The 134,150-nt window shown below is 33.4% G+C and overlaps 8 protein-coding genes across 15 annotated transcripts; 4 read left to right on the forward strand and 4 right to left on the reverse strand.

Annotated features, from left to right (window-relative positions):
• Nucleotides 1-1,507: 1,507 nt before the first annotated feature.
• On the reverse strand, nucleotides 1,508-6,204 carry LOC110639082 (protein WHI4). Its single transcript, XM_021789888.2, has 10 exons — nucleotides 5,832-6,204; nucleotides 5,590-5,652; nucleotides 4,657-4,738; nucleotides 4,498-4,572; nucleotides 4,150-4,228; nucleotides 3,912-3,954; nucleotides 2,778-2,887; nucleotides 2,573-2,642; nucleotides 1,928-2,010; nucleotides 1,508-1,838 (listed from the first exon to the last, which is right to left on the reverse strand). The coding sequence occupies exons 1-10, from the start codon at nucleotides 6,030-6,032 to the stop codon at nucleotides 1,808-1,810; spliced, it is 837 nt and encodes a 278-aa protein (XP_021645580.2). The 5' UTR covers nucleotides 6,033-6,204; the 3' UTR covers nucleotides 1,508-1,807.
• Nucleotides 6,205-8,728: 2,524 nt separating this feature from the next.
• LOC131181826 (PRA1 family protein F3-like) lies at nucleotides 8,729-9,763 on the reverse strand. Its single transcript, XM_058150574.1, has one exon. The coding sequence runs from the start codon at nucleotides 9,628-9,630 to the stop codon at nucleotides 9,055-9,057; it is 576 nt and encodes a 191-aa protein (XP_058006557.1). The 5' UTR covers nucleotides 9,631-9,763; the 3' UTR covers nucleotides 8,729-9,054.
• A 53,708-nt stretch (nucleotides 9,764-63,471) lies between these two features.
• LOC110642325 (uncharacterized) lies at nucleotides 63,472-66,219 on the forward strand. 2 transcript variants are annotated; one of them, XM_021794321.2, is made up of 2 exons: nucleotides 63,472-63,829; nucleotides 64,674-66,219. In XM_021794321.2, the coding sequence occupies exon 2, from the start codon at nucleotides 64,679-64,681 to the stop codon at nucleotides 65,966-65,968; it is 1,290 nt and encodes a 429-aa protein (XP_021650013.2). In that variant the 5' UTR covers nucleotides 63,472-63,829; nucleotides 64,674-64,678; the 3' UTR covers nucleotides 65,969-66,219. The 2 variants fall into 2 exon arrangements, with proteins under 2 accessions (XP_021650013.2, XP_021650014.2); XM_021794322.2 differs by having other exon boundaries at nucleotides 63,478-63,829; nucleotides 65,051-66,219.
• A 2,147-nt stretch (nucleotides 66,220-68,366) lies between these two features.
• On the forward strand, nucleotides 68,367-71,774 carry LOC110642309 (phospholipase D alpha 4). Its single transcript, XM_058150575.1, has 4 exons — nucleotides 68,367-68,510; nucleotides 69,112-69,672; nucleotides 69,779-70,985; nucleotides 71,102-71,774. The coding sequence occupies exons 1-4, from the start codon at nucleotides 68,424-68,426 to the stop codon at nucleotides 71,533-71,535; spliced, it is 2,289 nt and encodes a 762-aa protein (XP_058006558.1). The 5' UTR covers nucleotides 68,367-68,423; the 3' UTR covers nucleotides 71,536-71,774.
• Nucleotides 71,775-72,909: 1,135 nt separating this feature from the next.
• Nucleotides 72,910-75,617, forward strand: LOC110642307 (calcineurin B-like protein 10). 5 transcript variants are annotated; one of them, XM_058150576.1, is made up of 9 exons: nucleotides 72,932-73,115; nucleotides 73,308-73,476; nucleotides 73,587-73,669; nucleotides 74,216-74,275; nucleotides 74,364-74,472; nucleotides 74,578-74,665; nucleotides 74,790-74,877; nucleotides 75,019-75,131; nucleotides 75,230-75,617. In XM_058150576.1, the coding sequence occupies exons 1-9, from the start codon at nucleotides 73,092-73,094 to the stop codon at nucleotides 75,282-75,284; spliced, it is 789 nt and encodes a 262-aa protein (XP_058006559.1). In that variant the 5' UTR covers nucleotides 72,932-73,091; the 3' UTR covers nucleotides 75,285-75,617. The 5 variants fall into 5 exon arrangements, with proteins under 5 accessions (XP_058006560.1, XP_058006561.1, XP_058006559.1 ...); XM_021794298.2 differs by having other exon boundaries at nucleotides 72,933-73,115; nucleotides 74,578-74,671; XM_021794300.2 differs by having other exon boundaries at nucleotides 72,941-73,115; nucleotides 74,578-74,630; nucleotides 74,797-74,877.
• Nucleotides 75,618-76,624: 1,007 nt separating this feature from the next.
• LOC110642306 (protein FLX-like 3) lies at nucleotides 76,625-94,226 on the reverse strand. 3 transcript variants are annotated; one of them, XR_002492415.2, is made up of 6 exons: nucleotides 94,055-94,195; nucleotides 91,907-92,453; nucleotides 91,618-91,763; nucleotides 90,999-91,078; nucleotides 90,737-90,884; nucleotides 76,625-76,986 (listed from the first exon to the last, which is right to left on the reverse strand). XR_002492415.2 is itself a non-coding variant. In XM_021794296.2 (5 exons), the coding sequence occupies exons 2-5, from the start codon at nucleotides 92,440-92,442 to the stop codon at nucleotides 90,810-90,812; spliced, it is 837 nt and encodes a 278-aa protein (XP_021649988.2). In that variant the 5' UTR covers nucleotides 92,443-92,453; nucleotides 94,055-94,226; the 3' UTR covers nucleotides 90,558-90,809. The 3 variants fall into 3 exon arrangements, 1 of the variants encoding a protein (XP_021649988.2); XR_009150370.1 differs by having other exon boundaries at nucleotides 90,676-90,884; XM_021794296.2 differs by lacking the exon at nucleotides 76,625-76,986 and having other exon boundaries at nucleotides 90,558-90,884; nucleotides 94,055-94,226.
• A 6,011-nt stretch (nucleotides 94,227-100,237) lies between these two features.
• On the reverse strand, nucleotides 100,238-104,547 carry LOC110642303 (uncharacterized). Its single transcript, XM_021794293.2, has 2 exons — nucleotides 104,139-104,547; nucleotides 100,238-100,695 (listed from the first exon to the last, which is right to left on the reverse strand). Exons 1-2 carry the CDS (start codon nucleotides 104,254-104,256, stop codon nucleotides 100,394-100,396), a joined length of 420 nt encoding a protein of 139 aa, XP_021649985.2. The 5' UTR covers nucleotides 104,257-104,547; the 3' UTR covers nucleotides 100,238-100,393.
• A 1,923-nt stretch (nucleotides 104,548-106,470) lies between these two features.
• Nucleotides 106,471-110,466, forward strand: LOC110642329 (uncharacterized). Its single transcript, XM_058150579.1, has 6 exons — nucleotides 106,471-106,813; nucleotides 107,010-107,140; nucleotides 107,689-107,778; nucleotides 108,953-109,005; nucleotides 109,243-109,345; nucleotides 110,060-110,466. Exons 1-6 carry the CDS (start codon nucleotides 106,591-106,593, stop codon nucleotides 110,183-110,185), a joined length of 726 nt encoding a protein of 241 aa, XP_058006562.1. The 5' UTR covers nucleotides 106,471-106,590; the 3' UTR covers nucleotides 110,186-110,466.
• The last annotated feature ends 23,684 nt before the right edge of the window (nucleotides 110,467-134,150 follow it).

The raw sequence follows: 134,150 nt of genomic DNA on the forward strand, positions 1-134,150 counted from the left end.
TTAAAGATTCGTCTGTACTTGAAGAAGCATATTTAAAAATAAATAAATAAATAAAACATTAATGAGGAGTTTGCAGATCTTGGCTGTAATATTTCGAATTTTAAATTTCCAAATCATATTACAACAATGCCAAGTAATTAAAATCTGATAATGACAATGCCTGAGAAATTTCAGACCACAGTTGTTAGCTGTTGCTTTGGTGTTTGGCCCTTGCTGCCTTGGCTTTCTGATCTTTTTGTCATCCACGAAACCAAGTTGGTTATGATTTTCCGGGAAGCTATCCTGGCATTGAATTGAATTGTCATCACTTGACTTTGACCTCTGATCAGTCATGGGCATCAATAGTTTACAATCAGAAAAGGGTAAATTTATTTTGTTTTATAGTTTGCTCATCCTGTGACCTGCATTCTAATGGGGTCCATTTGGCTGCGTCTCACAATGTAGATATTAATTTTGACGATCAGATTAAATTTGCATCTATTGGCCAATGATCTTGGGTAGACCTTACAATGTGGATAAAGGTGAAACACAGCAGAGAAGCTTAAACAATGAGTGCTGACTGAATGAGGGAATTGATGAAGGATTGACAGTCGCAACTCATAACTGATCAACTAGAATTGAGAGACTGAGGTGAGGAGAATTGGGAGGAGAGGACTATGATTGACGGAGGAGGATAGATTAACTTAGACTTCAGTGGAGCAAAGAAGAGAGAGAATGTAAGTGAGATTGGAGACTGGACAAGGGAGAGGAGGTGGTTGTTTTTGCAGTTGTTTGTAGAGGAAGAGCAGCAATTTTGAAGATGAAGTGAAGCGAACACCATCGTTTTGGGCATTATGAATACAGATTGGAGTGAGATATACAGATTGATCGTTTCGAAGGAGATAAATCCAAAACACACTATTTTACAGTTCAGCTCAATTCTAATAATTTTTTATTATGAAAATCAAATTAAATTATAAAAAAAAATTATTAATCGATTAGAATCATTTAAATCAAAATAAAATTGAATCGGAAAATTAAAATAGGATAATTTTTCAACCCTCCTTGTAAATTAGCCATGAAACACACTTCTTTTGATGCCTATAACACCCTCTAGAACGAAAAATTCGACCATGGCCGCAATGAGAAATTACAAGTAACAACGCTTTATATATATATATATAACACATATTTTCTTTACAATTGGTTTATCTACATAAAATGAAATAAATTTTAAATTAAAATAAAAACATAGTGCACAAAATATAAGTTGTTACTATAATTTTAATTTGATCAACCACCGACTAAATAATAATTTATTATTATAATTTCTAAACAAATGGTTGTACCTATGAAAAAATATCATTGTTTGAAGCTCTTGCTAGCCTGACTTAAGTTAGTGACTAAAGACATAATTCTCCAAACATATCTAGATTCGAGTTCGCACTCCTCCAATCTTTTTGCTAAGGAAAAAATCATTGTTTTAAAGCTCCTATTTACTAGTATGGAATGGAGTCATTCTTTCAAGTTGATTTTGAAGGATCAAGCTCTACCATTTATGATGATATTCTTGCCAAAAATACACATCCACAAAATGTAGAGGCCAAAGCTCTCTCAGGCATTGATGTATACAGGCCCTCTGAAAAATCAAGGAGGATTACGACAGCAAGAAAGCAGTATCAGTTTTACAGTGGCTCGAAAATACTGGGTATTTTGGTTCATCCTTTAAAGAAAACTGAAGCAATACCACTAAACATTGTTGCGCCAAGTATAAGAAAGAACCAAAGCCTGCAGGCAGGACAGAAAATCGTTGTCACATTCCCCTCTGCTAGGACTTCCTCATTTTGGACCTCGCATATCTGTGGAGCACCAATGAGATAATGCCACTTACTGTCGTGATGATATATAACCATGTTGAAAGAGAATAAAGAGAGTTGAGAATAATTACTCTATGTGCATGCCACCTCGGTCCGATGATGGTAACAAGGTTCCTTGAAGGTCCTCCATGACTTTATTTGCTTGTTCAACTTCCTGTCAGAAAGGGATGCGACACAAAGATCACTCATGCAACAATCAATTGGATTTCACACGGAATGAATTTTAAGTTAGTATTCCAGATGTAGTAATAATATTCTTTGGACATGTCTCCAGTACAAATAAGATTCTTTTTTATATTAAATAAGGACACCAGCAACAGTGCAACAACCCAGACTGCACTTCTGCTAATGAAATTAAGGGGCTCATCAGCATGCTTTTGCAGTCATAGTATTTCATGTCAGAGATTCAGCAAACCTCTAATCACATTACACTAAGAGGTTGCTCAATCGATGGGGCATTCACTTCAGCTCCTATGTTTAAATACAAGCCAAAAACAAGGCATGCAACCTGAAGATTAGAGTCTAAGGAATTCAAGTGAATGCAATGGCACTAATTGGCAATGGAAGCATTTACATATTTAACCAACGTAAAGCAGCTGAAAAGAAAGATTTGCCTGTTTTCTTTCATTTGGTGCACATCTGAAATATGTTTTCATGACTCTGGACGGCCTATGATAGTAATAAAATGAATTTTCTGTAACTGCCAAAATTAATACCTCAAAATCAGCAAATGCAACTGGCATTCCACCTTTAGCACGCATTTTGAGCACATTGAATCCTGGATATCTGGACACAAGAATTTACACGATCAAATTCTTACTGATGTACTAGATGATCAAATCAATAGGAATAACAGAAATTAAATATTCCATTTTAATATGGAAATAATATCAAAAATGGAAATTAGGATGTGGAACTTACTGTGAAAGACTTTGCTTCAGTTCATCTTCAGTGCAATTTGGCCCTAGATTTGCAATAAACAATGTGGAACAAGGATTGACACCTCCTTCTACAGTCTTTTCTGACTGCTCCTGCAGAAACCAATTAATACAAATGCATAGTCATAATATGCTCTCATGGAACCATATGGTAAGCACCAATGAAAAAAGTTTATGTAAATGCCTAAATGGGCAGTTGGGAATAATGAAAAGTTTCAACCTCCAATTATGCAAACTGAAGGCACAGTATAAGCAATTTCATGCCTACAGCTTTCTTCCCATTCCGAGTCTCACCAATAAGTTTGACACTAAAACTTCAGAAAAGAACTGTGACAATATTAAGAATGAAGTAGGGAGATGCAAATAGTAACTAGGAATGGCAACATGTAAGATACCTGTGAAAAGCATCATAACCGAATCTGAACCCAATTAATAATTTCAATACTCGAATCAGTTTTGAACCCGATTAAAATTCATTCTGAACTACTGATATCCATTCCAAACAAAATTATAATTATCGGAATACTATCCAAACTCATTTAGTTTTATATATTTTAATTAATAATTATAAAAAAAATATTTTTATTATTAAAATTATTTTAAAATTTAATAGTCCTATAAAATATTTAAATTTTAGTTATTTAAAATGTAATATTCAAAAATTTTAGAAACATTATTATGAAAAATTTTTTATATTTAATTAATTGTTTATATAAATGGGTTTCCAACATATGGAACCTGAACCCAACAAAGTACTCCATAAACCTGAGCTTGTCCCAACAGAGTTCAATCAGATTGAGTGTCCGAAAATACCAGACCCATTGCCATCCTTAATAATAACAAATGGACTCTGACAAACATGCAAACACATAGAGCAGACTACTATTCAAGAATTCTTTTCCCAAATGCATCAAGGGTTGTTTAATTTCTTATGCATGCCTATTTACCAATCTCATATTTTCAGGCAATAGAACTTAGATGTCTCTTCCCCATAAGGAACAAGTAGAGAAGCAGAGAAAAGGAATGGTTGCCATTCTGCCATTGACGCCATAAACAGAACATCTTCACATGCAACAAGCACCTCATAAAGAGACTAATTTAAGTGTCATTCACTTACATTTGCAGCTACCACAACATTTTCAGGCTCACCAGCTGCCTCACTACAAGTTAGCAAATAGAAGAAAAGCTCAGATGAACTGAATCAATCGCAGTAACTTGAATATTATGCATATGAATGCAAGAATGCTAGACAAGTTACATATATATATATATATATATATATATATATATATATAGAAGCATAAGAAGAAGTTTTTAACAGAACTAAAAAATTCATATTTTATAGTGCCTTCAACCTCTTTACACTCCCTAAATCACCGTGGTTGGCAGAAGCAGCATTGTCAGTTGCATGTGCTTCATTAGAGTCACTGCCTCCTGCATGTAGAAAGGCAGTCCAAAATGACATGTAAGCCCAAATGAGAATATCCAGGGAACCCATGTAAAATCCCATGTTATATAACTGTAACAAAAATGAAAATTAAGGAAAGTAGGTAAAATAAAAGCTAAGAATATAATGCATCCAAATTGGCAGGCTAATAACTTGAAAGTCAAATTAAACCAGGAGTGGAAGAGAAAGGAAGAAACAGATTCAAACTTAGATCATACTCATTTAAACATCAATTTATGCAAAAATCAGAAAATACCATCATCACTTGATGTTTCTTGGGCATTAGACGCCATTTTGGTTCGTTTATCAATAACCACATAGGCTCCACTCCCTGCAGAAGAAGAAATATGAGTTAACCATCTGACACCTTTATGGAAACAATCATCCCAAATTGGTGAAACATGAGACTATGTACCTGGTTTATGTTTCCTCCTTGAATTTGTTCTAGCAAGCTCTATATGCAAAGTGGATCCAGTTTGAGGATCAAATTTTACTCCCTAAATGTAAACAAAAAAGAAAAATCCTTTCAGCAAGGTACATTTTACTAGCATTTCCACAAGGTATAAATCTTTTCAGTTCAAACTTTTACAGGATTATCCTCTAAGAAGAATGACTAGCAACACAATCAGAACTGAAGAAACCTGGTTTGCTTACCAGACAACAACAACAACTAAACCTTAATACCAAACTAGTTGGGGTCAGCTATATGGACCATTTTTCGCCATTCAATTCTGTTAGTTTACCAAAACTCAATAAATTAGTTCTCATACCCTCTCATTTGCTAACATTTTTAGTCTAATGTTGTGCTAAAACTATTTAATAGTGAAGGGAAAAAGAAGATGAGCCATTTGGGTTCTCATTTTGATGCAGTTAATATTGAGATAATGAGGCATGTTTAGATTTCCAAAAAAGGTTGTGTTTAACACACTTTTATTTACGTGGAACTGAACTCCAGTTTTGACATTGAGTATAATTTTCAGAATTGCTGTTAATCTATGTTCAACTCTGAAGATGAATTTGACTGGAATGTCATAGTGAAATCCATTTTCATTCCCATTCTATTTTCAAGACAAACTAAATGGATCTTAAGATGCGAAATCAGCTGTGAGGTCATCTGATTTTCTTCAAAGCCTAAGTTCCTAAGAGCAAAAGAAAGGAAAACTTCTCACATCAAAATTTTGAACTTGAGAACTGAGTAGCCAAAGACTGAAGTTGCTAGAAACCAAAATCTATGATGACATTAGAAGGCTGTAAACCTCTATTTACAAGAAAACAAAACCCTAATTACTTCAGGACAAAAGTAAGTAGGACAAGTACTATAAGAAAGAACAAAAAGCTCAATTCTCACATTTAAAGAGTGCAAAGCTGCAATTGCCGATTGATGATTAAAGAAGGTAGCAAATGCAACAACCTGAAATCAAAGAATCAATAAACTTTTCAAACTATTAGTGTCCCAGATAACTGACCTTACAGAAGCAAAGAAAAAAAGTCCACAAATTTGATAATTCTTGAGATGAATTTTCGCAGGAAACAAACAGAAACTGAATTTTCTTGCTAATCGGGGAAATAAAAAATTGATAAAAAGGAAACCTGGTTGCCGCGGCCGGTATACTTGAGCTGGCAAGAATCGAAGCCAGGGCGTCGGCGAAAGAGATTATGAATCTCACGAGGCTTGACATCGTCGGGAAGTCCGGAGACGAACAGCGTGTTAATTCCGTTCCGGTCAGCTGCTGCTGCTGCTGGTGGCTGTAGCTGGTAATAAGGATCGTAAGGTTGATGAAGATGTGCCATTAATTCTTATCTAATTTGGTTAGTAATAAGCTCATGAACTGATTGGGTAGAAAACCGGTCTGCGGGCAGCACCGGTCGTGGCGTCGGCGGAGGCGTAGAACAGGACGAGGGAGCGGAGAAAGAATAGGGAGACACCGGAAAGTGGAGTGGGATTAGCAAAAATACCTCAAACCGTATGGAAATGAACTTAATAATTTTTAATATTAAATATTTTATATTAATTTTTATATTATTATTTAATTAATTTTTTGAAGGAATTTAATTTATTTATTTTTTAGGAAATTAATTTATATTAATTTTAACATAAATATTTTATTTTTATATAAAGATAAGAAAAAAATTAAATTATAATTTGGTGTGACATTGTATTCTTTTATTTATAAAAAAGAGAAACTTTTTTCAATAAAATTCACATCACAAATCATGTCGTCATATGATTGGATGTAATAATTATTAAAAAATATTAAAGAGTGATTAAACAGTAAGCTTTTCTTGTACGTTGTGTTGTGTGTGTGCATATTTTCTTAAAATTAATTTCAGAAAAAAAGAAATATAATTGTGACGTGGATAGATGGATGATTTTTTAGTGTCGCTGCTTTTGATATTGAATCTCATATATGTGTGGTATATAAATATATGTATAATTATTTTTTAATTAATAATTATTTAGAGATGTAAATATACACAATAAATTTTTCAGGTATTGTATGTGTGTATTTTTTTGAAATTAATTTAAAAAAATATATATATTGTATAGTAAGCATCATAATATAAATTACATAATTGATCTAATTATGAAAATTGTAATTATTATATAAATTTATTATATTAATTACAATTGCATAATCCTAAGAATTAATTTAATCATTGCACAAATTTATTATATTTTTCATTTATTAATATAGGCTCTCATGCATGAATAGATGTTTTTCCTTTGTACTCAATGAACACTTAAATAATACAATTTCTCAATTCATAATAATAAGATTAATTTGAGGTCCTTATGATATGATGTTTTCAAAAGAATTTACTAATGTTTGCTACTATATCACATTAGTTTGGATTAAGAGTAATGTGATTTTTATAATGTCTTAATTATTTTTTTTAAATTAATTCTTAAAAATGATTAGGTCTGATTGATTTTTTTAATATGATATCAAAGTCTCATCAACTAATATTTGGATCTCCTATGTATTTCACAAACTAAATATTTGATTTTGAATGTAAAAGAATATATTAATATTTAACATTAATTCGCAATATAGATAATGTATTCTTTATAAGGTCTTTAGTACTCATTCCCTTTTAAATTAACTTTTGAAAATAAGTTAAATGATTATTTTTTTAATAATATTGAAAATCATAAAAGATGTTATATAATTTCAAGTGAAATATATATATATATATATTATCAACATACTTAATTGATGGTATTTTATATGTGCAAGTATATATATCCAAATTATAATTTTTGGGAAAAAAATTTTTTTATTAGGGAAAGATAAATCAAACTTTAAAACCAATTTAGGTTGATAATTTATTTATTTATTTATTTATATGTCATTATTTATTCCACATTCAAAACAATAAAATATTAAACATATAATAATATTGATGATCGTCCATATAAAGATTCAAAACCATTATTACTATTAATTAAGGCCATGCAATTCTTGCCAAAAATCTTTTAATAACCATTTATTTGTTATTTTATAATAAAAGGAAAAAAAATGAGGAATAAAAAATTTTTATATTATGAAACATGTATTTAATAATTTAATTATTGATTCAGTTTTCCGACATTTCTTTTTTATCATCTCCTTGTTTTTAACTTTCCACATCAAATTTTGAGTGCTGAGTTCGCAGAATATTAAGAACAAAAATTTCATTAAAATTGTTTTAACGGTTGTTTTTCTTTTTACTTTTATAAAATAATTCTTTATTAATTTATTATTTTAATTTTAAGGTTCTAATTGTTTATGAAAAATAATTTATATATAAAAATATTTTCCATTTTTAAATTTTTGTTATAAAAATATTTTTTATTATTTAATTATAATATTACATTAATAATATATATTTATTTCATATATATATATATATAAATATATTCTCATCATTAAAGTTTTAATTTTAAAAGTATAAAATAATTTCATTTTTTAAAAAATAAAAATTATTTTTTTAAAAAGTAATTTAATATTTTCTATAAAAAAAAAATATTGTTCATCACCTAATTTTTTTAAGTATCTAAAATATAAAAAAAATTACGATAAATATCTTTTAAAAAGATATTTTTCCTGAAATAAATATGGTCTAAACATTTAAATATTTTAATTATTGGAGTTTAATTTTGATAGAAACTTAACAAAAAAAATTAAAAAAATTATTTTCGTAAAATATATATATATATATATATATATATATATATATATATATATATATATATATATATATGTGGTGTAATTGAGTTTAAAAAAATTTAAATAATTAAATTTAATAAAACATAAAAATTTAATAATAATAAATTAATTTTTATTTACGTTTGGATAATATATATATATATAATTAATTAATAATTATTATTTTAATTAAAATTATAATAGTTGCCCTCGATAAAAAAAAAAAAAAAAAGCTCAAACGAGAAGAGGGAAAGAAAAGAAAAGAAAAGAAAAGAGAAGGGAAGGGAAGGAAAAATGGGAGCCACAACACAAAAACTATCAATTACATGAGCTAGAAAAAGCAATCATGTCGAGGATTAGTTAGCTAATAATAGTTTTTCTTGCTGTTCCTTCACCCACCCCCCAAAAAAAAAAAAAAATGAAAAAGGAACCAGAGCAAAATCAAAACTGAAATCCTATCAATTCCAGCAACTTCAAAATCCAAACCACGATTAGAAATGAGAAAACCAGAATTAGTGAACACCAAATAACCAAAAAAAAAAAGCCAAATAGCAGCAAATTGGAATTAATTAATCTCAGTAGTAGTACCCATTAACCTCAACTAAACACAAAGAACCTCACAATCAAGAAGAAGAGGAAGCAGCACCACCGCCACTTGCAGTACTCATCAACCCAGTAGCCTCCTCATCCAAGAACAAATCATCAATCTTTCTTATAACTCCATGCACCACCACAGCCACCACTCCGATCACCAGCGACACTATAACATTCAAAGTCACATGGGTCAGCAACAAGAACACTATCGTCAGCACTCCAAGTAAGATCAAAACCACTAGATCGTCGATCGTCCGGCCAAAAACCTCCAATGGCTCATCCCTCAAGAAGTACAAGAACAACCACGCAGCCATCATCACTATAAACACTATAAGCGAGATTGGGTGCCACAGAAGGCTCAAGAACAAGATTATCAGTATTATTATGGCGTAGTTCATGCCAAAGTAAGCGGCGTTAGTCTTCAGTCGGACCAGAGCTTCTGCTAGATTGGTAGGGAGCTTAAAAGAATGGAAATTGAACATTATTTTCCATGGTCTGCGAGTGCCTAACCCTTCTTTGATCCTTTCTTTAGCTCGAGATATGTACTCGATGTTGGTGGTGGCTCCCGGCGACGATGCGGTTGGGATCGTGCCATATGTGGTCATTTTCCGGTTAGGTTCCGGAGGAGTTTTTGGCCGGGTAGAGAAGTTTGACCTTTTGGTGATTGTGTCAAAGAGGGAACGTGGGAAGGTGTGACAGAAAGGGCGGGGCAAATTATGGGCGATTAGATTTTTTTATACAACACCAAAGCGATTGTGAAAGGTCCGTTTGAATTGGGTTAATTATTTCTTTTAACATTTTCTTTATAAACGTATGTCATTTCAAATAATTTTCATTTGATGGAATTATATATATACATATATATATATATATATATATATATATATAGCAGAAGATTTTATTTGTTTTTTATATTTTTTAATATTTAACGTATTAAAAAAAATAAATTAACAGCTAAAGAAATTAAAGACATTATTTTCTATTTTCTTAATTTTATAATTTTATTTTAATTAATTTAATATTATAATCAATTAGTGAAAAAATTTTCATAAAAATATTTTTAAAATATACACTCTCGTGACAGCACCTTATTTCAAAAAAATTATCTATTTTATTATTTTATTAAGTCTATATTTTTAAGAAACTTTGAATGAATAATTTCTAAAAAAATTTAAGTGTCATTTGATAAAATTGAAATTATTTGTATTATCTCATAAGAGAGAACTAATCTTAAAGTGATTCAGTCGTTCGAGCAATAATTGATTTTCTTTGAATAATAAATAATTGATATCTTATATATAAAAGTATATTATTATTTAAAAAATAATAATTCTTGATAATATGCTCCTTATATGAGATTTATTTTTTCACATTTTAATAAATAATTATAATTATAGATATAAAGTGTATTTTTTTTCAAACTAATTAAATTATTATATATTTTCAATTTTAAGAATATTTTTGTCCTTCTGAAAAAAAGATTATTTTTATGTCAATTTGTACTACTAGATTTGAAAAGAAAATCTAAAAGATTTATTTCTCATATTAAGACAGTAGAAATACATTTTTTTAAATTATTCTAAATATTTTTAATGAAATAAAATTTTAATTAATAAAAAAGAAGGATTTTTATTCTTATTAATTAAATTACTCATATTAAATTATAAGGTTAGGTTTAGCTTTACGGTTAATTATAGTCGGCCCATTTGTTTTGTGGGGTAATGTTTATAATATATTTTTTTTTTAAATAAAACGATATTATAATTTAATTTTCACATTGTTTGATTGAGTAATTGAGAATTATTTTTTATACTTATAATTATTTAATAATATTATATTTAGAAAAAACTTTTTGAAAAATAAATAGTTATTAATTTAAAATCATAACATTACAAACTTTTGACTCTCTAATCAATAATTGTCATCGATAATTAATTACATTAATTAAATTAAACATATTTTAAATTTTTTCTCTAATTTAGGTAAATATAGATTATTTATATAACAAAACAAAAAAAATATGATGAATTTGATTTAATATATTTTATCAATTATATAAAGATAAAATTATTTTTAAAACAAAATAAAAAATTTTATGAAAAGACTCGTTGATAAGATATTTTTAAATTTAATGAAAAATTAATAAATTGAGATAACAATTATGGTTACATAATAAAATTATTTTTTTCTTTTATTTTATAAATATGAAGAAATTTAAAATAAATAATTAAAGATGTTTAAATCAGATAAAAAAAATCACTCAAATAAAATTTATAAAAAAATTTAAATGAATTAGCAAGAAGGATATAGTTATAGAGCGAGATTAAATATTTATATATAAATTTATATTATATATATATAATTAATTTTATATATATCTTAATATAAATATTTATATAATATGAAATTTATATTAAATATTTTTTTAAATTAATTGTAAAAAAATATTTATGGGATGTAACATAAGTGAGTAGAAATCTTAACATTTTGCCATTTGAATTTTACGTCTTTAAATTAAATTAGGACAACCCTATAATTTTGATCACGATGTTGCATGCGCCTTTCAATTTCGGCTTTTAAACTTATTATTATTATTATTATTATTATTATTATTATTATTATTATTATTTAATCAAAGCCTCATTTAATTAGTTATTCTTAGTGTTTTAAGCATCTGTTGTTGAATTTTAAAGATGATTAAAGAAAATTTATTATCTGACCTATGAATTGGATTTGGTCTTAAATAATTTTTAATTTAAAGCTAACTCTTATCTTAATTTGTTAATTAAAAGCGTTAATAAACGCAATTTATAAATTATTATTATAATAATATGGTTGAAAATTAAAATTTTCAACTATGGACTATTACTATTTCGAACCAGCGTAAATTGGACTCTCATGTAGACAAGACCACACTAACCATGGTAGGGACGCCATTGATAAAAAGACAGAGAGGTACCACCGAAGCCGGACAGGTTGGCCACGTGGCATGCTGAAAGTACTAGAAAGTTGTGCACAACTTTTTGCTCGCGTTATAAAAGTCATGGCTGTTTATTCTAAATCCAAACGCACAGTCACGGTTCCACGTGGCATAACGACATTGCAGGGAATGAAAAGAGCCAATGACGTGTTGCCACGTAAAGAGTTAAACATAAGGGTGCATGCAGGTTATGGATGGGGAAGAGGGAGAGGTCAAGTGGAAAGTGCCACATGAAGAAAAGTAAGTGTGACTTATAGTGGGTTGTGTGGTAGCAAATGCAGTGATGCAAAGTAAAATTTTTGTGTTATGATGTTTGTGTTTGCCCTTTTTATTTGGTGGCACCCAAGAAAAAGAATTTGCCCATCACATTATGAGGACTTTTTTCTTTGGCCTTTGATGATATGATTGAAGCAATAATTTACTACATACCAAAAATTTAAAAAAAAAAAAAAATTCTTGAAGTCCTAATGTGATGGGCAAATTAAATTGTGTTTTAAAATTGAAAGGTTTATTTGATATTATTGTTTTTTTTTTTGAAAAAAATATTTTATTAATTAAAATAAAATATAAATTTAAAGTGTAAATTATGGTATTATTATATTTTTAGATAAGTGAAATCAATATAACTCATTTTTAATAATAATAATAATAATAATAATAATAATAATAATAATAATAATAATAATTCAAATACTTAGAATCCATTTCAAAATGATACAAAGTTTGAGAATTGTTGAAAAAACACATTAAAAAATAATTAAAAAAAAACACAAAAAAAGGGTGGAGGAAGTAACCATTGGTCAGAACATTTGTTGGTGGCTACTCAAACAAAATTGAAAGGGAGAAGGAGATCAAGAGTGGGGAAAAAAGATAAGAAAAGTGGAAAAAGGGAGGGGGTTTTTTAGAGAGAAGGAGAAGCATTTTCTCTGTAATATTGTTAAAATTGTTATTCAGAAAAAATATATTTTTAAATATATTAATTACATGATATTAAAAATATAAATAAAATTAAATTTAATATATTTTAATTATATTAATTTTAAGATAATTTAATAACTTTTAGCAATATTTAAAATAAAATTTTTAAAAACAAGCTTTTAAAATCATTGTTTCCTTTATTTTTCTTATTGCTAATTCTATTTTGCAATGAAATTCTCAGATTTCTTCACAAAAATATTAATTGATTGATTTATTAATCCCATAGATTTAGTGAAAAGCAAATTAAGAAAAAGTACATTAAAACATTTGATAAATCAAATTTTAATATAATTACACATAAATCAAATGTTATAAGTTATAAATTTTTATTGATAAAAAGTTAATTTTTGATATGATTTCTCCAATGATGATATGACAGTTAATGTGAAATTCTTATTAAGCGATTTATTAAGGGTTGGATCAATTTTAAAAATAAATCAAACATGAAAATTTAATTGATAATTATGTAAATATCATAATCCAATTGCAAAAATTAGTAAATTTTAAATTTTTTTTACAATTAAATCTTTAATTTATAATTGAAAACTTGGACAAGAATAAAACTTTTTATAATTAAATTATCATTGAGAGTAAACTTTAGTTTTGATATCAAAAAATAAAATTTCTCAAAAATAATTTCACACTAAACTTTCAAGTGATCTTCAAATAATTTATTTAAAAAATGTATAATTAATCAAAATTAAAGAAATAAAATATTATCAATTATATTAATCTTAAAGCTAATGATATATTAGATATAAAGTGTAACATCCTGAGCGGAAAGGGGAAGGACCTCGGCTTGAGCAAGGGGCTCGTTAGTTACCTTGTCCAAATGGGGGGCAGGAATAAACTGAGTCCCACATCAGAAAGAGAGAAAAAAGTGATGGGCTATATAAGTGGCAAGCCTTCTAACTTGGATAACGCACTTTTGGACCTCAAAGAATGGGTCTAAGGGACAAAGCCATGAGATCCAGTGGGTCAAAGTGGACAATGCTATCCAGTGGGCCAAGAAGGGGCGTTATATATGGTATCAGAGCCGACTGTTACATATGGTATTAGAGCCCCCATGAAAAGGTGAAGGACCTCAACTTGATCAAGGGACTCCCTAGTGACCTTATCCAAATGGGGTTCAGGAATGAATAGAGTCCCACATCCGTGAAGTCTTGTAGGTCAAAATAGACAATACTATCCAGTGGGTCAGAAAGAACCTCAAAGAATAGTCTTGTAGGTCAAAATAGACAATACTATCCAGTGGGTCAGAAAGAACCTCAAAAAATGGGTCCAAGGGACAAAGCCATGAGATCTTGTGGGTCAGAAAGGAGCATTACATAAAGATGAAAATAATTGCAAATAATTGAATATTTCAAATAAAAATTTAATATATCCATAAATTAAAAATTCGATTCATTGTATTAATTACATTTATATTATATTTCATAATTTTTTATAAAATAGGTTTTTTTTTTTTTTTTTTTTTTTTTTTTTTTTTTATATCTAACAAATTTGAGAATTGAAAGAAAAAAGATAATTATATGTATTAAATTCCTATTAATTGACATAAACAACGATTATAATTCAACAAGTCAAAATTCTAAAAAGCTCCCTTACATATATTTGCATAAACATAAAAAAAAAAATTCTTATTTAAAATTTAGATTATGGATACTTGAAATTGGATCACATGTCCTAAGGAGTGAGCTTGTTTATGGTTGGGTTTCATCAACTCTAGTGGACCTTGTAGCAAGGCCACGACCGATAATGTTAGGAAAACTTATAATTTATTTTTTAATAAATAAATTTAAGTGTTATAATGATAAATTAAAATAAAAATTAAAAAAAAAAACTCTATAAAGAAACTCTTCCACACAGAAATTCCTATCCCAATCATAATCCTCTATTAAGTAAGGACGAGGGAGCGATCCCTGCCTCGATGCATCCCGCCTACTTGGGAACTAGAGGAGGCCATGTCACTCACAGCCCTAAAAGCTCACTGAAAAAAAGTTATGATAATGGGATAAATTTTAACAACTGTCCCTGATCTTATATGGTTATAACACTAAAGTCTTTCAACTTTAAAATGTAACATAAAACCCCATAAACTTTTAAATTTTGCATAATAAAATCTCTTTGACTTTTAATGATTGATTTTTTAGTTAGAAACTGATGTGAACAGCTCCCACATGATGTTTTATCAATATTTCTTTCTCCTCTCTTATGTAAAGTATAAAATTATTCTTTCTATACGTGAAAAATTATTCAATCTATAGAGAGAATAATGATTCAGTTTACACATGACTTGAGAGAGAAAAGAGAAATACTGATTAAGCTCCATGCTGGAACTATCTAGGTCAGCGTCTAACTGAAAAACTGGTAATTAGAGGTTAGAGAGATTTTATTGTGCAAAATATAAAAGTTGATGGGGTTTTATGTTACATTTTGAAGTTGAGGAACTGTAATGTTACAACCAGTGTTATCAAAGGCGCGAGAGGTGCCCAGGCAAGGCGCCAAGCGAGGTGAGGAGCCCCTCTGCCACCTCGACTGGAACGCCTGGCTGAGCTTTGGGGAGGCGACGCCTCAAGCCAGTGAGGCTAGAGGAGATGCCTCATCAAAGCAATGGTAAGTATTTTTTTTTTTAAATGAAAAAACTAATAAACCTACCACTTACCTAATGCGAACAAAAGTGTCACGACCCAACCTATGGGCCGGACCGGCACTAGGACCTGGGCCAGCCTAAAGCCCCCGAGGCCCGTAGTAAGCCTAACTGTTCATTTACCCAATGCTGAGGCCCATTTGGGCCCAATTTCAAGAAAACAAACGGACAGAGTCCGGCCATAAAATGGACTTACCAACGGGGAGTTTTTGACTCACCCGACCTGTAAACACAATAAACAATCCATTGGGGAGCTCAGCTCACCCTCCACATACTCATCAACATAATAATAAATGGGAGCTCAGCTCCCTCATTCAATCCATCAAAACATACTTAAAATATTAAGTTTATAGGTCCAATATGATAATAATATTACAGACCAAATTCAAATAATTACTGCTAACACATGCGGAAATTCTAGGAGTAAATAAAATTACACAAATATCGATAAACAACCTGCGAAGTATAAAAGCAGGTTAACCCAGAATAAAATATCCTCCTGAGGCCTGTAAAAATTTTTGAACAGGAGTAAGCGTTCGACTCAGAGAGTAAAATATCAATTTTAACCATAATCTCTATAACTATCTGTAACTAATGCACCTGAGAGTGAAATGCAACATCAACATCATATTCACATCATAGCATCAAAAGGTAATTTGGAGCACTCACACACCTGTAGCATCAATCATAATATATTGGGAGCCGATCCCTATACACTCTCTTAAATCCAACTTTGGTGCCGTGAAGAACTCAAGCGGACTTTCGCTTAATAAACCAAATCGAGGGTCCCAAATGAAGAACTCAAGCCGTGACTACCCTCAAGGAACGGGTCCAATGAAGAACTCAAGACGTGACTACCCCGTCCTATCCATAGTCCACACCACATCACACGCACGCCAACGCACGCACACTGCTCCAAATTACCACAACAACACTCATGGCACATTAACAGTTATGAATGCAACATAATTCGTGCCTAGAGTTTAACTACATAAATATATGCATATAAGTGGTGCATGGGCATGCTGAACATATAATAATATCGAAATTACAATTAAAATTAATATTTTACTCACAAACTTGACGACAAATTACTGTGGCGGCTGGGCGGAGGAAGAAGGTTGTCCCGGCTCACCTGACAATTACATTACATCTATTTAATAAATTTGACTCAATACAAACAAAGAAAAAGATCAAGTACGTCCTAAGTCGTGCCGAAAATCCGGCAGAGTCTCCCCTATACCTAGGACCTACCCAACCTGCAAAAGGGTTCAAAACACACTTCTATATTCACAATCCATATGTCAACAACTCAATCACATCACACAGCCCCTCCTGGGCCCACCAAATCAATCATCTATCACAATATGTAAAATTTCAATTTAGTCCTTATAATTGATCATTTTTGCAAAAACTGCTTAAATAAGCTCTAAAAATTATAAAACTCTGCCCCGCGGTCCTTAGAAATATTACTAAGCTGTTGCAAAAAGAATCGTAATTTTCTAAGCTACCACGAATATTTTATAGATTTAAGCACTAGAAAATTACGAAAAAGCAAAGTTCGGGTTTACCTTTGCCAATTCCGACTTCAGGAACGCGCTCGGGATGCATGACAATGGTGGGGTAGCCAAAACCTCGATCCAATTCGGAGACTTTTCCGGTAGCTGGTCTGTCTGGCCGGAAATTCACAGATCCGGACAACTGTCGAATTTCCGCGAATTGAGAATACCTACACGAAGCCCAATAATAATATATAAAAAAATCAGGGGTGTTACATTCTTCCCCCCTTACAGAAAATTCGTCCTCGAATTTTACACAAGGCAGAATAAAGTACATGATTACACATTGAACAGATAAGGGTACTTGCTACGCATGTCCCGTTCTGACTCCCAGGTGCACTCTTCCACTGACTGGCTCCTCCACAAAACCTTAACTATAGGGATCTGTTTTGATCTTAGCTGTCTCACTTGGTAGTCCACTATGGCTACAGGTTGCTCCTCAAATGTCAAGTTCTCCTTTAGTTCTATTACATCCGACTGTAGTACATGAGAAGGATCGGGAATGTATTTCCTGAGCATAGAGATGTGAAACACGGGATGAACGTGAGAAAGGTTGGGTGGTAGCTCCAACCGGTAGGCAACTGCTCCAACTCTATCAGTAACCTCAAAAGGTCCAATATACCGAGGTGCCAACTTGCCCTTCTTTCCAAATCTCATGACTCCCTTCATTGGAGAAACCTTCAGGAATACATAGTCGCCCACTGCAAACTCCACATCCCTCCGTTTAGGGTCTGCATAACTCTTCTGTCTGCTGAAAGCTGTCTTCAGTCGTTCCCTGATTAAAGGAACTACCTCTGAAGTGTATTGCACTAGGTCTACATCATGCACCTTCGCTTCCCCCATTTCTGTCCAACACAGAGGAGACCTACACTTTCTTCCATATAGTGCCTCATAGGGTGCCATCCCTATGCTGGAGTGATAACTGTTGTTATAGGCAAACTCCACTAAAGCTAGCTGCTCATCCCATTGACCTCCAAAATCCAAGACACTCATGCGAAGCATGTCTTCCAGTGTTTGGATTGTCCTTTCGGACTGTCCGTCTGTCTGAGGGTGGAAAGCCGCATCAAGTTCAATCTGTGTGCCAAGAGCCTCCCGCAACTTTCTCCAAAACCGAAGTGAAGGGGCCCTCTCCGAGATATTATGGAAGCGGAACTCCATGTAATCGACTATTTCTCGAATGTAGAGCCGCATACTGTGCTACGTAATATGTAGTCTTCACGGTAAGAAGTGAGTGATTTGGTCAAGCGGTCTACAATTACCCATATCGAATCATATCCTCGCGTGGTACGAGGCAACCGATCCACAAAATCCATAATGATCATGTCCCACTTCCATTCTGGGATAGGGAGCTCTTGCAGCTTCCCTGACGGTCTCTGGTGTTCAAACTTCACCTTCTGACAAGTCAAGCACTTGGACACAAAGTCTGCAATGTCTCTCTTCATGTCATTCCACCAATAGCTATCTTTCACATCATGGTACATCTTGGTGGAACACAGGTGGACATCTGCATGTTGTATAGTGTGCCTCTCGCATGATTTCATTCCTGAGGTTGTCCACATCAGGCACACATATCCTAGAACCTTGCACTAGGGCGCCATCATTGGCATACCCAAACTCACCACCTTCACCTTCTCAGTACTCTTTCTATGATCTTCATCAATTGTTGGTCTCGTGGCCGGGAAACTCTAACTCTGTCCCTCAAGTCCGGCCTCACCGAAAAGTGAGCCAACAATACCCCTCATCTGAAAAATCTAGGATTAAACCTTGATCCATCAACTCATGTACCTCTGAATCAATGGTCTCTTCTCTCACTGAAATGTGCGGACTACGTAAGATTTTCTCGCTCAAAGCATCTGCTACAACATTGGCCTTCCTGTGGTGGTACCGGATGGTGCAATCATAGTCTTTCGTAAGCTCCATCCATCTCCTCTGTCTCAAGTTTAAATCCTCTGTTGGAAGATGTACTTCAAACTCTTATGGTCGGTGTATATCTCGCACACTTCACCATACAGTAGTGTCTCCGCATTTTTAGTGCAAAGATTACAGTGCCATTTCCAAGTCATGGGTGGGGTAGTTCGCTCATGCCTCTTCACCGCCTTGAAGCATAAGCCACTACCTTTCCATTCTGCATCAAAACACACCCAAGGCCAACTATCGAGGCGTCACAATACACGGTATATCCTTCACCACTCACAGGTAGTGTCAACACAGGGGCAGTGGTTAGACACTCCTTAAGCTTCTGGAAACTCACCTCACAGTCATCTGTCCAAATGAATGGAACATTCTTCCTGGTCAACTTAGTTAAGGGAGCCGCTATCACGAGAAATCTTGTACAAAACGCCTATAGTAGCTACTAAACCCGAAAACTTCGCACCTCGGATCGTTGTAGGCCTAAGCCAATCGATTCTGACTTCAATTTTCTTGGGATCCACTTGAATACCGTCTCTAGAAACCACGTGTCCCAAGAATGAGATGCTTTCTAGCCAAAATTCACATTTGAAAATTTGGCGTATACCGTGCTCCTCAAAGTCCGCAACACCATCCTCAAGTGCCACATGTGTTCTTCCTCGGTCAGAGTAAACCATAATGTCAACTATGAATACGATGACAAAACGGTCCAAAAATGGCTTAAACACCCTGTTCATCAAGTCCATGAAGGCTGCTGGTGCATTAGTGAGTCCAAAAGACATCACCAGGAACTCATAATGACCATATCTTGTCCTGAAAGCCGTTTTGGACACGTCCTCATTCCTGATTCTCAATTGATGGTAGCCTGACCGTAGGTCTATCTTGGAAAAGAATCTAGCTCCTTGGAGCTGATCAAACAAATCATCGATCCGAGGAAGTGGATACTTGTTCTTCACAGTCACCTTGTTCAAATTGCGTAGTCGATACACAACCTCAATGACCCATCCTTCTTTCTCACAAATAGAACAGAGCACCCGGTGAAGTGCTCGGACGTATGAAACCCTTGTCCAAAAGCTCCTGTAGTTGCTCCTTCAGCTCTTTCAATTCTGCTGGTGCCATCCTGTAAGGTGGCATGGATATGGGGTTTGTACCCGGAATAACATCAATGCAGAACTCTATTCCCCTTTCTGGTGGCAACCCTGGAAGCTCTTCAAGGAAGACATCCATGAATTCTCTGACAACAGGAACATTTTCCATGCTGACATCTTCTACAGATGTATCTCTCACCAATGCCAAATACCCTTGGCATCCACGCCTCAACATTTTTCTGGCACTAATCTCTGACACCAAATTATATGGAGCCACGCTCCTGTCACCATCAAAGCTAAACTCTTCCACACCAGGTATGTGGAAATACACCTTTTTGTTCCTGCAGTCTAAGGTGGCATAATGAGTTGCCAACCAATCCATCCCCAGGATTATATCAAAATCCATTACTGGTAGAGGAACCAAGTCTGCTGGGAGGATCTTTCCATCCACTACCACTGGGCTACCAGGAAAAATCATATCTACATCTATGTTGTCACTAAGCGGGGTAGCTACTGATAAAGGGCACTCTAAAGTTGTAGGGTTTCTACCCAACCTCATGGCAAACACAGGGGAGACAAATGAGTGCGTAGCACCCGGATCTATCAAAACACGAGCCTCATAAGAACAGGACTGGAAGAATACCGCCACAACCGCATTTAAAGCTTGAGCATCCCGGTGGGTCGGGTGAAAACCCGAGCTTGACCCTACCCCGAGTGGCGTAACCACGACATCGACTTCTACCTCTGACCGCCTCCAAATCCACGTCCCCTTGTCCTCGGCCTGTTGGCCATCGAATCGATCGCCGCCATGTTGGAAGCGCCGGATACAATCGTGAGGAACATTCGCAATGAGAACCACAGAACCCCATCTGTGGCTCGCTGAACATGGGGCATTCTCTAGCAAAGTGACCCGGTTGGCCACACCTGAAGCATACTCCTGATCCCATCAAACAAGGTCCTGAATGTCCTCTTCCACACTGTGCACAAGGTGCCAAGGAGGATCCTGAGCCAGACCCAGAACTGCTGTACCCTGAACTGTGACCACTGCTGGATCCGTACCCTGGTCTGAATCCTCGAGGTTTGTGCCTAAAACCACTCTTCTTGTTCCTACTTTTTCCTCTGTAATTACTCTGGCCACCACTGTCCGGAGTACCCATGGAAGGGACACCTGAGGAACCCTCTGCTCTATTTTTCTTTGCTCTCCCGCTGTCATCCGCAGCATAGCTAATCTCAATCTGTCTGGCTCGATCAACCACCACATCAAAAGACTGGTTAGACATCATGGCCAGGTTCGCATACCTCCTGTCAAGCCCCTTTAGGAATCTCTTCACCTTCATAGTTTCTGTAGCTACTGCTGCAGGGGCATATCTGCTCAATTCCAGAAATTCTGTAGCATATTCATCTACAGACCTGCCATTCTGTCTTAAGGCCTCAAAAGCCCACTGTTTCTGATCTCTGAAACTTTCTGGCACAAACCGATTGATGAACAGTTCCACAAACTGAGCCCATGTCAAACCCTCCATCCGGGGTAACACGTAGTCATTCATCCATTGTCTAGGCATAGGCCCCATGACATGCTGCATACACTCTATCAGTCTTCCATCGATCAAGCCAATTACATTTCTGCACCTTGCGAGAATCCAAAAACCGATATGCGTCGTCTGACACATCATAAGTACCAGGCACCAACTTCTTGAAATTAATTATCTGTTTGTAAGGTTCTCCTCTTGGTGCGGTGGATCACTCGCTGTGGAGGATGGACCATATCTCGCGCCATCATGTCGATGGTTCTCTGCAGAACCGGCTAGAGTAGGCGCCATGGGGTCCATAGGACCTGTGCCATGAAAGACTGTTCTGAGCGTGGTAGTGCTCTTCTACTTGAGCAGCTCTAGGCCTCCTACCCAGCCTCCTGGCGGGCGCCTCATCTGTCTTGACACCTCGTCAGGCACATCCGGCTCGTGCGATGGCGCTCTCACCTTCTACGCATTTTCACGAAATTCAAAGACATTAGCCCACAAAATTCAAAGCGCACATTACGGCTCTATAGACTCATATTTATACATAACATATGGAGCGAGAAACTAGAAGCAAATATGACAATGCAAGGCGAATGTGGACCCTATATTTCGCATGTGACTCTAGTAGACTCTTCCCAACACTTTAGACAACATTCCCTAAGAATCTGGAGCCTAAGCTCTGATACCACATTTGTCACGACCCAACCTATGGGCCGGACCGGCACTAGGACCTGGGCCAGCCTAAAGCCCCCGAGGCCCGTAGTAAGCCTAACTGTTCATTTACCCAATGTTGAGGCCCATTTGGGCCCAATTTCAAGAAAACAAACGGACAGAGTCCGGCCATAAAATGGACTTACCAACGGGGAGTTTTTGACTCACCCGACCTGTAAACACAATAACAATCCATTGGGGAGCTCAGCTCACCCTCCACATACTCATCAACATAATAATAAATGGGAGCTCAGCTCCCTCATTCAATCCATCAAAACATACTTAAAATATTAAGTTTACAGGTCCAATATGATAATAATATTACAGACCAAATTCAAATAATTACTGCTAACACATGCGGAAATTCTAGGAGTAAATAAAATTACACAAATATCGATAAACAACCTGCGAAGTATAAAAGCAGGTTAACCCAGAATAAAATATCCTCCTGAGGCCTGTAAAAATTTTTGAACAAGAGTGAGCGTTCGACTCAGAGAGTAAAATATCAATTTTAACCATAATCTCTATAACTATCTGTAACTAATGCACCCTGTAGAGTGAAATGCAACATCAACATCATATTCACATCATAGCATCAAAAAGGTAATTTGGAGCACTCACACACCCTGTAGCATCAATCATAATATATTGGGAGCTGATCCCCTATACAGCTCTCTTAAATCCAACCTGGTGCCAGCGAAGAACTCAAGCCGGACTTTCGCTTAATAAACCAAATCGAGGGTCCCAGCGAAGAACTCAAGCCGTGACTACCCCTCGAAGGAACGGGTCCCAGCGAAGAACTCAAGCCGTGACTACCCCGTCCTATCCATAGTCCACACCACATCACACGCACGCCAACGCACGCACACTGCTTCAAATTACCACAACAACACTCATGGCACATTAGCAGTTATGAATGCAACATAATTCGTGCCTAGAGTTTAACTACATAAATATATGCATATAAGTGATGCATGGGCATGCTGAACATATAATAATATCGAAATTACAATTAAAATTAATATTTTACTCACAAACTTGACGACAAATTACTGTGGCGGCTGGGCGGAGGAAGAAGGCTGTCCCGGCTCACCTGACAATTACATTACATCTATTTAATAAATTTGACTCAATACAAACAAAGAAAAAGATCAAGTACGTCCTAAGTCGTGCCGAAAATCCGGCAGAGTCTCCCCTATACCTAGGACCTACCCAACCTGCAAAAGGGTTCAAAACACACTTCTATATTCACAATCCATATGTCAACAACTCAATCACATCACACAGCCCCTCCTGGGCCCACCAAATCAATCATCCATCACAATATGTAAAATTTCAATTTAGTCCTTATAATTGATCATTTTTGCAAAAACTGCTTAAATAAGCTCTAAAAATTATAAAACTCTGCCCCGCGGTCCTTAGAAATATTACTAAGCTGTTGCAAAAAGAATCGTAATTTTCTAAGCTACCACGAATATTTTATAGATTTAAGCACTAGAAAATTACGAAAAAGCAAGGTTCGGGTTTACCTTTGCCAATTCCGACTTCGGGAACGCGCTCGGGATGCATGACAATGGTGGGGTAGCCAAAACCTCGATCCAATTCGGAGACTTTTCCGGTAGCTGGTCTGTCTGGCCGGAAATTCACAGATCCGGACAACTGTCGAATTTCCGCGAATTGAGGATACCTACACGAAGCCCAATAATAATATATAAAAAAAATCAGGGGTGTTACAAAAAGAGTAGCACCACTTCCTTACGAAGACAACAGGAGCCACACCTCTCCTTCTCACGACGACAGGGAGCTACTCTTCCTTACAACGACAGAGACAGATCGCAGACAATGGTCCTCTTCCTCGCGACAGAGACAGAACAGGTACCTCTCTCTCTCTCTCTCTCTCTCTCTCTCTCTCTCTCTCTCTCTCTCTTTTCTTCTTCTTCTTTCCTCTCTCCGATCTCTCTCTCTCACTTCTTTTTCTTCTTTGCTTTCTCCCTCTCCACTTATTCTTCTTTCCTGCTGCGTACAACACTCTTTTTTATTTTTTATTTTTTTCCCCCCTCCTCTCCTTCTTCTTTCAGCAGTCCCTTTTTATTTTTTCTTTTTTTTTTTCCACTCTCCTTATAACACCCTAGGCAAATCCCACATCGACAAAACACGGGAGAGATGCTGGGTATATAAGTTGATGGTTTGTAACCCCTATTGACGCGTTTTAAAACCGTGAGGGCTTCAGCCCAGAGCGGACAATATCACTAGTGGGCCGAGCCATTACATTTGTGGTATCAGAGCCGCTCTGCGTGCAACCTTGAACGATGGTGGGGCAAACCTCAGCGAGGACGCTGAGTCCCATAAGGGGGGTGGATTGTAACACCCTAGGCAAATCCCACATCGACAAAACACGGGAAAGATGCTGGGTATATAAGTTGATGGTTTGTAACCCCTATTGACGTGTTTTAAAACCGTGAGGGCTTCAGCTCAGAGCGGACAATATCACTAGTGGGCCGGGCTATTACATTTGTGGTATCAGAGCATCTAGCTCAAACCACGTTTTCTCTGTCTGTTATCTGTTTCAGATCAGTAGAATTCTGCAGCTGATCAAAATATTCAGTCCATTTTCTGGAGAGGGACAACTTTGATTTGTTCTCATGGTATGCCCGAATTCATGTTTTCTCGGGCTAATAATTAGTTTAGTTTATTGAACAGTTTAAGTTTTTATTTGAAATCTGTAGAGACTCCGCAGTTTACTTATGGGATATTTATGATGCTCTGATACCACAAATGTAATGGCCCGGCCCACTAGTGATATTGTCCGCTCTGGGCTGAAGCCCTCACGGTTTTAAAACGCGTCAATAGGGGTTACAAACCATCAACTTATATACCCAGCATCTCTCCCGTGTTTTGTCGATGTGGGATTTGCCTAGGGTGTTACACTCCTCCTTATTATTATTTAGTTATTATTAATTAATTACTTATTTATTGTTAATTTAATTATTTTATTTTTTTATTCTTGTTAATTAATTATTTAAATTTTATGGGCATTGCTAAATTGATTATTTTACTTTGTATTCTTATTTAATTAGTTGATTAATTAACATGGGTATTGTTGATTTGTTGGTAATTAGTTTAATTTTTATTTGTTACTCTTATTAATTTGATTAGTTTTACTTTTTGCCTTGTTAATTAGACAATAGTTGTTAATTAATTATTTATTTTATATAGGTATTATTAATTTATTGTCAATTTGATTTTTTTACTTGTTATTGTTGTTAATTAATTGTTTAATTTATATGGATATTGTTAATTTATTATTAATTAGTTTACCTTTTACTTGCTATTCTTGTTAATTAGTTTTGGTTTGATTAATTTTGCCTTTTCTTGTTAATTAGATATTAGTTGTTTATTTTATATGGGTATTATTAATTTATTGTTAATTTGATTATTTTCTTTTTGTTCTTGGTAAGTAATTGTGTAATTTATATGGACATTATTAATTTGTTATTAATTAGTTTATTTTTTACTTGTTATTATTGTTAATTAGTTGTTAGATTAATTAGTTTTACTTTTTTCTTGTTAATTAGATATTAGTTGTTAATTAGTTGTCTATTTTATATGGTATTATTAATTTGTTATTAATTTGATGATTTTACTTTTTGTTCTTATTAATTAATTGTTTAATTTATATGGGCATTGTGAATTTGTTGTTAATTAGTTTACTGTTTTACTTTTTACTTATCATTCTTGTTAATTACTTATTTAATTTATATTGGGTGTTATTAATTTGTTGTTAATTTATTTATTTTTTATTCTTGTTAATTTTTTTGTTAGATTATAAATGGGTGATAAGAATAATAGTAGAAGAACATACCCAGGCTGGGCACATGTAATTCAAGTTAGTGAAAATAATACCAATGATCTTCAATGCATGTACTGTATGAGAGTTTATAAATGAGGAGTTAATAGAATCAAGCAACATCTTACTGGAGGTTACAAAAATATAGTTCGATGTCCAAAATGTCCAAAAGATATAAGGAATCGAATGCAGGAATTAATTGCTAAAAAAAGAAAACAAAAATCAATTATGAATATGGAAAGACTACCTGAATTTGATGATGTTGAAGTACTGGGATTAGATGAAAATGAGGAAGATGAAGAGTTGATGCAAGAAATTGGCAATGAAAGACGAAGGCAAATAATTAATGTTAGTGGCACAGGTACTAGTGCTTCAAAAAAACCAAAAGTTTTACCACCACAATGTAGTAGAAGGCCTATTAACTATTATTTTCCCCCTAGACCTGCTGTTATGGGAAAAAATATGAGGCAAACTACCATTGATAAAAATAATCTAGCTAAAAAGAAGTTAAGGGAGTGTGTTTGTGTTGCCATAACACGATGGATGTATGATGTGAGAATAGCTTTTAATGCTAGGAATTATGATAGCTTTGGGGAAATGATTCGAGCAATTGAAAATTATGGGAGAAAAATGAAACCTCCAAGTTTTCATGAAGTTAGAGCTCAGTTACTTAATAAGGAAGTGCAAATCATAAATGATCTTCTTGAGTCTCATAAAGAAGAAAGGGAAAATTATGGATATTCATTGATGTGTGATGGATGGACGGATAGAAAAGGGAGAACATTGATTAATTTCTTGGTTAATAGTCCAAAGGGAAGTGTATTTATTAAATCAGTTGATGCAAGTGATGAATCAAAGACAGCGACATTGTTGGCAAGTTTGATTGAGAAAGAATTGATGAAAATTGGTCCTGAAAAAGTGGTTCAAGTTGTTATAGATAATGCATCAAATAATGTTGCAACAGGTAAAATTTTTATTTAATTTTTTCTATTACTAAAAAATATCATTTTATTTTTATTATTAATGGAATGAATTTTTCTACTTGTTTATGACAGGGAGAATATTGGAAGCAAATTTTCCTCATCTATACTGGACTCCATGTGTAGCCCTGTCACACCTTACTCCGTAAGATCATAACATGATCCCGTAGTATACTTAATGAATCACCGAACTTCGTCTACCGATAATTCATTAAATACACTACAAGGGATTTTAAACCATTTCTATTCATTTTAATTGGTAAAATAATGTTAAAGCATCATTTAAAAACCTTTAATTGGAGTTTAAATATGAAGTAAGAAATTTGGTAAATTTTGTTTTCCTCAAATTTTATAAAAATTTCAGCAGAGTGCCGTCTATAATTGGGAAAAACTATTCTTCTAACACCTATAAAAACACTCTCAATAAATTTATTTTTCAACCTCAAACTCCAATATAGTCTCAAATCAACACAAGTCAACACAATCTCATTTCAAAATATACAACTCAACACAATTCAATAAAATTCTTCATCATTGCTTTTGATTTAATTTACATAAACAAGTCTCAATTTGCAGAAAGAAAATAAAAAATAATATTATTTTAGACTTTAATATACAACTGCTTAATTAACTACATAGATACATATGAACAAAATAATATTTACATCAACTAATTTACAAGGATATAAAGCAATACCCGTACAAAAATCCTCAAAGTAGCTCCCCTGACAACTTAGCAGCTCACTCTACTGCCTTATCTTTTCCCTTATCTGCGACAGCGTATAAAAGCTATCGTTGAGTAATGATTAGTCAGTAGTGCACAATAAAAATTTAAAGATATTAAATATCAAAACATATATCCATAAACACAAATTTAAACCATTGCACAAGATAATTCATAAGGTTCAAGTCAACTTTTGTAATACCATTTTGTCAAAATAATTTATAAATCACAGTGTTGCCAATCTATACACAACTTAGATCATGACACAAAATTTCTGATCAATGCCGTATTGTACACCATGACAAAGTAATCTCAACCCCACTAATCGAAATCAATGAGGGAGGTGGCTAGCTAGCTATATGAGTACTCATCTGATCTCAATCTCAACTGGCAAGCCAGAGAGGGACGAATATAGTCGATCTCAATCCCGTAAACGGAGGAGGAATACAGTGATACTGTCATGCTAAGTGTGAATCCAAAACCAATTTAAAATCAAGTTATTCAAACATTTCATTCAAACATTTCATTCAAACATTAAGTAAATTCCCATTTCAAATTTCAATTCACAAAGTGGGTAACACAGCATTTCTCTCAAGTCATTATTCAGCATAAATTATGTCAAAATATATTCAAATAAATTTTCTCATAGCAAATCAAAATTGAAAAGGTATTGTACACAAACCTTGTATGAGTCGCCTCTAGGCCTTGACTCACTTTTCCTTAACTTTCTTTTCTGCCTCTTTTTCAACTGAAATACACAATTTACAGTGTTTCAGTATCATATTTCATAATTATTCCAACAATTAATTTCATGCATACTTAATTGTACCCTTAAATTTGTTTAAAATGAAATTCTTTGAGTTTGGTAATTTGGGGTTACTATTCATTGCATTATTCAAGTCAAAATATTGACTTTTTCATGTTTAATAGGTATGTTAGTCCTAAATTCACTCACATATCATATTTTAAGTGTCAAATTTGTTGGCATTGATTGCCATCCTAATTTCAAAGCTTCCTAAGAAAAATTATAAATTTTTAGTTTTGGGTCACTATTTTCTACTGTTCTATTGGTCTTATTACAGTGGGAATTTGGCCAACTTTCCTTCATCAAAGTTGTTTCTTATTGTCTTAGATTTAATTCTCTTTTTGAATTACTCCATTTGGAGTTTTGTAGCTCAAGTTATGTTAATTTCAAGGTGGCTGGCCGGATTAGTTTTAACCCATAATTTTGGGTACCAATTCTGTTCTGGCAGTTTTGGTGTGCCGATTGCGGCTCACTTTTCGAATGGGTTATGGTCAGAATTTAGGTTTGTGCTCTTCATGAAAGTTGTAGTTCTATGTCTCATATTTCTATCGGTATAAAATTCAAGTTATTTGGACCTTCCTAGACCAAGTTATGACCATTTGAATAAGTACTATTCATATGGTCAGTTTTGTGCAAGGTAGTGTGCCTAAATCCGGATTTGACTTAACTTTTCACCAATTTGTGTTTAGTTTTAGTGTTGGGTTTCTGCATAAAAATTGTAGCTTTGGGTCTTAATTTTCATCTTCAATTAGCCTTACACCAATTGAAGTAACCAATTTTCAGTTATGCCTTCTTGAGTTAACCAATGTCAAACTGCCCAATTGAGGCAGCATCACCTTCACTATTTCAATCCCATTCCAACCATTCAAACACATTCCAAATGACTCTAATTAACCATTTCAAACCTCAATTAGGTCCAATTGCATCAATTCCTAAAATCCTTAATTTTTTCCCCCAATTTTCAATGGTTCAAGAATCCTAATTTTCTAAGTAACACAATTCACTAAAATTCAACTACCTAAATCATGCATATATCTCATACAATACTGAAATTCATGTTTGATTAAAACAAACCACTAAATTCATCATCCACCCAACCTAGTCGAATTCCATTCTCTTCCACTCATACAAAATTTTCTCTATTTCTCATGTAATTTCATCACAATTAAACTTAAATTCATGAATTTAATAAGAATTTAAGCTTGAAGTTGGACTTACCTCACTAGATCAATTTTCTCAACCTTCCAAACTTTAAGATTTCTTCTTTCTTTTGCTTCTATTCACTCAAACAAGACCAAATGGTAAGTTTTTATTCTAGGGACTGTGGAAAATATGGCAAATTTTAGGGTGTTTTTAAGCTCAAAATGAGCTTTCATGGAGGAAGTGGAAGAGAAAAGAGAGAGATGAGAGAGAGAACGGCTCACGGCAAGAAGAAGAAAGGAATGAAAAAAAATGTCTTTTTAATTTATTTAATTGTCTCTTTGAATGATTATCCCCTAATTTTCAAATTATAAAATTTAAAATTTATTACATCATGCTTAGGTAATGTATGATGTCATAATATGTTTTTCTTTTTGAATTTTTCATTTTCTTTTTCTTTTTTTTCCATAACTTCTTCACTTTAAATCTAATTTTCATAAATTTAATTTCCTCCATTTTAGTGGAAATTTAGGCCATGAGTCACCTCTAAGGGTGAATTGATCAATTTGCTCCTTGTCGGTCTGATCTGATTTTCCAACAACACTGTATTTCTTCCTGAATTCTGATCTAATTATTTGACCTGATTCTCAACTCTTTTCTGTAGTTTTCTCATTTCCACTAGCTTCGCAATAATTCCTGGCACTGCGGTGTCACAATGTCCCGTACAAAATTAGAGTTACAACTGACCTCGCAGTCACTTCCCGGTACGGTCACCCATCACTGTGACCCCCAGCTCATTTAACCTTTTATGCTTTGTTTTTTGAATTTTCATTTCATCATCATATAGTAGCTATTTATTTTTATTCAGGGCTTTTTTATATGACTTAAACATGGTCCTAATCCTCTTAATGGTCGGGACCGACACCAGTCACCAGAACAGTGAAATGCACAGGACTATGAATGTGGGGGGTGTTACAAGCCCATTGTATAGATTTGATGTTAGAGGATATCTTTAAGATCCATGTTTTCAAAGAAACATTCCGCAAAGCTGTTGAGCTTACTAGTTTCATATATGGCTCTTCAGGAGTTCTAAATATATTGTGAAAGTTTACTAATGGAGTAGAATTGCTAAGGTTAGGGCAAACTAGATTTACTACTACTTTTATTACACTGGGAAGGATTCATCTTCAGAAAGCCAATATAAGAAAAATGTTTACTTTGGAAAGTTGGACAACTAGTAAATGTGTTAAAGAGATGAAAGGCAAAAAGTGTGGAAGGACGGTTTTGAGTCCTGCCTTCTGGAATCATGTTGTTTATGCTCTTAAGGTTTGCGGTCCTCTTGTTCATGTGCTTTGACTTGTTGATAATGAAAAAAAACCAGCTATGGGATATATTTATGAAGCCATAGATAGGGCTAAAGAAGCCATTGCCAACTCACTCAATGGCAATGAAGAGAAATACAAGAGCATTTTTTAGATTATTGATGCGAGATGGTCACTTCAATTGCATCCTCCTTTGCATGCTGCCAGATACTTTTTGAATCTTGAATTTTTTTATCAAAATAAGATGAGAATTGAATCTGATGAAGAGGTCAATACAGGATTGCTTTCGTGCATTCATAAAATGGAAAAAAATTTAGCAAAAGTTGACATGATTCTTGATGAAATTGAGAGATACAAGACAGCTACAGGAACCTTTGGTTTTCCTTCTGCTATTAGAGGAAGAATAACCAAATCTCCAGGTTATTAATTTAAATTCTTATTAATTTTTCATTTTGCTCATTTATTAATTTATATTATGAATTTAACAATCATTAGTTCTATATTTTAATAGCTACTTGGTGGAAAATATATGGTTTTTCAACTCCAAACCTACAAAAGTTTGCTGTAAAGGTTCTAAGTCTTACATGTAGTGCAAGTGGTTGCGAAAGAAATTGGAGTGTATTTGAGCATGTAAGTAATATATATATATATATATATATATATATATATATATATATATTTTTATATATTTATATATTTATATATATTCTAAATTTGTTATTTTATCTTGAGCCTTTTGAGTTTGAAGTTTTAACTTATTTGTTACTGTAAAATAAATGACAGCTTCATAATAAGAAAAGAAATCGGCTATTTCAAGAATGCTTAGACAATTTGGTATATGTGAAGTACAATTGAGCGTTGCTACACAGATACACTTTTGGGGATATCACAACACCTGTTGATTTGACAAATATTGATTAAAGTAATGAGTGGTTGCTTGGTGAATTAGAAAAAGGCGATGGGGATGATGATGATGATGATGATGATGATGATGATGATGATTCTCTTGTTTTCATGGATGACGTATTAGTGATATTGGTAGAGCAGCTGGAGTTTTTGAATCTCGTTATGAATCGAGATCGGCTGCAAGATCAACACTAGTTGAAACTCCATCATTTCGAAGGCCTCGTTTAATAACAGGTGCATCCTTTTCACAAGTTGATGATGATGAAGAGGAGGAAGAATTTGTGATGACCGCTATTCAAAATGAAGATGATTTTGAAAATCTTGATGATGAGTAGTTTTAGTTATAAGTTTTTTTATGTACTTCTTGCATTTTCTTTATTATGACTTATAACTTATTTTTATTTATTAAAATTTGAACTTCTATAATTTACATTTTCTATTATATGACTTATTTTTTATTTATTATGTATAATTTTATAACATCACTTTTATCATATATATAAGCTGAAAATGCAAGTATGAACTATTTCTTTTTCTAACATCTCTTATTATTATTTGTGTTGTTACTTATGCAATATATTTCAATTTTACAGTCTCACACTCTCACTTATATCTTATACTTAATCTGAAAATACAGGTATGCACTATTTTTAATTTCTCTTATTTTAGATATAGACATAGTGTAAATAATGTTTTTTTTTCTTTTTAATATGCTTTTTACTTATCAACTATTTAAAAGTATGAATATATATATATATATATATATATATATATATATATATATATATATATATATATATATAATTTAAGCAATTAAGGTTATGGCGCCTTGCTTCAAAAAGGCTCTCGCCTCACCTCTCGTCTCTCGCCTAAGGCCATAGAGTACTCTATCGCCTTCGTGTCGCCTTTCACCTTTAAATAATTGATAAGTAAAAAGCATATTAAAAAGAAAAAAAAAACATTATATATATATAAAATTTAAGCAATTAAGGTTATGGCGCTTTGCTTCAAAAAGGCCCTCGCCTCACCTCTCGTCTCTCGCCTAAGGCCATAGAGTACTCTATCGTCTTAGTGTCGCCTTTCACCTTGATAACACTGGTTATAACTAGATAAGTTCAGGGAAAGTTGTTAAAATTTATCTCAATTCTCTATTTTTTTTTAATTTGTGATTATTATAAATTATATTATTTGAAAATAATAATTAAATTTTAATTTTAAACTAACAAAATAAGATAATAATAAATAAATATTACATCAAAATCTCTTCCATTATTCATCTAAAAAATTAATATTTTTCTATTATTGATTTTATGTTTTTTATTTTTTTTGTGTTTTTTATCTATATATTTACATTTTAACATAATATTTATTTAAAGAAATTTTATTATAAAATTTAAATAATATTTATTGAATACGTGATATTATAAATCAGATAATCATTTAATGAATAATATTTAAAATTATTGCTACAGTCCTCTAAATCTAGTTCTGTATAATAATACAAAAGGACAAAATTTTGAGATTTGTTTGGCCATGGTGACTTATTATATCTCAGCACCGCATGAGTATTATTATGCTTAACTCAGGTTTAGGGGCTCCCAGCCAGTGATGGTATCAGAGCCTAGATTATGTTCAAGAGGGGGATATGAATAAGGTTTAATTTGATATGAGTAAGGAGAATCAATTAACCATGAGTTTCACAACACTAATAACATCTACAAATATTATTATTGAGTCAGCTTCATCTTCTTCATCCTCTTCCTTTGATCCAGTTAACCTCCCCTCTTCCCTATCCCTATCACCTTCTTGTAGACGAACTTTAGCCTCTAAAATAGATAACCTGATTGAAATTTCACACATCCCTGATGGCGCACAGGTTGAAGAATCTCTTCTTCCTCTGATAAGTCCATATAATATTTACAGGCGCTTTGGATCTTTTACTAGAAGTATTAGAATTCTCATTTCCTGCAGAAGAACGGCTACTAAGGAGTATGTTTAGACTTCACGTTTAGATCAGTGTGCTATTAAATCCACAACTGCAGAATAGTATGTAACTCTTGAAATTCCTCCAACCCTTATCCCTTCATGCAGAAGATAGAGATATTCTCACCCTTATTATAGAGCTATTCGCCTTGTGCTCACCCTCCATGGCAGAAGAGGTCTCCCAGTGATAGCCAAATTGTCCTTATTAGTTACTAGGTTCCTCAATTATGAACGTGCTGTGATTGGTACCTGTATAATCACTCTACACGCTGGAAGTGCGGTTCTTACTTTTTTCCTCAACTATAATATGTCTCTTTAAAACCCTAATCTTTCCACGGCACTGAAAGTTCAAGTCCAACTTATTGGGGCAAAACAGATTGTCTCCTCTATGACAGCTACCTTACACCACCAGATAATCTATAGGCTTCAAGATCATGCCATAGATTTATCTTAGCCAGGAGTATCCTCTGATGCTCTATTTATCCTTGCAGACACAGAAATCATGCCCATTATTATTCAGATTCCTTAACAACTGTCTAGAGAAGATTTGGTAAAGATCATTCCACGGGAATGGTTTACCAACTATGAAAAATTGCATGATAATTCTTGACCTATTCAAGTGACAGAGCCACGTTTCACAGACAAGCAGATGGCAATGTCAAGACAGTTTTCAAGGAACCAGGAAGCACTTCACAAGCTCCTGTAATCTTCTAAACCGTGATGATCTCTCCAGTACAAGGAAAAAGAGAAAAGATTCCTGTTCACTCCTTTCAGGCAGATGGATGGCCAGTCTACACAGATAAAATCTATGGATATTTCATTTGGAATGCTCCAAGTTTAAAAATGTTTGATGAAGGATGAGACTGTCACCTAGAACACTGGGATGATGATGATGTCATTTACCACACTCGCAAGAAAGGGAAAAACAAGTAAGATTCTCCCTACAAGACCCTAAAAGCTAGAAGGGATTCCTCTCTAGATTCAGGACCCTGGATTGGTATTCATAAATATGTTCAAAGGAAAAATCCTTTACCAATCTATGAACTTGCCTTAGAAATCTTAAGAAAATAAAGGGAGAAAGAGAAAAGGGTTCTCGCTCCACCACCTCCGGTACTTCCTCTTATACAGCCCTGTATGATGTTCTCACAAGAAGACGTATATGAATCATATTTTCTATCACTCAGGCACCGGATTGATCCAGCACAATAGCTAATATCCAGGCCATTTATTCAAACATCTGCAGTCAACCCAGATGGACAACCTAAGCCATTAACTCATGCTGAAGAAGTCTTCAACTGGCAGACTTTAAATGCTAAGGCTCAAAATACTTTATTGAAAAAAATTGACCCACAAATGGACCTGATAGTCAGACAAGCCCAATTGACTGAAACAAAGATTGATAATTTATCAGCCGAAGTTAATAAACTTTATATTGATCTTCAGTCCAGGGTCAACCAATTTGATAAAGACCTCAGAGCCTTACTTCAGCAGAAAAGGTTTGGCTATGAATTTGATAAAAAAGAGTCAGAAATTAAAAAGTTAAAAACTCAAATTGCTCAGATAGAACCTGACTTAGCCAAAAGAAAACCAAAACCATTTGACCATGATCATCACAATCCGTTTCTTCCCCTTTCTAATTATAATCCTTTTTCTTCATTTTATCCACCCTCTACCTATAAGCCATTCTATCAGACAAACTCTTATCCTCAATCACCATTTCATAATCCTTTTCAAGAAAAGCCTAAACCAAAAGCTCAGCCTTCCTCATCTACTGCTCAACCCTCTAAAAGTATCTCATCTTCAGAATCCATGGAGGAAGATAAAGTCAAACCTAGAAAAGATAAACAACAAGTAGCTAGTGATCCTTCATTCCAAAAAATAGCAATTTCAGTTGGTTCCCTAACAAATGATACAGATTCCTCATCAGGAATTGATTCTGAAGAGGATTTGACAGATATCACAAACCTACTGATGGCAACTTCAACAGGCTCTAATGATGGGATCACAGAACCTTATATAGAGCAACCAACTGATATTCTTGAAGGAGAAAATCCAGATAAAGCTCTCCCCAGGCTAACTTTTGGTCCTTGGTTCACTCTTGATGATATTCCTCCAGCCAAATAGAGAGATAGAATAATAGAATTCCATGCTTAGCTTGATCTCCAAATGTCTAAATCGGATGCAGTATTATTGAGTATTTTGAAAGAATTCTCCTATAGATTCATTGGATCATTAAGAGATTGTTTCCAGAGTCTTTGAGATTATAAGCGTCTCTTATTTTACCAAGCATTAATCATAGGAGTTATGAATGCTCTCTATGAGGAATTCATTGGAGACTACACACTCTACAATAGACAAGCGCAACAAGAATATTTTGAGATAAAATACTGCTCTTTAAAAAAGAAAGATATTTAGTTTCATTATCAAAAGATGTCTCATAAATACTACCTGTTGAACGAATACAATGATGTCCACCTGAGACACACTTATATTGCTTCTTTGCCAGAACAATTACAACCTGAATTACAGCGAGCAATTTTGGCAACCCGCAAAGACATGACCTAAATAACCCTGGGAGAAATTCATCAAATTACGCTAGCCACTCTTGAAAAAAGATGTGATCAGCAGCATTTTCTGAATGACGTGCTAGACAATAACAAGTCTCTATGGAAAATGTGCAGAAAATCTTATCTCACAATCAAATATAAAGAAAAAAATTACACCTGCAAATCCAAAAAAAGAAGCATATGAAGCGTTACAGAATCAATAACACCAAGAATAGGAAGCAAGGAAGATCTATTCGATTTTTTAAGAAAAAATCAGCCACGAGAAAAAAGTTCAAAATAGACATATGCTTTATCTATGGGAAAAATGGACATTTTTCTAAAGAATACCCTCAAAAGCTCAAACAAGCAGCAAAATTAATATAACAAATTCACCAAAGTACTCAGCTTGACCTGGACAATGCTAACATTGAGTCCCTATTTTCAGAACAAGAAAATGCCGATGAAGAAACTGTCTTCGCCTTAGAAGAAATCTCTTCAAAAGAGGAAAAATCTTCATCAAAAGATGATTTTGGATACCTTAGTATCAATAGTCTTCAATCATGCCATCCAGTACAGCCCCTAATCTTAATTCCATTTGTGCATATTCATGTCCTACCTTCTAAATATGAAAAACCAATTCTTATCATTGGTTTTCTTGATACTGGTGCCCATAAAAGCATGATGAATCCTGCAGTATTGCCTGAAGAAGCCCGGATGCCTCATTCAGAATATTTTGAAGCTGCAGATGGGAAAGTATGTCACACCAATCTCATTTCTAAAAGGCCCATTGGAATACAGTTTTTTCCAGACTGTACCATATAGACAAAAGTAATTGGATCAACTTTGCCTGATAAAGATTTATTAATGTGATTTAATGTCTATCAGCAAGCTCAACATCTTCAAATCCTTCCTACCATTTTGAAACACAAAAGGTCTTTTAAAACCTTTACTACTGTTCCAAAATTGTTTCCTTATCTGAAGTTCTAAAAGAGTTTATCAAATACAAGGAGTTGCTCATGCCATCCTTTCCAGAATCCCATGCTGACTTCTCTCATCCAGCACCTCTATGGAAAAATAGAGATTTCTTTATCAAGTTCCCTTTTAAGCTTAATGAAGATGTCAACTTTACAAAGGCAACTCATCTAGGAATGACTCTAACGAACCTCTTGCTAGCTCAACAGGAACGCCAACAGCTACTTCAATAAGGTTTATTGAACCCACCAGTTCAAGATGGGCCTGTCAAGCTTTTTATATTGAAAAAAAAAAAAGGAAACAATTCAAGGGAAAAAAAGGTTGTTCATTGACTATAAGTCCTTAAATCATTTCTTAATGGATGATAAATTTCCATTCCTCAGGATTAGTTCTTTGTTCACTCATTTATAAGAAGTACATATCTTTTCAAAGTTCGAAGCAGGATTTTAGCAGCTAGGAATTGATCCAGCAGGAAGATACAAGATAGTATTCTACATTCCTAATGCTCAATATCAGTGGACTGTAATGCCTTTTGGGCTCAAAGTTGCCCTCTCATTATTTCAAAAGGCCATGGTTTGAACATTTGAGTTTATTCTTCATAGTGCCCTAATCTACATTGATGATATTCTGCTATTTTCAAAAAGATAGTTCAGCCCATAAACAACTCTTAGCCCAATTTCACTCTTTGGTCCAATAATATGGGATTATGTTATCTGAAAAAAGAGCTATCTGGCCCAATCTAATATTGAATTTCCTGGAATAAAATTTGAAAATGGGATGTACCAGCCCAGACCTCACATTGCCCAAGAATTGCTTAAATTCCTATATACAAATCTCACTGTCAAATAAATTCAGTAATTTCTTGGAATTATCAACTATCTCAGAGACTTTATCCCTCATATGTCCAAATACACAAGTTAGCTTTCCAAAATGCTAAAAAAGAAGGCCCCCACTTGGGGTAATGAACAGACTATAGCTATAAAAGTTTTGAAGAAAATAGCTCAAAATTCCCTCCTTTAAAAATTTCAAGCACAGGGAAAAGGATTCTCCAAACTGATGCCAGTGATGAATATTGGGGTGTTATTTTACTTGAAGAACTCTACGAAAAGTGATAAATTTATAGTCAGGCAAGTGGACAATTCAAAGAGTCTGAAAAACACTATCACACGATTTACAAGGAGATCTTAGCCATTAAGAATGAAATCAAGAAATTCGAGTTTTATCTTATTGGCTATCATTTTCTGATAGTGATGGACAATTCATCTTTTTCAAATGTCCTTTTCAAAAATAAGACTCTTCAAGAACTACAATTATTGAGGTTCAAAAGCTGGTTTGATAAATATGATTACACTGTTCAACATATAAAAGGGCATCTCAATCTCATCCCAGATCTCCTCACCAGAGCACCGAATGTGTCTTTACTCACTTCTATTCAAACAATTCCTCTCATCTTTATGGTAGACTCCTCTAGCTCCTCTAAAGCTCCAATACCATAGTTTCTCATTCCAGCAACAGAAACATTCTCACCCGGATGTACACCAACAATGACCATGTCTCAAATTATTGAATTTGCAAAAAACCATCTGTTCCATTTTTAAAACCTATCCAATGTCTTCAGACAACATAAAGACAGCCAAACTTAGCTCCGTCCAGATGCTCCATTCCTCATAGTTTTCTATTTTAGTCCCTCAGATGACCTGCCCCTTAAAGAAAAATGGTTCTTATGGTGCACGATCACTCTCTATGCCATTGGTTTTGAAGTTCCTACCATATCCATGTACTATTTCCTAAATGATAGGAGCAATTAGAAAAAAAAATCATATGAAACTTTCTTGAATGGTTCAAGCCAATTCCTTAGTGGTGCAATGACCCAAAAAAGATCATCAATCACTATGGTCTATGGCATAGATCATCAGACGATGGTAAGGAATTATACTCACTATTCATCATGTATCAGCTTTTCTTTAGAAATCGTGAAGGGATACTCTGGACTCAAAATTCAGTCTATAAATATCTGACTTATTTCAAGTCTTTCACCATAAGAGACACCTCTACTGTCCTCAGAAAATAAATTATAACCTATCTACATGAACTCAACCACTTCAGGCCTAAAGCTCAAATTTTAGAATCAACCTCTATAGGTCCAAAAGCAAAACCTGAAGCAGTACTAGACAACAGTTCAGAGATTTGGCAAAATTCACGGGATCCAACAAATATGGACACTAATACCAAGCTCTTTGATGAACCTAGAAGCTCATGAAAAAAAAGATTTTTATGGCAAGGACATTGATTCTGATAACTCAGACTATTACAATAATAATTTGAGTCATAGTCAGAATTCCTTCTAGATAAAAACTCTTCCAGACAAAACTAAAAGACACCCAAAAAATCCAAAATGAAGCCTATAGACTATTCTGGCACAAGTTTCACAGTATGTAACCCGTGACAGATGCTATCAGGACTCCATACGGACTGACAACAGACTGTCTCTCTGAAGCTGAAAAAATATATATCTGTATAATTAATTTTAGTCAGATAAATCATCTGTATAATTAATTTTAGTCAAATAAGTCCTTTGCCTTCATGTATGACTTAGTTAGGTATGAGTCATGTGCCTATCTAACTAGTTCTTATCTTGTTTGATGTCTTCACCTAACTATTAGGTAGACATGTGTTTGTATAAAAAGTAGTTGTAATAGTTTTAGCTCTCCTCCTATAAAAAAGGGAGTTTTGGTTTCATTTGTAGCAAGAGTGACCAAGCAATAACATTTTGTAATACCCCTAATTTTTAAATTAATTATTTTATGGGTAGATATTAATAATTTATTTTATTTAAATTTTGGAAAATTATTTGAAATTTTTCAAAATTTTGAAATCTAGTTCAATTTTTCCAAAATATAAATCTTTGATGATTTTTAAAATTTTATTTAAAGACCACGTGGTAAAACTAAAAATATATTTAGACTCTACGAATTTTTTTGAGTTTTCTGGAATTTTTTCAAAATTTTTGGGCCTCGTTTTTGATATCAGGTAGAGTAAAAATTCAATTTCGGGTATCCTGAATCAGACCGGCCGAATCGAACTGGATCGAGTCCGACGGGTTGAATCAGACCGGTCCTCTTCTTTTTCTTTTTCTTTCCCCCACGTGCCCCGACACCCTCACTTCTCTCTCCATTTTCTCTCTCCCCCCTCCTCCCCTCGATGGCTAGCCACCGTCGCAACCTTCACCGGTCGCCGGCGCACTTCCAGGACCCCTCTCCGCCGCTGGTCGACGCCCTAGGCCGCTGGGAAATGGCCCAAAAAATCCCCCTTTGCACGCACACCGTTTCGTCTTCCCGGCCAAAATTTAGCCTATCCGGCTACTAATTGGACTGGGTCTTATCCCAAAACATATCTACACGTCGAGAGCTTTTCATAGACACCAAAAACATAAAAATCCATTGAGCGGTTTGTCTAATTTTTTCTCGAAAAATTTTATTCCATTTTAATTTTTGGGCTAGATTTCTCGAAAATAGTAAACCTCACCAAAAATCCGAGAGTACCGGAGTGCTCCACTCGTCGAGAGCTTCGCGGCAACACCCATTTCAAATTTTTCTGACATCGTTTTTTGGTGGGTCTCGTGAGACTTCGCAGTGTTTTTCCAATATTAAATGAGTTTAGAAAATTCCATAAAAATTATATACTAACCCCTGTGTTATGGGCTTCGCGTAGGTACATTCAATTCGCGAAAATTCGACAGTTGCTTGGATCTGTAATTTCGGGCCCGGCAGACAGACTACTGGGAAAGCTTTAGAACGAGTTGAGAGTATAGGCTACCCCACCATTTTCAGATGTCCTGGATGCGTCTTCAGGGTCAGAATTGGTATAGGTAAACCCGAACCCTCATTTTTCTTAATTATCTAGCACCTAATTTCGATTAAAAATCTATAAAATATTCGTGGTAAGTTAGAAAAATATAATTCCTTTTGCATTAGCTTAATAATATTGTTAAGGACCTTGAGACAAAGTTTTAGAATTTTTAGAACTCAATTGGGTAGTTTTTACAAAAAGGGGTAATTATAGGGACTAAATTATAATTTTTTAAATTGTGATTGTTGACTGTTGGATGGCTCAGGAGGGGCCATGTGATGTGATTGAGTTGTGGATATGTGACTTGTAGATATAAAAGTGCATTTTGAACCCTTTTGCAAGTTGGGTAGGTCCTAGATATAGGGGAGACTCTGCCAACTTTTCAGCATGACTTAAGGTGTCTTTAGTCTTTTCCAAACTTGTATTAAGTCAAATATGTTAAAAATTATAATGAAAATTATCAGGTGAGTTGGGACAGCCTTTCTTCTCCGCTCAGCCGCCGCAGTGACCTCGATTTAAGTCTGTGATAAAATATTAATTTTAATTATAATTTAAAGATTATTATATGTTCAAGCATGTCCATACATCACTTATAAATATGTATCTATGTAGTTAAACACTAGGCACATTTTATAATGCATTCTTAATTGATAAAGTGCCATAGTTATTGTTTATGGTAATTTGGAGCAGTGTGTGTGCGTTGGTGTACGTGTGGTGTGTGGTATTGGATATGGATAGGACGGGTAGACGCGGCTTGAGAGATACTCGCTAGGACTCGGTCCTTTATGGATAAGTTGGGGTAGGCACAGCTTGAGAGACACTCGCTGGCCCTCGCATTTGATTTATTAAGCGAAAGTTCGGCTTGAGAGATACTCACTGGCAGAGGTTGGATTAAGAGAGCTGTATAGGGGATCAGCTCCCATATATTTACTGTTTGAGCATTATTGGGTGTGTGAGTGCTCCAAGTTACCTTTTCACTGTTATGATGTGATTTGTATGAAATTTATGATGATATTGCATTCCACTCCTTAGAATGCATTAGCTTTAGATAGCTATAGAAATTGTGGTTAAAATTAGTATTTTACTCTCTGAGTCGAATGCTTACTTATGTTCATCTTATTTTTCCATGCTACAGAAGGATTACTTGTTGTGACTAACCTACTATTCTTCTTCGCAGGTCAATTAGTAATATCTAATTTATTTTGTACAATTTGATCAAATTTTAGACTGCGCATGTGTTAGGAGTGTTTTAATTAGTTTGAGACTATAATATATTGTTATATTAAATCTGTAAACCTATTAAATGCATGTGTGACTGGATTGGATGAGGAAGCTGAGCTCCCATTGGATTTTATGATATTATGAGTATGTGGAGGGTGAGCTGGGCTCCCCAAATTATTATTTATTGTATTTACAGGTCGAGCGAGTCAAAAAATCCCCATTGTATGGTCCATGTTATGGCCGAACTCTGTCCGGTTGAATTCTTAAAATTAGGCCCAAATGGGCCTTAGGATTGGGTTGAGGAATATTTAGGCTGGCCCAGATCCTAGTGCCAGTCTGGCTCATAGGTTGGGTCATGACAAATGTGGTATCAGAGCTTAGGCTCCCCCAAACATAATAGTTTCATGTCAATTTATTGTGGAAAAATAGGTTCCCCCTTCATTTTCATATAACTCATACATTTATCAATTTATATAGGTAATTTACATGTCATGTGTCAAATAATATTTTGAACTTTTCTTTAGGTCCAGATTTGGTATCTTATGTTCTCCTAGCAATTTGGCCAAGATGTGGCCACTGTTTGACTGTACTTCCTTCATGGAAGTTGTCTCTCTGTCTTATCTTTGTTTTCCTTTTTAAATCATGTCATTTGGAGTTTTAGAACTCAAGTTATGGTCAAATAACCAAAATTGGCTCCTTAACTCACTTAAGTTCCAGACTAGGCAGATTCTAGAGTCAATTTTTTTCTAATTATTTGGACATATTACAATCACTTTTAGGCCTAATGTTCTTCATAGAAGTTGTTACCCTATGTCTTATGATTACTCAAAATTTTGAATTATAATTTTTCAGGTCTTGTAGAATTAATTATAACAAATTAACTGGCCAGGACTCAGGTGTCCTGTTTCTATAGGATTCTAGGTTCAAGTCTATGGGTTTGACTCTCATTTTAGGATTCTTACACTCAAATTTTGAGAAAAGTTTCTAAACCAAAGTTGAAGCCCTATCTCTTAGGTTTCCAGAACAGTTTAGCTCATCCCATTTGGGATTTTCTAGTGAAAGTTATGGTATAAATTCTATTATGGGGTCAGGTGATAATTGAGGCAAATTCCAGGATTTGGTGTACTAATTTGTTCTAAAAATTTGACTTATTTCCTTTGGGTTCTGGGTTCTGGTCAAGACATCAATATTATAGATCTATGTCTTATAAAACTTTTGGCATTGGTTTCATTGCTTTTACAATTTTGTAGACCAAGTTATGATATTTTTTCCAAAACTGGTCTGGTAGGCCTATGTCCAACAAATTCTAGGCAGATTGGTTCTAGATAGTTTGGTTGATCTAATTTATGCTAACAATTTGACTTAGTTGGAGGCAGATCTGGGTTCTATGTTCTCCATGAAAAATGTACTCCTATGTCTAACCTTTCCAATAGTTTAAAAATCATGTCATTTTGACCTTCCTAGTGTGAGTTATGGCCATTTGAATATTTACTGTTCATTTGGTCATTTTTCTAGGTCCAGATTAGGGTTACAAGTCAATTTTAGGCCAGGTTAGGGACAGTTTTTGGGCATGGTTTATTCATGAAAAATGGGACATTATGACCCTAGTTTCATCTCCAATTAGCCTCATACCAACTGGAGCAACACCACTCTATTTATAGCTCAAACACTACACTGGATTCATAGGTCCGAATTCCTGCATAAAAATTTAACGCTCCCAATTCAATTTCTTCCAACTCCCGAACTTCAATGGGCATTCATGGCACTTCTAAACAGCAACAATCAATCTCAATTTGGTCAATTTTAATCAATTTCTCAAAAGCCCTAATAGCTAGGTCAAAACTCTAACTTAAAGTTCTCAATTTATGCACACCAAATGTGAATTAACATGTTAATCATATTTACTTGTTAATCAATACTAGTAACCACAAGTATAACCTTCATTTCATCAAAATCCCATAAATTCTCATGGCTGCCAAAAATTTAATTCCTCACATACTCGTTATTTTCTTCAATTTTCATATCATATTAACTTGTTTCAACATGCTTACAACACTTAAAGAAAAGAGGTAGGGTGATTATTGCACTAACCTCTTTGGAGTTCAACTTGACCTTGCCTAAATTTAATTTTTCCTTCACTTCTTGGCTGCTACCATCTCCCTCAAGGTGTGGGATTAATTTTTTGTAAAGGAACTTAAGGTTTTGGGGTGGGAAAAAGGGAGAAAATCAAGCTATGAAAAGCAAAAATGGTGGAAGTTCCCTGTGAGTATAGTTCGGCCAAGAGAAAACCATGAGAAGAAGATGATAAGCTTTTATGTATTTAATGGAATTTGTCCCTTTTATACTTAGTTGTTTAATTGTAGTTGGTCAAAAATATTAATAAGGTTATTATGACATCATGCCTATGTCATAATTAACATTATGTTTTTATTTTCTTCTTTTCTTTCTTTCCCTTTTCTATTACACCAATTCATGATTTTAATTTATTTTACGTATTTTAATCTCTCTCATTTTAATTGACATTTAGGTCAAAATTTCACTCTGAGGGTGAAATGACCAAAATGCCCTTTATTAAGTTCATCAGGTTATTTTTATTCTGTACCGATTAACTAATTTTCTTGAATTTTCTTTGACATTTTTAACGTCATTTTATCCTTAGTAAACCTTTAATTAAGTCTCAAAAATTATTTCCTAGGGTTTCTCGCAGTTTGGGGTCGACAATTATCTTCACAGTCGCTTCCCCATACGGTCACCCATCATTGTGTCCCCGGCTCGTTTAATCGAGTTGCACTTTGCTTGTTTTATTTTTTCTTGATTTTTCTTAGTCTTTATTCAGTCAATTCATGCCTTCTCACTCTAGTTTGAGTGTAATTCCAGACATCCTAGCTGTCTGAACAGACGTTAGTCATCGGAATAGTAGAATGTACTGACTACCTAAAGTGAGGGTGCTACAAGTTATCATTCCATCATCGGGATGGCACCCTATGAGGCGCTATATGGTAGAAAGTGTAGGTCTCCACTGTGTTGGACGGAAATGGGAGAAGCAAAGGTGCATGATGTAGACCTAGTGCAGTACACTTCAAAGATGGTTCCTTTAATCAGGGAACGATTGAAAACAGCTTTCAGTAGACAGAAGAGTTATGCAAATCCCAGACAGAGGGACGTAAAGTTTGCAGTAGGCGATTATGTATTTCTAAAGGTTTCTCCAATGAAGGGAGTCATGAGATTTGGAAAGAAGGGCAAGTTGGCATCTCAGTATATTGGACCTTATGAGGTTACTGATAGAGTTGGAGCAGTTGCCTATCAGTTGGAGTTACCACCCAGCGTTTCTCATGTTCATCCTGTATTTCACATCTCCATGCTTAGGAAATACATACCAGATCCCTCTCATATGCTACAACCAGATACCGTAGAGCTAAAAGAAGACTTGACGTTTGAGGAGCAGCCAGTAGCCATAGTGAACTACCAAGTAAGGCAACTAAGGTCGAAACAGATCCCTATGGTTAAGGTGTTGTGAAGGAGGTAATCAGTAGAAGAATTGTAACATCCTCATTTTAGCTAGTCCATACAGTCTACTGTTTCAGTGACCAGTGTCGGTCCAGATAGCTAGAACGTTCGGAAAAATATTTAAACTAAAGTGAGGAACCAAAAATTAACTCAAATATTAAAAAAAAAAATTTAGAAAAAAATTATAAAATAATTCTTGGGACCCCAGAGAAGGGTCATTGAGGTTCTTATGGCATTAGAATGCCAAGAAAATACTTAGAAAATTTTTTCAATCGGTACAGACAATTTTGACTCGTTAAGCCAAACGGAGGGCATTTTGATCATTTTGTCTTCAGATATGATTTTTGGGCCAACTTGTCCAATTAAATAAATAATTTATATAACATAAAATATGATTAAATATTGTTAAAAATTTCATTGCAATTAAATAGACAAGAAATGAAGAGTAAATGAAGGAAAATGGACTTATGACATCATAATGATGTCATTAAAAATCTCCCAACCAATCTTGTCTTGACACATGGCATAACTTTTTATAAAAGAGACTAAATTAGCTGAAAATGAAAAAAAAAATCAGAACCTCTTCCTTCTTCTTCTCCTTGACGTCAACTCTCCTTCCCTAACCCTCCATGAACAAGCTTTTTCAAGCTTGCTTTTCCCTAGCTTTCTTATACCAAAAACCCTAATTGTCAATACAAAAACTTGCTCTTTCATCTTGGTGAAGCTTTGGGCAGCAAAATTTTGAAGAAAAACTGAAGTTTTGCAAGACCCGATCTTAGTTCCAAAGAGGTTAGTGACCAATCCTTGCTTTCTTTTTGAAATGCATGTTTAGGGACAAAAATTGAGCTAGAAAATGAGAGAAACTTAAATGAAATTGATAATTATGTAAACCCCCATTTTAAGTAGCTATGTGAAGGGTAGGGTTTTGATTGTTTTCCTTGAATAAATTTGGTATTGTGGCTGCCCATAACACTAACCTATTGTTTAGAATGGTGAAAGGTAAGTGAATGCATGAATTGAGATGGAATGGGTTAGGGTTTGGGTATAAAATGGAGACTTTGATCATGTAATGGTTAAAGCGAGTTTTAATGGTCAATTAGTGACCATTTGGATATGTGTAAACAAGAAATGAAGTGGTTTGTGTAGTGGGAATTGAGATTAGTGTGGCTGCCCTTGGTGACCTGCAGAATTGGACATGAGTCCAGCAAGTTTGGGCAGCCATAACTTGAATTGTAGAGGTTCAATTGGTGCAAGGCCAATTGGACATGAAACTAGACACATAATGGCACAACTTTGGTGAAGAAGCCATGCCCATAAAACCAAACCAAGTGGACCAAAAGCTTGCTTTAATCTGGGTGACCTGCAGTCTATTTCTGCAGAATGACCAAATGAATAGTGATTATTCATTTAGCCATAACTCAATGTAGAAAGGTCCAATTAACCTGAAATTTTACCAGCAACAATCTGAGATATAGACTAACAACTTTCATGAAGGAACCTAACCCAAATTATGACCAGAACCTATCCAACAAGTGAGTTATAGTCACTGTTCACTGCACTATAGATATAGTCAGTTTAGAAAAATTTCAATCCAGCCAGTTGTGATTTTTGGACTATAACTTGAGCTACAAAACTCCAAATGGAATGATTCAAAAAATAAAATTCAACTAGACAAAATAAGGAACAACTTTCATGTTGATCATTTTGCCAAATTTCCACTGCAAAAATGACAAATGGAACAGAAAAAATGAAGCATGAAAACTGAAAATTCTGCTTAATTAACATTAAGCTTAGAAATGGTATTGGCAACCAATACCAACAAATTTTAAATGCAAAATGTGGCATGTTGGGAGTATTAAAACCATACCTATTGTCTATGCAAAAGTCAACATTTTGGTTGACTAATAACGTAAATAGTAACACCAAAACTTGAAATTCAAAAATTGTAAAACTCAAAAGTGTAAAATGCCCTAGTATACCTAACAAAATTGGTTTGGATAGCTTGGCATGCCAATAGGGTTCTGTTAGCAGTACTGCATATGGCTTCATGCCATTCTGTGTTTCATGGCTTTCCCATGCCATTCTGTGAAATAATAGCCTTTGGCTATGTTATTTGAGTTGATATACTTGGGTTTTAACCCTGATAATTGTTACAGCTTATTAGCTGTTTTGTTGCACACCAGGAGACACAATGTAACACCCTCCCGGTAACTACTCCGTACATTCTACTGTTCCGGTGACCGGTGTCAGTCCGGACAGCTAGAACGTCTGAAAAAATATTTAAACTAAAGTGAGGGACCATAACTAACTCAAATATTAATAAGAAAAATTTGGTAAAAATTTTAGAAATAAAATACAACCGAGTTAAACGAGCCGGTGCCCAAGCGATGGGTAACCAGAGGGAAGTTGCGGTTCTCGCAACGAGGAGCCCTAGACCCGGGGGAAAAATTATAAAATAATTTTTGGGACTCCAGAGAAGGGTTACTGAGGTTCCCATGGCATTAGAATGCCAAGAAAATATTTAGAAAAATTTTTCAATCGGTACAGATAATTTTGACCCGTTAAGCCAAACGGAGGGCATTTTGGTCATTTCGCCTTCAGAGGTGATTTTTGGCCGACTTGTCCAGTTGAGTAAATAATTAATATGACATTAAATATGAATAAACATTACTAGAAATTAAATTGAAATTGAGTAGTGATGAAAAAAAAAGAAAAAATCAAAGAAAAGCTTATGTATGACATCATTGTGATGTCATTTAAAACTCACCAACCAATCACAAGCTAATAAACTTTCTTAAATACTTAAAAGAGACAAAATTAAGACCAAAATAATTAAATTGCAGCTGCCTTCTTCCTCTCCAATTCCAGCCAAAATCTCTCTCTCTCTCAATCTCCATTAAACCTCACTTCCCAAGCTCCCTTTCTCCTTTGTTTTCACCACTAAACCCTAAACCCCTTCATTAAAACTTAATCACACCTCTTGGGGAAGTGTTTGGCAGCCTAGAAAGTGAAGGAAAGTGAAGTTTTAAGTGGGGAAAATTCTGCCCTATTCAAGGTTAGTGCATATATATACTTAAATCTCCTTTATTCCATGTTAAAGCCTTAAAGTGAGCAAGAATTTGTAACTTAAATGAATGAAATTTATGTTTATGCATGCCTTGAATTTCGGCAGCCCTAATGAGGGAACAATAATGGAGTGTCTTGATGATTTTAATGGACTTAGAATGAATTGGAGATTATGTTTAAGCTATATATCAACATAGATAATGATTTAGTGTGCTTAACCAAGGTGCATGGGTAAATTGGAATGGAAACTAGGGTTTTGAGGGAGAAAAATTGACTTGGCTTAGGAAATTGTTAGAGCACATTTTAATGGTCAATTAGTGACCATTTTAGGTAAGTTGACCATCAAATGGACTGAAAAATAGGATTGCAAAGTGAAGTTGAAGGCTGCCCTAGGACAGCAGCAGAAGGACTGAAAATTCAGTCCACTTGCACTGTCATAACTTTGGCCGTGTTGGTCCAATTGGTGTTTGGCCAATTGAACATGAAACTAGGCTTATAATGGCACATTTTTGCTGAAGAAACCATGCCCAAAAGACCAAATCAAGAGGACCAAAACTTGACCCCAATCTGGACACTCTGCAACAGCCCCTGCAGAATTGACCAAATGAACAGTAACTGTTCATTTGGCCATAACTCACTGTAGATTTGGTCAATTGACCTGAAATTTTTACAGCAACAAGTTAAGACATATACAAATAACTTTCATGAAGGAACCTACCCCAAATTATGGCCAGAACCTAACCCAAATGGCAGTGGCAGTCACTGTTCATGTTACTGTAGATATGGTAATTTCTGCAGAATGCAAATCCGGCCAGCTGTGGTTTTTGGACCATATCTGGAGCTAAAAAACTCCAAATAGAGTGATTCAAAAAAAGAAATTCAACTAGACAAAATAAGGAACAACTTTCATGTTTACCATTTCTTCAAATTCTCACTGCAACAGTGTCCAATGGAACAGTGAAGTTGGGTCTCAAAAACTGAAATTTTCTGCCCTCTTGGTTTTAAGTTAGAAATGGTAATGGTGACCAATTCTAACAAGTTTTAAATGTAAAATGTGGTATGTTGGGAGTGCCAAAGTCAATGTACATATTTTCTATCCAAAAGTCAACATTTTTGTTGACCAAAGAGGTGAATAGTGACACCAAAACTTGAAATGCACAAATTGAAGAATTTAAAAGTTTCAAATGCCCTAGTATACCTAACATGATTGGTTTGGATAGTTTGGCATGCCAATAGGGTTTAGTTAGCAGTACTGCATATGGCAATATGCCATTCTGTGATTTCATGGCTTTTAGCCATTCTGACTTTGCATTGAGATTTGGCCTTGTGCCTGAGATTATTTACAGCTTGGTAGCTGTTCTGTTGCACACCGGGAGATGCATATGTAACCGATGGTGTGACGGCCCGAGGTACTAGATACCCAAAGGCGGTTACCCGTTATCCAGCCGATCGTCTAGTGTAGGTTACTTGGGGCAACCAAATGAATAAAAGTGGACAAAGTAAATAATATACAAATACCAAGCAAATGAAACATATACATTCACTACACATTTAATTTCTTGCTATTTTCTTTTATTATATTATTGCACCACTAAGCATTATTGCTTAGCGCGTTGCTTTTGCCACGCGTAGGTACTGGAGATACAGATCGTGAGCCCAGTAGACCACAGACTGGGTGAGTCCATCCTGCAGTTCTGCACAGTGTCCGTGTCACCTCATCACCTGCAGTGCATTGGTAGGACATTAGATGTCATTTTGTCATTTTGTAATTAAATATTTGTTTTCTCATATGTATTTGGGATTTATGTAATGTATTTTGAGGTTCATGTAAATAATAAAGATTTATGGTTATGTATGGAAATAATTTGAGTATTCAATTGTTGTTTATATATGAGAACCCTGAGAAATGGATGTTTGAGAAATGAAAAGGTTGTTGAGACCTGGAATTGAAATTTAAATGTTGAGATTTTGGATATTGGAGTTGAGATGATGGAATACAAATATTGGAAGTGTTTTTAACAGGTTCCGAAGAACTGTTTTCTCCATTTTTAGCCGGTACTCCGCCGGATTTTCTTTAAAATCTTCGGAACCTCAAATAAATAATACTTTTGATAAATGGCTAAAATAAATTATATTTCATAAAATTATATTCACAAGCATGGTATAAATTAATTAAGGTATATTAGAATGTGCCGGTACACCGTGTGGCATTACTTACTCGGGTATACTGTACACGAGTAAGGGGTGTCACACACAATGTGACCGATGGTGTAATGGTCCGAGGTACTTAGTACCCAGTGCCAGTTTACCCATTTATCCAGTCCAGTCAACTAGTATGGGTTACTCGGGCAATAATAATAAACCTTACTAAATTTTAAGTGAATAATACTGTAAATAATACCAGAAATCAAGTCTACTCAAAAATGAAATCATACATTCTACATAATTATTTTATTCTATTTTATTTTATTTTATATTGTCACCACTAAGCAGAATTGCTTAGCGCGTCGCTTTTGCCCCGCGCAGGTACAGGAGACCTAGCTGGGGAGCCCATCAGACGGGGTGAGCCTTCAAAGCTGTATCCGGGGTCCAGAGTCACCTCACATCTGCACTGCACATGGTAGGACATTAGGACTATAGGTGGCCCTTTTGTATTTTTGCATTTTGTATTAGTTTGGATTGTAACTATAAACTCCTGTACTTATGTATTAATGTAAATATATGAAATTTCATATTATTGAGATTTTCTGCATAATGTATATTGATAAATGAAATGTTGAGAATTATTTGTGAATATGCTTCAAGTGACGAAGTGAACAAAAAGGTTTTGAAAATAGTATTGTGATTTGAGATTGAGATTTTTGAGATTGACTTGAATGTGTATAATGGAGTTTGGATTTGGAAATTATTTTGGAAGTGTTTTTAAACAGGTTCAGCAGAACTGTTTTTCCAATTTACATCCGGCACTCCATCGGATTTTCTATAAAATTTGCGGATAAATTCAGATTTATCAAAATTGAAAATAAATAAATCAGAAAGGGATAAATTGTAATAGAAACATAGATTGGTGCTCCGGCACACTGAGTGGCATAACTTGCTCGGCTATACTGTAGACGGGTAAGGGGTGTCACATTTAGTGGTATCAGAGCATCAGTTTAGGCGTTTCTAGGCCTAGATAGAGTACATACCATTACATTGCATTTGTAAGTATTGAGGTGACACTGATGCAGATCTGTTTGTTTTCTTATTTTGAATAGGATATGGATCCTGCTTCGCAAAGAACAGTTGAAGAAGAGGTGGAGAGTCGTGCTCCACCCAAGGCGGAATCTGGGGGCAGGGGAGAATCTGCTCCATCAGCAGCTGAGGCACCTGCCCAACCTCAGTTTGCTCTATTTCAGCAAATGACTGAATTCTACTGGCAAATGATGGGGGCAATACCACCACCACAACCACAGCCACAACCTCCACCAGTGCCACAGAAATCTCATTTGGAGAAACTGCGTAAGCATGGGGTTGTGGACTTCTTTGGGAAGAGGAAGGATGATCCCATGGCCGCAGAAAATTAGTTGGATAGAACCATCAGAGTACTGAAATAGCTAAATTGCACCCCCGAGCAGAATCTGGTGGGTGCTGTGTCCCTACTTTAGGATGATGCATATCAGTGGTGGGACACAGTAACCAGTGAGGTGCAACCTGAACTGATCACCTGGGAATTCTTACTCACAGAGTTCAGGAAGAAATATATTAGCAAAGTGTATTTAGAAGAGCGAAGAAGGGAATTTATCAGTTTGAGATAGAGACAGTTGTCAGTGGCTGAGTATGAGCGTGAGTTTGTTAGACTGAGCATATATGGGAGGGAGATAGTCCCTACAGAAGCAGAGAGGTGCAGACGGTTCGAAGAAGGGCTCAATGACAACATCAAAGTCATGATCACAGCACTGGAGATTACTAATTTTGCTAAATTAGTTGATGCTGCATCAAAAGTGGAAAAGGTCAGAATTAATGAACAAAATATAAGGGAAAGACAGCAGAAGAGGGGTCCGGGTCAGTCCAGTACATTTTCTGCTCCCAGCAAGAAGAGTCAGGGTCCTCCTGCTCAGAGTTCAGGACCACCACAAGGTCAGGGTCAGTCTCAGGGGCCCAGACCACAGTTCATACCTAGGAGAGGCCAATCCACACCATCAATGGGCAGCTCTCCAGGGACAATGTTTAGGGGACCAGCCCCTGCATCTTCTGCTTGTCAGTACTGTCAGAAGTGGCATAAGGGGGAATGTTGGCAAGTGACCGGTGCATACTTACGATGTGGATTAACAGAACATCAGATCAAGAATTGTCTGAAGAGGACTACTACTATTGCTCCAACACAAACTGACAAACCTGCTCCTGCACCACAAAGGGGTAGGAAGCCCGGTAAACTTGAGGCAGCTGGTCCATCACTGAGACTTGCATCCGAGTCAACTGAGAGGCCAGACACTAGAATACCTGCCAGGGCCTATGCCATCAGAGTTCAGGAGGAGCAAGATGCCCCGGATGTCATCAGGGGTACATTTTCCCTCTATAACACTTCTGTGCATGCATTAGTGGATCTAGGATCCACTCATTCCTACATTTTCATCAAACTATCCATAGAGAGGGGAGTTCCAGTAGAGGAGAGTGATCAAGACATTCTGGTCACAAATCCACTGGGCCACAGTGTGATAGTGAATAAGGTGTATAAAGGTTGCCCGTTGAGGATTCAGGGGTATGAATTCTCGGCAGACCTAATTGAGTTGCCCTTCCACGAGTTTGACGTGATTTTGGGAATGGATTGGTTATCACGTCATCAGGTAATAGTTGATTGCAAATTGAAGAGGATTTCTTTGAAAACTTCTGAGGATAATGAGATCACTGTTGTGGGTAAAAGGACAGATTTCCTGTCCAATGTTATCTCAGCCACAGTTGCAAGAAGATTGGTGAGAAAAGGTTGTGAAGCTTACCTAGCACACGTGGTTGATACTAGGCAGGCTAAGCTGAACCTGTGTGATATACTCACAATAAGAGACTTCTCAGATGTATTTCCTGGAGAGTTGCCTGGTTTACCACCAGAAAGGGAAGTCGAGTTTGCTATTAAGGTAATGCCGGGTACAGCACCCATTTGTATTGCTCCTTATAGGATGGCACCCATTGAATTGAGAGAGTTGAAAACTCAGTTGCAAGAGTTGCTTGATAAAGAGTTCATGCGGCCCAGTGTGTTACCATGGGGAGCTCCTGTGCTATTTGTGAAGAAAAAGGATGGTACCTTGAGATTGTGTATTGATTACCGACAATTGAACAAAGTAACTGTGAAGAACAAATATCCATTGCCCAAAATCGACGATCTGTTTGATCAATTGAAAGGAGCCGGTCTATTTTCAAAAATTGATCTCAGATCAGGGTATCATCAGTTAAGGGTAAAGGATGCAGATGTGTCAAAAACTGCATTCAGAACCCGGTATGGACACTATGAATTTTTAGTGATGCCGTTTGGTTTGACAAATGCACCAGTAGCATTTATGGACCTTATGAATCGTATCTTCCATCCATACTTAGATCGGTTTGTAGTGGTCTTCATTGATGATATTCTGGTGTATCCCAAGACCAGGGAAGAACATGATGAACATTTGAGGATTATTCTGCAAACCCTGTGAGAAAATAAGCTGTATGCTAAGTTGTCCAAATGTGACTTCTGGATGAGTGAAATCTCCTTCCTTGGACACATAGTATTAGCATAAGGGATTAGAGTGGATCCCAAAAAGATAGAAGTAGTGATGGAGTGAAAGCCTCCTAGAAATACAACTGAGGTCAGAAGTTTCTTGGGGTTAGCTGGGTATTACAGAAGATTTGTGAAGGGGTTCTCTCTTATAGCTGCTCCAATGACCAAGTTGTTGCACAAGAATGTGAAATTTGGCTGGAACGACAAGTGCCAAGCCAGTTTTGAGAGGCTGAAGGCTATGTTGACAGAAGCACCAGTGTTAACACAGCCAGTGTCGGGAAAAGACTTTGCGGTCTATAGTGATGCCTCACATAATGGGCTAGGGTGTGTATTATTGCAAGAGGGGAAAGTGGTCGCCTATGCTTTCAGGCAGTTAAGGCCACATGAACAGCACTACCCTACTCATGACCTGGAGTTAACAGCAATTATCTTTGCACTGAAGATATGGAGGCATTATTTATATAGTGAAAAATGCTACATCTATACAGACCACAAGAGTCTAAAATATTTGCCAACTCAGAAGGAGCTCAATCTTAGACAGAGGCGATGGATTGAGTTCCTAAAGGACTATGATTGTGTGATAGATTATCATCCTGGGAAGGCAAACGTAGTTGCTGATGCTTTGAGCAGGAAGTCCATCACAACTTTAAGATCACTAAATGCCTGTCTGTCCTTAGCTCAAGATGGAGCTATTTTGGTTGAGTTGCAAGTGAGGCCAACCCTGCTACAGCAGATACAAGATGGGCAGAGGGCAGATGAAAAATTAATGGCCATTGTGGGTAAAATTCCAGAGGGAAAGGAAACTGAATATGAGGTGAAAGCAGATGGGTGTCTGTATTACAGAGGAAGAGTGTGTGTACCTGATGATGGGGAACTGAAGACTAGTATTTTGAAAGAAGCACACACTAGTGTTTATGCTATGTACCCAGGAAGCACAAAAATGTATAATGATTTGAAGCCTCATTATTGGTGGCCTGGTATGAAGAGGGATATAGCTGACTATGTGACTAAATATTTGACATGTCAGCAAGCTAAAGCAGAACATCAAGTTCCATCAGGATTGCTACAGCCTATAAGCATACCTGAATGGAAATGAGACCGAGTCACTATGGATTTTGTTAGTGGTCTACCTCTCATCCAAGGAAAGCATGATGCAGTGTGGGTGATAGTGGATAGATTGACGAAGTCAACACATTTTCTGCCAGTTAGGACTGACTACTCACTGGAGAAGCTAGTAGAATTGTATATCAGTGAGATAGTTAGACTGCATGGAATCCAACTTTCTATCATATCTGACCGAGACCCAAGGTTTACATCAAGATTCTGGAAAAAGTTGCAAGAAGCCTTGGGCACATAACTTCGTTTTAGTACGACTTTTCATCCCTAGACGGATGGACAGTCAGAACAAGTAATCCAGGTAAACCCAAGAACTAATTGAATTTTCGCAATTAATAAATTGAAATGATAGTAACAATATGAATTATGTGATAGATCCTGGAGGATATGCTAAGGAGTTGTGTCATTGAGTTTGAGGGGAGCTGGGATAGATACCTCCCACTGGCAGAATTTGCATACAACAATAGCTATCAAGCTAGCATTCAAATAGCTCCGTATGAAGCACTGTATGGGAGGAAATGTAGAACTCTAGTGTGTTGGACTGAATTGGGCGAAGATAAACTGGTAGGACCAGACCTGGTGAAACAGACTGAGGAGAAAGTGAAGATAATCAATGCTAACCTGAAGATTGCCTCAGATAGACAGAAATCATATGCTGACTTGAAGAGAAAAGAGATAGAGTATGCAGTTGGCGATAAAGTGTTTCTCAAAGTCTCACCGTGGAAGAAAGTACTGAGGTTTGGAAGGAAGGGTAAGTTAAGCCCTAGGTTCATTGGCCCATATGAAGTCATTGAACGTGTGGGACTAGTGGCCTATCGGCTAGCTTTACCATCAGAACTGGATAAAATTCATAATGTATTCCATGTTTCCATACTGAGAATGTATCGCTCAGACCCTTCACATGTCATTTCCATGGAAGAGATTGAAATCCAACCGGACTTGACATATACAGAAGAACCTATACAAATCCTAGCTCGGGAAGTGAAGGAACTGAGAAATAAACAAATTTTACTGGTGAAAGTACTTTGGAGGCACCACAACACTGAAGAGGCAACTTGGGAAAGTGAAGAGATAATGAGGCAATAGTTCCCTCAACTGTTTGCATCAGGTAAATTTCGAGGACGAAATTTTTATTAGAGGGGAAGAGTTGTAACATCCTCATTTTAGCTAGTCCATACAGTCTACTGTTCCGGTGACCAGTGTCAGTCCGGACAGCTAGAACGTTCGGAAAAATATTTAAACTAAAATTAGGAACCAAAAATTAACTCAAATATTAATAAGAAAAAAATTTAGGAAAAAATTATAAAATAATTCTTGGGACTCCAGAGAAGGGTCATTGAGGTTCTTATGGCATTAGAATGCCAAGAAAATACTTAGAAAAATTTTTCAATTGGTACAGACAATTTTGACCCGTTAAGCCAAACGGAGAGCATTTTGATCATTTCGTCTTCAGAGATGATTTTTGGGTCAACTTGTTCAATTAAATAAATAATTTATATAACATAAAATATGATTAAATATTGTTAAAAATTTAATTGTAATTAAATAGACAAGAAATGAAGAGTAAATGAAGGAAAATGGACTTATGACATCATAATGATGTCATTAAAAATCTCCCAACCAATCTTATCTTGACACATGGCATAACTTTCTATAAAAGAGACTAAATGAGCTGAAAATGAAAAAAAAAAAAATCAGAACCTCTTCCTTCTTCTTCTCCTTGACGTAAACTCTCCTTCCCTAACCCTCCATGAACAAGCTTTTTCAAGCTTGCTTTTTCCTAGCTTTCTTTCACCAAAAACCCTAATTGTCAATACAAAAACTTGCTCTTTCATCTTGGTGAAGCTTTGGGCAACAAAATTTTGAAGAAAAAATGAAGTTTTGCAAGACCCAATCTTAGTTCCAAAGAGGTTAGTGACCAATCCTTGCTTTCTTTTTGAAATGCATGTTTAGGGACAAAAATTGAGCTAGAAAATGAGAGAAACTTAAATGAAATTGATAATTATGTAAACCTCCATTTTAAGTAGCTATGTGAAGGGTAGGGTTTTGATTGTTTTCTTTGAATAAATTTGGTATTGTGGCTGCCCATAACACTAACCTATTATTTAGAATGGTGAAAGGTAAGTGAATGCATGAATTGAGATGGAATGGGTTAGGGTTTGGGTATAAAATGGAGAATTTGATCATGTAATGGTTAAAGTGAGTTTTAATGGTCAATTAGTGATCATTTGGATATGTGTAAACAAGAAATGAAGTGGTTTGTGTAGTGGGAATTGAGATTAGTGTGGCTGCCCTTGGTGACCTGCAGAATTAGACATGAGTCCAGCAAGTTTGGGTAGCCATAACTTGAATTGTAGAGGTTCAATTGGTGCAAGGCCAATTGTACATTAAACTAGATACATAATGGCACAACTTTGGTGAAGAAACCATGTCCATAAAACCAAACAAGTGGACCAAAAACTTGCCTTAATCTGGGTGACCTGCAGTCTATTTCTGCAGAATGACCAAATAAACAGTGATTGTTCATTTGGCCATAACTCAATGTACAAAGGTCCAATTAACTTGAAATTTTACCAGAAATAAGATGAGATATAGACAAATAACTTTCATGAAAGAACCTAACCCAAATTATGACCAGAACCTATCCAACAAGTGAGTTGCAGTCACTGTTCACTGCACTGTAGATATGGTCAGTTCAGAAAAATTTCAATCCAGCCAGTTGTGGTTTTTGGACCATAACTTGAGCTACAAAACTCCAAATGGAGTGATTCAAAAAATGAAATTCAACTAGACAAAATAAGGAACAACTTTCATATTGATCATTTTGCCAAATTCCCACTGCAAAAATGACAAATGGAATAGTAAAGATGAAGCATGAAAACTGAAAATTTTGCTTAATTAACATTTAGCTTAGAAATGGTATTGGCAACCAATACCAACAAATTTTAAATGCAAAATGTGGTATATTGGGAGTGTTAAAACCAATGTACCAATTGTCTATGCAAAAGTCAACATTTTGATTGACTAATGAAGTGAATAGTAACACCAAAGCTTGAAATTCAAAAATTGTAAAACTCAAAAGTGTAAAATGCCCTAGTATACCTAACAAGATTGGTTTGGATAGCTTGGCATGCCAATAGGGTTCTGTTAGTAGTACTGCATATGGCTTCATGCCATTCTGTGTTTCATGGCTTTCCCATGCCATTCTATGAAATAATATCCTTTGACTATGTTATTTGAGTTGATATACTTGGGTTTTAACCCTGATAATTGTTACAGCTTATTAGCTATTCTGTTGCACACCGAGAGACACAATGTGACCGATGGTGTGATGGTCCGAGGTACTTAGTACCCAGTGCTAGTTTACCCGTTTATCCAGTCCAGTCAACTAGTATGGGTTACTCGGGCAATAATAATAAACCTTGCCAAATTTTAGGTGAATAATACTGCAAATAATACCAGAAATCAAGTCTACCCAAAAATAAAATCATACATTCTGCATAATTATTTTATTTTATTTTATTTTATATTATCATCACTAAGCAGAATTGCTTAGCGCGTCGCTTTTGCCACGCGCAGGTACTGGAGACCTAGCTGGGGAGCCCAGCAGATATCAGACGGGGTGAGCCTTTAGAGCTGCATCCGTGGTCTAGAGTCACTTCACATCTGCACTGCATATGGTAGGACATTAGGACTATAGGTAGCCCTTTTGTATTTTTGCATTTTGTATTAGTTTGTATTGTAACTATAAACTCCTGTAATTATGTATTAATGTAAATATATGAAATTTCATATTATTGAGATTTTCTACATAATGTATGTTGATAAATGAAATGTTGAGAATTATTTGTGAATATGCTTCAAGTGACGAAGTGAACAGAAAGGTTTTGAAAATAGTATTGTGATTTGAGATTGAGATTTTTGAGATTGACTTGAATGTGTATAATGGAGTTTGGATTTGAAAATTATTTTGGAAGTGTTTTTAAACAGGTTCAGCAGAACTATTTTTTCAATTTACAGCCGGCACTCTGCCAGATTTTCTATAAAATTTACGGATAAATTCAGATTTATCAAAATTGAAAATAAATAAATCAGAAAGGGATAAATTGTAATATAAATATAGATTGGTGTTTCGGCACACTGAGTGGCATAACTTGCTCGGCTACATTGTAGACGGGTAAGGGGTGTCACAAGAATGCACCTAGGAGTCAGAGCGGGAAATGCGTAGCAAGTATCCTTATTTGTTCAATGTGTAATTCTGTTCTTTTATTCTGCCTTGTGTAAAAAATTCGAGGACGAATTTTCTGTAAGGGGGAAAAAATGTAACACTCCTAATTTTTAAATTAATTATTTTATGGGTCGATATTAATATTTTATTTTATTTAAATTTTGGAGAATTATTTGAAATTTTTCGAATTTTGAAATCGAGTTCAATTTTCCGAAAATATAAAACTTAGATGATTTTTAAAAATTTATTTAAAGACCACGTGGCAAAACTAAAAAAATATTTAGACTTTATGAATTTTTTTGAGTTTTTTGAAATTTTTTTCAAAATTTTTGGGCCTCATTTTTTGTCCCAGGGCAGAGTAAAAATTCTATTTCAAGTATCCTGAATCAGACCGACTGAATCGAACCGAATCGAATCGGGTCAGACCGATCGAATCAGACCAGTCCTCTTCTTTTTCTTTTCCCTTCCCCCATTCGCCCCAACACCCTCACTTCTCTCTCCGTTTTCTCTCTCCTCCCTCCTCCCCTCGCCTGTCAGCCATCGCCCCAGCCTTCTCCTGTCGCTAGTGCACCTCCAGGACCCCTCCTCGCCGCTGGCTGACACTCTAGGCCATCGGAAAATGGCCCAAAAACTCCCCCTTCGCGCGAGCACTGTTTTCGTCTTCCAAAAAATCAGGCCGATCCGGCCACCAATCGGACCGGGACTTATCCTAAAACACATCTATACCTCGCGAGCTTTCCATAGACACCAATAACACAAAAATTCATTGAGCAGTTTGTCTAATTTTTGCTTGGAAAGTTTTAGCCCATTTTAATTTTCGGGCTAGATTTCTCGAAAATCGTAAACCACACAAAAAATTCGAGAGTACCAGAGTGCTCCACTCGTCGAGAGCTTCGTAGCAATACACATTTCAAATTTTTTCAACACCGTTTTTCGGTGGGTCTCATGAGACTTTGAAGTATTTTTTCGAGCATTAAATGAGTTTAGAAAATTCAGTAAAAATTATATACTAACCCCCGTATTATGGGCTTCGCGTAGGTATATTCAATTCGCAGAAATTCGATGGTTGCTCGGGTCTGCAATTTCGGGTCAGGCAGATAGACTACCAGAAAAGCTTCAGAACCGAATTGAGAGTATAAGCTACCCCACCGTTTTCAAATATCCTGGACATGGCTCCAGGGTCGGAATTGGCATAAGTAAAACCGAACCCTCATTTTTCTTAATTTTCTAGTGCCTGATTTCGATTAAAAATATATAAAATATTCGTGGTAAGTTAGAAAAATATAATTCCTTTTCCATTAGCTTAATAATATTGCTAAGGACTCGAGGCAAAGTTTTAGAATTTTTAGAGCTCAATTGGGTAATTTTTGCAAAAAGAGGTATGGATGGGCCTAGGAGGGGCCATGTGATGTGATTGAGTTGTGGATGTGTGACTTGTGGATATAGAAGTGCATTTTAAACCCTTTTGCAGGTTGGGTAGGTCCTAGGTATAAGAGAGACTCCGCCAGATTTTCAGCACGACTTAGGGTGTCTTTAGTCTTTTCCAAACTTGTATTAAGTCAAATATATTAAAAATTACAATGAAATTTGTCAAATGAGTCGGGATAACCTTCCTCCTCCGCCCAGCCACCGCAGTGACCTCGGTTTAAGTCTGTGAGTAAAATATTAATTTTAATTATAATTTCAATATTATTATATATTCAAGCATGCCCACGCATCACTTATAAATATGTACCTATGTAGTTAAACACTAGCCACATTTTATAATGCATTCTTAATTGATGAAGTGCCATAGTTGTTGTTTATGGTAATTTGGAGCAGTGTGCATGCGTTGGTGTGCATGTGGTATGTGGTATTGGATATGGATAGGATGGGTAGACGCGGCTTGAGAGACACTCGCTGGGACCCGGTCCTTTATGAATAAGTCAGGGTAGGCACGGCTTGAGAGACACTCGCTGGCCCCTGCATTTGGTTTATTAAGCGAAAGTCCAGCTTGAGAGACACTTGCTAGCAAAGGTTGGATTAAGAGCGTTGTATAGGGGATCAACTCCCATATATGTACTGTTTGAGCATTATTGGGTGTGTGAGTGCTCCAAATTACCTTTTTAATGTTATGATGTGATTTGTATGAAATTTATGATGATGTTGCATTCCACTCCTCAGGATGTATTAGCTTTAGATAGCTATAGAAATTTGGTTCAAATTTGTATTTTACTCTTTGAGTCGAATATTCACTCTTGTTCATCTTATTGTTCTAGGTTATAAGAGGATTACTTGTTGTGACTAACCTACTATTCTTCTTCGCAAGTCAATTAGTAATATCTAATTTATTTTGTACAATTTGGTCAAATTTTAGACTCTGCACGTGTTAGGAGTGTTTTAATTAGTTTGGGGCTGTAATATATTGTTATATTAAATATGTAAACTCATTAAATGCATGCATGACCGGATTGGATGAGGGAGCTGAGCTCCCATTGGATTTTATGATATTATGAGTATGTGGAGGGTGAGTTGAGCTCCCTAAATTATTATATATTATCTTTACAGGTCGGACGAGTCAAAAACTCCCCTTTGTATGGTCCATTTTATGGTCAGACTCTGTCCTATTGAATTCTTGAAATTGGGCCCAAATGGGTCTTAGGATTGGATTGAGGAATAGTTAGGTTTACTACGGGCCTCGGGGACTTTAGGCTGGCCTAGTCCTAGCATCGGTCTGGCCCATAGGTTGGGTTGTGACACATTCTAACTTCCTTATCTTATCTTATGACTTTCTAAATTTTTCTCTCTCTCCTAAAAGTCAAGAATTTTATCTTATTCACATCATTCTCTACTAATGCATGAGCATGCTCTTACTTGTCACTTTTAGTGGATCATGTATATCAGAAAGTGCTAGTTCATTGATCTTTTGCTACGGTCCTCTAAATTTAGTTCTGTATAATAATATAAAAGGGTAAAATTTTAAAATTTATTTGGTCATAATGACTTATTATATATCGGTACCGCATGAATTTTATTATGCTAACTTTGGCTTAGGGGCTCTAAGATATTATTTTTATATATATTAATTTTATGTTTGGCCGCTCAAAATTGTGTCTAGCTCCGTAACTGCCCGCTGTCGTCTCCAACTTCAATCCCGTGTGAAACACGTAAGGCCCATGTTGAGCTGAGCCAAAACACGTGCTCACCGTGTTTCGTGTAGAAGACTGGCCCGTGTTTAAATCCGAAAAGGTTTTCCAGTTCTTCGGTTCCCCACTGAGCCTCCAAATGCCAAATAGAAAAATGGTACACTTCCCCACACGTTTGAATTCATACAAAATTCCTTCAATTTCTTTCCATAGAAACACTAACAGCGACATCCTTCGTCGGAGTGACTTCTATCATCACTCCTCTCGCCAGCCATTCGCAGAGTTAAAATCCTTTCTAGGTGCTTTTAGCAATCTAAGAGATTTGTCAAAATTTCACTCCACAAGGTAAATTTCAACCACTTCAATAGGTTTGCTTACAGATTAGTTATTGGTTTTTGCATGCTGTGAAGAATATTGCTTTTGCTTGTGCATAAAATCCTTGGGTTTGTTGACTCTAATTCCATATTCCATCGATTAATGCTTAGTGTATTGTCAATTTTTCCAAACCTTTCCGAAAACTCAAAGACCCAGGGTGAAATTCTTTGGTTTTGGTTTTATTCTTAACTTGTTTTGATTGTGAACTGGTAGGCATTAACTCCATTGCGTATTAATTCAACTGGGCATCATAAATTTAGCTAAAATTTCGTACTTTGTCTTTTTAGTTGGGCATGAAATTGTGTGAAAGAAAAATTTTGATGGAGAAATAGTTGAAATTTTGATATGCATTTGTTTTTCACTTTCCACTAGATATCGAGTTGGGTATCAAATGGCTGGAATTTTGCATCTGGTGTAGTTGTAGAAATACCTATGAAAGTTTGAATTTCCTTTTGGGTCATGATGCCTTTCCAAAGTAATTGCTTATGATACACCAAGTAAAGTGCCTTCCTTGATTAACTCTCACCCATAGAATTTGACTGGAAAATAATTGGGATTTGTTTTTGAAATTTACTTTGTTATGAGTTGTAATTTTGAAATGTCACCCAAGGATATTTGCACTCACTAATAATATTGTAGTTGTGTAAATTGTAATCTTATGCATTATTTGTGGCAAGGAAAAATTCATCAGCACAAATTGAGCTTTTGATTTTCAAATTTACTTGTCATAACCTTTTTCTATTCCTCATCCACCTAGATTGCTGCATTAACAATATGTGTTGATTGTGAATTATGCTAACTTGGCTTGTTATAGTCACCATGCCGCCTAAACGTCGTGCGCATGATCATGAGGCATCATCATCTTGCTCATCTCAAGCACGACCACATCCAACACAGCGTCCTCGATGTGCAGCACCTCCATCTGCGCCTGAAAACCCACCCCAACCACAACCTACACTCCCTTGGGGATTCCAAAGCCTAGAACATAAAGAAAAATATATTTCATTAGCTCGTAGGCCAGTAGTGTGCACCAAATATATAGACACATACACACTAGAACAACTTGGGTTGAGTGAGGAAGTCGGGAGATTTGTGGAGCGCATAGGTTGGACACAATTTGTTTCCCTTAAACACCACACATATCCTGAGCTTACACTAGAATTTTTGAGCAGTTTTTCTTGTGTTTTGCAGCCAAATAATGTCCAGGATGTAGGGATTATTAAATTCAGACTCGTGGGTGTGGACTACCAATTAAATATGAGTGAATTTAATGGTATTTTTGGATTTGCTAACGATGGAGTTAGACATATTCCAAAGGATTTTGATATGGAATTTGCTTGGAGCATGCTGACCAACACTGCTAACTATAACGCTAGTGCTTCCAAATCCACTAAACTGACTAACCCAGCATTTAGATACCTGCACCGTTTTATGTCCCATTCTATTTTTGGTAGAGGGGAGAGCACGGGAGTAGTCTCTAGAAATGAGTTATTTTTTTTATGGGCTATGGAGACTGGGCAACGAGTGAACACAGGGTACTGGCTTAGCAACCAGTTTAGTCATGTAGCCAGAGGGAATGGGAAAATAGTAGTTGGGGGACTCATTACAGCTATTTCTGTGCATTTTGGATTTGTTGGTAAGGCACATAGGTTAATGCATTTAATTGGGGACGACAGAATAGATTTAGAACTACTACATATGATGAAAATGTGCGTGAGGGAAGGAGGTGTGTATTGTCTAGTAGATGAGAATGGGATTAAAATTCCCATGAGAGGGGTTGACAGATCAGATGGTGGGGCTGATAAGGCACGTGTAGAGGACCGGACTCAAGATGCAGAGCAGGAGGTCAGACTTGAGGCATCTCCAGCACCAACAGCCGTCGATCATCCAGTTGCATCTGCCCAACAGGGAGCAATCACACTAGAGATGCTGATGGCTAGGATAGATGATAGATTTGATCAGATAGAGGAGCGTCTCCACTTCAGTTTTCGCCTGCTGCGAACTACTATTGAGCAAATGGATTCCAGACTGGGCCGGCTGGAGGATGATGTCGATGAGAGACTCGCATCAATTGAGGGCACACTGGAGGACCTTCGCCTGAACAGATGATTTTATAGTTTCTCATTTATTGTGCTTTAGTACTGACTTCAGTTACTATGGATGTTATGACTTCCATTTGCATTGTTTTTATTTTTTATTTTTTTTATAACTTTAGGGGTGAGTTTTTTTGTACTTTATGACTTAATTATAATTTTCCATGTAAATATATATGGTATAACTCAACTCAACTAAATCTTTATCCAAAAAATTTGGGGTCGGCTTTGGGGTCGGCTATATGGATTCGCTTTCTTTACTCTGAACGATTTTGGGTTAAATCTTCAGAAATGTGTAATGCTTCTAAATTATGTTGTACATGTAAATATATATGGTAAATTAGGATAAATTATAATTAAGTTCTTAAAATTTAATAAAATTTACAAATTAGTCCCTAGTATAAATTTGGTATCGATTTGGTCCTTAAATTTTATTTTCTTTAATAATTTAGTGCTCACATTTTACTTCTATTAACAAATTAATCTTAAAATTCACTTAATAAAAGTAAAATATAAGAATCAAATTGTTAATAATAAAATTTAAAAACTAAATTATTTATTGTGCTTTAGTACTGACTTCAGTTATTATGGATATCATGACTTTTATTTGCATTGTTTTTATATTTTATTTTTTTTATAACTTTAGGGGTGAGTTTTGTTGTACTTTATGATTTAATTATAATTTTCCATATATATATATATATATAGTAAACTAGGGTAAATTATAATTAAATTTCTGAAATTTAATAAAACTCATAAATTAGTCCCTAGTATAATTTTAGTATCGATTTGGTCCTTAAATTTTATTTTCTTTAATAATTTAGTATTCATATTTTACTCTAAAATTCACTCATTATAGAAATTGGTTTGTTAATAAAAGTAAAATGTAAGTATCAAATTGTTAATAAAAATAAAATTTAAAAATAAAATTATTTATTGTGCTTTAGTACTGACTTCAGTTATTATGGATATTATGACTTCTATTTGCATTGTTTTTATTTTTTATTTTTTTTATAACTTTAGGGGTGAGTTTTGTTGTACTTTATGATTTAATTATAATTTTCCATATATATATATATATATATATGGTAAATTAGGGTAAATTATAATTAAATTTCTAAAATTTAATAAAACTCACAAATTAGTTCTTAGTATAAGTTTGGTATCGATTTGGTTCTTCAATTTTATTTTCTTTAATAATTTAGTGTTCACATTTGACTTCTATTAACAAATTAATTCTAAAATTTACTTATTTTAAAAATTAGTTTGTTAATAAAAGTAAAATGTAAGAATCAATTTGTTAGTAAAAATAAAATTTAAAAACTAAATTATTTATTGTACTTTAGTACTGACATCAGTTATTATGGATATTATTACTTCTATTTGCATTTTTTTTTTTAACTTTAGGGATGAGTTTTGTTCAACTTCATGACTTAATTTTATATATATATATATATATATATATATATATATATATATATATGGTAAATTAATTTCCGGTATAAATCTAATAACAATTTGATCCTTAAATTTTATTTTTTTTAATAATTTGGTGCTCACATTTAACTTTTATTAATAAATTAATCCTTAAAATTCAGTCATTATGAAAACTAATTTGTTAATAAAAATAAAATATAAGAATCAAATTATTAATAAAAATAAAATTTAAGAATTAAATTATAGCCAAACGGGATTTAAATCTGTAAATTTTGTTAAACATTAGGATTTCATTATAATATATATATATATATATATATATATATATATATATATATATATATATATATACACACTAAAAAAAAGAAAAGAGTATTTAAATTATTTTTATTTTGCCTTAAAAAGTGATGTTTAGTTGATTAATCTGTAAAACTAAATCAAATATAAATGTTTAATTGTTCAATAAACATATGGTCAAATTGATAATATTTATTTGTATAACAATTTCAAAAATAGGTTTTATTTTTTCCAATAGAATTTACATAGAAATGTTCACATATAATTAAATAATATAAAATTTGATAAATTTTTAAAAAAAAAAGAACTAGAAGCTTCTTTTGCCATTTATAGAATGCCTTCTGTAAATTGTAATTGACCTTAAAAAAGCATGATTTAAAGAAACTCAATTAATCATATAAAATATATAAATTGATAGTAAATTATATATTTTAATAAATTTCTTCTTAAGAGAAAAAGTGTGATTTGAGAATAAAAACTTAAGCTTGAAGCAAAAATGTTGTTGATGGAGTTGAAGGTTGCCTCCAAGACTAGCAAATGAAGAAGTTTATCCAAAGCTGCCAACACATTCAATTGCATTCTAAGTTTTCATTTGCTTGTTATTTTGTAACAAAACACACTTGCCTGCCTATATATACAATTACATGAGATGACATATAACCATTCTTTCAAGTCAGAAATTCATCTTACTATTTCTTTCTCCACAAAGGATTAATTGCTTATTAAGGCCTAGAGCAATGGAGGTAAATCAAAAGTTTCTCCATGGAACACTTGAAGCTACAATCTTTGATGCAACACCTTATACACCCCCATTTCCCTTCAATGTAAGTATATATTCATTTTTTTTTTAAGTAGAAATACATATTTGACGGTTTGTGGTTAAAATTATTTTTTTTAAATCATTTTAGACGTTGAAAAAAATAATTTATAAAAAATTATTTTATTATTTTAGCTTTTTAATAATTAAAATTTATTAAATTTAATTTTAAATTATTTTTAATATTATCAAATTAATATATTTTAAAAAGTATTTCTTTAACAATAGTCTTAATAGAAATATTAAATAAACCCTAATTAAAATTCATTTAGTGTAGAACTGAATAGATAAAATATTAAAAAGATCAAGAAATACTTGAATTAATATTATTTTAAAAGTATTATGATTTTTTACTTGAAAATATAAATATAAATTTACATTTATTTTAATGTGTACTTATTTAAATGGACATTTAATTTATATAAGTTTCACTTATATATTTTAAAAATGAAAACAAATGTATAAATTAAAAAATTAATGATAAACATAGGCGAAGATAGATATTTAACTATTAAATTGTTGACTCATTATTTTCAATTATAAAAACGACTCTAATTTTATTTAGCTAAAAGTCATTAACAAATCTTCCAATTTTCTGTTTTTCAAAGTGTCTATTTGTAAATGGAAAGCCCACATATGTGACCATCAAGATAGACAAGAGGAAGGTAGCAAAGACAAGTCATGAACGAGATCGAGTTTGGAATCAAACCTTTCAAATTCTTTGTGCCCATCCTCTTGATTCAACCATCACCATTACTTTGAAAACAAAGTGCTCCATCTTGGGAAAATTCCATATTCAAGCTCACAAGATTGTCACCCAAGCAACCTTGATTAATGGTTTCTTCCCACTCATAATGGAAAATGGGAAGCCAAATCCTGAACTCAAGCTCAGGTTCATGTTATGGTTTAAACCAGCAGAACTTGGACCAACTTGGTCAAGAATACTCAGGAACAGTCAATTCCAGGGACTAAGAAATGCTTCATTTCCTCAAAGATCCAACTGCCTTGTCACACTTTATCAAGATGCTCACCATTGCACTACCTTTCAGCCTCCTCTTTCTCTTTGTGGGCCTCCAAGAAAGTTATGGGAGGATGTCTACAAAGCTATTGAGGGTGCAAAGCATTTAATTTACATAGCAGGTTGGTCTTTCAATCCCAGAATGGTGTTGGTAAGTGAAGCCCTACAACAACTACTTCATTTTCCTTCTGCTTGCATTGTCCCAATTGATTGAATCTTATATTTAACAATTTATGATAAACTAAACGTATGTGCAGGTTAGGGATCCTGAAACAGAAATACCACATGCAAGAGGAGTAAAGCTTGGAGAATTGCTGAAGCTGAAAGCGGAGGAAGGTGTAGCAGTGAGAATAATGGTTTGGGATGATGAAACATCCTTGCCAATCATCAAGAACAAAGGAGTGATGGGAACTCATGATGAGGATGCTTTTGCTTATTTCAAACACACTAAAGTAATATGCAGATTATGTCTAAGATTGCACCACAAGTTCCCTACTTTGTTTGCCCACCATCAAAAGACTATAACGATAGATGTTCGAACAAATAATGATTCCATAAATGATAGAGAAATCATGAGCTTTGTTGGAGGATTAGATCTTTGTGATGGCCGGTTCGACACAGAAGAACATTCTTTGTTTCAAACACTCAATACAGAATCGCATTGCTGTGATTTCTATCAGACAAATATTGCTGGAGCTAGCTTGCAAAAGGGAGGGCCAAGAGTGCCCTGGCACGATACTCATGCTTGTATTCTTGGTGAGGCTGCTTGGGATGTACTTACCAATTTTGAGCAAAGGTGGAGTAAACAATGTGACCCTTCTTTGTTACTCCCTACTATCTCCACACCAAATCTTGCACACCAAATATTACCCGTTTCTTCAAGCATTTCCAATGACAGAAATTGGGAAGTTCAAGTCTTTCGATCGATAGACCATGTTTCAGCAACCCAAACAGCGGGAAACTTAACCGTGGAGAGAAGTATCCATGAAGCTTATGTAGAAGCAATCAGACGTGCAGAGAGGTTTATATACGTTGAGAACCAATACTTCATTGGAGGGTGTCACTTGTGGGATAAAGATAGACACTGTGGATGCAGAAATTTGATCCCGATTGAGATAGCACTTAAGATAGTTAGCAAGATGAAAGCAAAAGAAAGATTTGCAGTGTATATATTGATTCCAATGTGGCCTGAAGGGGTTCCAGGGAGTGAGCCTGTGCAGGATATATTGCATTGGACTAGAGAGACAATGGCAATGATGTACAGGTTAATAGGGGAAGCATTACAAGAAAGCGGTGAGCTTGGCCACCCAAGAGATTACTTGAACTTCTTCTGCCTTGCTAATAGGGAAGAGGAGAGGAAGGAGGAATTTATGCCTCCATACTCACCCCATCCCTCGACACAATACTGGAATGCACAAAAGCATAGGAGGTTCATGGTTTATGTCCACTCCAAGCTCATGATAGGTTTCATATCAATATTATTGCCTCTCTCTTTCTTTACTATCTTCTTCTTTTCTTTTATAGAATTGACTCATATGAAAATTGGTGATCATTCGTTAAACATGTTATTGTTTTTGCAGTGGACGATGCATACATATTAATAGGATCTGCAAATGTGAATCAAAGATCAATGGATGGGCAACGTGACACTGAGATAGCAATAGGATGTTACCAACCAGAAAATGGTGGAAACAAGACTAGCCCTAGTGATATCCAAGCATACCGTATGTCATTGTGGTATGAGCATACAGGCCTAGCTGAAGAAATATTCCTAGAGCCCCAAAGCTTGGAATGTGTACAAAAAATTTATTCATTAGGGGATGCAATGTGGAAAATTTACAGCAGTGAACAAGTTGTAGACATGGAAGGTGTGCACCTAATGAATTATCCTGTGCATGTGACAATGGAAGGTCTTGTTGAGGATCTTGTTGATGGCAGTGGTAACTTTCCTGATACAAAAACTCCAGTGAAAGGCAGGAGGTCCAAGGTGCTTCCTCCTATTTTCACTACATAGGCCTGAATAGATAGCTAATTGTTTGATTAATCAATTACTAGGTCAATTCTATTTTATTTAATTTGGTAAAATTTGATTAGCTTGTACGTACATATCAATAATTGAAAGAAAATTATGAATGTAAAGCCTAAATGTCCCACCAACTTTATTATGATTTATGAAGAGTTTATATCCCATATTTGTTGGAAAACTACCAAATTGATTGATGCTGATTTTACCTATAAGATAAAAGAGAACACTAGGCGGACTGCTGGGACAATCTCTCCTGTAGCTAAGTTAGTATGAGTACTGTATAGAAAATAAAATTGACTAAAGAGAACAGTATCAAAGAGATTATTTAAATCAACCCACCTAATATTCTCTTGTATCTCATAGGTCCACACCTGCAAAAAATTCACCCATCAATTATTAATAGCAAGAGTACAATGATTACACTAATTAAAAAAAAATTGACATTTTATTGTATATTGAATATTATATAGAAAACAAGAAAAAAAAAAAAGATCTGATGCTTATCTTATGAAAAGCTTTTGAAGATTGTATGCAACAATTTTGATTTGCTTATAGCCACTGAAATGAAGATTCTGTGTAGTGTATTAAAACAAGACGATGTATAGAACATTATAAACAGATGATTTGATCAAAAGATGTGCATAGGAAATTAAAAATCTTATTATATTTAATGAGGTTGTAATTTAAAATTTAATTTTGAGATAATAAGTCATTATCATTATATTTTTCTTGAAATATAAGAAAATAATGTAATTCATAATTATGCATAAATTTTATTGGGGAATAACTGAGAATTATATATATCAGGTAGATAGAGCAATAGGCTGCCAACTTTTCAATAATTATCTTCAACAAACAGCTATAGATTTTGATAAAGAGGGGCCACCAATTGGCATATGCTTGCTTTATTCTATTGGCCAATGATAAATGCTTCCATTACTTATTCAATTATGCTACCTTATCTTCACCCATCTTTTTCTCAAAAAAATTTGGAGAGCACATTTGGATCTAACATTATTTTTCTTTCAATACAAAAATGGACTTAACTTGTAATAAATTTTAGAAAAAAAAAAGGATATCTTTATTCTCTTAAATCTTATTGCTCAATGCTCATATTTTTTTTATGAAGGGAATAAAATATTTATCAGATTTCATTTGTTTTATTAAAAATAATTTATATGTGAGAAAATATTTTTATAAAATAATATTATTTTATGTTGTTTGATACGATATTAAAAATTAATTAAATTAATTATAAAAATTAAATAAAAAATTATTAATTGGTCACTATTTTCGATGATCCAAAAGATTAAATGGCGCACAACAAAAACATTAGTGATAATTAAGTCAATATTGTGGAAAATGACTTTACGTCATTCTCCTAAAGAGTATTTTCCTTCTTAGTTAAAAATATGGCTGCTACTAGTAGTTACGGAATTGGCAAGTAACCTTGATTTCTGTCCTTTAAGATGGTAGTTGCAATTTGACAAAAATGACAAATTTCCTCTCCTCTTCTACCTATTGTTAATTTGTTATTTACAGATATGGAGTCAAGGAGGAGCGCCTTGGTATTCTCTTTCTTTCTTTTTCTCTCTTAGAAACCAAGGAAAAGAAAATAAAAATCTATCTTTTTCCCTTGAACATGTGGAAATGACGCAGAAGCAAGAAACCCATCAAGAGTTTTGTTGTTTCTTTGTTTTTCTAATCATTCACTCATAGATTAGCTAATCTTCGTTTTATCTTGGTTTTTGGTGTGAAAGGATGAGAGATCAAGCTACTTCACCCCAAGTGAAAGACTTTGTGCAGTGTTTAAAGGAATAGTAGAAACTGTGATCTTTAGTTTTCTTGGTTGTTTTAGTTTCCAGCATCTGCCTCCTAAGCACCATTACACCATCAATGACCTCAATCGCATTTCTAGCACAACTTTATGTTTGTATCTTTCCCTCAGTTAATATTTATGCGTTATTTTTGTGAGTGTTTGTTATGGTTTTCGATTCTGAGTTTTTATTTTTTTCAATTTTTTGGGGCTGATTTTGCAGTTACAGTGAATGAGGTGGAGGCGTTGCTTGATTTATTCAAGAAGTTGAGTAGATCAATTATTGATGATGGCCTTCTACACAAGGTCTCTCTCTCTCTCTCTCTCTCTCTCTCTCTCTCTCTCTCTCTCTCTCCCTCAATTCATAGGCCACCTCTTACCTGAATAAAGAACAAATTCTGTGATCCTGTGATAGAAGATACCCATATGTGCACTAAGAGTTGATGTGTTTGTTAAATTTAAATTCTCATCGTCTTATTTGTTTGGCCACGAGAAATGTGAATTTAATAAGTGACCACTTACCCATTCTCCGGTATAAGAAGGCTAGAAAGAAACATTTTTGGGTCTAGTGTTTCTTGGAGTTATAAGTATGGCCCTTCACATGGGTCTGCTAGAGTTTAGTGATCATAGCAATGTCATATTCTGTAAGCAGATTTTAATCCAGACAGATCATACTTGGCATCTTGGATATACTGGTTTGCTGTTTGTAACAGTACATGGTCGTAAATGGAAAACTCTAGGCAGCTGGCTATATATGCCAATGTGATCAAGAACTGATTTATGCTGGATTCCTTATATATCATTCTTGCCCTAACACTATTTTTTTTCTTTTCGTTCCTTTCTGAATTGAAGGAAGAGCTCCAGTTGGCCTTGTTAAGAACTCCTGCAGGCAAAAACCTTTTTCTGGACAGGGTAAATTCACCAATCTTTTCCATAGTCTTTTACCTTTTGATTACAATAAGCTGGTTCAGAGGCCAACCCTTTTTCACTTTTCTTCTAGATATTTGATCTTTTTGACGAGAAGAAAAATGGTGTAATCGAATTCGAGGAATTTGCTCATGCACTCAATGTTTTTCATCCTCGTGCCTCCCTGGAGGATAAAATTGACTGTAAGTTTTCAGGTGGAGGAACTATTCAGTTCATTTTCTGTGACCAAATCAAAGAAAACTAATGTTAAAATACATTGGTTTGTCTGTCCCTTGGGTTTTATGCAGTTGCATTTAGGTTGTATGATTTGAAAGACACTGGATATATCGAACGGGAAGAAGTGAGTATCTCTGTGTTGAGACATGTCCAGAACATGTATGGGTTAGTTTCAGAAATCAAATAATAATCTGGTTATACACAAGCAAAATCATACATTCTCCAGTAGCAGTTGCTGTGCAATTGTACCATTCTTGTAAGTTTAGCCATTAACTTCCAGTAGTTTTCAGGTCCGGCTAATGTTAAATGCCATTTTGCAAGAATCTGACTTGCAGCTTTCGGAGGAATATCTTGAAGCAATCATTGATAAGGTGAAGAAAGTTTTCGCTCGTTAAAACCAAGTAGTCTTTTTTCTTCCTTTTAATATCATCATCTTTTATTAAACGAAAGCTTCCACTTCTGGCTTTTCCCTGAAGTAGTGTACATTAACGGTGACTACTTTCTTTGCTCAGACATTTGCCGATGCCGACGCCAACAAGGATGGTAAAATTAACAAAGAAGAATGGAAGGAGTTCGTTATTCAAAACCCAACCCTTTTGAAGAACATGACTCTTCCTTATTTAATGTAACTTGTTTCCTTCCATGAATCCTCATTTCATTTTCTTTATGATCATGAGTTTGTTTTATTATTATTATTATTTTATACTCCTGATTATTTTGCAGGGACATCACCACAGTGTTTCCAAGTTTTATTTTCAACACTGAAGTTGATGACTGAAACCTTTAGTTACAATTTTCTTTCATGCTAAGCCAAAATATTGACGGCAAAATGTCAACAGAAAAGCCATTCTAATTCATCAGAAATGCTTTTCAGTAGGCAACAGCAGCTGGTCACTTCTTCAAATTTTAACACTGGTCATGCAGCCTTTCTTTTCCCTCATTATTTTGGTGGGGATAATATTTCATTAATTGAGGGTGGGTCTAATCAAAACACCCCATCTCTCCCTTGTATTCTTTCCACATTGGCAAATTTTATATTATTCTTCCATTACATTATATTCCATACGAAATTGTAAACATAAAAATACATATCAGCTATAGAATTTGAAGATATACACGTGTATGTGCAGGAAGTTACCATCAAGAAATATATACATCAGTTTAAAAAACTTCAAAATTGACATTGAAAAAGAATGTTACCATCAGAAACTACCAATCAAGTTACAGGAGAATCACAACAAATTAAAAATATACAAAGCCTAATCATTTGTTCTTGGTAAATTACTTTTTGTAGTTTTTTAAAACTAATTGTTTATGAAACAATAACACTTTTTCAATATCAAAAAGTAATGAAAATAATTCCCACAGAGGAAATTAACTTTCCATTTGTTGAAATGAGGATGTTGCTCCTATTATTCTCAGGGGTGAGCATTAATTGGTTAATTGGGTTCAAATTTTAGCAAAACTAAAATAACTGAAGTTTAATAGCATTAAAACTGAGGGTCTCTAAGAATGAGCTTTAGCTTGATGGTACTAGATTCATCTTTCTAGAGCTATAAATTAAAAACAAAATTGAAGAACAAATATGAGTAGTAAACTCTATTTCTCCTCAATTGCTATGTAAATGCAAATGGCATAAAAATTAAAATGTACTTAAAATAGACAAAAATAAAAAAAAGAAACATCAACCATACAAGAGAGCAGAACATAAAGTACTGACAGAACCCAAAAAGCAAAATAATCTGACAAGCCACAAATTCAAGGTTTATATATACACAATGCAATTCTCAGAGAATGACTTGGATGAAACAAAAAAACTTGGGAAACTTGAGCTTGATTATGATGTAAAATATAAGCTTGCCTAAGACTAAGAATGAGAATGGCAGTGGAAAAAGAGAGACAGCACTCCAAGATCGGTTGGTGGGCTAGTAGAGGGCACATGCAGATCAAGTGAGAGCGGTGGCAGAAGAGAGGGCAGCACCATCTCACAGACAGGAGTGAGAGGGTAGCACCATTTTAGAGAGGGTTGGATAGTGAAACAAGAGAAATGACAATAAAAGGAAATTGTGGAAGTAGGGTTCTTTGCCTTCCCTCAAATTAATCTACCACTTGCTCAAATAAATCAACAAAGAATAATCATTTTATTCTGTTCTGAGAAACTCACAACCAAACTGAACTCCAAAAGGCAAGATTGATTAAACTTTCAAACCAAAATTGAACAAATCAAACCAAATTAACTGGTTTCTCAGCAGTCCTTTTTCCCTTTTAAATCATTTGAAAAGCAGAAAACTTTTTTTTTTAAATATTAATAACAGAAGACTAGAACCTCCTCTTCTGTAGTACTTGGTTTTGATGGTACCTACCTCAGTGATCGAAGTGGGATAATGCAGTTTCAAGCTGTTGTGAGGTGGAGAGCCAGTATAAAAAAGCAATAGTAATAAAAAAATACCTGACCTCTGCCTTCACGCCCAGTTTTCCATCTGCAGAACATTAAAGAAAACAAAGTTAGAAGAAATCCAGAAATTGCAAGTTCAATTTACAAGATGACAAGCTAGAAACAAGCATATTGCAGAACATATTTTCCATAAGCTATCTTATGAAAGTTCCAACAAATTATAAATAAAATACACTGTGCCTCAAGAATCATGAGCTTTGCTTCTGCTTGTATAATCATATACAGGCTTCATTTATGTACAAGGTAACATATTCATAACTGAACCTACATGATGTCCCCTCCAAGTTTACACTGCATCAACACAAACATTAGAAACTGAATCACAGCTGTGTCTTAATTCATCCTCATATTGTTCAACAAACATATATTTCCTTGCCCAAAATCTACTAGCTCAGTTGGTGAACCAAAGAATTTGAAATTTTGCAGCTGAGAATCTGACTTTTATTTGGATTTGATGTAACAAAGCATCTCCATATCCAATTTTCAGCAGGAATGACTACCCTGAAAGTAATGGAGCCATTTTTTCACTGGACAAAAACCATGCTGACCTTCACATTAAGCTGAGACACTAGTTCACACTTCAGAAGAATTTCTTTCATAGTCTGTTATACGAAAAATTTATAGATAAGCTGGCCATTAACTCCCAAAGACGGTTAATCAGATATTATGCAGCCTTCCTTTCACAAAACCAAAAGCATGCTGACCTTCACAATAAGACTGGACCATAAATTCACACCTCATAGGTATTTTATTTCTATTGATTTGTAGCCACTCTACACAGGTATCCACAGATTGTAAGTCATCAAGATAGTCTACCTCTTTTCAAGAAAACTATAACTCCCAAAGTTTATCTTCGATTAAAAAATGTCTAAAGAACAGATGACAGAAGGATAATCAGACATCAACTTGTAAAATACTAGGCATCTTTCTCAAACCAAAACTCAAATGGCAAAAACCTAATAAGTTACTAAGTTCGGCACCAACCACCCAATCCACCAATGTGATTGGACTGTGCATCCTGATAAAGAAAAAAAAAATCTCCAGTCCAAATTAATCATGTCCATTGCAACACGTTATGCCATACAACTAGCAGAATCAACATTCCCTTATCCCCCATTTCATTCATACAGAACCTCAAACAACATTCAAACAGAAGCTTTTCCACTTTTTAGTAACTTCCTCATGGTTCTATAGAGGAAATGATTTACTTTAGAACACATCAAATCAACCAGTTAGATAACTTAAGACCCTTTCAAGTCTGCCTCATGGACCATTCCATTTGCACATTCTTTAAAGAAAAAGCCGAAAATGTTGTCTAGTATATCATAAATTCTTCCTAGTCCTTGTAGATGTCCCAATAAGCATCAAAGATAATCATCATAACCTCCTATTATCCAACTACACAATAACAGAGCCTGCCAAAGTGATGTTGAGAAATTGCAGAAAATGGTGTGTCCAGCAGAGTGTCACAGAACAGTACACGCCCTGTGCGTGTGGTCCTCTGTCCCATGATGGCAGCTGCGTTTTTTTTTTTTTTTTAATTGATTCCATCTCCCAGCAGTCCTAGAAACAGCTGCATGAATTGTTTTAGAATTAATTAAGAGGATTTACTATCGCAGCTAGGACTCTATAAATACCCCAGGTTTTATGCATTTCATATCAGATTTTCAGCAATAAAAAATCCAGCAGAGGTTTATCTCTAATTTTCTCTCTCTCACAAGTGAGTGTGTGATTTCTTTAAGCGTCACGCTGTGTCAGATAGTATCAGAGCGGAAAAAATAACCCCAATCAAGATGGCAAACCTTGGTAGAGGTGGTGATGACAATAGTTCTCGCAACGGTGATCGGAAAGCTAGAGCCCATGAACAAAGGGACGACATGTTGCAATATTTGGAACAACATCTAGTGCAAAGGGTGGACCACAGATTCAAATGTATAGAAAGACGCCTTGAAGAAATTGCTGGCCATCTTGGTGCTTTAGAAACCAATGCAAATAGGGATCGAATGGTAAATAGAAGGCCAAGTGATGGTGCAGCTCGTGGTGACCTTATTTACCAACCAATTTCTGCTCGTAGATAATATGTTTATGATGAAGACACGGAAGAGGAGGACGTCTATGACCCATGATCATCCTAGAAATTGGCAACAAGGTAATTATAGAAGGGGTGTTTGTGTATAGGATGAGAGAGGTAGCACAAAATTCAAATTAGAGGTCGATATTTCCAACTTCAGTGGGATTTAAATATTGAGATATTCTTGGATTGGATGGTGGATGTAAAGAGATTCATTGACTACATGGAGACAGCACCGGAAAGACGAGTCAAAGTAGTCACATGTTGGCTCAAAGATGGTGCTTCCACTTGGCGGGAAAGTTTGCAAGCTAAAAGAGAGAGAGAAGGAAAGGGTTTGGTTCATATGTGGTATAGGATGAAGTACCTATTGCAACAAGAATTCTTACCACTGGATTATGAACAGATTCTCTTCCAAAAGTACTAACGGTGTCAAAAACGAAACTGACCAGTCCTTGAGTAAACAGCTAAATTCATGAGATAAGTCGAGAAATAATCTTCATGAATCCTAGGGGCAACAAGTTGCAAAGTATTTGGAAGGATTGAGGCTTGCAATCAAGGATCGAATTGGTGTCCAAGTGCTAAGAGCTTTGTTCGAGGCATAGAATATGGCGTTAAAGGTAGATGATGAAGTATGAAAGGGTGCGCCACGATTCTTATCCAAGGTATGGTGAGGACAACGAATGGGCTATAGTTGGGAAAGAAGAAGAGGAAGGTTCCTGTGGTGCTTCTAATGTTGCCAAGAGGGAGAACGTAAGCAACAAGAATCCAATAGGTGGACTTGATAAGGCGACAAGTTCCAATCCTCCAAAGGTAATAATCCCTACGCCAGACCAGTTCCTATTAAATGTTATAAATGCAATAAGGAGGGGCATAGGTCACACAAATGTCCAAGGAAACTGTGAACTCTATCGGAAAACAAAGGGAAATTTGTTGCAAACCCGAATGAGGCAAGGATGAGGATGATGATTTTGAATATAAAGAGTCTATGGGGAGGAAATTGATGTTCTTGAAAAAGGTGGAAGAAAAGGCATCAAACATGCATGAAAACTTGGGAAAAGAGCAACTTGAGGTTACAGTTGGAGCCTTGGTTGTGTTGCCTTCAACCATGGTGGTTCCAAAGGAAAGATAAATAACTCTTTATGTCCTATTGTTTCCATTGATTTTATTTGTCTAGGTGTTTTTGGAAAGGCGAAGGCGAACGCAAAGTTAATTAATTCAATCTTGTTCAATTCTCCATTGACTTCCTCAACAAAAAAAGTTATATGGTGCACATCTCCAATGAAAATTTTCATTTTCTTCCACTTCAAAATTCGAAGGACGATTTATTCCAAGTGGGGGAGTTGTTATGGCGATGTTTTGGATCATTGCAAGCTGTTTTAACTCAAGGTTGAGTTTTTTCTAGTGCTCTTCTTGCCACACGCCCAGAGCAGGTAGTCCTCCTTCCAGGATGACAGCTACGTTTTTTTTTTATTATTAATTCCGTCTCCCAGCATCCTAGTTCAACCTGGACTTCTTGTACAACAAGAAACAGCTGCAGGAATTGTTTTAGAATGAATTAAGAGGCGTTCCTATCCCATCTAGGACTTATTAATGTTTTCCAACTCTAGCTAGGATTGGTTTAATTTCCTGTTTTATCTATATTTTCCTAATGTATTTAGGTTTAGTTTAACTTCCTATTTAGTAGAGTTTCCAATTAGGTTTGGGGGGGTCTAAAAACTCTATAAATACCCCAAGTTTTATGTATTTCAGATCAGATTTTCAGCAATAAAAAATCCAGCAGAGGTTTCTCTCTAATTTTCTCTCTCACACACGAGTGTGGTGTTTCTTTAAGCTTCATACTGCGTCACAATGCCAACTCATGTCGTGATTGAGAAGTACATTGAGGGATATTTGTATAGAGAAAGAAATGGGATGGTTTATAACTCGGGAATGATATGAGTACAATTTAGACTGGTATAGGATTCTTCCATAATGACGCACATCATCCAGTTTCATGTGAAAAGAAGGTAGTTATCTGTAAATATGCTGTACTTGCTTAGCTGCAAAACTAATGACCTATAACTAGTGAATGACTAGGGAAGGAAGAAAACAAGGGAATATTTGGTACCAGATTTGAAAACTTATGCACCTATAGCGCACTACCTATTATATAAATGGACCTAGCAGTCATTAATCATCAATATGAGAACAGGAAATAAATATGATAGAATGTTCATCAAAATTAGCTTAAAGGAAAATACGTTTTAGATCCATGAAACCCATATAACAGAGACAGAGTACTTGCCTAAGAAATATTAGCAGTCAGCCTCTTGTCACATAGCATGCCCATCATCCTTCAGAATCCCAGGGTCATTTTGATGCATGAAGAAGCAGCTTGGATACATGTAGGTGGTCATTGTTTATATCTTGACTACTGCATGATGTTGCAGAACAAATCAAGTGAAAAATTAGAAGCGTCGCTGGAGTTAGGGTTGTGGCACTATCGCATCACCATGCATAGATGGGCTGGAGAATTAAGTGAATTTTGGTAGAAAAGGAAATGCCTATTGTTTTATTATGAACGCAAGTGTTAAGTAGCTACTAGCTGATCTCCAGAGACATCTTGAAGTGTTGAAACAACGTGATGGGGATCCACAATGAGTCCATCCAAGAACTCAGATATATCTTTACACCATTTCCACAAACAACACTTATATTTTCAACTGCCCACCCAGTCACCCACCCATTACCTGTCCATCAGATCCAACCAAACACTCAACTGGAGGTAACAACCAAATCTTTAATGAATGTATCCTCAAAAACTAAGGGATGATGCAGCCTTCTAGTTCTACCACTTAACAATAAGCTAAAATCTCCTACAGTCCAAATATGCTTTAATCAGGTGTAGGCAGTTGTCAAATCATCTAATCTAACAGTTTATACACAGAATCGACATGTCCTCCTGAACATGTAAAAAACTTTAGAAACCCTGAAGGCAATGGCAGGAGCTACAAATAGATTAGTTTTTTTTTTTTTTTTTCCTCTTCCCCCTTCATCCAGAATAGCGCTAATTACAAGCCATAGAAGTAAAAAAACAATTCTCTTCAGTAAATTCTCAATATTCAAGAATTGAACATTGCACTGCAAACAGAATATATGAATAGGAGTATCCGAAATCATTCCAGTGTCCCTACAACACACCCTAATGCAGATTATATTCCTAAAGATTTTAGGAGTACCTACCTTAGGCAAAAATATAGAAAATAAGAATTTTAGAGATTTTTGTGTATCCCTAATTGGATTAGGGTTCCTAATTAAATTGGAATTCTCAATTCCTAATTAGGGTTATTCGAACACTATATATAGACATAGTTGCTCTCATCATTTTTCAAGTTTTGTTATGACAATTTTTATAAGATCAATAATATCTTAAGAATTAGTTCTCTCTTTCAAGGATTGGTCCTTAATTTTTCCTAGTTCTTGGTTCTTTCTCCTTGTTCTACATCAATTTTGATATCATAGCCTAAATTCAATCCAAATTCCATAGCTTCTGCAAAATCCCCTAACATCTCACCTGTGTTCTAGCTTTTCCTTCAAAATTCCCCTTTAGCTTCCATCAAATTTGTCTACCTTTCACTGTTTAAAAAATAAATAAATAAATTGAAAACACAAAACAAAAAAGCCAAACCATTACCGTCGTACCCCTTTCACATACCCACCACCGTCTGGCTACCAGGCAGCCCCGCCATTAGCGACGACCCTCATGCGACCTCATAGCAACTATTCCAATAGCCAAACGTTGCCCGGAACGCACTCCGCGAGTTTTCCGGTATCTGCACCCTCCCGGACACTCGTCAGCAATCGATTTACTGATCCCTGCTAGTGGAAATGCCATCCAACTCTCTGATTGCAATATCCGATTGGGTCGAGTCACAACCCATTGGATGAAAGAGGTGAGCTCACCAACAGCTTCTGTGAGCTTCACTTCATCTGATCTATCTTTGACTCTGCCACGTCATCCTACCATCTCATCGGCATTTCATTGCCACTCACTGCCACATCATCAAAGGTGCCACATCATCCTGCCACTTCATTGACACGTCATCATCACATCAGCGGTTAGTGCCACATCAGCAAACTAATTTTGACATTCTGAGTCTGATTTTGGAATCTTTTTTTTTTTGGTAGAAAACTATAAGGGGCTAAATTGTGTTATTGGTGAGGTACGCTTCTCTACTTGAAACTTAATTATTATTCATAAATTGAGTAGTTTTGTAAGGTGCTTTAGATCCAAGAAATTGCTTCATAATTCACCTTACCCATTCAACATTAGCCTTGCTCAGCTTCATTCCTTTAATTTTATCTCTACTTATATGCCAAGCATATATCCAATCCAACCAACCATAACTTTGACATAAACATTAAAATTGGATTTAATATTCTTATTGATGTGTGTTTGCATTAAGTTTGTTATTTGCATTAACTTTAGTAACTTTAGTTTGCTTAGCATCCACCATTCATCATGACTAAAGATAAGCACCATGCCATCCACCCCATAATTTCACATTACATGATCAACCTGAATTTGTTGAATTAAAAAGACAAGTGGAACAACTTATTGTACATCTGAAACCTATAGGCAAATCAATTGTAACAGAAGAGGAGTCTGTTAAGCAACACCTAGGGTCACCTGATTTTGTTGAGTCTGCACCTATTGCAATTTATACATCAGGCACACAAAATGCATCTCATAGGGGTAGTAATGAAGCAACAAAACAAGTGACATTTAACCCCGTAGGTAATATGCCTTTGCACTCATATTGTTTATGATGAGCATGTTCTTGATGCACCACCAAACACTTATTTTAGACAAAATTATCATTTTGAGCATTATGATCCTCATGATAGGGCCTTTGATAGGAACTATAGGCAACTTAATCCTCATGGTAGACTCTTTAATAGAGACCATAGGCAACCTCCTAGATAGGCTAATAATGAACATGTTGATATCACTAGGAAGGTCAAATTAAATGCTCCCAAATATGATGAAAAGTTGAACCCTAATGCTTTCATTGATTGATTAGATGGGATAAAGGAGTATTGTGATTTTCATCACATGTCTGATTTAGAACATGTTCTTTTTGCCAAAATAAAATTGACTAGAGCTACTAGAAATATTGGCAAAGTGTTCAACTCAATATGGAGAGCTTGAATGAGCCTCTTATTACTCAATGGGCTATCATGAAAAGTAAGTTGAAGGATAAGTACGTGCCTAGTTATTATAAGGACGATATAGTACATGAGATGATGAATCTTAAGCAATCAACTTCTAATGTAACTAAATACATGAAAAATTTTGAGAAAACTTTGCTTAGATGTGATTTATTTTGTGATTCAGTTGAAAACCCTTTCCTTGTATTTCATCAGTTTATTAATGGATTGACACTTGACATTCAAAAGGAACTCAAATTGCATTATCCTGAAACAATAGAGGAAGCCTATCATAAGGCTTTAGAGATTAACAGTTACAACCAATTCCCCACCTCCGGTAGGTTTGCTTCACAGTTAGTTAGATCACATCAATCTAAATCTTCTCTACAATCTGTAGGTCCAAGTCAGTTTAAAACTGTGTCAAAATCATCTTTCAATTCTAAAGATAGCACGGGAAAAAGCATAGGGAAAATAAATGTCTCTGTTAATTCTCATTTTGTTGTTGCATCTAGTGGGTCTCAAGCTAATAGCTCTTCCATAAAATGTTTTCATTGTCATGATAAAGGTCATATTGCATCTCGGTGTCTACACCGTGCACTAGCATTAGAACAAGCATGTGATGATGAACATGAAAGTGAGCATAACTCATCTGATTATGAGGAAGAAGTTGTAGGACCTATCGATTATTCTGGTGAAGAAGATGAACTAGATATAGATGATGAGCTAGATATAGATGATGAGCATGTTAATGTTGTTCATTGTGTTTTGTCAACTGTTGTTGATGATGATTGGAAACGCACTAAGATCTTTCATACTTTTGTTAAAAGTGGGGATAGGTCATTAAGTTGGTAATTGATGGGGAAAGCACCATGAATATTGTAGCTAAGAAAGCCATTGATAGACTTAACCTTAAGGTAGAGCCACATCCTAAACCTTTTAGGGTTGCTTGGGTGAACAGCACAACTTCGCCTGTCACTGAAAAATGTCTTGTTCCCAACCAAATGGGTCATTATAAAGATGAAATTTATTGTGATATTTTACCTATGGATGTTGCACATATTCTTTTAGGTCGCCCTTGGCTTTATGATCATGATATGCTTAACCATAGTAAGGACAACACCTATGTGTTCAAGGGGAAGAAAATCATTTTGCACCTGCCAAACCTTCCCAAAAGAACTCCTCATCTTCAAAGCCAAAGCCTAAGTGTTCACTTAAAGCTCAAAAGAAAATTACTATTTGAATCATATAGCTTTTGAAAAAGTAAGAAGGGAAAGTAATTATTGCTTAGTTGTCATAGCTAAAGAGGTTCCATGTGATTCTAGATCTGACACCTCCCCTAAGGTAAAACACTTGTTACAAGAGTTTTCTGACATTATGCCTAATGAGTTGCCTAGTGAGTTACCACCAATGACAGACATTCAACATGCTATTAACTTAGTTCCTGGATCACAATGACCTAATCTTTATCATTATAGGATGAACCCTATAGAGCGAGCTGAGTTAAATAGGCAAGTTGAAGAACTTTTGACAAAGGGATTTGTTAGGCATAGTCTTAATCCATGTGCTGTTCCTGCACTTTTAACACCGAAGAAAGATGGTTCTTGGAGAAAGTGTGTAGATAGTAGAGCAACAAACAAGATCACTATTAAATATAGGCTCCCAATTCCTAAACTTGAGGATATGTTGGACTTGTTTGTAGGAATTTGTGTGTTTCTAAAATTGACTTGCGTAGTGGGTATCATCAAATCAGGATTAGACCAGATGATAAATGGAAACTACTTTTAAAACCCAAGACGGATTGCATGAATGGTTAGTGATGCCTTTTAGATTGTCTAATGCACCTAGTACTTTTATGCATGTCATAAACCATATTTTACAACCTTTGATTGGTAAATTTTTGGTAGTTTATTTTGATAATATTTCGATCTACAGTAAATCTAAAGAAGAGCATTTGCATCATCTTCGACAGGTTTTTGTGACTCTTAAGGAAGCAAAATTATATGTTAACCTCAAGAAGTGTTCTTTTATACAATCTAAAGTGCTTTTCTTAGGTTTTATTGTGTATGTGCAAGGTATAATAGCTGATCCTGAAAAGGTAAGAGTCTTAAAGAGTAGCTTACACCTAAAACAATTTCTGAGATGCGTAGTTTTCATGGGTTGGCTACTTTCTATAGAAGGTTCATTAGAGGATTTAGTTCAATTATGGCTCCTATTACTGATTATCTTAAGAAAGGTGAGTTTAATTGGACTAAAGCTGCTGCTAAAGCTTTTGATGAAATCAAATTGAAAATAACCGAAGCTCTTGTTTTAGGACATCCTAATTTTGATAAAATTTTTGAAGTTGGTTGTGATGCTTTAGGTGTTAGCATTGCAAGTGTCTTGAGTCAAAAAGGTCACCCCACAGCATTCCTCAGTGAAAAACTCAGTGAGGCTAAACAAAAGTATTTCAGTTATGACAGGGAGTTTTATGCTATAGTTCAATCTCTTCGTCGTTAGCAATATTATTTATTGCCACGAGTTTTTTTTTTTTCCTAACCACCAAGCATTGAGATATTTAAACTCACAAAAGAAATCGAATTTTAGATATGCTAGGTGGGTTAAGTTTCTTAATGAGTATTCCTTTGTTCTTAAATATCGTTCTGACATTGAGAAAAAAGCAGCTGAGCACTTAGTCATATAGCAACTGTCCTTCATGAAATGAGTGCACGTCATTGGATTTGATAGAATGAAAGATGATTATGATACTTGTCCTAATTTTGGTCTTATTTTTCAAGAAGTGAATACAGGTAATAGTTGTGATTTTGTTGATTTCGTTATTCATGATTGTTATTTGTTTAAGGTTACTAAATTGTGCATTCCTCATACTTCACTTATAGAATTTCTAGTATGGGAATTACATGCAGGTGGATTAGCAGGACAATTTGGAAAAGATAAAACCATTACTCTTGTTGAGGGTAAGTTCTATTGGCCTTCATTGAAAGTTCTATTGGCCTTCATTGAAGAGAGATGCTGCTAGGATTGTCTCACAATGTCGCACTTGTCAGTTAGCTAAGGCTAAGAAACATAAAACTAGTTTGTACACTCCTCTTCCTATTCCACATACCCTTTGGAAAGATGTGAATATGGACTTTGTTCTTGGGTTACCTAAAACAGCTTGAGGGCATGATTCTATCTTAGTAGTAGTGGATAGGTTTTCTAAAATGGCACATTTCATTCCATGCAACAAAACATATGATGCTTCACATGTAGCTGCATTATTTTTTAGGGAAGTTGTCAAATTACATAATTTACCTTCTTCTATAGTGTCTGATAAGAATGTTAAGTTTGTTAGTTACTTTTGAAAGACACTTTGGAAGTTGTTTGGCACTATATTGAAATTTTCTTCAGCTTTTCACCCTCAAACAGATGGTTAAAATAAAGTTATGAATCATAGCGCAAGTGATTTGCTTAGGTGTCTTGTAGGAGAGAAGCAAAGTAATTGAGATTTGGTTCTTTCCATTGCAGAGTTTGCCCATAACAATTTAGTAGACCGTTCCACAAGTAAAAGTCCTTTTGATATTGTTCATGGCTATTCTCCCCGTATCCCAGCCGACCTTTTTCCTCTTCCACCTAATATTTGTATTTCACAATTTGCTGAATCTTTTGCTCAACATATACACGATTTGCATGCTGAAATTAGGCGAAAGATTGCTTTAAGTAATGAAAATTATAAACTTGCTGCTAATGTGCATCGTAGGAATAAAGAATTCAATATTGGTCATTATGTCATGATTCGTATTCACCCTGAAAGATTTCCTAAGAATTCTCTAAAGAAACTTCATGCTCGCTATCAGCCCTTTCTCCATTTTGCAAAAACTTGGATCTAATGCATAGTTACTTGACTTATCTAAAGATGTGAATATTAATTCTATTTTCAATGTGAAGGATTTGTCACCTTATCGAGGCACCTTTGAGCCTCCTACTTTGCTTTCTAGTGTTTCTGTAGATCAGCTTGTGTTGCATTGTTCTTAAGAGAAGTTGTCAAAGTACATAGTTTGCCTTCTTTTATAGTGTCTGATAGGAATGTTAAGTTTGTTAGTTACTTTTAAAGGATACTTTGAAAGTTGTTTGGCACTACATTGAAATTTTTTTCAGCTTTTCACCCTCAAACAGATGGTTAAACTAAAGTTGTGAATCGTATCTTGGGAGATTTGCTTAGGTGTCTTGTAGGAGAAAAGCAAAGTAATTGAGATTTGGTTCTTTCTTTGCAGAGTTTGCCTATAACAATTTAGTAGATCGTTCCACAGGTAAAAGCCCTTTTGAGATTGTTCATGGCTATTCTCTACATACCCCAGTCGATCTTGTTCCTCTTCCACCTGATATTCGCGTTTCACAATCTGGTAAATCTTTTGCTCAACTTATTCATGATTTGCATGTTGATATTAGGCAAAAGATTGCTTTAAGTAATGAAAATTATAAAAGTGTTGCTAATGTGCATTGCAGGAATAAAGAATTCAATATTGGTGATTATATCATGGTTCATATTCGCCCTGAAAGATTTCCTAAGAATGCTCTAAAGAAACTTCATGCTCGCTATTAGCCCTTTCTCCATTTTGCAAAAACTTGGATCTAATGTATAGTTACTTGACTTATCTACAGATGTGAATATTAGTTCTGTTTGATTTGTTACCTTATCGAGGCACATTTGAGCCTCCTATTTTGCCTTCTGGTATTTCTGTAGGTCAGCTTGTGCGAAAGTCGCCATCACTTTCTTAGTCTAAAGATATCATTGACACTATACTTGATTATGAGTTCGTTACTTCCTAACAAGGTGAATTTCGTAGATTTCTTGTCAAGTGGCAAAGGCCGTCCTAATTCTGATGCTACTTGGATCACACAAGAGGAATTTCTGACTTTAGATCCTTCTCTATTGGATGCTTATTTGCAAATTAACTCTACAAAGTTGAGTTCTTTTCAACCAAGGGAAAATGATGCAGATTATATTCCTAAAAATTTTAGGAGTACCTACTTTAGGAAAAAATATAGAAAATAAGAATTTTAGAGATTTTTGTGTATCCCTAACTGGATTAGGATTCCTAATTAAATTGGAATTCTTAAATTTCTAAATAGAGTAGGATCCTTAATTCCTAATTAGGGTTATTCAAACACTATATATAGACATAGTTGATCTCGTTATTTTTCAAACTTTGTTGTGACAATTTTTATAACATTAATAATATCTTGAGAATTGGTTCTCTCTTTCAAGAATTGGTCCTTATTTTTCCTAGTTCTTGGTTTTTTCTTTGTTGTACATCACACCCCAACCCTCCAACATTTCCACTCTTCATGTACCACTTTATAGAGATCTTTACAGCTAAGCACTTCATAGTGAATTGCAGGAAGCTGTTGATAAATTGCCATCGTAGATTGAACCAACATACTTCAGGCATTACAAAAGTGCAGCTCAAGCAATAAGGCCATATAAAAACATGTAAAAGATGGTTAAAGAAAACTTCTATCAATAACAAGAACCTGAAGACTTCATCACTTCTTTCTTTATAATAACTTGAAGGAATGTTAAAATCAGACTTATAATCACAGCACTACTAGACAAGTTTTTATTCTGCAGCTCTTGTATTTACATTAATATACTAAATCCAGTAGTTTTCTCCCATACTACATGATTAGAGTATGTATCCTGTAATATCTATCACTGTATGTAGCAGCGGAGTGACAGTATTTTCAGTTAAATAACTTCATATAGAAACAAAGTTGTTCAATCATTTTGTACTGAAAACAAATGCTATTATCCTGAAGAACGTAATTTTCTAATCCTATTCATCTCATACAGAATAACATGAGTTAAGAATAGAACAAACGCCCTCCTGGAATGGAAATGATAAGCACTAATAACAAGCTCCCAGGAATTATATCATTAAAGCATATACAACGATCACCAAATTCACTAGCCTATAGAACCTCACACAAATTCAATTACAAACAAATATAAGCTAAGATACCCATAACCAAGGTCATGTACTCTTGCTTAACAAAAGAATTGTCCAAACTGGTAGAGGTTGCATCAGCTGCATGCCTACAGGCATTGTTACACTGCTTCCTTTGCTATTAATATTAAATAAAAGTATTTCAGGCCACCTCACAACGAATCCAGAAAAGACAGAACTCATTCAACAGTTAAAGACAGAAAGCTTATGTTTCCATACATGTCCACCACTAAATTATTGTGGTGGATTCCAACCAACGAAAAGAGAAGAAAAAACCATTTAAGAAATCACATAGCTCAGCAAGCGAAACAAGACTGAAAAGTGTTGTAAAAAGGCAAGCACACAAAGATATAGCTGCAACATTCCAGAATCCAGATTACCATAATATGTTTGATGTGAAAAGGAAACCATGGTGTCTACCAATTAAAGCAAAGCAACAATATAATCCTAAAGTCTTAGAATAACTAACAATGTATTTAAATAAAAGACCACTGGTTGGCATGCACACAATGATGAAAGACACTTCTTGCCTACTGAGATATTGAACAGGATAACAGGTGGAAACAAAAACACTTTGCCCCTTTTGAATTTGACCAGCAACCATCAACGACGAGGCATGCGGGACTTGTCCCATGAAGCAGGACCAGGGCCATACAAAGGACCTTTGTCAGCAGCAACCTAAGCAACAACAACAACAACAACAACAAAATAAAATAAAATAAAATAGGGAAATATGCATCTGAATGATAAAAATTACTGGGAAAAAAAAATTGTAATCTTGAGCACCCATACCATATGAACCCCATATCCATCCCCATAAGGTGCAGGAAACACCCCCTCTGGATTACCGAACTTCATCCCATATGGTCCACCTAGAATAATCAAAGAACAAGATAAAGAGATGAGCAACATAAAAGAAAAGGTGGACACATAGGAAAGTCAACAAAAAATTTGGAAAGTAAAAAGGATTTTGGTTAAGGTCAAAACTAAATAATATATATATATATATATATATATATATATATAGAGAGAGAGAGAGAGAGAGAGAGAGAGAGAGAGAGAGAGAGAGAGAGAGACTGAGAGAGAGAGAGAGAGAGAGAGAGAGAGAGAGGTGATTATCATGTCTTGCTATAGCCAAACATAAAATGTTTTGTTTACCCATAACTTCATGATGAATCTAGAAAGGCAAATGATCCTCTTCACCAAGTCAGTAATAAAGAAAAAAAAAAAAGCTTTTCTCAGGTAATAAATAACTTGGAAATTGATTTTAAGCCCCGAAACTGATTAAGAAGGGCAGAAAAGTCCAAGAAGGCATGAACTAAAATTACTAAATAAGACAGGAATAAATCAACAAATGCCACAAGCGATTCATCAAAACAAACTTTTAAAGGAATATGTATGATGGTTATACCAGCAACCCAGGGTTGAGCGTCAGCACTAGTAAGTTCAGCCCGTAGCTTTTCAACTTCACGAGCCATAGACACCATGTTCTTCTCCATTGCCTGCCTCTGCTCCACCAACTCAATGTTTGCCTTCTTTTCATAATCAATAGCAGTTCTGAAACACAAAATCATGATTTTACCATTTATTTAGACAATTCAATGCAATTCTGATGCAGAATTTCAAGCCACAGGCTTTGTTGTGGGAGAACATTATAATGGAAAGGAGAAATATTGATAAAAATGAACCCAAGCACAGACCTAGCATGCATAACGTCCTGGTGCAGGCCCTCAATCTCACCCCGCAAAAGAGGAATCTGTTTACTATCAGCTTGTGATCTTGCAAGGTCTTGTTTAAGGCTCTGAATTTGCCCAAGTAGATCCTGCTTTACATTATTCAGTTTCTGAACTTCTGCACGAAGTTGTACAACCTCATTCTTCAAAGGCTCAGTTGCACGAAGATCAGCCTCCAGCTTCAAGCTTTTCTCAATAAGCTCCCTCAAGTGCACTTCATGTTCTGTATGCATTTCACCAATGACAAGATTCATGCGATGAAGTTCCTCCTTGGCAGCACCAAGCTCTTGCTGCATAGCCATCCGATCTTCAATCAGCCGACGATTATCACCAAGGAGCCCACGGATTTCAGCATGCTGTATTTCAAGTTCATCCTCCAACAAGGCAGGGTGAGGAGGTGGAGGTGGATGTGGCAAAGGAGGGCCACGAATAAAAGGTCTCTCACGGGGGAACCCACGAAGGTCATTATAGGACTCACGATGAATTCGATTCCTCCCAGCCATTTTAAATTGCTCTGCACAAGACAGGCGAAGCAATAGAATGATGATATACCATATAAAGATGTTTCACACTAAATATGGAAACTAAGTGCCCTGTTAAGCTTATTTAGAACCTTAATTTACAAAATTATACAATAATATTATATGACAAACATCCAGAAATTTCACTAAGAAGATTTAAAGTTCATAAAACTACAGCCATATTTACATAAATTCAGCATCAATTAATGAATGTAGAACTTTACATTCCGTATGAACTAAGCAACCTATATCTTTAAAATGAACAACATTCAATATTCTCTTCAGAAATCCACAAGCATCAATACACCCCATTACTAATAGTCCTCTTATATAAATGACAATATTTTCTGAAACTTCAAAATGGAAACTACAATATAGTCCCCATTTTCTTCAACTCTGTAGAGGCCCCAACAAAGTCTTTTAGTTTCAATCAGATGCCCAAACCACATGGTTCACAAGAATCAGAATACGAATGGATTCTCATCACTTGGAGCCCATCAATAGAGAGCAAATTAGGTTCCAATCATTTCGCAAAAGTCTCATTCCAACAGTTTGTAACAGTGTTATGTACATCGCTCATACCCCCTCGTACCACGTTTCTAATTCTTCTTGTCCAAACGCGATACATTTACGTACAAAAACACTTAAATTGGCAAATTCAATAACAGAATAAGTTTAAAAAAATAGATAGCATTTGAAAGAGAAGGAAATAATATAAGAAAAAATTTGTTTTAGTTAAATAGAATACTTAAAAAATATATTTTTTTAATTGTTAGCATATAAAATAGGCTTTGTCATGATAAATTAAAAATTAAATAAAGGCAAATTAGAGTTATTGATTCTTTTTGCTTTTTATTGTTTGAATTTTATAAAATAGTTGCTTTGAATTGCATATTTTTCATACACATTATTCAAAGCGAATTAAGCAATATATTTAAGTGCACTGCAATCCTATATAGTGTATTAACTAAGCCTACCCCACCATCTCACAGGCGAATCCTGAATCCATACCCATACAGCATACCATGGCGAAATACAAATCAGTAACACGGGTTTGTAATACATTGTTCACACTAACTTGAAAATTGAACCAACACCTAGAATATAATACCAATGACATCCCATTTCTATTCCCCAGCAAACCAAAAATGCCCATAATAGTTTCTAGAGCATTAATTTGCCCAATCAAACCCTATTGAGACCACACCAATCGTATCTTCAATCCTTATCTGGAGCTTCCCTATATATATATATATACATAACCGTTAATCTGAACTAATAAATTTGTAATTAAAACTAATATCTTGTTTTTCAAAAAAAAAAAAAAAAAAAAAAGAATGGTATCTAGACCTAAACTGAGCTAAAATTTGCATGAAATTGACCCGTATCACGAGTTCCGATTGTAGAAATGATAACAAAAATTTAAAACAAAAAGCTTTTTTTTTTAGAATTGAAAACAGCAAAAGAGGAAGCCAGTAAAAGAAAATAAAAGAGAAATAGAAAACCCAATGCTCAAATATTGAAGAAAATAAAAGCATGCAAAAGGATTGAACTATAGAATTTGAAAGAGAAAAAAGAGCTAGAGAATCGAAACCTGTGAAGAAGGGATAGAGACTCAGCTAGCTTCTCAGGAGCTTGCCTTTTCGGGTTTCTCTGCTGGGCAAGCTAAATAGATTGTATAAAAAACGTAAATTATAATATGATACCTAAATTTTAATCATATTTTTTAGTTACCCCACAATTTTATAATTTTATTAATATGTTTCTCAGTTTTTGTCCCATTGATTATTTAGTCCTTTCATCTAAACCTTTTAATTCTTTGTTAGTTTATTGTAAAAAAACTAAATCTCCTCTTGCCAAATCTCAAAGCCACTTTCTCCCTTTTCTCTCTCAAAAATAAAAAAAAATAAATAAATTATAATATTATTTCTAAACTTTAATAATATTTATTAGTTGTTCTCCATTATTTTATAATTATGTTAATACATCTCTAACGTTTTACTCCATTAACTATTTAATCTTTTCATATGAAGTACTTAAGTGAAAAAATTGACACGGGAAAATGCAAAATTGGATACGAAAAAATGACATTTTAAAAATTATAGAAAACAAAGCATAAGTATAAAAAATATAGGTATACATATATATTGAGTACAATCATGAAAGAATAAATATAATCAAATTAAACTCAAAACCCTATAAAAGATACCTAAATTAAGGATATATGAACATTTTTTTTCTTCTATCTATGATAGGTTTGCATTTTTAACCTAAACATTTTTTTAAGAAATGTGTTTGCTCCTCCAATTTTTGCAATTTATGAACACGGCCCCAACACGTTTCCTAGTCGTGTCTCAACGCTTCAAACACAGAAACATTCTCAACGCTTCCAACACGGAAACATTTCCAAAACAGGGAAATAATGCTGTTTCAATGCTTCATAAGTCTTTTCGTCTAAACTTTAAACTCTTTATGTTGATTTATTATGGAAAACTAAGTTTTCCTTTGCCAAACATTAGGGCTGATTTCGGTTCAAATTGAAAAATCAAACCGAATTGAGTCAATTTGATTCAATCGGTTCGGTTTTAAAATTCAATCGGTTCGATTCGATTTTATATTATAAAAATTTCGGTTATTTCAGTTTTGTTAGGTTTTGAAGAGAAAAAAAATCGGTTAAACCTAACCAAATAGTAATTTATATATTCAAATCGAATCAAATCAAATTGAATCGATTTTTGAATTGATTTATTTTTATGAAAATTTTATGAATTATACTTAATTTTATATATATATATATATATTAATTGTTTAGTTTCATTGAATAATGGTTATTAGGTTTAAACCAAAGTCAAAATTAGACCAAATAAATTGAAAATCAAGTCTAAATTAAAAAATCAATCAAAAATCAAAATCGATCGGTTTAAACCGAACCGAAATAGAGCGGTTCAGTTCAATTTAATTTTTTATCAATTTCGATTCGGTTCGGTTTTCAAAATATATAATTTAATTTTTATAATTTAATTCAGTTCGATTCGGTTCGGTTCGAACCGAATGCTCACTCCTACCAAACATCATAACTACTCTCTCCTTCTTTCCTTTTTCTATCTATCCCGTAAATTTCGTCTCTCATTCTCCCTCACTTTATTATCTCTTGCAATCCTCCTCTAGTCCTCTTTCTCTTAATGCTCGTTTTTTATTTGCACCGCTAAAAGTGTGGAATCAACTTGTAATTATAGTCATGACTGAATTACCTGTGTCGGTATTCAATGATATAAATTATTCACTATCAAGTAACTGTAGTTCAAACATTGAAATTCCCTATCCAACGATGCTCTTTTAAGACGATAAGTAATCGATTAAGGATTTGTTTGTTATTGCTGTCAAAAAAATAATTTTTTAAATATATTACATATAAAGTATTGAAAATTAATTTAAAATTAAATTTAATAAATTTTAATTATTAAAATATAAAATAAAAAATTAGTTTTTTTTAACTATTTTTTTCAACATCTAAAATGTTCTTTCTCTATGTCTAATATATGAACTTGTTAATATGGTTGTTGATGTCGATTCTAGGAAGTATATTCTTCATGCCCCTCCTGGAAAGATTTTGAATTTATTAAGCCAATATGTGCATGGCGTGGTTGGTCAATAACCATCAATGAGTTCGTTCTTTTTGGAGTCTCCCCTTTTTTTTGTGATTCTCATTTATAAGTTTAAAATTTTAAATTTAATGATTTATTAATATAATATGAGTTTTTCATATCAATTATTAATTTTCAGTTATATTATGCCCCAATAATAATAATATTAAAGTCCAAAATTAAAAATAATAAAAACTTTAGGCCCTATATATAATATTACAATATTAGTAATCCTAAGAGCTTTAAGATTCAACTTAATTAGGAAAATACAAATCAAATCTAGCTGTAAATTTCAAATATACAAATTTTTTTAATAAATAATTAAAATACTTTCCTAAAGCAGTAATAGGATTGCTAATTACTAGAAATATTAAATTTTCCAATTTTACACAATATAATTCATAAATTAGTCATTTTATTCGAGTATCTCTCAAATTATTTGTTATTTTATTTTAATAATATAATTTAATATATAATTTTTATATTTTATAAATTTTGTTAATGATAAATTTTTAAATTAATTAATAAACTACTTTTTTTTTTTAAATGAGTTAACTTATATTAATAAAACTATAAACGAAAGTGAACAAAAATATATGACATGTGACAATTTTTGAAATATCATTATTGAAATTTTTAGACTTTAAATATAAGAAATGTTTTTAAAATAAAATTTTAAATTTTATAAGTATTTTTTTTATTAATTAGTTATATATATATATATATATATATATATATATATATATATATATATATATATATATATATATATATATATATATATATATATATATTATAATTTTTAAGATAACAATTCTGTCACGAACCAACCTATGGGCCGAACTGACACTAAGACCTGGACCAGCCTAAAGCCCCCGAGTCCCGTAGTAAGCCTAACTATTCCTCAACTCAACTCTAAAGCTCATTTGGGCCCAATTTCAAGGATTCAATAGGACATATTCCGACCATAAAATGGACAATTTAACGGGGAGTTTTTGACTTGCCTGACTTATAAACACAATATATAATAAATTGGGGAGCTCAGATCACCCTCCTCATAAATCAAATGTCATGAAAATAAATGGAAACTCGGCTCCCTCATCCAATCCAACATACATGCTTTTAATAAGTTTACATGTCCAACATGGTAAATATATTACAAATCCAAATCAATTAAATATTTCTAACACATGCGGAATTCTAGGAGTTAACAGAATTATACAAACATTACAGACATCAATAGACGACCTGCGAGAAAGAGAGGCAAGTTAGAACTCAACAAGAAATCTCCTGTATTCTGGAAAAATAAGATGAACAGGAGTGAGCGTTCGACTCAGAGAGTAAAATATCAAATTTAACCATAATTTCTATAGCTATCTAAAGCTAATACACCCTGTGAAGTGAAATGCAATATCGTCATAATTTTCATACAAATCACATCAAAAAGGCAATTTGGAGTACCCACACACCCGATAATGTCAAACAATACATATATGGGAGCTCATCCCCTATACAGCTCTCTTAATCCAACCTCTGCCAGCGAAGATCTCAAGCCGTGTCTACCTTGAAGGATCGGGTCCAGCGAGTATCCCTCAAGCCATATCTACCCGTCCTGTCCATATTCAGTACCATATCACACGCACGCCAACGCACGCACATTGCTCCAAATTACCACAAACAACACTCATGGCAATTCATCAATTAAGAATGCAATATAAAACGTGCATAGTGTTTAACTACATAGATATATATATATATATATATATAAGCGATGCATGAGCATGCTTGAACATATAGTAATATCGAAATTACAATTAAAGTTAATATTTTACTCACAGACTCAACCGAAGTCACTGTGGCAGCTGGGCAGAGGAGGAAGGCTGTCCCGACTCACCTGACAATTTTATTATAATTATTTAATACATTTTACTCAATATAAACTGAGAAAAGACCAAAGATGTCATAAGTCGTGACGAAAATTTGGCAGAATCTCCCCTATACCTATAACCTACCCAATCTGTAAAAGAGCTTAAAACGCACTTCTATATCCACAAACCATACACCCACAGCTCAATTACATCACACATCCCCTCCTGGGCCCATCCAAACTATCATCAATCACAATATGTAAAATTACAGTTTAGTCCTTATAACTGACCCTTTTGTAAAAACTATCCAAATAAGCTCTAAAAATTCTAAAATTTTTACCCCGCGGTCCTTAGCAATATTACTAAACTAATGCAAAAGGAATTATAATTTTCTAAGCTACCACGAATATTTTATAAATTTTTAATCCAATTCAAGCACTAGACAATTAAGAAAAAGTAAGATTCGAGTATACCTATGCCGATTCCGACCCCGGGGGACGCGCTCGGGGCGTCTGACAATGGTAGGGTAGCCAAAATCTTGACCCAATTCCAAGACTTTTTCGATAGCCTATCTGTCTAGCCGAAAATTTATAGACCCGAGCAACCGTTGAATTTCCGCGAATTGAAAATACCTACATGAAGCCCACAACACGGGGGTTTGTACAAAATTTTTACAAAATTTTCTAAGCTCATTTAGTGCTCGGAAAAACACTACTAAGTTTCATAGGACCTATCGAAAAACGGTGTTGGAAAATTTTGAAATTTATATTGCCGCAAAGCTCTCGACTAGTGGAGCGCTCCTGTACTCTCGGTTTTCTCGTGAGGTTCACGATTTGTGAGAAATCTAGCCCAAAAGTCGAAATGGGCTAAAACTTTCCGGATAAAAATTAGGCAAACAGCTCGATAGATTTTGATGTTCTTGGTGTTATAGAAAGCTCTCGATGTGTAGATGTGTTTTGGCACAAGATCCGGTCCAAACGATGGCTGAATTTTGGTCGAGAAGTCGAAATGTCGCTCTGCGCGAAGGGGAGATTTCGCTCGCGTTTTCTGGCTGCCTAGCGTCAGCCGGCGGCGAGGAAGGGCTGAGGAGGCTCGCTGGCGAGTGGGGAGGGCTAGGGTGGGGGCGGCGCGGCGAGGAGAGACGAGAGGAGAGAGAAAACGGGAGAGAGATGAGAGACGTTGGGCGCGCGTGAGAGAGGAGGAAGAAAAAAAAGAAAAGGCCGGTCCGATTCAGTCTAATTCGATTTGGCTGGTCTGATTCAGGATACAAAATTTTAAATTTTTACTCTGCCTTGGAACTGAAAACGAGGCTCAAAAATTTTGAAAAAATTCTAGAAAACTCAGAAAAATTTGTAGAGCCTAAATATATTTTTAATTTTGCCATGTAGTCTTTATATTAATTTTTAAAAATCATCAAAGTCTTATATTTTCAGAAAATCAAACCCGATTTCTAAAATCTAAAAAATTTTAAATAATTTTCTAAAATTTAAATAAAATAAAATATTAATATTTACCCATAAAATAGTAAATTTAAAAATTAAGGGTGTTATAAATTCACTCTTTTTTAATAACCAAAATTTAGTTAAAAAATGATTGAACACTTCGTCTGGGCTTGATTTTTGATCCTAAGCTTCAACATACCAGTTACTAATTGAAACCATTTTTTTTTATATAAATTTTCGGGTTGAAAATAGAGATAACAACAGTCCTGAACATGACAATCTTTATCATGCAAGATCCATTATAGAAGGCCCTCAGGAGGCTGACGAAAGGCCAGTTTGGCATTTGGTATTGCTGTTGAAACTGCCGTTGAAAAAATCACTTTTTTAAATATATTAATTAGAGAGTTAAAAAATAATTAAAAATTAAATTTGATCAGTTTTAGTCATAAGAAAACTAAAATAACAAAACAGCTTTTTTCAAACTTCTTTTTTTAACAGCATCTAAAATGGTGCTTTTATTCAGAAAAGTAATTTCAGAGTTTGAAACTCAATGTCAAACAGGGCTGAAAATGGCTCGCTCTCATATCTAGAGAAGAAGCCCAGTTGGCTAACAATCTTCACAATTGTTAGCTTCACGGTACCACATCCCAATCCTCATGAAGACCCATGATGAAACTAACCAGCCAAAGAGAATTAGCAGGAGGAAGGGAACGCCCTTGCAAGTGATCTTCAACTGCTGGGTCGGCCAAGTAGCCATCATATTACAGTATACTGTATTTGCTATAAAATGATTATTCAACCTATAGGCTTGCAAATGTGCATATCTGACCACACGAAGACATTAAATTGATTATATGTACAAAGCCAAGTACAATCTGTAAATTGTCAATATGAAGCTAAAGATGACAAAAACATCACCCTTGTATCAAAAACAAAGCAACAGTAATTACAAAAGATGAGATGGTTCTAAAAATTTCACCTAAATACTTGGAATGGATTTTGCCTGAATGAACTGCTTAAGAATAGCTTTATCTTCATCTACGCGCCTCTTCTCTTGTGGATCTTTGGGTTTGACCTTCCTCTTCTCTTCTAAAATCCACTTGTACAGTTCACGTTGTTGATTCTCAGGGATTGGTTCATGCAGCTTCACAGGTTCTGCAATTGTAGGCAATGAAATGGGCTTCTCAGGAAGTGGAGAGGCTGTGGGAGGGGTGGAGACATTGGTTGCTACTTCTTCCTCTAGGTCTGTATCTTTTTTCTTTGTTCTCATGAATAAGTAAGCTGCAAAGTTAACATAAAACTCAATCCATGGCAAAAAATGCATAATCACTAAGAACTTTTGTCACACAATTTTCTTCAAATCTTCGAAAAACGATGCCAACTGCCAACACAAAAATTCAACTCTTTTTAACATTCAGAATGGGCAAAGCAAAAAAGCTGGGGCACCTGGACTAGAGGAAAACATATCTTCCCTCTCAAACAAGACAATATATCAACTGCTAGATGAATGCTGAAATGGAATAATCACAATTGGCTACCACTAGCACTCAAAGGAAGACGGTCTAATAACATTTACTAGTGCTAATCAATAAAACCACAAAAACTACAATTTCTTTGTTGGCACATAATGAACCAGCTCCATCTCAACTTAATAAAATATAAACAATATCAAGCCTATAATTTTTTATTCCATTTAATAACTAGTTAATATGCTATAAGAGTACCATTGTTAGATATGATACCAAAAAACCATAAGCATGGTGCCCACCCACACTCGTAGTTAAGGAAAGAAGAGCAGAGTGTGAGAAATGATTCTAGCTACAAGTTGGAGTACTCTCTTATTGAGTTCTTGTTGTACCTAAAAGAAACATACATGAACACAAACCTTGGTTGGTGAGTTGGAGGCAAGCAAAAGGTAATTCAGTTGCTTCCATCATTATAACTTCATAAACAAAAACCATTTCACTGTCGTACTGCAGTATATCACAATATCCTCAAGGGATCATGAATGAGAACCTAAAGGGAGTACAAAGAGAGGAACTCAAGCCAAACCTTCTTGTTAGAGAAAAACTTATGAACTTGTACTGCTAACCAACTATTTAGGACAAAGGATTGCACATTATGTTGCCAGTGGATACACCCAACAGACTAGAATTTATGGAAAGATACAAAGTCTGTCTTGTGCTTTCAGCATGTCACATATATCTACTCGGATCTTTGATGGATAAAAAATTGCCACAGATTTTGTCCCTTGTTATATGACATACACAAATCATTCTATCATTTCTTTAAATAACATTGGAAACACTTCTAGAAGATCCTATCGCTGACATTTGCTCAGGAAGGGAGAAGGATGTTCTGTTATCAATAAATTCAACAATTTCAAAAGCAAAGGTTTACCTATTCCTTTTTCCTTTATTGAATATGTCGCATTCTACCAAGGCCTTGTGCGTCAGTTTCATGGGTGCAATAGCTCATAAACAGTAATAACTGAAGATGCCTCACCCAATGGCTTAAAAACTAGATTTAAACCCAATCTCAAGCAAAGAAATTTCCTAAAATACCGCCCCCCCTCCCTTCCTCCTCCTCCTCCTCCTCTTAGTCCCTTGCCTTGCTGGACACACCCAATCGGCATATTAAGGGCAGTAGAAGCACATCCCATATCATGACCATTCACATCAGTCCAACAAGGGTACTTCTTAAATTATTAAGTACCCCAATGACATTAAGTAATGCTAGGTTAAGGCTGAACATGATGATAGAAGGATCTAAGGATTATCAAATACTCTAGAAGACTAAAAGGAATTTTATGCCAAAATAGATTCTGATATAAATAACTCAGATGAATCCAGAAAGGAAGGCATATGAAAGAGTCCTTTCTTATACTTCTTCCTAAAGGTTAATATAGCTTAAAATACCACATGCACACCAATCCTACAGATAAAACTAGCTACAGTGTAAGAACCCTAATTTAGCCTGTAAAATGCATCTGTCAGATCATTAATAGGAAGAAGTTATAGGTTCTAAGCTAAAAAATAAAGAAAATTGCAATCCAAATCTTTTACCATATGCCCACATCTGTTTTCCTACATCACACAACATTTATATGCAGATGCAGATGCAGTGGAGCCTTGTGATAGTTTTTCAGTTTGAGGAGCCAACACAATATGCTCCAGCAGAGTATTCAGTTTCTTTGCTTTGAACCAATTAGCTCTGACTCCAATATATTAGCATAGTTCTCCCAAATAGTGTTCTCAACTTGTTCTCCACAATCACTAAAGCCTTAGCTCATGATCATGACCAATTATCGGCATCGCCAATAGAATAATTGTATGATGTCACATTCAAAGGCCACCTCTCCCTTCCTCTCTCTCTCTCTCTCTCTCTTTCTTTCTCTCTCTCTCTCATGGCATCAGGTGACTATGCTCCTTCATGGGACCACACACCAAGTTAATGGCAGAACATGTTCTGACTTCTTACTACAGCTAAATGTTTTTCAAGATGTTTCCTCAACTTGCTAATTCAGTAACTTCCTTTTAAAGCTTTTAAATCTCTATTTGGTTTTTGGGTTATCAATTTATTAACCACGCTTATTACTTTTTTTTATTGAAATTTTAAAGATTTTTTATACGAATTTTTTTATTTTATGACATAGTTTTTTTACGTATGTTATATATGTTTAAAGATTTTTTTAATTCACAAAGTTTGCCCCCCTCCAAATTGTTAATTCTAGTTCCGTCCATGATTAGTCCATGTAAATTTATAATATGAAGAAGCCAGCAATAGCAGTTTTTTGAATCATTTCTCAAAACTTCATTTGCAAACTAATCCAATGATTGCAAGCATTGCACAGCTATAAGCATGAAATTGAAATTAGGAAGGGGCTCAGATTGCCAGAGAAAAAGGGGAAAATGGCATAAGAAAGGTAAGAGAAAATATGTGCATGGTATGATTTGAATTTCACCATGATGGAAAACCATTATCTGAGTCCAATATAAATCAAATGCTACGAACTAAGGACTAATTAACAAGAGAATAACTCTTGCTGAAATCCAATATCCAAGCCATGCTCAAGCACCTCTAAGACTCCATTGCCCTCACCAGGTTCCAGTTGTCAATGAAAATTACAATAAGGCTACTTCTCACTTAAAACTAGGTTGTTTATGCATACAAGTAAGCTAAACTCATTTCTTAATCAGCCAACTGAACTTTTCCTACTCATCTTACAGATAAACATGATGATTCATTAGAAGGTAGAAAAAAAACCCTCAGAACAATCTATCATCTAAAAGAGATATTCGTCATGCAAAACCATTACTAACATGTCCAACTAAAGCTCTATACCCTGCTATAACAACAAATTACCCTCTAATAACAAAATGAAAAATGTATTCAAGAAAGATCCAAATGCCCATGTCAGAACCATGCCTTTGAAAATCTTAGACACGTACATAAACTGCATAAATGTTTCCCCTCCAAAGATAAAATAACTTCTATAAATTTCTGAGAATGAAATAATTGAAACATTGACTGTACCAAGAGATTCTCAGCATATGGAAGTAAAAATTAGAACCTTTTTGTTGGCACAAATTTACCAAGAACAACGATAGGGTACACAATCATCAATAGTTAAAAAACCATTCTTTTGTTCCAAAACCCAGACAAACATTTCAGTACTCTAAGCATCAAATCATTAGATAGGCATTTTAAAAAAAGAAGATCACCTCCAACAGTGAGATTGACAGTCAAGAGAAGGGGCCACAAGAACTTATAACGCCTAGAAAAGGACTCCTTTGGAGGCTGAGGAGGTGGAGGATGAGGAGCCGTAGACTGAGACGCCATTCTGTAAGACGCTGCAGCATCTAAGGCTGATGAGAATGGTGTTGGTGTGGCTTTAGTATTTGTTGGTGTAGGGGAAGAGAAATCTTTTGCCTTTTGTTGCTCCCGAAATTGCTTGAGCTGCGCTGGTATTACAAGAAAGGAATTCGAGTCAACAGCCAAACCCCACCAACAACCAATGATCGAAGAGAAGAAAACGAATAGGGAAAAGTTGTAAGTAAAGAATCTTGGCGTTAGTTGAGGAAAAAATAGAAATCCATTTTTCTTGTGTCATGAGAGACAGACCGCGAGTAAAGAGCGAGTTCTTCCCGCTTTTTTTTTGGTTGGCGTAAAGCTTTGGACTTTCCTCGCTCATTGTGCTAATAAGATAATCCTCTGTCTCTCTCTCTCTCTCTCTCTCTCTCTCTCCGACACCGCTACTATTCTTGCCACCAAGATTCTATGTTTCTAGTTGCTGAATATTATGTCCCCGTTTGGTACTGTCAGGGGGAAAAAAAAATCAACTCAAATATTCAAAAAAATTAAAATTAAAATTTTATTATTTAATAATTTTATAATTAAAATTTATTAAATTTAATTTTAAATTAATTTTTAATACTTTCAATTAATATATTTAAATATTTTTTTCAATAATAATTCTAATATTAATATGAAACAGACTTTATATGTTTAATTAGAATTGTAATACTAATGCATTTTAATAATCTTTTAACCCTGAACTGTTATCTTAATATATATAAATATAATCCTCAAAAAATTATTAATTATAGTGGATGCATTATTTATAAAAAATATAATTAATTTTACCTTCTCTATTAAGCCTAATATTTCATTTTATTAAATTAAATAAAAAATTGGTTAAATTCATGAATTCTTTAAATTATCACTTGAAGAACCTTGCCAAAAGTATGAATTAATGAAAACTTTATGTTAAATTCTTTATTTTTTTATATTTTAGTCCTTGAATTAAAATTTTTCTTGTTTTATAGTAATTCAATCACCTAATCCAATATATATATATATATATATGTGTGTGTTCCTTTTAAACCATTTTTTACATCAAAATATAAAATGCAATAAAATTAATAGTTGCAATTCAATGATTAAATATTTGCCTTGAGAATTCAAATTTTAACTATTATGGTAATAAAAGGGAGGTAGGTAAAGTAATAAAAGAATAATTACAAATGTAAAAAGTAAAAAATATATATATTTTTTACTATTAAGCCTAATTTTTATACATTGTAATTGATGAATAATTAGTAGTAGAGTATTTATCTCAAGGTGCAGAAGTCATGATTCAAATCCTAATAATTTTATTTTTTTTTTATTTTCGAAATACTAAAAAATTTCACATATTTAATGATGAAAATTTTGATCTTCTGAATTTTCAATTTTATTAATTTTTATTTTTATTAATTTAATAGTTAAAATTTAAGTAAAGTTTGAGTGTTAGGTAAGATAAATATTAAAAATTTTAAAATATAAAATTATTTGACATAAATATATATATTTATAATATAGGGGGAGGAGTTAAAAACTAGAGGGATAAAGAAAGGACAAAATAAATATCCAAGGATCAGAGTGTAATTCACCGTATCTTACTTTGGGGTATTAGTTGATAGACACAAAAATAAGTGAACTATAATGTTTTGTGAGTTTTAAAAAATAAAGTTGATGGCTGATAGATAATTGTTATGATACCCATCAGTTACAGCTTGTATCAGCTCTATTTTTAAAGTTATTTTTTATCGAACAATAGCTGATTTAATTTTATTTTTTATTTTGATTATATTATTATTTTTTTATTTAATTTAAAAATTAATATGTTTGATACTTTTATTTTTTTTATTTATAATTTTAATATTTTAATTAATACATTTTAATTTTATTAAAATATTTTTTCATTAATAATATAAAATATTTATTTATATTTAAAAACTTAAAATTAATTATAAATTTTCTTTTTATCAATAATAATAATTAATTTATTATTTTATTCATATTTTTAAAATTATTTTATTATTTTTTTAAAAAAATTAATTATTTTTTATTTTAATAATAAAATAAATAATATAATATAATAAATTAATAATTATATATAATATAATATAATAAACTTATAATTTTATATTTATTTTAATAATAAAATAAATTATATATTATATATTTTTATTAATATTTTACATATAAACACCATAAACTAAATATAATTTTAACAAACGCTTATCGGGCTATCACAAATCAGCTACGCTCCAGTTCCGTAACCGTTTCTCACTTAAAACCTCACCACGGAAGCCGAGCCTAAAACCTCTCAGAGGCTGTGTTGCTCAGTGGATGCCAGCTACCCTATCAGCCATGTCTTCATTGATATTAAGAGCTTCATGGGACACCCAACAGAGGCTTCCATACAATCCCAATGCTCCCCGAAATCCCAACAAAAAACCCTTATCCCAACCCAACACTCTCCCTCCTACACCATCGCCCCTAGCTTCACCATCTATCTCCTTAACTGCCCAATCGGTATCAAACCTTCTCAAGCGCAACACTAAAGCTCAAGGTAATGGAAATTTTTATTTCGGATTGTGGCTCTTTAAATTTTGTTAGATGGATTTATTTTTGCTTTTATTGGTCATTGGAATAGCGAAGGAAAAGGAAATTCTGAAATTTAATTCGGGTTTAATCTGAATTTTTGTGTTTTTGTCATATTAACTTTGGAGATTCACGGGTGTGTTTCTAATTGGATTTTCATCTAGGGGTTGTGACAAAATTGGAGGACACTTATTTAGGATACGAGAGATGGATGCCAAGTCCACCAAAAGTGGAGAAGCCTCGATCAGTTTATAATGCAGCAACTTTAGCATATATTGGTGATAGCATATATGAGGTGAGTTCTGAAATTATTCGTAATTACTTAGGCTTGTATTCTTTGGGCAACGTATTCTGCATGAGCTAAGTTAGTTGAATTCTAGTATGCAGCGTAGGTATAAGATTCTTTTGTCTTGTTCACCACCTTTAATTTTGGATAGATGCTTTGGATTTTAGTTTTCAATTGTTTTCTTCGTGATTCTTTTGTGTACCTTCGTGTGATTAGTTTGATTGCATCTCTTTTTGGCATCATGCAAGATTTACATTTAATGCGTTGGTGGGTGAAAGCAGCATGATACCATAACTGCATGACCTATTAGTAAAAAGATTAGGAATAATTCATGATGCTGACAAAAATATAAGATTATAAGGAATTAATTTACAAACTTTTCCAGGCACAGTTTGTTAAAAATACATTTATGGTGTCTTCCTTTGAAGTTCATTTTACTTAGAATTAGGAAATTTTTTGTTTATGATGCAAGGTAAATGATATGATTTCTGCTTACTTTTCAGAATTATATTTAAGCTTCATGCGTATTTTATGCCATTGTGTCTCATTCCACGCAGCTATATGCTCGCAGACACTTTTTGTTTCCTCCATTGAGTATTGAGGAACACAATGATCGTGTAATGGCAGTAGTACGTTGTGAAGCACAGGTACATAATTTCCCTAAATCTATCTCTTCGCAATTGCTTCACATGGGTGTCATGCTATATTCTTCTGTGCCTATGGTGATGATGCCTAATTATTCTTAAACCAAGTTTGTGAATCCATCATATTGCAATATAGCCTTTTGTATTTTTATTGTTGACAGTCGATAATTCCATGGTCTGTTTCCAAATTCCCACTTAATCTCCTCCTTCCTCCTTACTTTCAATTAACACAAAATAAAATCCTTCATCATCTCAAATTTGTTGTTTAACCTAAGATGTAATGTATGAACTTCAGTTGATGTGCATAGTTCTAGTAAGGGAAATAAGGCAATTTTCTAATCCACTTTTCAGCTGCTGAATATAATATATGTATTTAGTGGCAGCAATTCTAATATTAGGAGTTAAATGTTTCCTCTTTGGAGTCTATTCATGTAGCTCTTAAATGAATGTGTATTTTATTTCACGTACTATTTAAGGGTACATTGACAATCTCTTTCTTGTGATGTAATTTTTCTTTATATGCTTTTATAAATTCTTCTCCCCTTTTGCACTCTAGGTGTTTGATGTTAATTTTAGATATCCAGATGGTGAATGGGTTGATAAATGGTTTTTGACTGATAAAACATAGTGAATTTTACCATTGCTTCTTTCTTTCTCTTTTACCTCCGCCATTGTACCTAAATTAGGAGCTTACTAGATATATACAGGTTCCATCTGATGGATTTACCTCTTATGACATTATTTGATTTAAAATTGTATTTTTAAATTAAGGTAATATGAAAAGCCCTTAAGGTTTGCATAATATACATTTTGGTGTCTATTGTTTGAAATTTGCAGTTTTAGCCCTTGTTTATTATATGATTTTGAGGTCATTAAAGTGTTCTATGGTAAAATAATTTAGGGGCTAAACTGCAATTAAAATTTGAAATTTCAAGGACTAAATTGTGGTCTAATTTAAAATGTTATGACTAAAATTTAATGAAAGGTTTATAATTTTGTAATCAATGGCTAAAATGTAAGCTATTAACAAACTTTCAGGACCAAAATAACTAATTTTGGAGCTGTTGGGATGAAAGTGTACATTATTGCCAGACTTCAACAAAGCTCTTAGTCATTTATCCTTTAAATTATTATGGTTATTTGTGCTTGTAGTCATTCTACTATTTTGTTCAATCAGGATGCATTGCTCCAGAAGCTTCTTAACGATAATTGCCTATCAGCTGAAGAAAGGTTGGTTGAAAAATTTATGTTTGCTATGTTTTCTTTTTATTTTATCCTTTTGATAATTGTATCCTTCATGGAAAATGGCTTTCAGTAACAGGGGGTACATCTTCTGTCATTGTTGTAATTTCGCATGCCCAAAATAATCTGCTGGAAATTCTTATAAATTGAATGCTATTGTATGCTGATACATATCATCTGTAAAATTTTGTTTTAATCAAGGGTATTTGATAACTTTTATTGCAGAGATGTTCTTCGGTGGGGAAAGAATGTTGGTTCAGCTAAAACGCGGACAAAAAAGCGTGCTGGAGCAGCAGTTTATAACAGAGCATCTTCACTGGAAACACTAGTCTGTGCTCTTTTACCTTGGTTCTATCATAATCAGTGATCCTTTGAAACACAATTGGTTAAGTTTACATCCATTTTCTGTCTAAATGGCAGTGCTTAAAGAAAAACAATCATTATGCATAGTGGGCTTCCATTCATTAGATTTTTATTTTTAGCCTTGTAAAAAAGGTTATTGTTTTCACGCACGAGCAATTTCAGAATTCATTTACTTGGACCTTCTCCGACCCCTATTTTTCTTATAATTTAGTATTTTAACCTATTCATATAAAATATGATTTTTTTTAAATAACCTTGTATTTCTCTGATTATTTATTTTATTTATAAATTGTTAGATCTGCAAGATTATATGATATTTAGTTATATTGGTTTAATGTTGATTTGAGCCTTTTTTTTTATCTATTTTTTCTTTTTAAAATTATGGTACATGTGCAATTCACTCCAATTCTGCAACACCACGATCAGTTCTGTTATTTAAAAACCTAGATAGCACCAGATATCCTACTTACTGCATTTAAATGCTAGACATGAAAGTCTTAAGGGCTGGTGTGGAGGTAGTTCAGGCGATATGAGTTATGTTGTGTGGTTATTTGTGATTTACGAATTTGCTTAATCAATTGGCTATCCAATTTGCCTTGATGTCCTCAGAAATGTCATTATTCGTGATGTGGAAATTAGTTACTGGCTGGATTCTACTTAGTTGCAATACATTTTGTAGGTTGGCTACTTGTACCTCACAAATGTAAATCGTTTGGAAGAAATCATGCTAAAGTTGGGGTTCTCAACTGGTTCATCCGCGCAAATGATCCCGGAGGAAGTTGACGGTGAGCTGACAACAATCTAGAGTGCACCTTTCAAAGTTGAACCATACTAGCAACATCTCTGTATTCTATGCTTATGTTTCCATGAGCTTCCTGCCATTATACGATGGGAACACCCAGGGCATGGCATCATTTGTTAATGGTGCTAGTGCCCATTATATCCATCATTCATTTGTCCTGGTAATATTATCCTTGTTTGGAGAATCTCAGGCAATGTTGTCTTGTAATGAGAGGTGCGTACAAGGAAATTTCATTGAAAATTCTGTTCCAACTATGGTTTAAAAGTGCCTGGAGCATTTATCTATATCTGATGCAGCCTTAAAGTGCACGATGATCCACTTTAAAATTTAATCTAGGGGATGAAGGTTAATTTTTAGCAATTAAAATTTAATTTAGAGTTTGACATCTTTATTTTTTTTCTGTTGCTAAAAGAAATTTGAACTGTTTTTTAGTAAATGGACCAATTTATTAATGGAACAAAACTTTGGAGATGCAATCGTTTGAGTTCTTAAAAATGCAGAGACTAATCTACAACTCAATTCAACTAAACTTTTATCTCAAAAATTTGGGGTCGGTTATATGGATTCGCTTTCTCCACTCTAAACAATTTTGGGCTAAATTCTCAGAAATGTGTAATGCTTCTAGGTCATGTTGTATTACTCTCCTCTAAGTCAATTTAGGTCTACCTCTTTTTTTTCTTTTTATACTCTAATTTAATGTGCTCTACTTGTCTAACTGGAGTCTCCGTATGTCTACGCTTCACATGACCAAACCATCTCAATCTCCCTTCTCTCAACTTATCATCAATTGGCACCACTCTTACATTTTCTCTAATACTCTCATTACGGATTTTATCTAGTCCAATATGGTCACTCATCCACCTTAACATTCACATCTCTGCAACTCTTATCTTAGACGCATAAGACTCCTTCAGTGCCCATCACTCACTACCATATAACATGGTCGATCATATGGCTGTATAGTAAAATTTTACTTTCAATTTACTGGGAATCTTGTGATCACATAAAACTCCCGTAGCAAGTCTCCACTTTAACCATCCGGCTTTAATCATATGACTAACATCCTCCTCACATCCTCCATTTACTTGAAAGACTGAGCCGAGATATTTAAAGTGATTACTTTGGGACAGTACCACTCCATCCAAATTAGCTCCTTCTCCATTACCAGTTTGGCCTTCATTGAACTTGTAATGCATTTATTTTATCTTCGCTCTACTTAACTTAAAGCCCTTTGACTCTAGAGTACTTCTCCAAAGTTTTAACTTTCTATTGACTCCTTCTTGCGTCTCACCTATCAGAACAATATCATCCGCAAACATCATGCACCAAGGAATACTCTCTTGTATATGTTTCGTCAATTCATCTAAAACTAATGTAAAAAGGTAAGGACTTATAGCTGATCCTTGGTGTAATCCAACTGAGATCGGAAAATCTCTTGTGTCCCCTCCCATTGTGCGCACAATAGTAGTTGCTCCTTCATACATATCTTTCAATACTTGTATTTACCTAATAGATACCCTCTTTTGTTCTAACACTTTCCATAAGACATCTCTTGGAACACTATCATAAGCCTTCTCCAAATCAATAAAAACTATGTGTAGATCTTTCTTCACATCTCTATATTTCTTCATCAAACTTCTAATGAGAAATATCGCTTCCATAGTTGAATGACCGGGCATGAAGGTAAATTGATTGAGAGAGATAGAAATATCATGACGTAGTTGATGCTCCACAACTCTCTCTCACAACTTCATAGTATGGCTCATGAGTTTAATTATCCTATAGTTTGAGCAACTCTGTATGTCTCCCCTATTTTTAAAAATAGGTACTAAAATACTCCTCCTATATTTATCAGTCATTTTCTTTGAGTTTAGAATCTTATTAAATAATTTAGTTAACCATGCAACTCCTATATTTCCCAAACACTTTCACACTTCAATTGGTATTCCATCGGGTTCACAGGCTTTACCCACTTTTATTCTCTTAAGTGCTTCCTTTACTTCTAAAGATATAATCCTTCTAGTATAATTCACATTCTTTTCTATTGTTCTATAGTCTATATTCACGCTATTACCATTTTGACTATTATTAAAGAGATCATTAAAATAGTTTCTCCATCTTTCTTTAATGTCCTCATCTTTCACCAACACTTTTCTTTTTTTATCCTTAATGCACCTAACTTGATTGAGATCTTGACATTTCCTTTCTCTTCTTCTTGCCAATCTATAAATATCTTTCTTCCCTTTTTTAGTTCTAAGTTTCTCATATAACTTTTCAAAGGCATGTGCTCTTACTTGATTAATTGTCTTTTTTGCCTCTTTCTTTGCTATCTTGTACTGTTCATATGTCTCATTATTATCACATTTAGGTAATTTCTTATACCATTCCCTTTTTCTCTTCACTACCTTTTGTACTTCCTCATTCCACCACCATCTCTCTTTTGAGGGTGGTTCATGTTCTTTAGACTCTTCAAATATTTTTTTAGCTACTTCTCTAATCTTTGATGTCATCTGTATTCACATATCATTGGCCTCCATATCCAGCTTCCATGCTTTGGATTCTAGAAGCTCATTTTTTAACTTTACTTGCTTTACTCTTTTGAACTCCCACCACTTTGTTCGAGCTACACTATTTCTTCTGACTTTACTTGAATTGTTCCTAAATTTGACATCCAAGACCACTAACCGATGTTGACTTGTTAAAGTCTCTCCTTGAATGACCTTGCAATTTTTGCATAGAGCTCTATTTGTCTTCCTGGTTAAGAGGAAGTCGATTTGACTTCTATGTTGCCTACTTTTGAAAGTCACTAAATGTGACTCTCTTTTTATAAAGTAGGTATTTGCTAATATTAGATCGTATGCCATAGCAAAATCCAGGATGTTTTTTTCCCTCCTCATTTCGGCTACCAAAACCAAAACCTCAATGAACATTCTCATAACATTGCCTATCACTTCCTACATATCCATTCAAATATCCACCAATGAAAACATTCTCTTCATTCGGTATACTTTGCATTAAATCATTCATGTCTTCCTAAAACTTTTGTTTACTCTCACTATCTAGTCCTATTTGTGGGGCATAAGCACTAACTACATTCATTGTTTCTTCTTCTAGTACTAGCTTTACTAGTATAATTTTATCTCCTACTCTTTTTACAGCTATTACAGCGTCTTTCAATATCCTGTCTATGATTATACTCACTCTGTTATTGTTTCTCTCCTTTCCGGTAAACCACAGTTTGGACCCTAAATTACCCACTTCTTTGCTTTTCTCTCCTACCCATTTAGTCTCCTGAATGCAAACAATATTCAACCTTCTCATTTCCAAGGTATCCACAAGCTCCATTAATTTTCCTGTAAGTGATCCAACATTCCAAGTACCAACCCTGATCCTCCTCCTATCTTGTTCATTCCTAATTGGTCTCATTCTATGATATCTTCTATTGTTTTCTATGTCTATCTTGTGTTTTGTTCAACTATCTGTTCTACTATCTGTCCTATGGACTAACTTCTTTACCCATACCCTTCCATGATGTGGGAACTCTTACTCATTTAACACCACACCCGGGCGCCAACATAGCGCGTCGCTTTCGGTGAATGTCCCATACCCTTTCATATTTCTCACCACATCCGGGCTCCTTTAATGTTTTGGTTTTGCAAATGAAGGTTTTAACAGGAAGAAAGTGAGGGGAGTATTATGTGTTTTTCATTTTTTTTGAGCTAAGAGATTGGGGAATGAAGACTCAAACTTTGAGTCTACAAGTGAATTATATATGTTTAGCCATTGCATTAAGTCAGGCTAGATGGCTATTTTGAGTTTATTTATATTTAAAAAAATCTCACATTGGCATTGAGTTTTTAAAATTGGGGATGTTGTATTTTTATTTTTTATTTTTTGTATAAATCAAAAAGGGAATGTTTGTTTGATATATGTAAACAGGAAGGAAACGATTCTCATGGACCTCCCTGGCCTCGTTGAGAGAGTTTGAGCATTTCATGAAGGCTTCAGAGTTTTAGCCCTTATCATTTATAAGCTAATCCTTTTCTCATGTGGGGCTGGACTCCCTACTCTAATGTGAAGTCCAGCACTTTGGGCCATCCATTGGTTTCCTTCACTACTTGGACTGACGGCATCATTTCTCTACATTTTTTTATCAATGGAATTTCTGGAAATTTCTCATTTGGCATTTCAGATAACTTGTTTAAAGGTTACTCGTATTTTCATACGTATAATTTCGAAAATTTTGATTTTTTTTTTTCTCATTCAGATAACTTCTTTAAAGGCTACTGATGATTTTTATATTTCTAGTTGGAGGGGAATTTTTTTTAAAAAAAAATTTAGATGAAATGTAAGGATTAATATCCAGAAATTTTGTGGTTGGCAGGCAGGATTGCATCCACAGACATGTCTCCCTCAAGAAATTTGTGATCCACAAAACAGTAGAGATGAAACAGTTAGAATTAATAGCAGAAAACAAAACAGAACACTCATGGGGAATGTTCTAGTGTAGGTACTGCTGCTCCTGTCGTCACCACGAATTTTGGATATATGTGTTTGTGGCAATCCAATCTGAATGAAAGATAAATAACTCTGAGCTTTTCTGAAATATATAAAATTATCTTCCTTTGGATTTTACTATAAATCCATGCAAAAATATAAAAATTTTTGAAAGTTGATCATAAATATATATATCTTGTAAAATTTTCAAAAGCAGCCAAGGCTTCCAAGTTTGCATGACCACTAAACATGGTAGTCATGATTTATTATAATTAAACAAAACAAAAATATATAAAAAAAAAAAAAGGAAAAGTGAACTGAAAAGAGCACAATGACTTGGAAAATAAGGCCTATCCTTAGCATATGCCAGAAAGAAAGCTATGGTGTTTAATAGGTTAACTAATGAAGATTTTTCCTCCTTAGAAATGGTGTTTCTTCATTGAAGATTTGGAAGAAGCATTTAGCTCTTCACTCTGGACAAATCTCATGTGCTATTTCCTCATCCTTATCCTTCATTTAATTGCAATCAATGTCACATAATTTTATCAATCAGAGTTTATTTTTACCGTGAAAAAATTTACTAGAAGCACTTTAAAATCATTTATCTTGAATGTATCAGTTCAATATAAGAGAATTTGACTTTAAAATCATCTGAGAATAAAATTTAGTTCCGATGTATGAAAGCTAATCCGATAATATTAAATTATTAGAATATAAATTTTAATAAAAGAAATGAACATTTAATTATTAATAAATTAAAATAATTATAATAATATATGATATTACGAGACAGAATGATTACAGGCATGCCATTTTTCAAAGATGATAGCTATGGCAAAAGGAATGGTTGGTTGGACCCTCTTTGCTTCAAAGGAGCAGAGAATCGAAGAGGAACAAGCTTATGCACGTCTCAACTGATTGTTGGCATTTAGTGCTTATAACATGGGTTTGGCTCCATCTCAACAGACACAGAATAGGCAGAGCAGACGTTGAGAGCTGCAACCACTAACCAGTAAGGCCCTTAGCAGTAGAACCATATCGTCTGTGGGATGGGAGCCCCAAAGGCCTAATCTAGCGGCTTGATGGAACTTAAACATCCACAAGAATACAGAAACTGTGTAATTACTTTTATTTTAAATAAATTATTCTGAGAAATTATTCGTGTGATTATTAATAATTTTAATTTATATATTTTTTAATTTTAATATGTAAAAATAATAAAGTATTTTAAATTTTTATTAATTTTTTAAATTTTATTTTTATTATTTTTATTTAATTTTTTAATAAAAATAATATATATATATATATATATGTAATTAATATATATTAATGTATTTTAAGGGGTAATATAATAATAATAACATTTTGGGCACTAAATGCATGAACCAAATGGGCCATTACAAAATGGCAAGTGCCCAACTTGACCTTACATTCTCTTTTTGGACCCACACTTTTGCCTTCAAAAGCCCACACCAGGAGAATTTACTGTTGTACTGGATTACTTATTGGGCCCACCAAATCCATGTAACTAAAATACCAAAGATGGTGACCCCATGGCTGCCCAAATGATGTGTCACGAGCTAATATTTATAAGACTAACTTCCTTATTATTTATTTTTTAAATAAGTTTTTTTTTTAAGTGTTTAAATGGATCATGCCAATGTTTCCAATGGTCCTACTCATATTGCTGACGTGTCATCCTCATCTTGTTTCCTTAGCCCTATGGTCCCACTTTTTTTCTTGCTGATGTGTAAATTGCAATCCTCATCCTGCTTCAATAATTAAAGAAATTGAAACTGAAATGACTTGATTTTATGTGGAAAATGTGGATTTCCATTTGGTTAGGCCCATCTTGATTCTACTTTTCTTCCTCCATCCTATAATGCCTTTCACAAATTTCAGTACAAATATAGAAAAAGTAATAGAACATTTTTCAATCATTTCCTCTTTCAATCATGCCACAAATAAATATTCTCTCACAATTTTCACAATTAAATCTCTAAGATAGATTTAATCTTAATATAAAAAAAAATATCAAAATTTAAATGATTATAACTCATCTAGTCATATTCAGAGAGTATTTATTTTAATTTATAAGTAAGTCAAATCAATTTATAAATTTTAAATATAAATTAACATATTTATTTATAATAATTTTTTAAATTTATAAGTTGAACTTATAAGCTTAAAAAAATAAGTTTGAGACCTAACATTTTATTTTAGTATTTATAATTTAATTTGATTAAATATTTTACTATATTATTTTTATTTAATTTTTAAAATTTAATCATGAAGCTCAATTAATATTATTTTTAGTCATTTTAATAATAAATATATTTATCAGTAACTTATAAGTATTTTAATTAAATACATAATTATTTAAAATTTTAAATATTTACAAATCCAAATTAACTTATAAACACTAGATGTTTATAAGTTAATAAAACAAACACCCTCTTGAATCAACTTTTAATTATTTGATTAGAGAGACATTTGATAATATTAAATTGAAATCTAAATATTTTTATAATACAAGATTAAAGTCGGTGATAAAACAACCATTGAGAGATTGTGAATGAAATAAAGCCAAACCTAACTAATAGAGGGGTTGGGTCAAAAATGAAGAGGCAGAGGGGGTCCATGGAAGCAACAAAACCATTCAACCAGCTGGAATGGAAAACAAACTGGCCACAAAATCAATAATGAAGGGAACAAAACAAGCTGGGGAAATGTAGTTTGACAAAAAGAAAGTGACAGAGCAATGGGGTTCCAGGATTTCTTCAAAGAAGTAACAACAGTGAATCAGGGGCCATTACAAACAGAGAATATAACAGACCCAAAGATGAAGAGGAAAGTGAAAAAACAGCAGAAAGGCTTCCAATTCCGTGATAAAATTCAAGACTTGGGTAGCACGTGGGTTTTTTCCTCTATTTACTTCAGGTTTTCAAGTCAAATACAACCATCAGGGTGTCCGTGTGGATTGTTGAATAGAGGACGAAAAATAGTCATTAAAAAACTTTATATATATATATATATATATATGGTAAAATAAGAAAAAAATTGTGATTTAGCTTTTCTAAATTAAATTTTTTATTTTCTTTTTATGAAATAAGTTAATATTCTATATTTCGAATATTAACTTTGTTGAATTTGAAGGTTAAAAGTGTATATAATAAATTAGCAAATGAGTTCATCAATGAATAATTTTTGCCATTTTAATTTGATTGGCTAATATTTATATATTCTTTTCAACTTTTTTGTATACTACTAGCAAAGAAATTGTTTCCATGAGTTAGACTTGACCAAGGGTCGTTTAAAATTAGAATCGGATTGGTTTAAATTGAATCGGTTAAACTCGTTTTTAATTTGGATTGAAAATGAATTGAAATTGAATCAGACGATTTTGAGTCGAATCGTCTTTTTTTATTTAAAAAATTTTAAAAAACTAAAAAAGAAAAAGTTGGGCCATTTAATTTGGACCTATATCAAACCAGAACCAAAATAAAAATCGTGAAGGGTTTACGATTCCAGTTTTGAGTCAATTTGAAATCAAAACCGACTAAAAGATGTGGTCTATCATAAGTTATACATTTCAGCACATTGCAGCCATATATTTCAACACCCCTCTTCAAGTGCAACTAGATTCAACTCTAACTTCTTAAATGTAGTTGTCACCTAACATTGCATTGTCTAATTTGGATCTAACTCATTTTAACTCTGCCCTCAAGGTTTAGCTTGTTGGATTAGTCCATAAATCTGCCTAAACTTTGCCTGATTAGGTCAGTTCACGAGTCTAACTTGTTGCAGTTTAGCTTGCTATACTTTCCAGTCCTGACTCTACAATCTTTAGACTTCATTATTTTGAAACCATGTTGAAATCGAAAACGAAGAGTATGGATTAATAATTAGGCAAATCTCTATATTGAATTGGGCATCAAGATAGCCTCAATAATTTTAATTCAATTTGCCAATATTTATATAGTCTTTAAAATTTTCATTATTAATGTGGGACTCGTTTCTAGAAGCCATAAATTCCAACAAACTTATTTATATGATAATGGGTTTACAGATTGAAATGCCAAGTTAGCAAGAGATTCATGTGTGAGACTCATCCAACATGAAAAAGAAGGATAATAAGCAAATACATCCATTAATTTGGAGCACTGCACTTGTGGTTGTTAATTGCTTGAAAAAGGGGACCTCAATAAATCAATGTGAATATGTGATAGTGACTTAAAAAAAAAAAAAAGAAAAACCAGTAAATAGTAGTTGAATCCAAAATTATTAAGGAAATGAAGGATGGGTAGTGGTTGGTAAGTTGCTCAGTTGGGAAATTGATGCAAATCATTAAATTTGCATATTATAATTTAATGATTTCAACTAAAATTATTTTATTAACTAGATATATTGATATTTTTTTCTTCATAAATTAAAAATATATTATTTATTTAATAAAATTATATTAAATTTTTACCCTTTTAATTATCTGCTAAAAAAATTTAGATAAATTAATTAATCATTAAGTTAAAAAAAATTCAAATAAATCCTTATTCATTTAATAAATAATTAAATAAATTCAAAATTAAGTTCTAAATCAAATAAGTTATTATACTACCAAATAAGGTCTAAAAAATTCATACTTAATAAAATATTTTTTCTATAATTTTAAATATTAAAATTATTTAGTAATTTTAGTTAAAATAAAATTTAAAAAATATGGTGAACAATAATATTAAAATTACTATTTTTAATATTTAAAAAACTAAAAAAAATAATATTTTATTATTAAACCAAAAGTTTCAGGCTTTTAGTCTCTCTCCTCTATCTTCTTATCTTATTCTTCTTTTTTTCTTTTAATAAATATTTTAAAATTATTTCCAGTCATTTTCAGCCTATTATCCTTTTATTTTTTAATAAAATAAAATATTTTTTATCCTACTTATTTTTAGCTCTTCTTAATTTTTTTTTATATTATCACTTGTATTAAAAATTTTGCTTCTTTATATTATAGTATTTTTTTTTCTTTATTGCGAGAGTTTTTATTTTTATTTTTTTCGAGTGATTGGAATTAATTTTGCTATTTATTTAAATTCTATAATTTAATATATTTTGAAGGTTTATTCAATGTATCATAAGATTTTAAGCTCTCGAAATGCTATAATCCTCAATTAATAAAAAGATGTCATCAAAAAAAATTATGTTAAATTTAATATTATAATTTTGGGATCAAATGAAAATAATTTTATATATTTTAATTAGTGACTAAAAACAATGCAAAATTTTAAATATTTTTATTACTTGCATTAAATAAAATTGGGTCTCGCAGCCAAGTTTTTGTTTGCAACACATTGCCTTATTTTTTTTATATATTAGAATTAAAAAAAATGATATCCAAAATTTTATGAATATTAAAAAATTAAACTATTATATTTAAGAACACATATTAATTTCTCTACTAGACCAACATGAGATAAGATAAGAGATAATATATATATATATATATTTATGTATAAGCATGCAAGATAAAGAGCTAACATTACAAGACAAATCACAACACAGCCATTACTACAAAGTATATGTATGCCACACAATTTAGTTTTTTTTTTTTTTTTTTCAATTTGTCATTATAGGATTTGGACACAAACCCTATTACCAAATTCGTTGTTAATGCTGTTTTGATGAGGCAATGGTGGGATGGTGTTTTTCTCAGAGTGGGTGGCTCATATGGCGCAAGAAAATGCGTGAAATGACATGAGCCATTGCTTTGAGGCAACCTCTAATTAATTTATCTCATAATAATTAATTGTCTTTTTCAATGAATAATGGCACTAATATTAATTATTTGTTAAATTTGGATTAATTGTTCCTTTCGGTTCCAAATAAAAACACGCCTAATTTGGTCCACACTCCTCTGCTTAAACCAATTATAGTATCTGTATTCGTAGTGTTGAACCCATCTCTGGTGACAAAAAGATCGTACATTTGGCTAAGTACAGTTTGAATTAATTAGTTGATTATAATAATCCACCGACGATCCATGCAATGATTATTCTTCTTCCCATGTGTGGGAAGAAAACTAATTAACTTTTTTCTATTAAAAGCAACAACGAATTAATAGATAATATATTTTAAATAATTTTTTTTAATTTAATTAAAAATTAATTCGAGATATATTATATACAAAAGGTTCATATTCAAAACATAAATAAGATTCATATATTTATAATTTATATTTATAATATATTAGAATATATAAAAATATTTTAAATATATTTTATTTGATGATATAGAGCATTATCGAGACGTAGAGTTTGCAATTTTACTTAACCTCATCAACTTTTTTTCCATCCTGCCCTACACCTAATGAGAAAATTTCAACATGAAAAGTAACAAATAGAAAAGGACTTTACTTACCTCAAACCTACCACACGGCTCAATTTTTTTTTTAATTACTTTAAAATAAATCAAATAAGCTTATTTACTTTCAATTTGAGGCTAAATAAAACTAAAATCAAATTTTGGACTAAATAAATTTTTATAGTTCAAATAAGTTATTATTTAATAATTTTTTTAATAATAAAATATTTTTTATATTTTTAATAATAAAGTATTAAAATAATATTTTTAATATTAAATAAAATTTGTTCATAATGTACTTTATTTTTATTTTTTTTTTGGAAAATGACACTAGCATCATTAACTCAAAACAAGAATTTGGCATACAGTACCACCACTAGCTTAAAATGCTAGATATAATGTGTAAGGTTGAAGTTAAGAGTGGGAAAAGGATTAGTTAATGGTTAGTAACCCACTTGAGCACTCACCTCCTCAAGTCCAAACATCAGGTTGACATTGAAACATGAAAGAGAATATTTTTCTATAGGGTGAAAATAGGCAAGCCAGAGACCATCATCATCAGTTGTTATCCATGCAAATGTGGTGCGAGCATAGTATATATATAGTGATCACAGGGGTTTTTTTCAGAGACAGCTTGGCAAAGTGGATGAAAATTGACTTGAAATGAGAATGTGACCTTTGATTTTCAAGCCAAGTTGCCCCCTGTTTCTGTTGTTCCATCATCTACCCACACATACATATATGAATTACCTAATTAAGATCCTAATTAGTAAATACAAGTTTGATTTAAATAATGCCCTGTATAATGATTTCCAATTAGCATGCAAATGCTAATTGTATTATACATATATTTGATGTCGTGTAGATTTTTTTCTTTTTTTTTGTAAATATGAACTTATAAGATAAGAGAGAACATCGAATACATTGGTTTAGATAATTTTTTCAATATTTAAGCTAATATTATACTGTGTCTATTATAGAATTGACTAAAAAAAATAATATCTAAGAAATTACTGAAGCAAACGTATCAAATATTATCTCTTATCTTGTAAATTCATAAAATTCACGTTAAGTATCAACATTCATGTATTTCAAGATTTTCAAAGATTGCAAAGTGTTTATTAGTGTGGAAACAGAACACCCATGTGCATCATCCTTAACGTTTCTTGTTGTCTTGTCTTTCTGATATATGTTTACAATCATTGATTCTTCAATTTCTTTGAACAATTTAAGCGAATTTTCAATTTTTTTGAATATTCCCCTTGTCTCATCCACTACTTCCCATTTTCTCAATCATTAAATTAAAAAAAAAAAAGAAATATGCTATAGTCTTCAACATTTCTTAAAAAAAAAAAAGAAGACATAATTTATAATATTATTGATAATAAAATGAATAGACGGTCCACATGCAGGTCAAGTTCTCTTTAATAATTTAACACAAAGCAAAGCAATAGTGGGATGTTTCAAAATTTCCAAAGCAAAAAACAAAAATGAAATGGGATTTCTTTTATATATAAAAAAAAAAAAAAAATCAAAGTGTAGCATTATAGTTGGGAAGAAAGATATGAGCTGGCTTTATCATGGGTTAAAAGAATAATCTATCAATGGCGGTGTTGATGATAAAGTGGGACCTACATTAGATAGAGGCTCACAGCTACCATGTAACATGGATTCAATATGCAAGTTGAGCTCCTATTTTATCATTGATTATCATTCTCATCAAAAATAAAATTACCCCCATCAAATTATTTTTTTAGCAAATAATTAAATATTATATATATATGAAATAAAATTTTATTTATATTTAATTTATCATAAATTTAAGATACAAATATATAAAATTTATGTATTTAATAAGTAAATCTCATCATATCTCTTGTATATCAAATCTTTAATAAATTAATCTAAACTCGATATATCATAATTCAAAATAGAAATACTTAAAATTTACATGTCTCATAAGTGAATTCCATAATATCTCTTTATCTTAAAAAAAAATCATAGATATATTTAAGTCTTACACATTTTGTTATCTAATTTTAGAAAATTTCAATAATTAGTAAATTTTGGCATTTTAGAAAAAAAAATTATTTTAATTTCTATGAAAATTACTAGATGTATACATGCAATTAATGCACTATTCAATACGCTATAAATTTTTTTTTAAAAAAATTAATATTATCATAAAAGTTTCACGATCATTATTATTTTTTTTTATAGAATAATAACAATAATAATAGAGATTTAAGCTATGAAAATTCCTTTTATAAGGCAGTGGTGTAAATAGTAAAACAATAATTACTAATTTTTGGAAATCAGAAGTCTCATTTATATACCACTATTAATTCAATGATTGAAAGTTTATTTTATAATAATAAATAAATTTAAAATAATAATAATAATCTTATTTTTATTGATCCATTAATTTGTTTGATTATTTATTTTGATGTTATTGAATTATAAATCGCAATGAATTATAATATATATATAATAATATATAAATTTTGATTAAAAGTTTGGATGTTGAATTTATTATTACATTGTAAAATAATTAACTAAATTAAAATTTTTAAATTATCTTAATTATTTCATCTAAATTCTGGTCCGTCTATAAATATTTTAATTTAAACGCCGTAGTTTGACCACACCAAAGAATAGCCTCAACTGGTCATCAAAGCCAGCACGTGAACTTCTGGGGCTGCTCATCTTTAGCAATTTAGGGTACCTCACGCGCTCTCAGGAGTTCGCTCCCTATATAATCCGCCTTTGGTTTTCTTCTCTAAGGATTAAAAAATTATTTAGTTTAAAATGAATTTAACCTATAATAAAATAATGAATCGATAGGAAAAAAAATAATGAATTAAAAGCAATGAATAAATTGATAGTCCACGCATGGGAGAGACGCGTGGGAATGAGCAAGAAAGTGATTCCGAAATTCAATAAACTGTTGCAGCGTTTATGTAAGAAGGGGGTTGGTGCTGTTGCTAAATGAAAGCTGCTTCACGCGATTCCAAGCAATACAAAGCTGACCACAAAATGGCGGGAGCAAAACACAAAAATTTGAAAAATTATATAATATTATTAAAGCTTTAAAATTTCAAAAATATTATTATAATTATTATTAATTTTTTTAATTATCACCTAATTAAAAATTAAGATTTTAATAATTTTATTTAATTTTTTAAAATAAAAATACTCTAAATTTTGAATTTTTTTTTTTAACGATTACACTGCATGTTCGTTCATACTTAAGATGTCCATTCAAGAATTATTTTTGGATTGCAGATTATTAATAAAAAAATTGAATTAATAATTATCTTTGCAGAGCAAATCTAGCTATTACTTTGATTGAATAATTTTTTTTTAATATATTATTATGTGTTTTGAACTGTAATGCTTGTGATGTTAGGTAGAAGTCCCATCCATTTTCCCTCTCTTTTATGAAGATGTAGCAGTGGGAAAATTGGTTGGAGTCATCAATATATGATGATAATGGCTTTATTTATTTAAGCTCTTCCTTGCAAGATTTGTTTTCCTTTTTCCCCACTTTATTTTTTGTCCTTATCTTACCTTTTTATTTTGTACTTTTAACATACAACACTTTCATCTCCTTTTTTTTTATATATATTTTATATTTTACATAAATATATTTAAAATTATATAAAATTCACATATTATCACTATTATGATATTGAAAATAGTAAATTTCACGTGATTTCAGTGATTTCAGTGTATTCATTATAAATATAATAGTTGTGCAGTTAAAATTTTATGAAAATGAATTTAAAAAGTAATTTCAGAATATAAAATATTGATTTTAGCTTTTTTATGTTAATTAAATATTATAGAATAAATAAGTAGACTTTCAAATAATAAGATGAATTTGTAAATTTTATCTAATTAACCTTTTATAAAAATATATATAATTTCCTTTTTTTTATGCCATAAACTATATAATATCATTTTGTTCAAAGTATTAGTCTAAAGTTGCATTTGATCAATGGGGCAGAAAATGTACATTGTCCCATGTGTTCAACTTTTTATGTTAAAATGCATCTTAGACATTAATTAATGAATTCATATAAAACAAATTATAGGTTTGAATTTAATTTGAATAGTACTTTATCAATTATTAATTAAAAAATTAGCATGAAACCGCGTTGGTTTACTGTTTTACATTGTTAATTAGAGTCTACATCCACACGTTCAAATCAATCTTCCTAGGTAATTATTTATGAAAATATAATATTTTTTTTTTATTTTTTTCATGTCATGCATGATTTGAAATTAATATATATAAAAATTATATATTGTTTACATAAGGTACGTTAAATGAAAATTCTTTCTTCGAAAAAGAAAATTATCGCGCATTTAAAATCCCGTTTGACATGCTAAAATTTAAAATATAAAATTCATTTTAAAAAAATTCATATTTAGTATGATTAAATTTAAATATGTATTTTAAATTGAATTTTACAAAATTATTTTTTGAATAAATATAAAATTGAAAATTCATTTATATTTATTTCTTAAAATATTTTTAAGATACTAACTTTTAAAATAAATAATAAATTCATAATTATATTTATTTTACTTAACATAATTGTTCCTTTTTTTTAATTAAGATACATAATATATCCATATTTTATATATTGATACCCTTAAAATAATAGTTATCAATATGTAAATTAAATAATTTAGAATGACAAAATAATATCTATCAGTGACACATTTTTTTCTAATGCTTTATTCCATAAGATCAAAAAATGTACCAATGGGTTTTGTGAGGAAAGAGAACAATGATACGAAGATGAGGGTGAAAAAATGAGTTTTGTGAGAGAAGATAAATAAAATATGAAAATATGTAATTTTTGTCATAAATATTTTTATGATAAATTTTATAGGATTATTTAAAAATTTCACTTATTTTTATGATAATTGTCACGACCCAACCTATAGGCAGGACCGGCACTAGGACCTGAGCCAGCCTAAAGCTCCCAAAGCCCGTAGTAAGCCTAACTATTTCTCAACCCAACTGTAAGGCCCATTTGGGCCCAATTTCAACGGGTAGTTTTTTACTCACCCGACCTGTAAACACTATATATAATCAATTGGGGAGCTCAGCTCGCCCTCCACATACTCAAATGTCATAAAAATAAATGGGAGCTCAGCTTTCTCATCCAATCCAACATATATACATATAATAAGTTTATAGGTCCAACATGCTAATTATATTACAGACCCAAATTAAATGAATATTTCTAACACATGTGAAAATTCTAGAAGTTAACAGAATTACACAAACATTAATAAATAACCTGCGAAGGAGAAAAGTAGGTTAACCACAATAATAATCCTCTTGTAGCCTGAAAAATAATGAACAGAGTGAGCGTTCGACTCAGAGAGTAAAATATCAATTTTAACAATAATCTCTATAACTATCTAAAACTAATGCACATTGTAAAGTGAAATGATACATCGTCATAAATTTCATACAAATCACATCAAAAAGACAATTTAGAGCACTCACACACCTGATAATGTCAAACCATAAATATATGGGAGTTGATCCCCTATACAGCTCTCTTTAATCCAACCTGTGCCAGCGAAGAACTTAAGCCGAACTTTCGCTTAATAAACCAATACGGGGTCCCAACGAAATAATCAAGCCATGTCTGTCTCGAAGGATCAAGTCCCAGCGAAGATCTCAAGCCGTGTCTACCCGTCCTGTCATATCCAACACTATACCACAGGCACGCCAACGCACGCACACTGCTTCAAATTATCACAAACACATCCATGGCACTTTAATAGTTGAGAATGCAACATAAAACGTGCCTATAGTTTAACTACATAGATATATATACATATAAGTGATGCATGGGCATGCTTGAATATATAATAATATCAAAATTACAATTAAAATTAATATTTTACTCACAGACTTAACTGCATGATCCATGGCGGTGAGAGGAAGAAGGTCATGTCAGCTCTCGACAATTTTATTATAATTATTTAGTATATTTGACTCAATACAAACTAATAAAAAGACCAAAGATGTCATAAGTCGTGCCGAAAATCCGGCAGAGTCTTCCTTATACCTAGGACCTTCCAAACCTGCAAAAAGGCTTAAAACACACTTCTATATCCACAACTCAATCATATCACGCACCCCCTCCTGGGCCCATCCAAACAGTCATCAATCACAATATATAAAATTACAATTTAGTCCGTATAATTGACTCTTTTTGCAAAAACTACCCAAATAAGTTCTAAAAATTCTAAAACTTCGCCCCGTGGTCCTTAGCAATATTACTAAGCTAATGCAAAAAGAATCATAATTTTCTGAGCTATCACGAATATTTTATGGTTTTTTAATCTCATTCAATCACTAGAAAATTACAAAAAAGTAATGTTCGGGTTTACCTATGTCGATTCTGACTCTAGGGGCGCGCTCGGGACATCTGACAATGGTAGGGTAGCTAAAATCTCGACCCAATTTCGAGACTTTTTTGGTAGCCTGTCTGTCTGACCAGAAATTCACAAACCCAGGCAACCATCGAGTTTTCTCGAATTGAAAGTACCTACACGAAACCCACAATACGGGGGTTAGTATAAAATTTGTATGGAATTTTCTAAGCTCATTTAATGCTCGAAAAAATATTACGAATTTTCGTGGAACCTACCGATAAACGGTGTCGGAAAATTTTGAAATTTATATTGCCGTGAAGCTCTCGACGAGTGGAGCGCTCTGGTACTCTTGGTTTTCTCGTGGGGTTCACGGTTTGCGAGAAATCTAGCACAAAAGTCGAAATGAGCTAAAACTTCCTGGACAAAAATTGGACAAACTGCTAGATAGATTTTGGTGTTCTTAGGGTCTATGGAAAGCTCTCGGGGTGTACATGGTGTTTGATACAAGACCTGGCCCAATCAGTGGCCGGATCGGTCGAATTTTCGGTTGGGAAGCTGAAGCAGCGCGCTGCACATCGAGTGTCTTCGCGCTCGCTTTCCCAGCATTCCAGGCGGCGGCTAGCGAGAGAGGGAAAGGAGAGGTGGGGAGGGCTGGGTGGCGGCTGCGCGGCGTGAGGGTGAGGGAAGAGAGAGAAAATGGGAGAGAGAGAGGAAGAGAGGTCGGGCGTGCGGTGGAAAGGAGAAGAAGAAGAAAAAGAAACGCTGGTCTGATTCGATCGGTCCGATCCGGTCCGATTCGATTCGGTCGGTCCGATTTAAGATACAAAATTTTAAATTTTTACTCTGCTTTGGGACAAAAAACGAGGTCCAAAAATTTCAAAAAGAATTCTAGAAAACTCAAAAAAATTCGTAGAGTCCAAATATATTTTTAGTTTTGCCACGTGGTCTTTAAATAAATTTTTAAAAATCATCAAAGTTTTATAATTTCAGAAAATCGAACCCGATTTTTAAAACCCGAAAAATCTCAAATAATTTCTCGAAATTTAAATAAAATAAAATATTAATATTTACACACAAAATAATAAATTTAAAAATTTAGAGTGTTATAATAATTATATTCAATTATGTAGAATTCAAATCATAAAATCGAAATTCATTTTTCTTTTTTTTTAAGTTTTAAATATAAAATTTTAAATTTAAAAATAAATTTCTTAAAATTTTATAAAATTCATTCATTTTAAAATGGGTATAAATTTTTAATCTCTTATATTATAATATCAATATTCCACTATTAATCAAATAAAGCAGATGAATAATTCTTTTTTCTAGGCCCTAGGTATCAAAGATACCCCATCAACTATATATACCAACCAAATATTGAGGACGAAATAGCCTTTCTAATAATGAAATTTGATTAATTAATTAATGATTATAAAATTCAATATTAACTATTATTAAAGATTTGGTGTTGTAGACGATGTTGAAAATGGAAGGGGGGAGAGGCCAGAGGGGTTGGTGTTGGTAATCATGCATGCACGCATGCTATGGCTTTTTATTTAATTTGTTTTCTTAGTTTATACAACTTCTAACAGAAAAATGATAAATAATATGCCTAAATAAATTCCCTTTAAATTAAAAAAAAAACTATATTATTATTATTATTATTATTATTATTATTATTATTATTATTATTATTCCCTTTCCCTTCCCGGCAAGTAAACCATCCATTCTTTCTTGATTTTCTCTGAAAGTGAAAGGTTCTTCGTTTTCCTTATTGCTCATCACATGGCAACATGGGAAACCCATTATTTAAAGAGGAAGGAAGAGGAGAGCTTTGTTTTATTTATTATGATAATAATAATAATGAGAAAATGCGTTGTACTATATTAATTTGAGATAAAATATTTAAATTAAATATAAAATTTTGATAAATTTTCTTTATTGTGATAATATTTATGATGAAATTAGACTCAGTTAATTTTATATATATAATTTAAATTAATTAATTTCATCATATTTAATAAACAATAATACCTCTCATTGCAATATCAAGATAAAAAAAATAAATTAACTGTGTTATTACTTAATATATAAAATTTTTGACTTGTCATTTGCTACTTGCTTGAATTTTTTTGCATATATGAATAATAATGAAAAGCTTTAAATTGAAATCAATTTATTTTTAAAAATATAAAAAATCAATCTTTCTAACTAACATGAATTTAAAATATTTTAATCTATTAAGAAGGTTTTATAAAAGCTATATGGCTTGATCACTCATTACATCCACCTTGCCTAATTTTTGCATTGAACTATGTATACTTGATATCCTTTTGTGTTTATTGAGTAGATTTTAAGAAATCATAACGCCAAGGTATATTATTTTGGCTAAAGTATAAAGGCTATTAGGAACCAAATCAAGGAAATTTTAACTAATAATTTTTAAAAATCTTAAATATGTTTTTAATTTTTTAGACAGAAATCTCAATTTCAAAATTGTGTTGAGTGAAATAAAAAATCATGAAAAACTTGTATTATTTAATTAATATTTTAAGATAATTGTATTTAATTTGTTTATAATAATGGTATGTATAAATAATTAGTTGGTAATATTGTGTTATGGAATTAACTCATAATGATGAAAATTAATTGGAACTTAGCATAGGAGGATGTTTAATTTAACGTATGAAAATCAGATTATAAGCAAGTAGTAAACTTATAAGTTTTTATAATTTTAAGTAATTACATGTTTAAATAAAGTGTTTATAGGTAACTAATAATTAATTAATGTGTTTGGTAAAAAATAGTTTATAAGTATATTTATTATCAAAATAACTCAAGCAAGTATTAAATGAGATTTATAATAAAATTTTAAAAATTAAATAGAAATAATATAGTAAAATATTTTGTCAAACTAACTATAGGCATATAACTTATAAGTATCAAAATAAAACTTGAGTTCTCCAATTTTTTTTTTTTTAATTTGTAAGCTTAAATTATAAAATAAAAATTTTTTATAAACAAATAAGTTTATTTTTAAAGCTTATAATTTAGTTTATGTAGTTTATAAATTAAGATAAATACCCTCTAAATAAGTCAATAAAGAAAATTTGCAAATTCTTATATATATATATATATATATATATATATATATAATTTGCTTTGGTTATCTCTAATTAATATAATGTCAGAATCTTGCATATCCTTATCTCATTTAACTCTCTTATGACTTCGGGAGAATGTGTGATAAACATAATGGAAGAAATCAATTTCACCAAACTTTTTCAGTAATGGAACAAATAAATTCGATAATTAAGATAATTTATAGTCAAATTTTATGATAATGGAAGGATTACAAAACTAGAAGAATTAAAAAAATATTAGTGAACCAATCACTAATCTTATAAAAAAAAAATGGGAGTTAATGAATTATTATATTTCAAAATTGCACTTCTGCAAATAAATTTGTTCTCCCATCATTGCATATAATACATGATGGTTATTTTATAAGTGAGTTTACCTAGTCAATATTTTTAATTTATATCAATTTTGTGTATATTATTTATATTTAAAATATTTTTTATACTTATATATATTAGAAGGCATTTAATTTTATATTTGTCCTTGTGCAATATAGCATCTTTTTGAAATTGTAGTTGAAAGACTATTTTTTTTTTTTTAAATCAATATGTAAAATAATGTTAAAAATATAATTTTAAAAATATTAATCAATTTAAATTTTTTATTGCCTTTGGATTCTAACACCCACTAAGGAAAGATGCCATTTCATATGAGACACTCCCTATTTCTTTAACCAAGGCTTATTTTATTAATTGTATTTTTTTAGACATGTAATATAATAATTATAACACCTATAATTTTTAAATAATTATTTTATATGTAAATATAAATATTTTAGTATAACCCTTGATGTTGTGGGCTTTACGTAGATATTTTCGTTTCGTGACAATTCGACCGTCGCCCGAATTTATAATTTCGGACTGAACAGATAAGCTGTCATAATCACTTCGAAATCGGGTTAAAGTTATGGACTACCCACCATTTTTCAGATGCTCCAGACATGTTCCAAATGTTAGAATTGGCATAGGTAAACTCGAACTCTGAGTTTCTTCAATTTTATAGTGCTGGGTTTATAATAAAATTCTATAAAATATTCATTGGTAGTTATAAAGTTATAATTCCTTTTGTGTTAGCTTAGTAATATTGCTAAGAATCACGGTGTAAAATTTTAGAATTTTTATAGCTCATTTTGGTAGTTTTTGCAAAAAAAAGTTAGTTGTATGGACTAAATTATAATTTTTCAAAATTGTAGTTGTTGACTATTTGGATGGACCCATAAGGGGCCATGTGATGTGATTGAGATATGGTTGTGTGACTTGTGGATATATAAATGTATTTTTGAGCCATCTTATAGGTTGGATAGGTCCTAGGTATAGGGGAAATTTTGCTGGATTTTCGGTATAACTTAGAGTATCTTTGATTCTTTTTAAACTTTTATTGATTCAATTATATTAAATAATTGTAATGAAATTGGCAGGTGAGCCGGGACAGCCTTCCTTCTCCGCCCAGCTGCCATAGTGACCACGGTTCACTTATGTGAGTAAAATATTGATTTTAATTATAATTTCAATATTATTATATGTTCAGGCATGCCCATGCATCACTTATAAATATATATCTATGTAGTTAAATACTAGGCACGTTTTATATTGCATTATTAATTGATGACATACTACGGATGTTGTTTTATAGTAACTTGGAGCAGTGTGCGTGTGTGTGGTGTGTAGTATTGGATATGGGCAGGACGGGTAGATGCGGCTGGAGCTTGACTTGTTGAGACTTTATCCTTTTATGTATAAGTCAGGGTAGGTATGGCTAGAGATGATCTTGCTGGCCCCCGCATTTGGTATATTAAGCGAAAGTACGTCTTAAGATGTACTCGCTGGCAGAAGTTGTATTAAGAGAGCTGTATAGAGGATCGGCTTCCATATATGTACTGTTTTAATATTATATGGATGTGTGAATGCTCCTGTTATGATGTTATTTGTATGAAAATTATGGAGGTGTTACATTCCACTTTTTAAGAGGCACTAGCTTTAGATAGCTATAAAAATTGTGCTTAAAATCGGTATTTTACTCTTTGAGTCGAATGCTCATTTATATTCACCTTATTTTTCTAGGATACGGGAGATTTATTATTGAGTTATAACCTGCCTCTCTCATTTACAGGGTATCTATTAATATCTGTTATGTTTTGTATAATTTTACTAACATTTAGAACTCCGCATGTGTTAGAAGTACTTTATTTTATTTGGGTCTGTATTATAATTGTTACTTGGATCTATAAATATATTAAATGCTTGTATGATTTAATTGGACGAGGGAGCTGAGCTTCCATTTGATTTTATGATAATATGAGTATGTGAAGGATAAGCTGAGCTCCCCAAGTTGGTATTTATTGTGTTTAGAGGTTGGGTGAGTAAAAAACTCCCATTTGGGTGGTTCCAGTTATAGCTAGACTCTGTTCGGTTGTTTTTTTGAAATTAGACTCAATATGAGACTTGGGATTGAGTTAAAAAATAGTTAAGCTTACTACGGGATTCAGAGACTTTAGACTGGTCCAGGTCCTAGTGCCGGTTTGGCTCATAGATTGGGTCGTGACAATAATAAAGTATATGCTTACTAATGAAAGCTGATAAGACTCATTTAATATTTCATTAAGTTAAGAGTTTAAATCTTATTAACAGTCTGTATAAATTATTAATAAATTTTATTATAATTTAAAAAAAATAATTAATTTCTTTGACAATGAATTAGAGGGATTCTCCTCACCTAAAATTTTGTCTAAAAAAGTTTGTTCACATATGTTGATAGTTAATATGCTTTTTTTCCTCCTCACCTAAAATTTTGTCTAAAAAAGTTTGTTCACATATGTTGATAGTTAATGTGCTTTTTTTCAAATGTTTTGGACAGCCAAAGGTGACTTTTCTTTTTTACAAGTTAAAACAAAATGGAACCATTTCAATAGATAATTGTTTTCTTTTTTCTTTTTTTTTTTTTTCAGACAAGCATTAAGTACAACAGTAAACTACAATCCTAAAAGAGAATTCAGATTTAATTTTTGGTGAAAATATTGTTGAAGAGATAATCATAAATCTCAAAAGAATTAATTACCAGTAACATGGAAATAAAAGAATATAAGGTGAAATTAAAAAAATGGTAATAAATTGGAAGTGTCCTTTTCTTTTTCCATCAATATGATGACATTTTATGAATTTTTAGTTAGTTTATTAAAGAAAAGTTTAACTAGTTTTTAAATGAAGGGCTACTTGCTACAACTACTAAATCATGATGAATTTATGATGGTTTTTAGTAAAGAAAACGAAGTTACAACAAATTTATATAATCTGGTAGATACCATATTTTTCATTTTCAACTATAAATAATAAATATGTATTTATATGTTAACAAACATAATTTTGAACAATTAAAATAAATTAGTTTTGTAATAATTGTCATGATAATTTTTATATTATAATATTAATTTAAAATTAAATTTAAAACTTATTTTAAATATAAAAATAAATTAATAAATATTTTTTAAAATTTAAAATAATAATGTTAAAATATATATTTTTAATTGTAAAATTGAACATAAAATTACCAAATCAACCAAGATATC

This window comes from Hevea brasiliensis, chromosome 1 (genome assembly GCF_030052815.1).
Source record: "Hevea brasiliensis isolate MT/VB/25A 57/8 chromosome 1, ASM3005281v1, whole genome shotgun sequence".
Classification (NCBI taxonomy): domain Eukaryota; kingdom Viridiplantae; phylum Streptophyta; class Magnoliopsida; order Malpighiales; family Euphorbiaceae; genus Hevea; species Hevea brasiliensis.

What these genes read in the sequence shown, in the direction of transcription:
- LOC110639082 (XM_021789888.2), bottom strand. Translation starts at nt 6,032, where the DNA reads ATGGCACATCTTCATCAACCTTACGATCCTTATTACCAGCTACAGCCA. An exon ending in CAGCTTTGCACTCTTTAAAT is followed by an intron (nt 4,739 to 5,589) that starts GTGAGAATTGAG and finishes GTTTACATTTAG; the next exon opens with GGAGTAAAATTTGATCCTCA. An exon ending in AGAAACATCAAGTGATGATG is followed by an intron (nt 4,229 to 4,497) that starts GTATTTTCTGAT and finishes TTCTACATGCAG; the next exon opens with GAGGCAGTGACTCTAATGAA.
- LOC131181826 (XM_058150574.1), bottom strand. Translation starts at nt 9,630, where the DNA reads ATGACCACATATGGCACGATCCCAACCGCATCGTCGCCGGGAGCCACC.
- LOC110642325 (XM_021794321.2), top strand. Translation starts at nt 64,679, where the DNA reads ATGCCGCCTAAACGTCGTGCGCATGATCATGAGGCATCATCATCTTGC.
- LOC110642309 (XM_058150575.1), top strand. Translation starts at nt 68,424, where the DNA reads ATGGAGGTAAATCAAAAGTTTCTCCATGGAACACTTGAAGCTACAATC. An exon ending in CACCCCCATTTCCCTTCAAT is followed by an intron (nt 68,511 to 69,111) that starts GTAAGTATATAT and finishes TGTTTTTCAAAG; the next exon opens with TGTCTATTTGTAAATGGAAA. An exon ending in TCAATCCCAGAATGGTGTTG is followed by an intron (nt 69,673 to 69,778) that starts GTAAGTGAAGCC and finishes ACGTATGTGCAG; the next exon opens with GTTAGGGATCCTGAAACAGA.
- LOC110642307 (XM_021794298.2), top strand. Translation starts at nt 73,092, where the DNA reads ATGGAGTCAAGGAGGAGCGCCTTG. An exon ending in AGTCAAGGAGGAGCGCCTTG is followed by an intron (nt 73,116 to 73,307) that starts GTATTCTCTTTC and finishes TTGGTGTGAAAG; the next exon opens with GATGAGAGATCAAGCTACTT. An exon ending in CCTGGAGGATAAAATTGACT is followed by an intron (nt 74,473 to 74,577) that starts GTAAGTTTTCAG and finishes GGTTTTATGCAG; the next exon opens with TTGCATTTAGGTTGTATGAT.
- LOC110642306 (XM_021794296.2), bottom strand. Translation starts at nt 92,442, where the DNA reads ATGGCTGGGAGGAATCGAATTCATCGTGAGTCCTATAATGACCTTCGT. An exon ending in CGCTCAACCCTGGGTTGCTG is followed by an intron (nt 91,079 to 91,617) that starts GTATAACCATCA and finishes TGATTATTCTAG; the next exon opens with GTGGACCATATGGGATGAAG. An exon ending in ATGGATATGGGGTTCATATG is followed by an intron (nt 90,885 to 90,998) that starts GTATGGGTGCTC and finishes GTTGTTGCTTAG; the next exon opens with GTTGCTGCTGACAAAGGTCC.
- LOC110642303 (XM_021794293.2), bottom strand. Translation starts at nt 104,256, where the DNA reads ATGGCGTCTCAGTCTACGGCTCCTCATCCTCCACCTCCTCAGCCTCCA. An exon ending in TGTCAATCTCACTGTTGGAG is followed by an intron (nt 100,696 to 104,138) that starts GTGATCTTCTTT and finishes TTAACTTTGCAG; the next exon opens with CTTACTTATTCATGAGAACA.
- LOC110642329 (XM_058150579.1), top strand. Translation starts at nt 106,591, where the DNA reads ATGCCAGCTACCCTATCAGCCATGTCTTCATTGATATTAAGAGCTTCA. An exon ending in GCGCAACACTAAAGCTCAAG is followed by an intron (nt 106,814 to 107,009) that starts GTAATGGAAATT and finishes ATTTTCATCTAG; the next exon opens with GGGTTGTGACAAAATTGGAG. An exon ending in TGCCTATCAGCTGAAGAAAG is followed by an intron (nt 109,006 to 109,242) that starts GTTGGTTGAAAA and finishes CTTTTATTGCAG; the next exon opens with AGATGTTCTTCGGTGGGGAA.